Consider the following 112,156-nt stretch of genomic DNA (forward strand, 5'->3'; position numbering starts at 1 on the left):
CCTTCTTTCTCTGACCTCATTCGCCTAGTATGATCATAGGTTAGTCCATCCTTGCTGCTGCAGATGATATGTTTTCATTCTTCTTGTTGGCTGACTAGTACTTCTTTGTACGTATGTGCCCCATAATGTTAATTTTTCTGTTGATGGACATTTGGGTGGAATGTATGTCTGCACTGGTCCTAATCGTGCTGCTGCGAAAATACAGGTGGCACGTGTTCCGAATTATGATTATATCGGGATGCAAGGCCAGGAGTGGGATTGACGGATCACATATGGTTCTGTTTAGTTATATTACAGAAAGCTCCATACATTTCTCCATAGTAGCTGCACCACTTGATATTCCCAGCAAGTGTGTAGGACGAATCCCTTTTGCACACGTCCTCTGCAGCCTTGATTCCTTGTACACATTTTTGTAGATGGCCAGTGTGAGTGGTGTGAGGTCATACCTGATTGTAGTTTTACTCTGCATTTCTCTAATAATGAGTGACGCTGAGCGTCTTTCCATGTCCTTTTTTTTTCTACAGTGTGAGTAAAATTGACACCTTCAAATTGGCTTATGAACGGCTGCCCTGTTTTGCATTCATTTTCGAGGAAGTAGCCCCGGGTTTTTCTGGAGGGCAGGTGTTATTTATTCACAGCCCCACAGGCCTTGCGATTTTTCAGGGCCCGGCAGCAGCGTTTTCCACGTTGTTGTTACAGGAAACGTCCACAAGGCGGCAGCATTTGTTCAGGCCCAACTGAGGTTACCCGGGAAGCTGAGCCTGAGGGAAAGTCCCGTCCCTGGGTCCTCAGTGTGCGTGGAATGTGCCCGAAGAAACACCGAAGGGGTTGTGTCTCGTCGCTTCCTCACCCTTGCCCTTCACCCCCGAGAGAAATCCCAATGCTTGGGAAACTGCTCTGGTGACGGAGGTGTAGTGCATAGGTGGGGCGAGTCCATGGAAAGAGGCTGGAGGAGGGAACCCCACCCCCAGGATACGTGGACCCCCGGGGATCTTTGAGAGCTCTCCTTCCCGCCCAGAATGCAGCATCGTTTCTGGTGCCCGAGGCTTGGTGCAGCTGTAGGGGAGCCCCCTTTGATGTGGAGATTGTGGGCCAATTAAGACGGGACCAGACACTCCAGGTCCAAGGGGGTTCTTTGCTGTCACATCGTCCCCAGCTCGCTCAGCACCGCGACGGTCCAGCCTTGGGACCCAAGCGTGCTCCGCATCCCTGGATGAGACTCCAGCCCAGGTCCCAGAGGCCGTAGGGGAATGGGGTCGGCATTATTTTTTAATTGCAATGTGTATTTTGTACTGCAATATAGTTGATATAGTCAGGAGAGTGGGTTTTTTGGGGTTTTTTTTTGGTGTACAGCAAGTGATTCAGTTATTTGGGGAGCGTTCCATTATCATTCTCTATTGTGTAAGGCACCCCCTCAGTGCTCTCCATAGAGGCTTCTACCGTTTTACGTTCCCACCAACAGTGTAGGAGGGTTACCTCTGCTCCACGCCCTCTCCGGCATTTCTTATTTGTACATTAAGTTGACAATGGCCATGTGACTGGTGGCAGGAGATATCTTGTTGTAGTTCTGATTTGTAGCTCTCTAACCTTCAGCGAGGTTGAAACATGTCAGGTCCTGATTTTAAATAGTGTTTTTTTCATAGTGTGAGCCAAGTAACCTGTTGAATTTGGCTTCTTGGACCTCCTCCCTGTCGTGAGTTCCTTTTCAGTCGCCTACGTCAGCACATTTCTTGAGGGCAGGCGTGCTTTTCTGCCCCGCAGGGGTTGTGAATATGAAGCGCCCAGCAGCACCGGTTTTAGTAAAGTTTAGTTAAGGGAAATGGCCCCAAGGGACGTGTCGTTCCAAATTATGATCATATCGGGATGCAAGGCCAGGAGTGCGATTGCCAGGTCACCTATTGGTTCTCTGTTTAGCTATGTTACAGGAAGGTCCATACAGATCTCCATAGTGGCTGCAACAGTTGACATTCCCAGGAAGAGTGTAGGACAGTTCCCTTTTCCCACGTGCTCTGCAGCCTTTGTTCCTTGTAGATTTTTTTGGCGGTGGCCAGTCTGAGTGGTGTGCGGTGATACCTGATTTTAGTTTTGCTCTGCGTTTCTCTAATAATGAGTGATGTTGAGCGCCTTTGCATGGGCTTTTTTTTTTCTAAAGTGTGAGTAAAATTGACATCTTCGAATTGGCTTCTTGAATGGCTGCCCTGTTTTGCATTCTTTTTCCAGGAAGTAGCCCCGGGTTTTTCTGGAGGGCAGGTGTTATTGAACAGCCTCACAGTCCTTGACGTGTTTTAGGGCCCCTCAGTAGCTTTTTCCACGTTGTAGTTACAGGAAAAGGCCACCAGGCGGCAGCATTTCTTCTTGCCCTTGTTTGTCTGTTTTTTTTTTTTTTTCTTTTCTTTTTTCCGTTTCAACTTAATTTTTTTTTTTCTTTTGCGGTACGCGGGCCTCTCACTGCCGCGCCTCCCCCGTTGAGGAGCACAGGCTCCGGACGCACAGGCTCAGCAGCCATGGCTCACAGGCCCAGCCGCTCCGCGGCATGTGGGATCTTCCCGGACCGGGGCACGAACCCGTGTCCCCTGTATCGGCAGGCGGACTCTCAGCCACTGTGCCACCAGGGAAGCCCTCAACTTAATTTTTATGTTATATGGGAGTAGAGTTGATTTGCACTGACGTATTTCGGGTTTACTTGTTCAGCAACGTCATTCCCTCATAAAGAGAGGTCTATCTAGTCTTTTTCGGGTTGGTTTTCCACAAGGTGATTGTAGTGTGTTGAGTAGAGCTCCTTGAGCTATTCACAAGGTCCTTTTGGATGAACTACGATTCATAATAGTGTTTATATGGCAATCCCAACCTCAAAATATATCCCTCACCCCACCTTTGCTGAATGGTCATCGAAAGTTACTTGTCTACCTGTGAGTCTGTTTGTTTTTTCAATTACATCATTTGCATGAATTGATAGGTTTCACCTATAAGGGCTCTCTTGTGCTATTTGTCCTTCTCTCTCTGACCTCATTCACCTAGTATGATCATATGTTAGTCCATCCTTGCTGCTGCAGATGGTATGTTTTCATTCTTCTTGTCGGCTGAGTAGTATTTCTTTGTATGTATGTAGCCCATAATGGTCATTTTTCTGTTGATGGACATTTGGGTGGAATGTATGTCTGCACTGGTCCTAATCGTGCTGCTGTGAAAATACAGGTGGTTGTGTTCCGAATTATGATTATATCGGGATTCAAGGTCAGGAGTGGGATTGACGCATATGGTTCTCTGTTTAGTTATATTACAGGAAGCTCCATACATTTCTCTGTAGTGGCCGCACCAGTTGATATTCCCAGCAAGTGTGTAGGAGGATTCCCCTTTGCACACGTCCTCTGCAGCCTTGATTCCTTGTACACTTTTTTGTAGATGGCCAGTGTGAGTGGTGTGAGGTCATACCTGATTGTAGTTTTACTCTGCATTTCTCTAATAATGAGTGATGTTGACCGTCTTACCATGTCCTTTTTTTTCCTACAGTGTTAGTAAAATTGACACTTTAAATTGGCTTCGTGAACGGTTGCCCTGTTTTGCATTCATTTTCGAGGAAGTAGCCCCGGATTTTTCTGGAGGGCAGGTGATGTTTATTCACAGCCCCACAGTCCTTGCGATTTTTCAGGGCCCGGCAGCAGCGTTTTCCACGTTGTTGTTACAGGAAACGTCCACAAGACGGCAGCATTTACTCAGGCCCAACTGTGGTTACTCGGGGAAGCCGAGCCTGAGGGAAAGTCCTGTCCCTGGGTCCTCAGTGTGAGTGGAATGTACCAGAAGAAACACCGAAGGGGTTGTGTCTCATCGCTTCCTCACCCTTGCCCTGCACCCCCGAGGGAATCCCAGTGCCTGGGAAACTGCTCTGATGACGGAGGTGTAGTGCGTAGGTGGGGCGACTCCATGGAAAGAGGCTGGAGGAGGGAACCCCACCCCCAGGAGACGTGGACCCCCACGGATCTTTGAAAGCTCTCCTTCCCGCCCAGAATGCAGCATCGTTTCTGGTGCCCGAGGCTTGGTGCAGCTGTAGGGTAGCCCCCCTTGATATGGAGATTGTGGGCCAATTAAGACGGGACCAGGCACTCCAGTTCCAAGGGGGTTCTTTGCTGTCACATCGTCCCCAGCTCGCTCAGCACCGCGACGGTCCAGCCTTGGGACCCAAGCCTGCTCCGCGTCCATGCATGAGACTCCAGCCCAGGTCCCAGAAGCCGTAGGGGAATGGGGTCGGCATTATTTTTTAATTGCAGTGTGTATTTTGTACTGCAGTATAGTTGATATAGTCAGGAGCGTGGTTTTTTTGTTTGTTTGTTTGGTTGGTTTTTTTTTTTTTTTTGGTGTACAGCAAGTGATTCAATAATTCATAGATGTATATGTGTTCCTTTTCGGGTACTCTTCCAGTATAGGTTAATACAGAGTGTTGAGTCGAGTTCCTTGTCCTATCCAGTGGGTCCTTCTGGATTACCTGTGTTTTCAATATTAGCCTGTATACATTAATCTGAACGTGTCAATGTCTCCCTCACCCCACCCTTCCCGTTTGGTCAGCATTACTTGGTTTTCCCTGTCTGTGAGGCCTTCTCTGTTGTGCAAATTAATTCCTCTCGATCCGTATTTGGATGCCACCTCTAAGTGATATCATATGACACTTGTTTTTGTGTATCTCACTTGTTGACTAAGTATGATCATCTCTCCTTGCATCCCTGTGGCTGGAAATGGAATGATTTCATCCTTTGTTTATGGCTGAGTACTATTCCATTGGGAACAGGGGTCGCACCTGCTGGACCGATTCATCTGTCCTTCCACACTTTGGTGGTTTCCGTGTCTTGTCGGTTGTAAGCAGTGCTGCCGTGAACGCTGGGGTGCAGGTGTATGTCAAAATTTTGGTTTCCCTGGTTCTCTGCCCAGGAGAGCGTTTCCTGGTCCCGTGGTATTTATAGTTTCAGTTTTTACCAGGAGCCTTCCTATCGTTCTCCGCAGTGGATGTACCGATTTACATTCCCACCAAGAGTGTAGGAGGGTTCCATTTTCCGCACACCCTGTGCAGCAATTATTGTTTGTAGATATCATGATGATGGCCCTTTTGAACCCTGTGAGGTGATCCGTCGTGGTACTTTTGATTTGCATTTTTCTGAGAATTATTGATCCTGAGCACCTCTTCCTGTGCTTTTCGGCCATCTGTAAGTCTTCTTTAAAGAACTGTCTGTTTCATACTTTCGCCTATTAGGTGGGGTTTTTTTAAAATGTTATTCAGCTGCACGAGCTGCTTGTATGTTTTGGACAGTAATTTCTTGCAGGTAAATTCGATTGCAAGCCTGTTGTTCTTTTCTGCAGGTTGTGTTTTTGTCTTGCTACGGTTCCCTTTGCTGTGCAAATGCCGTTAGGTTTATTCAGGTCCCATTTGCACGTTGTTATTTTTCATTTCTTTGCGTCGTGGTTCAAAAACTTGCTGTGATTTACGTTGAAGGTTTGCAAAAGCGTACATTTTCCTCAAGGGTTTTATAGTATCCGTCCTTACCTTGAAGTCTTTCTTCGAGTTGGAGTTTATATTTGTTTAAGGATTTAGGGAGCGTTCCATTATCATTCTCTATTTTGTAAGGCACCCCCTCAGTGCTCTCCATAGAGGCTTCTACCGTTTTACTTTCCCACCAAGAGTGTAGGAGGGTTACCCCTGCTCCACGCCCTCTCCAGCCTTTCTTATTTGTACATTAAGTTGACAATGGCCATGTGACTGGTGGCAAGATATATCTTGCTGTAGTTATGATTTGTAGCTCTCTAACGTTCAGCGAGGTTGAAACATGTCAGGTCCTGTGTTTAAATATTGTTTTGATCATAGTGTGAGCAAAGTAACCTGTTGAATTTGGCTTCTTGAACCTCTGCCCTGTTGTGAGTTCCTTTTCAGTCGCCTGCCTCAGCACATTTCTTGAGGGCAGGCGTGCTTTTCCGCCCCGCAGGGGTTGTGAATATGAAGCGCCCAGCAGCACCGGTTTTAGTAAAGTTTAGTTAAGAGAAACGGCCCCAAGGCACGTGTCGTTCCGTATTATGATCATATCGGGATGCAAGGCCAGGAGTGCGATTGCCAGGTCACCTATTGGTTCTCTGTTTAGCTATGTTACAGGAAGGTCCATACAGATCTCCATAGTGACTGCAACAGTTGACATTCCCAGGAAGAGTGTAGGACAGTTCCCTTTTCCCACGTGCTCTGCAGCCTTTGTTCCTTGTAGATTTTTTTGGCGGTGGCCAGTCTGAGTGGTGTGCGGTGATACCTGATTGTAGTTTTACACTGCATTTCTCTGATAATGAGTGATGTTGAGCGCCTTTGCATGGGCTTTTTTTTTCTACAGTGTGAGAAAAATTGGCATCTTCAACTCGGCCTCTTGAATGGCTGCCCTGTTTTGCATTCTTTTTCCAGGAAGTAGCCCCGGGTTTTTCTGGAGGGCAGGTGTTATTGAATTACAGCCTCACAGGCCTTGCGATGATTCAGGGCCCGTCAGCAGCATTTTCCATTGTAATTACAGGAACGGTCCACAAGGCGGCAGCATTTCCTCTTGCTCAGGTTTCTCTGTTTTTTTTTCCTTTGCTTTTTTCCGTTTCAACTTAATTTTTATATTATATGGGAGTAGAGTTGATTTGCACTGACGTATTTTGGGTTTATCTGTTCAGCAACGTCATTCCCTCGTACAGAGAGGTCTATCTAGTCTTTTTCGGGTTGGTTTTCCACAAGGTGATCGTAGTGTGTTGAGTAGAGCTCCTTGAGCTATTCAGAAGGTCCTTTTGGATGATCTACGATCCATAATAGTGCTTAAACGCCAATCCCAACCTCAAAATATATCCCTCACCCACCTTTCCTGTATGGTCATCGTAAGTTACTTGTCTATCTGTGAGAGTCTCTTTCTGTTTTTTCAATTAGATCATTTGCATGAATTGTTAGGTTTCACCTATAAAGGCTTCACCAGTTGATATTCACAGCAAGTGTGTAGGACGAATCCCTTTTGCACACATCCTCTGCAGCCTGATTCCCTGTAGATTTTTTGGAGATGGCCAGTGTGAGTGGTGTGCGGTGATACCTGACTGTAAAACTACAAAACTACTCTCAATTTCTCTAATAATGAGTGATGCTGAGCGTCTTTCCATGTCATTTTTTTTTCTACAGTGTTAGTAAAATTGACACTTTAAATTGGCTTCGTGAACGGTTGCCCTGCTTTGCATTCATTTTCGAGGAAGTAGCCCCGTGTTTTTCTGGAGGGCAGGTGTTGTTTATTCACAGCCCTACAGGCCTTGCGATTATTCAGGGCCCGGCAGCAGCGTTTTCCACGTTGTTGTTACAGTAAACGTCCACAAGGCGGCAGCATTTCTTCAGGCCCAACTATGATTACTCGGGCCGAGCCTGAGGGAAAGTCCTGTGCCTGGGTCCTCATTTTGACTGGAATGTGGCAAAAGAAACACCGAAGGGGTTGTGTCTCGTTGCTTCCTCACCCTTGCCCTTCACCCCCGAGGGAAATCCCAATGCCTGGGAAACTGCTCTGATGACGGAGCTGTCGTCCGTAGGTGGGGCAACTGCATGGAAAGAGGCTGGAGGAGGGAACCCCACCCTCAGGAGACGTGGGGCTCCGGGGATCTTTGAAAGCTCTCCTTCCCGCCCAGAATGCAGCATCGTTTCTGGTGCCCGAGGCTTGGTGTAGCTTTAGGGGAGCCCCCCTTGATGTGGAGATTGTGGGCCCATGCAGACGGGACCAGGCACTGCAGGTCAAGGGGGTCCTTTGCTGTCACATCGTCCCCAGCTCGCTCAGCACCGCGACGGTCCAGCCTTGGGCCCCAAGCATGCTCCGCGTCCATGGATGAGACTCCAGCCCAGGTCCCAGAGGCCGTAGGGGAGTGGGGTTGGCATTATTTCTTTAATTGCAATGTGTATTTTGTACTGGAGTATAGTTGATATAGTCAGGAGTGTGGTTTTTTGTGGGGTTTTTTTTTGGTGTACACCAAGTGATTCAGTTATACATACGTGTATATATGTTCCTTTTCGGGTTCTCTTCCAGTATAGGTTATTACAGAGGGTTAAGTCGAGTTCCTTGTCCTATACAGTGTGTCCTTCTGGATTACCTGTGTGTTAAATATTAGCCTGTATACATGCATCTGCACCTGTCAATGTGTCCCTCACCTCACCTGTCCCGTTTGGTCAGCATTACTTGCTCTTCCCTGTCTGTGAGGCATTCTCTGTTGTGCAAATTAATTCCTCTTGCTCCATATTCAGATGCCACCTCTAAGTGATATCATGTGATACTTGCTTTTGTGTGTCTCACTTGTTGACTATGTATGATCATCTCTCATTCCATCCCCGTGGCTGGAAATGGAATGATTTCATCCTTTGTTTATGGCTGAGTAATTCCATGGGGAACAGGGGCCGCACGTGCTGGACCGATTCATCTGTCCTCTACACTTTGGTGACTTCCATGTCTTGTCGGTTGTTAGCAGTGCTGCCGTGAATGCCAGGGTGCAGGCCTATGTCAAAATTTTGGTTTTCCCTTGATCTCTGCCTGCAGTGGACCAGCCGGAGAAAGAGTATCTCACTGCCCAGGGTCAGAAGGGAAGGGGTAAAGAACTGAAGTAGCACCGACGAATGGGTTCAGAGGACCAAGACAACTGACGGTTGTAAGGCCAATTTTATTATGCTACAGTTGCAGATTATATAGACTAGAAAAAGGGAGGTTGCCAGCTGGTGGTTTACATTATCTACAGACTGTCTCGGCTTCAAGGTTAACTTCCCTGGGAGAAAACTCATAAACCCAGAATCATCAAAAATAACCTGCACGTGCAGGGGGGAGACAGCTTTGCTTGTCTCAGTTTACATTCTTTCTGATCTCTGGGCCCTGGTGACTTATCTCCCATGGAATGGAACAAGGAGGGGAACAAGTAGGCACAGTCCCTTCGAGCAGCGGCGGAATGCCTGGCATGTCCTTACCTGCTCTCAAGGCTGACCCTTTCCCACATCTGCCCAGGAGAGGCATTGCTGGGTCCCGTGGTATTTATACTTTTAGTTTTTACCAGGAGCCTTCCTATCGTTCTCCACAGTGGGTGTACCGATTTACACTCCCACCAAGAGTGTAGGAGTGTTCCATTTTCCGCACACCCTGTGCAGCAATTATTGTTTGTAGATATCATGATGATGGCCCTTTTGAACTCTGTGAGGTGATACGTCGTGGTGCTTTTGATTTGCATTTTCTTGAGAATTATTGATCCTGAGCACCTCTTCCTGTGCTTTTCGGCCATCTGTAAGTCGTCTTTTTTGTACTTTCACATATTTAGTGGAGTTTTTTAATGTTGTTCAGCTGCGTGAGCTGCTTGTATGTTTTGGACATTAATTTCTTGTGGGTAGCTTCGATTGCAAGCCTGTTTTTCCATTCTGCAGGTCATCTGTGTTGTTACGGTTTCCTTTGCTGTGCAAATGCCGTAAGGTTTAATCAGGTCCCATTTGCATATTGTTATTTTTCGTTTCTTTGCGTCGTGGTTCAGAAAAACCCTTGCTGTGATTTATGTTGAACGTTTTCAAAAGCGTACATTTTCCTCAAGGGTTTTATAGTATCCGTCCTTACCTTGAAGTCTTTGTTCGAGTTGGAGTTTATTTTTGTGTAAGGATTTAGGGAGCGTTCCATTATCATTTTCTTTTTTGTAAGGCACCCCCTCAGTGCTCTCCATAGAGGCTTCTACAATTTTACGCTCCCACCAACAATGTAGGAAGGTTACCTCTGCTCCACGCCCTCTCTAGCATTTCTTATTTGTAGGTTAAGTTGACAATGGCCATGTGACTGCTGGCAGGACATATCTTGTTGTAGTACTGATTTGTAGCTCTCTAACGTTCAGCGAGGTTGAAACATGGTCAGGTCCTGTTATTAAATATTGTTTTGATCATAGTGTGAGCAAAGTTAACCTGTTGAATTTGGCTTCTTGACTCTGCCCTGTTGTGAGTTCCTTTTCAGTTGCCTACCTCAGCACGTTTCTTGAGGGCAGGCGTGCTTTTCCGCCCCGCAGGGGTTGTGAATATGAAGCGCCCAGCAGCACCGGTTTTAGTAAAGTTTAGTTAAGGGAAACGGCCCCAAGGCACGTGTCATTCCGAATTATGATCATATCGGGATGCAAGGCCAGGAGTGCGATTGCCAGGTCACCTATTGGTTCTCTGTTTAGCTATGTTACAGGAAGGTCCATGCAGATCTCCATAGTGGCTGCAACAGTTGACATTCCCAGGAAGAGTGTAGGACAGTTCCCTTTTCCCACGTGCTCTGCAGCCTTTGTTCCTTGTAGATTTTTTTGGCGATGGCCAGTCTGAGTGGTGTGCGGTGATACCTGATTGTAGTTTTACTCTGCATTTCTGTGATAATGAGTGATGTTGAGCGCCTTTGCATGGGCTTTTTTTTTTCTACACTGTGAGTAAAATTGACACCTTCATATTGGTTTGTTGAATGGCTGCCCGGTTTTGCATTCTTTTTCCAGGAAGTAGCCCCGGGTTTTTCTGGAGGGCAGGTGTTATTGAATAACAGCCTCATAGGCCTTGCGATTATTCAGGGCCCCTCAGCAGCGTTTTCCACGTTGTATTTACAGGAACGGTCCACAAGGCGGCAGCATTTCCTCTGCCCAGGTTTCTCTGTCTGTTTTTTTTTTCTTTGCTTTTTTCCGTTTCAAATTAATTTTTATGTTATATGGGAGTAGAGTTGATTTGCACTGACGTATTTTGGGTTTACCTGTTCAGCCACGTCATTCCCTCCTACAGAGAGGTCTATCTAGTCTTTTTCGGGTTGGTTTTCCACAAGGTGATTGTAGTGTGTTGAGTAGAGCTCCTTGAGCTATTCCCAAGGTCCTTTTGGATGATCTACGATCCATAATAGTGCTTATACACCAATGCCAACGTCAAAATATATCCCTCACCCACCTTTCCTGTATGGTCATCGTAAGTTACTTGTCTACCTGTGAGAGTCTGTTTCTGCTTTTTCAATTAGATCATTTGCATGCATTGATAGGTTTAACCTATAAGGGCTCTCTTATGCTATTTGTCCTTCTTTCTCTGACCTCATTCGCCTAGTATGATCATAGGTTAGTCCATCCTTGCTGCTGCAGATGATATGTTTTCATTCTTCTTGTTGGCTGACTAGTACTTCTTTGTATGTATGTAGCCCATAATGTTAATTTTTCTGTTGATGGACATTTGGGTGGAATGTATGTCTGCACTGGTCCTAATCGTGCTGCTGCGAAAATACAGGTGGCACGTGTTCCGAATTATGATTATATCGGGATGCAAGGCCAGGAGTGGGATTGACGGATCACATATGGTTCTGTTTAGTTATATTACAGAAAGCTCCATACATTTCTCCATAGTAGCTGCACCACTTGATATTCCCAGCAAGTGTGTAGGACGATTCCCTTTTGCACACGTCCTCTGCAGCCTTGATTCCCTGTACAATTTTTGGAGATGGCCAGTGTGAGTGGTGTGAGGTGATACCTGACTGTAGTTTTACTCTGCATTTCTCTAATAATGAGTGACGCTGAGCGTCTTTCCATGTGCTTTTTTTCCTACAGTGTGAGTAAAATTGTCACCTTCAAGTTGGCTTATGAACGGCTGCCCTGTTTTGCATTCATTTTCGAGGAAGTAGCCCCGGGTTTTTCTGGAGGGCAGGTGTTATTGAATAACAGCCTCACAGGCCTTGCGATTATTCAGGGCCCGTCAGCAGCGTTTTCCACGTTGTAATTACAGGAACGGTCCACAAGGCGGCAGCATTTCCTCTTGCCCAGGTTTCTCTGTGTTTTTTTTCTTTCCTTTTTTCCGTTTCAAATTAGTTTTTATGTTATATGGGAGTAGAGTTGATTTGCACTGACGTAATTCGGGTTTACCTGTTCAGCAACGTCATTCCCTCGTACAGAGAGGTCTATCTAGTCTTTTTCGGGTTGGTTTTCCACAAGGTGATCGTAGTGTGTTGAGTAGACCTCCTGGAGCTATTCCCAAGGTCCTTTTGGATGATCTACGATCCATAATAGTGCTTATACGCCAATCCCAACCTCAAAATATATCCCTCACCCACCTTTCCTGTATGGTCATCATAAGTTACTTGTCTATCTGTGAGAGTCTCTTTCTGTTTTTTCAATTAGATCATTTGCATGAATTGATAGGTTTCACCTATAAGGGCTCTCTTGTGCTATTTGTCCTTCTCTCTCTGACCTCATTCACCTAGTATGATCATAGGTTAGTCCATCCTTGCTGCTGCAGATGGTATGTTTTCATTCTTCTTGTCTGCTGAGTAGTATTATTTTGTATGTATGTAGCCCATAATGTTCATTTTTCTGTTGATGGACTTTGGAATGTATGTCTGCACTGGTCCTAATCGTGCTGCTGTGAACATACAGGTGGCACGTGTTCCGAATTATGATTATATCCGGATGCAAGGCCAGGAGTGGGATTGACGCATCACATATGGTTCTCTGTTTAGTTATGTTACAGGAAGCTCCATACATTTCTCCATAGTGGCTGCACCAGTTGATATTCCCAACAAGTGTGTAGGACGATTCCCTTTTGCACGCATCCTCTGCAGCCTTGATTCCCTGTAGATGTTTTTGGAGATGGCCCGTGTGAGTGGTGTGAGGTGATACCTGACTGTAGTTTTACTCTGCATTTCTCTAATAATGAGTGATGCTGAGCGTCTCTCCATGTGCTTTTTTTTCTACAGTGTGAGTAAAATTGACACCTTCAAGTTGGCTTATGAACGGCTGCCCTGTTTTGCATTCATTTTCGAGGAAGTAGCCCCGGGTTTTTCTGGAGGGCAGGTGTTATTTATTCACAGCCCCACTGGCCTTGCGATTTTTCAGGGCCCGGCAGCGGCGTTTTCCACGTTGTTGTTACAGGAAACGTCCACAAGGCGGCAGCATTTCTTCAGGCCCAACTGTGCTCACTCGGGGAAGCCCTGTCCCTGGGTCCTCAGTGTGCGTGGAATGTGCCCGAAGAAACACCGAAGGGGTTGTGTCTCATCGCTTCCTGACCCTTGCCCTTCAGCCCCGAGGGAAATCCCAATGCCCGGGAAACTGCTCTGATGACGGAGGTGTAGTGCGTATGTGGGGCGACTCCATGGAGGGAGGCTGGAGGAGGGAACCCCACCCCCAGGAGACGTGGGCCCCCGGGGATCTTTGAGAGCTCTCCTTCCCGCCCAGAATGCAGCATCACTTCTGGCGCCTGAGGCTTGGTGTAGCTATAGGGGAGCCCCCTTTGATATGGAGATTGTGGGCCAATTAAGACGGGACCAGGCATCCAGGTCCAAGGGGGCTCTTTGCTGTCACATCGTCCCCAGCTCGCTCAGCACCGCGACGGTCCAGCCTTGGGACCCAAGCCTGCTCCCCGTCCATGGATGAGACTCCAGCCCAGGTTCCAGAGGCCGTAGGGGAATGGGGTCGGCAGTACTTTTTTTTTTTTTCTTTTTTTGCGGTATGTGGGCCTCTCACTGTTGTGGCCTCTCCCGTTGCGGAGCACAGGCTCCGGACGCGCAGGCTCAGCGGACATGGCTCACGCGCCTAGCCCCTCCGCGGCAGGTGGGATCATCCCGAACCGGGCCACGAACCCGCGTATCCTGCATCGACAGGCGGACTCTCAACCACTGCGCCACCAGGGAAGGCCTCGGCATTACTTTTTAATTGCACTGTGTATTTTGTACTGGGTATCGTTGATATAGTCAGGAGAGTGGGTTTTATTTTTTTTGGTGTACAGCAAGTGATTCAGTTATTTGGGGAGCGTTCCATTATCATTCTCTATTGTGTAAGGCACCCCCTCAGTGCTCTCCATAGAGGCTTCTACCATTTTACGCTCCCACCAACAGTGTAGGAGGGTTACCTCTGCTCCACGCCCTTCCAGCATTTCTTATTTGTAGATTAACTTGACAATGGCCATGTGACTGGTGGCAGGAGATATCTTGTTGTAGTTCTGATTTGTAGCTCTCTAACGTTCAGCGAGGTTGAAACATGTCCGGTCCTGTTTTTAAATATTGTTTTGATCATAGTGTGAGCAAAGTTAACCTGTTGAATTTGGCTTCTTGAACCTCTGCCCTGTTGTGAGTTCCTTTTCAGTCGCCTACCTCAGCACGTTTCTTGAGGGCAGGCGTGCTTGTCCGCCCCGCAGGGGTTGTGAATATGAAGTGCCCAGCAGCACCGGTTTTAGTAAAGTTTAGTTAAGGGAAACGGCCCCAAGGCACGTGTCGTTCCGAATTATGATCATATCGGGATGCAAGGCCAGGAGTGCGATTGCCAGGTAACATATTGGTTCTCTGTTTAGCTATGTTACAGGAAGGTCCATACAGATCGCCATAGTGGCTGCAACAGTTGACATTCCGAGGAAAAGTGTAGGACAACTGCCTTTTACCCACGTGCTCTGCAGCCTTTGTTCCTTGTAGATTTTTTTGGCGGTGGCCAGTGTGAGTGGTGTGCGGTGATACCTGATTGTAGTTTTACTCTGCATTTCTCTAATAATGAGTGATGTTGAGCGCCTTTGCATGGGCTGTTTTTTTCTACAGTGTGAGTAAAATTGACATCTTCGAATTGGCTTCTTGAATGGCTGCCCTGTTTTGCATTCTTTTTCCAGGAAGTAGCCCCGGATTTTTCTGGAGGGCAGGTGTTATTGAATAACAGACTCACAGTCCTTGCGATCATTCAGGGCCTGTCAATGGCTTTTTCCACGTTGTAGTTACAGGAGAAGGCCACAAGGAGGCAGCATTTCTTCTAGCCCAGGTTTGTCTGTCTGTTTTTGTTTTCTTTTCTTTTTTCCGTTTCAACTTAATTTTTATGTTATATGGGAGTAGAGTTGATTTGCACTGACGTCTTTTGGGTTTACCTGTTCAGCAACGTCATTCCCTCGTACAGAGAGGTCTATCTAGTCTTTTTCGGGTTGGTTTTCCACAAGGTGATTGTAGTGTGTTGAGCAGAGCTCCTTGAGCTATTCACAAGGTCTTTTTGGATGATCTACGATCCATAATAGTGCTTATACGCCAATCCCAACCTCAAAATATATCCCTAACCCCACCTTTCCTGTATGGTCATCGTAAGTTACTTGTCTGTTTCTGTTTATTCAATTAGATCATTTGCATGAATTGATAGGTTTCACCTATAAGGCCTATCATATGCTATTTGTCCTTCTCTCTCTGACCTCATTCACCTAGTATGATCATATGTTAGTCCATCCTTGCTGCTGCAGATGGTATGTTTTCATTCTTCTTGTCGGCTGAGTAGTATTTCTTTGTACGTATGTAGCCCATAATGTTCATTTTTCTGTTGATGGACATTTGGGTGGAATGTATGTCTGCACTGGTCCTAATCGTGCTGCTGTGAACATACAGGTGGTTGTGTTCCGAATTATGATTATATCGGGATGCAAGGCCAGGAGTGGGATTGACGCATCGCCTATGGTTCCCTGTTTAGTTATGTTACAGGAAGCTCCATACATTTCTCCATAGTAGCTGCACCAGTTGATATTCCCAGCAAGTGTGTAGGACGATTCCCTTTTGCACACGTCCTCTGCAGCCTTGATTCCCTGTACAATTTTTGGAGATGGCCAGTGTGAGTGGTGTGAGGTGATACCTGACTGTAGTTTTACTCTGCATTTCTCTAATAATGAGTGACGCTGAGCGTCTTTCCATGTGCTTTTTTTTCCTACAGTGTGAGTAAAATTGTCACCTTCAAGTTGGCTTATGAACGGCTGCCCTGTTTTGCATTCATTTTCGAGGAACTAGCCCCGGGTTTTTCTGGAGGGCAGGTGTTATTGAATAACAGCCTTACAGGCCTTGCGATTATTCAGGGCCCGTCAGCAGCGTTTTCCACGTTGTAATTACAGGAACGGTCCACAAGGCGGCAGCATTTCCTCTTGCCCAGGTTTCTCTGTGTTTTTTTTCTTTCCTTTTTTCCGTTTCAAATTAGTTTTTATGTTATATGGGAGTAGAGTTGATTTGCACTGACGTAATTCGGGTTTACCTGTTCAGCAACGTCATTCCCTCGTACAGAGAGGTCTATCTAGTCTTTTTCGGGTTGGTTTTCCACAAGGTGATCGTAGTGTGTTGAGTAGACCTCCTGGAGCTATTCCCAAGGTCCTTTTGGATGATCTACGATCCATAATAGTGCTTATACGCCAATCCCAACCTCAAAATATATCCCTCACCCACCTTTCCTGTATGGTCATCATAAGTTACTTGTCTATCTGTGAGAGTCTCTTTCTGTTTTTTCAATTAGATCATTTGCATGAATTGATAGGTTTCACCTATAAGGGCTCTCTTGTGCTATTTGTCCTTCTCTCTCTGACCTCATTCACCTAGTATGATCATATGTTAGTCCATCCTTGCTGCTGCAGAGGGTATGTTTTCATTCTTCTTGTCGGCTGAGTAGTATTTCTTTGTATGTATGTAGCCCATAATGTTCATTTTTCTGTTGACGGACATTTGGGTGGAATGTATGTCTGCACTTTTCCTAATGGTGCTGCTGTGAACATACAGGTGGCATGTGTTCCGAATTATGATTATATCGGGATGCAAGGCCAGGAGTGGGATTGACGCATCACCTATGGTTCCCTGTTTAGTTTTGTTACAGGAAGCTCCATACATTTCTCCATAGTGGCTGCACCAGTTGATATTCACAGCAAGTGTGTAGGACGATTCCCTTTGGCACACGTCCTCTGCAGCCTTGATTCCCTGTAGATTTTTTTGGAGATGGCCAGTGTGAGTGGTATGAGGTGATACCTGACTGTAGTTTTACTCTGCATTTCTGTAATAATGAGTGATGCTGAGCGTCTTTCCATGTGCTTTTTTTGTCTACAGTGTGAGTAAAATTGACACCTTCAAATTGGCTACTTGAACGGCAGCCCCTTTTGCATTCATTTTCGAGGAACTAGCCCCGGGTTTTTCTGGAGGGCAGGTGTTATTTATTCACAGGCCCACAGGCCTTGTGATTTTTCAGGGCCCGGCAGCAGCGTTTTCCACGTTGTTGTTACAGGAAACGTCCACAAGACGGCAGCATTCACTCAGGCCCAACTGCGGTTACTCGAGGAAGCCGAGCCTGAGTGAAAGTCCTGTCCCTGGGTCCTCAGTGTGAGTGGAATGTACCAGAAGAAACACCGAAGGGGTTGTGTCTCATCGCTTCCTCACCCTTGCCCTGCACCCCCGAGGCAAATCCCAGTGCCCGGGAAACTGCTCTGATGACGGAGGTGTAGTGCGTAGGTGGGGCGACTCCATGGAAAGAGGCTGGAGGAGGGAACCCCACCCCCAGGAGACGTGGGGCCCCGGGTATCTTTGAAAGCTCTCCTTACTGCCCAGAATGCAGCATCGTTTCTGGTGCCCGACGCTTTGTGCGGCTGTAGGGGAACCCCCTTTGATGTGGAGATTGTGGGCCCATCCAGACGGGACCAGGCACTCCACGTCCAAGTGGGTCCTTTGATGTCACATCATCCCCAGCTTGCTCAGCACAGCAACGGTCCAGCCTTGGGACCCAAGCCTGCTCTGCGTCCATGAATGAGACTTCAGCTCAGGTCCCAGAGGCCATAGGGGAGTCGGGTCGGCATTATTTTTTAATTGCGATGTGTATTTTCTACTGGACTGTAGTTGATATAGTCAGGAGCGTGTTTTTTTTTTTTTTTTTTTTTTTTTGGTGCACAGCAAGTGATTCAGTTATACATAGATGTATATGTGTTCCTTTTCGGGTTCTCTTCCAGTATAGGTTATTACAGCGGGTTGAGTCTAGTTCCTTGTCCTATCCAGTGGGTCCTTCTGGATTACCTGTGTGTTAAATATTAGCCTGTATACATGCATCTGAACGTGTCAATGTGTCCCTCACCTCACCTGTCCCGTTTGGTCAGCATTACTTGGTTCTCCCTATCTGTGAGGCCTTCTCTGTTGTGCAAATTAATTCCTCTCGATCCGTATTTAGATGCCACCTCTAAGTGATATCATATGACACTTGCTTTTGTGTGTCTCACTTCCTGACTAAGTATGATCATCTCTCGTTCCATCCCTGTGGCTGGAAATGGAATGATTTCATCCTTTGTTTATGGCTGAGTAATTCCATTGGGAACAGGGGCCGCACGTGCTGGACCGATTCATCTGTCCTCTACACTTTGGTGACTTCGTGTCTTGTCGGTCGTTAGCAGTGCTGCCGTGAATGCCGGGGTGCAGGCCTATGTCAAAATTTTGGTTTTCCCTTGATTTCTGCCTTCCGTGGACAGCCGGAGAAAGAGTATCTCACCGCCCAGGGTCAGAAGGGAAGGGGTAAAGAACTGAAGTAGCACCGACGAATGGGTTCAGAGGACCAAGACAACTGACGGTTGCAAGGCCAATTTTATTATGCTACAGTTGCAGATTATATAGACTAGAAAAAGGGAGGTTTCCAGATGGTGGTTTACATTATCTACAACTGTCTCGGCTTCAAGGTTAACTTCCCTGGGGGAAAACCCATAAACCCAGAATCATCAAAAATAACCTGCACGTGCACGGGGGAGACAGCTTTGCTTGTCTCATTTCACATTCTTTCTGGTCTCTGGGCGCTGGTGATTTATCTCCCATGGAATGGAACAAGGAGGGGAACAAGTAGGCACAGTCCCTTCGAGCAGTGGCGGAATGCCTGGCATGTCCTTACCTGCTCTCAAGGCTGACCCTTTCCCACATCTGCCCAGGAGAGGCATTGCTGGGTCCCGTGGTATTTATACTTTTAGTTTTTACCAGGAGCCTTCCTATCGTTCTCCACAGTGGATGTACCGATTTACACTCCCACCAAGAGTGTAGGAGGGTTCCATTTTCCGCACACCCTGTGCAGCAATTATTGTTTGTAGATATCATGATGATGGCCCTTTTGAACTCTGTGAGGTGATACGTCGTGGTGCTTTTGATTTGCATTTCCTGAGAATTATTGATCCTGAGCACCTCTTCCTGTGCTTTTCAGCCATCTGTAAGTCGTCTTTAAAGAACTGTCTTTTTTGTACTTTCACATATTTAGTGGAGTTTTTTTAATGTTGTTCAGCTGCATGAGCTGCTTGTATGTTTTGGACATTAATTTCTTGTGGGTAGCTTCGATTGCAAGCCTGTTTTTCCATTCTGCAGGTCATCTGTGTTGTTACGGTTTCCTTTGCTGTGCAAATGCCGTAAGGTTTAATCAGGTCCCATTTGCATATTGTTATTTTTCATTTCTTTGCATCGTGGTTCAGAAAAACCCTTGCTGTGATTTATGTTGAAGGTTTTCAAAAGCGTACATTTTCCTCAAGGGTTTTATAGTATCCGTCCTTACCTTGAAGTCTTTGTTCGAGTTGGAGTTTATTTTTGTGTAAGGATTTAGGGAGCGTTCCATTATCATTCTCTATTGTGTAAGGCACCCCCTCAGTGCTCTCCATAGAGGCTTCTACGCGTTTTACGTAGCGTTTTACGCTTTACGTAGCGTTTTACGTAGCGTTACGTAGCGTTTTACGCTCCCACCAACAGTGTAGGAGGGTTACCTCTGCTCCACGCCCTCTCCAGCATTTCTTATTTTTAGATTAAGTTGACAATGGCCATGTGACTGGTGGCAGGAGATATCTTGTTGTAGTTCTGATTTGTAGCTCTCTAACGTTCAGCGAGGTTGAAACGTGTCAGGTGCTGTTTTTAAATATTGTTTTTTTCATAGGATGAGCAAAGTAACCTGTTGAATTTGGCTTCTTGAACCTCTGCCCTGTCGTGAATTCCTTTTCAGTCGCCTACCTCAGCACATTTCTTGAGGACAGGCGTGCTTTTCCGCCCCTCAGGGGTTGTGAATATGAAGCGCCCAGCAGCACCGGTTTTAGTAAAGTTTAGTTAAGGGAAACGGCCGCAAGGCACGAGTCGTTCCGAATTATGATCATATCGGGATGCAAGGCCAGGAGTGTGATTGCCAGGTAACATATTGGTTCTCTGTTTAGCTATGTTACAGGAAGATCCATACAGATCTCCATAGTGGCTGCAACAGTTGACATTCCCAGGAAGAGTGTAGGACAGTTCCCTTTTCCCACGTGCTCTGCAGCCTTTGTTCCTTGTAGATTTTTTTGGCGGTGGCCAGTGTGAGTGGTGTGCGGTGATACCTGATTGTGTTTTTCTGTGCGTTTCTGTGATTATGAGTGATGCTGAGCATCTTTCCATGGGCTTTTTTTTCTACAGTGTGAGTAAAATTGGCATCTTCAACTCGGCTTCTTGAATGGCTGCCCTGTTTTGCATCCTTTTTCCAGGAAGTAGCCCCGGGTTTTTCTGGAGGGCAGGTGTTATTGAATAACAGCCTCACAGGCCTTGCGATGATTCAGTGCAGTCAGCAGCTTCTTCCACGTTGTAGTTACAGGAAAAGGCCACAAGGCGGCAGCATTTCTTCTTGCCCAGGTTTGTCCGTCTTTTTTTTTCTTTTCTTTTTTCCGTTTCAACTTAATTTTTATGTTATATGGGAGTAGAGTTGATTTGCACTGACGTATTTTGGGTTTACCTGTTCAGCAACGTCATTCCCTCGTACAGAGAGGTCTATCTAGTCTTTTTCGGGTTGGTTTTCCGGAAGGTGATTGTAGTGTGTTGAGTAGAGCTCCTTGCGCTATTCACAAGGTCTTTTTCGATGATCTATGATCCATTTTAGTGTTTATATACAGCCAATTCCAACCTCCAAATGTATCCCTCACCCCACGTTTCCTGTATGGTCATCGTAAGTTTTTTGTCTGCCTCTGAGAGTCTGTTTCTGTTTTGTCAATTAGATCATTTGAATGAATTGATAGGTTTCACCTATAAGGGCTATCCTGTGCTACTTGTCCTTCTCTCTCTGACCTCATTCACCTAGTATGATCATAGGTTAGTCCATCCTTGCTGCTGCAGATGGTATGTTTTCATTCTTCTTGTCTGCTGAGTATTTCTTTGTATGTATGTAGCCCATAATGTTCATTTTTCTGTTGATGGACATTTGGGTGGAATGTATGTCTGCACTGCTCCTAATCGTGCTGCTATGAAAATACAGGTGGCACGTGTTCCGAATTATGATTATATCGGGATGCAAGGCCAGGAGTGGGATTGACGCATCACCTGTGGTTCTCTGTTTAGTTTTGTTACAGGAAGCTCCATACATTTCTCCATAGTAGCTGCACCAGTTGATACTCACAGCAAGTGTGTAGGACGATTCCCTTTTGTACACGTCCTCTGCAGCCTTGATTCCCTGTAGATTTTTTTGTAGATGGCCAGTGTGAGTGGTGTGAGGTGATACCTGACTGTAGTTTTACTCTGCATTTCTCTAATGAGTGATGCTGAGCGTCTTTCCATGTGATTTTTTTTTCTACAGTGTGAGTAAAATTGACACCTTCAAATTGGCTTCTTGATCGGATGCCCTGCTTTGCATTCATTTTCCAGGAGTAGCCCCGGGTTTTTCTGGAGGGCAGGTGTTATTTATTCACAGCCCCACAGGCCTTGCGATTTTTCAGGGCCCGGCAGCAGCGTTTTCCACGTTGTTGTTACAGGAAACGTCCACAAGGCGGCAGTATTTCCTCAGGCCCAACTGCGGTTACTTGGGGAAGCCCAGCCTGAGAGAAACTCCTGTCCCTGGGTCCTCAGTGTGCGTGGAATGTGCCCGAAGAAACACCGAAGGGGTTGTGTCTCATTGCTTCCTCACCCTTGCCCTTCACCCCCGAGGGAAATCCCAATGCCTGGGAAACTGCTCTGATGACGGAACTGTCGTCCTTAGGTGGGGCGACTGCATAGAAAGAGGCTGGAGGAGGGAACCCCACCCCCAGGAGACGTGGGCCCCCGGGGATCTTTGAAAGCTCTCCTTCCCGCCCAGAATGCAGCATCACTTCTGGAGCCCGAGGCTTGGTGTAGCTGTAGGGGAGCCCCCCTTGATGTGGAGATTGTAGGCCCATCCAGACGGGACCAGGCACTCCAGGTCCAAGAGGGTTCTTCGCTGTCACATCGACCCCAGCTTGTGCAGCACAAGGACAGTCCAGCCTTGGGACAAAGCCTGCTCTGCGTCCATGAATGAGATTCAGCTCAGGTCCCAGAGGCTATAGGGGAATGGGGTCGGCATTACTTTTTAATTGCAATGTGTATTTTGTACTGGAGTATAGTTGATATAGTCAGGAGAGTGGGTTTTTGTTTTTTTTTGATGCACAGCAAGTGATTCAGTTATTTGGGGAGCGTTCCATTATCATTCTCTATTGTGTAAGGCACCCCCTCAGTGCTCTCCATAGAGGCTTCTACCGTTTTACGTTCCCACCAACAGTGTAGGAGGGTTACCTCTGCCCCACACCCTCTCCAAATTTCTTATTTGTAGATTAAGTTGACAATGGCCGTGTGACTGATGGCAGAAGATATCTTGTTGTAGTTCTGATTTGTAGCTCTCTAACGTTCAGCGAGGTTGAAACATGTCAGGTCCTGTTATTAAATATTGTTTTGATCATAGCGTGAGCAAAGTAACCTGTTGAATTTGGCTTCTTGAACCTCTGCCCTGTTGTGAGTTCCTTTTCAGTCGCCTACCTCAGCACATTTCTTGAGGGCAGGCGTGCTTTTCCGCCCCTCAGGGGTTGTGAATATGAAGCGCCCAGCAGCACCGGTTTTAGTAAAGTTTAGTTAAGGGAAACGGCCCCAAGGCACGTGTGTTCCGAATTATGATCATATCGGGATGCAAGGCCAGGAGTGCGACTGCCAGGTCACCTATTGGTTCTCTGTTTAGCTATGTTACAGGAAGGTCCATACAGATCTCCATAGTGGCTGCAACAGTTGACATTCCCAGGAAGAGTGTAGGACAGTTCCCTTTTCCCACGTGCTCTGCAGCCTTTGTTCCTTGTAGATTTTTTTGGCGATGGCCAGTCTGAGTGGTGTGCGGTGATACCTGATTGTAGTTTTACTCTGCATTTCTGTGATAATGAGTGATGTTGAGCGCCTTTGCATGGGCTTTTTTTTTTCTACACTGTGAGTAAAATTGACACCTTCATATTGGTTTGTTGAATGGCTGCCCGGTTTTGCATTCTTTTTCCAGGAAGTAGCCCCGGGTTTTTCTGGAGGGCAGGTGTTATTGAATAACAGCCTCATAGGCCTTGCGATTATTCAGGGCCCCTCAGCAGCGTTTTCCACGTTGTATTTACAGGAACGGTCCACAAGGCGGCAGCATTTCCTCTGCCCAGGTTTCTCTGTCTGTTTTTTTTTTCTTTGCTTTTTTCCGTTTCAAATTAATTTTTATGTTATATGGGAGTAGAGTTGATTTGCACTGACGTATTTTGGGTTTACCTGTTCAGCCACGTCATTCCCTCCTACAGAGAGGTCTATCTAGTCTTTTTCGGGTTGGTTTTCCACAAGGTGATTGTAGTGTGTTGAGTAGAGCTCCTTGAGCTATTCCCAAGGTCCTTTTGGATGATCTACGATCCATAATAGTGCTTATACACCAATGCCAACGTCAAAATATATCCCTCACCCACCTTTCCTGTATGGTCATCGTAAGTTACTTGTCTACCTGTGAGAGTCTGTTTCTGCTTTTTCAATTAGATCATTTGCATGCATTGATAGGTTTAACCTATAAGGGCTCTCTTATGCTATTTGTCCTTCTTTCTCTGACCTCATTCGCCTAGTATGATCATAGGTTAGTCCATCCTTGCTGCTGCAGATGATATGTTTTCATTCTTCTTGTTGGCTGACTAGTACTTCTTTGTATGTATGTAGCCCATAATGTTAATTTTTCTGTTGATGGACATTTGGGTGGAATGTATGTCTGCACTGGTCCTAATCGTGCTGCTGCGAAAATACAGGTGGCACGTGTTCCGAATTATGATTATATCGGGATGCAAGGCCAGGAGTGGGATTGACGGATCACATATGGTTCTGTTTAGTTATATTACAGAAAGCTCCATACATTTCTCCATAGTAGCTGCACCACTTGATATTCCCAGCAAGTGTGTAGGACGAATCCCTTTTGCACACGTCCTCTGCAGCCTTGATTCCTTGTACACATTTTTGTAGATGGCCAGTGTGAGTGGTGTGAGGTCATACCTGATTGTAGTTTTACTCTGCATTTCTCTAATAATGAGTGACGCTGAGCGTCTTTCCATGTCCTTTTTTTTTCTACAGTGTGAGTAAAATTGACACCTTCAAATTGGCTTATGAACGGCTGCCCTGTTTTGCATTCATTTTCGAGGAAGTAGCCCCGGGTTTTTCTGGAGGGCAGGTGTTATTTATTCACAGCCCCACAGGCCTTGCGATTATTCAGGGCCCGGCAGCAGCGTTTTCCACGTTGTTGTTACAGGAAACGTCCACAAGGCGGCAGCATTTGTTCAGGCCCAACTGAGGTTACCCGGGAAGCTGAGCCTGAGGGAAAGTCCCGTCCCTGGGTCCTCAGTGTGCGTGGAATGTGCCCGAAGAAACACCGAAGGGGTTGTGTCTCGTCGCTTCCTCACCCTTGCCCTTCACCCCCGAGAGAAATCCCAATGCTTGGGAAACTGCTCTGGTGACGGAGGTGTAGTGCATAGGTGGGGCGAGTCCATGGAAAGAGGCTGGAGGAGGGAACCCCACCCCCAGGATACGTGGACCCCCGGGGATCTTTGAGAGCTCTCCTTCCTGCCCAGAATGCAGCATCGTTTCTGGTGCCCGAGGCTTGGTGCAGCTGTAGGGGAGCCCCCTTTGATGTGGAGATTGTGGGCCAATTAAGACGGGACCAGACACTCCAGGTCCAAGGGGGTTCTTTGCTGTCACATCGTCCCCAGCTCGCTCAGCACCGCGACGGTCCAGCCTTGAGACCCAAGCGTGCTCCGCATCCATGGATGAGACTCCAGCCCAGGTCCCAGAGGCCGTAGGGGAATGGGGTCGGCATTATTTTTTAATTGCAATGTGTATTTTGTACTGCAATATAGTTGATATAGTCAGGAGAGTGGGTTTTTTGGGGTTTTTTTTTGGTGTACAGCAAGTGATTCAGTTATTTGGGGAGCGTTCCATTATCATTCTCTATTGTGTAAGGCACCCCCTCAGTGCTCTCCATAGAGGCTTCTACCGTTTTACGTTCCCACCAACAGTGTAGGAGGGTTACCTCTGCTCCACGCCCTCTCCGGCATTTCTTATTTGTACATTAAGTTGACAATGGCCATGTGACTGGTGGCAGGAGATATCTTGTTGTAGTTCTGATTTGTAGCTCTCTAACCTTCAGCGAGGTTGAAACATGTCAGGTCCTGATTTTAAATAGTGTTTTTTTCATAGTGTGAGCCAAGTAACCTGTTGAATTTGGCTTCTTGGACCTCCTCCCTGTCGTGAGTTCCTTTTCAGTCGCCTACGTCAGCACATTTCTTGAGGGCAGGCGTGCTTTTCTGCCCCGCAGGGGTTGTGAATATGAAGCGCCCAGCAGCACCGGTTTTAGTAAAGTTTAGTTAAGGGAAATGGCCCCAAGGGACGTGTCGTTCCAAATTATGATCATATCGGGATGCAAGGCCAGGAGTGCGATTGCCAGGTCACCTATTGGTTCTCTGTTTAGCTATGTTACAGGAAGGTCCATACAGATCTCCATAGTGGCTGCAACAGTTGACATTCCCAGGAAGAGTGTAGGACAGTTCCCTTTTCCCACGTGCTCTGCAGCCTTTGTTCCTTGTAGATTTTTTTGGCGATGGCTAGTCTGAGTGGTGTGCGGTGATACCTGACTGTAATTTTACTCTGCATTTCTCTAATAATGAGTGATGTTGAGCGCCTTTGCATGGGCTTTTTTTTCTACAGTGTGAGTAAAATTGACATCTTCAACTCGGCTTCTTGAATGGCTGCCCTGTTTTGCATTCTTTTTCCAGGAAGTAGCCCCGGGTTTTTCTGGAGGGCAGGTGTTATTGAATTACAGCCTCACAGGCCTTGCAATTTTTCAAGGCCCCTCAGCAGCTTTTTCCACGTTGTAATTACAGGAACAGTCCACAAGGCGGCAGCATTTCCTCTTGCCCAGGTTTCTCTGTTTTTTTTTTTCTTTGCTGTTTTCCGTTTCTACTAAATTTTTATATTATATGGAAGTAGAGTTGATTTGCAGTGACGTATTTTGGGTTTACCTGTTCAGCAACGTCATTCCCTCGTACAGAGAGGTCTATCTAGTCTTTTTCGGGTTGGTTTTCCACAAGGTGATCGTAGTGTGTTGAGTAGACCTCCTGGAGCTATTCACAGGGTCCTTTAGGATGATCTACGATCCATCATAGTGCTTATACGCCAATCCCAACCTCAAAATATATCCCTCACCCACCTTTCCTGTATGGTCATTGTAAGTTACTTGTCCATCTGTGAGAGTCTCTTTCTGTTTTTTCAATTAGATCATTTGCATGAATTGATAGGTTTCACCTATAAGGGCTCTCTTGTGCTATTTGTCCTTCTCTCTCTGACCTCATTCACCTAGTATGATCATATGTTAGTCCATCCTTGCTGCTGCAGAGGGTATGTTTTCATTCTTCTTGTCGGCTGAGTAGTATTTCTTTGTATGTATGTAGCCCATAATGTTCATTTTTCTGTTGATGGACATTTGGGTGGAATGTATGTCTGCACTTTTCCTAATGGTGCTGCTGTGAAATACAGGTGGCACGTGTTCCGAATTATGATTATATCGGGATGCAAGGCCAGGAGTGGGATTGACGCATCACCTATGGTTCTCTGTTTAGTTATGTTACAGGAAGCTCCATACATTTCTCCATAGTGGCTGCACCAGTTGATATTCCCAGCAAGTGTGTAGGACGAATCCCTTTTGCACACGTCCTCTGCAGCCTTGATGCCCTGTAGATTTTTTTGTAGATGGCCAGTGTGAGTGATGTGAGGTGATACCTGACTGTAGTTTTACTCTGTATTTCTCTAATAATGAGTGATGCTGAGCGTCTTTCCATGTGCTTTTTTTTTTCTACAGTGTTACTAAAATTGACACTTTAAATTGGCTTCGTGAACGGCTGCCCTGTTTTGCATTCATTTTCGAGGAAGTAGCCCCGGGTTTTTCTGGAGGGCAGGTGTTTATTCACAGCCCCGCAGGCCTTGCGATTATTCAGGGCCCGGCAGCAGCGTTTTCCACGTTGTTGTTACAGGAAACGTCCACAAGACGGCAGCATTTCTTCAGACCCAACTGTGGTTACTCGGGGAAACCGAGCCTGAGGGAAAGTCCTGTCCCTGGGTCCTCAGTGTGAGTGGAATGCACCAGAAGAAACACAGAAGGGGTTGTGTCTCGTTGCTTCCTACCCTTGCCCTTCACCCCCGAGGGAAATCCCAATGCCTGGAAACTGCTCTGATGACGGAGCTGTCGTCCGTAGGTGGGGCTTGTCCATGGAAAGAGGCTGGAGGAGGGAACCCCACCCTCAGGAGACGTGGGGCCCCGGGGATCCTTGAAAGCTTTCCTTCCCGCCCAGAATGCAGCATCGTTTCTGGTGCCTGAGGCTTGGTGTAGCTGTAGGGGAGCCCCCTTTGATATGCAGATTGTGGGCCCATGCAGACGGGACCTGGCACTCCAGGTCCAAGGGGGTCCTTTGCTGTCACATCGTCCCCAGCTCGCTCAGCACCGCGACGGTCCAGCCTTGGGACCTAAGCCTGTTCCACGTCCATGGATGAGACTCCAGCCCAGGTCCCAGAGCCCGTAGGGGAATGGGGTCGGCATTACTTTTTAATTGCAATGTGTATTTTGTACTGGAGTATAGTTGATATAGTCAGGAGTGTGGTTTTTTGTGTGTTTTTTTTTTTTTTGGTGTACAGCCAGTGATTCAGTTATACATACATGTATATATGTTCCTTTTTGGGTTCTCTTCCAGTATAAGTTATTACAGAGAGTTGAGTCGAGTTCCTTGTCATATCCAGTGGGTCCTTCTGGATTACCTGTGTTTTCAATATTAGCCTGTACACATGCATCTGAACGTGTCAATGTGTCCCTCACCCCACCTTTCCCGTTTGGTCAGCATTACTTGGTTTTCCCTATCTGTGAGGCCGTCTCTGTTGTGCAAATTAATTCCTCTTGCTCCGTAGTTAGATGCCACCTCTAAGTGATATCATATGACACTTGTTTTTGTGTGTCTCACTTGCTGACTAAGTATGATCATCTCTCGTTCCATCCCTGTGGCTGGAAATGGAATGATTTCATCCTTTGTTTATGGCTGAGTAATTCCTTTGGGAACAGGGGCCGCACCTGCTGGGCCGATTCATCTGTCCTTCTACACTTTGGTGACTTACGTGTCTTGTCGGTTGTTAGCAGTGCTACCGTGAATGCCGGGGTGCAGGCCTATGTCGAAATTTTGGTTTTCCCTTGATCTCTGCCTGCCGTGGACAGCCGGAGAAAGAGTATCTCACCGCCCAGGGTCAGAAGGGAAGGGGTAAAGAACTGAAGTAGCACCAACAAATGGGGTCAGAGAACCGAGACAACTGACGGTTGCAAGGCCAATTTTATTATGCTACAGTTGCAGATTATACAGACTAGAAAAAGGGAGGTTGCCAGATGGTGGTTTACATTATCTACAACTGTCTCGGCTTCAAGGTTAACTTCCCTGGGAGAATACCCATAAACCCAGAATCATCAAAAAATAACCTGCACGTGCACGGGGGAGATAGCTTTGCTTGTCTCAGTTTACATTCTTTCTGATCTCTGGGCCCTGGTGATTTATCTCCCATGGCATGGAACAAGGAGGGGAACAAGTAGGCACAGTCCCTTCGAGCAGCGGCGGAATGCCTGGCATGTCCGCAGCTTGCTGTCAAGGCTGACCCTTTCCGACATCTGCCCAGGAGAGGCATTGCTGGGTCCCGTGGTATTTATACTTTTAGTTTTTACAGGAGTCTTCTTTTGGTTCTCCGCTGTGGATGTACCGATTTACATTCCCACCAAGAGTGTAGGAGGGTTCAATTTTCCGCACACCCTGTGCAGCAATTATTGTTTGTAGATATCATGATGATGGCCCTTTTGAGCTCTGTGAGGTGATTGGTCGTGGTGCTTTTGATTTGCATTTTCTTGAGAATTATTGACCTGAGCACCTCTTCCTATGCTTTTCGGCCATGTGTAAGTCGTCTTTAAAGAACTGTCTTTTTTGTACTTTCACATATTTAGTGGAGTTTTTTAATGTTGTTCAGCTGCATGAGCTGCTTGTATGTTTTGGACATTAATTTCTTGCGGGTAGCTTCGATTGCAAGCCTGTTTTTCCATTCTGCAGGTCATCTGTGTTGTTACAGTTTCCTTTGCTGTGCAAATGCTGTAAGGTTTAATCAGGTCCCATTTGCACATTGTTATTTTTCATTTCTTTGCGTCGTGGTTCAGAAAAACCCTTGTTGCGATTTATGTTGAAGGTTTTCAAAAGCGTACATTTTCATCAAGGGATTTATAGTATCCGTCCTTACCTTGAAGTCTTTGTTCGAGTTGGAGTTCATTTTTGTGTAAGGATATAGGGAGCGTTCCATTATCATTTTCTATTTTGTAAGGCACCCCCTCAGTGCTCTCCATAGAGGCTTCTACCGTTTTACGCTCCCACCAACAGTGTAGGAGGGTTACCTCTGCTCCACGCCCTCTCCAGCATTTCTTATTTGTAGATTAACTTGACAATGGCCATGTGACTGGTGGCAGGAGGTATCTTGTAGTTCTGATTTGTAGCTCTCTAACGTTCAGCGAGGTTGAAACATGTCAGGTCCTGTTTTTAAATATTGTTTTTTTTCATTGTGTGAGCAAAGTACCTGTTGAATTTGGCTTCTTGAACCTCCGCCCTGTCGTGAGTTCCTTTTCAGTCGCCTACCTCAGCACATTTCTTGAGGGCAGGCGTGCATTTCCGCCCCGCAGGGGTTGTGAATATGAAGCGCCCAGCAGCACCAGTTTTAGTAAAGTTTAGTTAAGGGAAACGGCCCCAAGGCACGTGTCGTTCCGAATTATGATCATATCGGGATGCAAGGCCAGAAGTGCGACTGCCAGGTCACCTATTGGTTCTCTGTTTAGCTATGTTACAGGAAGGTCCATGCAGATCCCATAGTGGCTGCAACAGTTGACATTCCCAGGAAGAGTGTAGGACAGTTCCCTTTTCCCACGTGCTCTGCAGCCTTTGTTCCTTGTAGATTTTTTTGGCGATGGCCAGTGTGAGTGGTGTGCGCGGTGATACCTGATTGTAGTTTTACGCTGCATTTCTCTAATAATGAGTGATGTTGAGCGCCTTTGCATGGGCTTTTTTTTTTCTACAGTGTGAGTAAAATTGACATCTTCAACTCGGCCTCTTGAATGGCTGCCCTGTTTTGCATTCTTTTTCCAGGAAGTAGCCCCGGGTTTTTCTGGAGGGCAGGTGTTATTGAATAACAGCCTCACAGGCCTTGCGATGATTCAGGGCCCGTCAGCAGCATTTTCCATTGTAATTACAGGAACGGTCCACAAGGCGGCAGCATTTCCTCTTGCCCAGGTTTCTCTTTTTTTTTCTTTGCTTTTTTCTGTTTCAACTTAATTTTTATATTATATGGGAGTAGAGTTGATTTGCACTGAGGTATTTTGGGTTTACGTGTTCAGCAACGTCATTCCCTCGTACAGAGAGGTCTATCTAGTCTTTTTCGGGTTGGTTTTCCACAAGGTGATTGTAGTGTCTTGAGTAGAGCTCCTTGAGCTATTCCCAAGGTCCTTTTGGATGATCTACGATCCATAATAGTGCTTATACACCAATGCCAACCTCAAAATTTATCCCTCACCCCACCTTTCCTGTATGGTCATCGTAAGTTACTTGTCTACCTGTGAGAGTCTCTGTTTTTTCAATTAGATCATTTGCATGAATTGATAGGCTTCACCTATAAGGGCTCTCTTGTGCTATTTGTCCTTCTCTCTCTGACCTCATTCACCTAGTATGATCATAGGTTAGTCCATCCTTGCTGCTGCAGAGGGTATGTTTTCATTCTTCTTGTCGGCTGAGTAGTATTATTTTGTATGTATGTAGCCCATAATGTTCATTTTTCTGTTGATGGACATTTGGGTGGAATGTATGTCTGCACTGGTCCTAATCGCGCTGCTGTGAAAATACAGGTGGCTCGTGTTCCGAATTATGATTATATCGGGATGCAAGGCCAGGAGTGGGATTGACGGATCACATATGGTTCTCTGTTTAGTTACGTTACAGGAAGCTCCATACATTTCTCCATAGTGGCTGCACCAGTTGATATTCCCAGCAAATGTGTAGGACGAATCCCTTTTGCACACGTCCTCTGCAGCCTTGATTCCCTGTAGATGTTTTTGGAGATGGCCAGTGTGAGTGGTGAGAGGTGATACCTGACTGTAGTTTTACTCTGCATTTCTCTAATAATGAGTGATGCTAGCGTCTTTCCATGTACTTTTTTTTTTGTACAGTGTGAGTAAAATTGACACCTTCAAATTGGCTTCTTGAACCGCTGCCCTGTTTTGCATTCATTTTCGAGGAAGTAGCCCCGGGTTTTTCTGGAGGGCAGGTGTTGTTTATTCACAGCCCCACAGGCCTTGCGATTATTCAGGGCCCGGCAGCAGCGTTTTCCACGTTGTTGTTACAAAAACGTCCACAAGGCGGCAGTATTTCCTCAGGCTCAACTGCGGTTACTCGGGGAAGCCGAGCCTCAGGTAAAGTCCCGTCCCTGGGTCCTCAGTGTGCGTGGAATATGCCAGAAGAAACACCGAAGGGGTTGTGTCTCGTCGCTTCCTCACCCTTGCCCTTCACCCCCGAGGGAAATCCCAATACCTGGGAAACTGCTCTGATGACGGAGGTGTAGTGCGTAGGTGGGGCGACTGCATGGAAAGAGGCTGGAGGAGGGAACCCCACCCCCAGGAGACGTGGGCCCCCGGGGATCTTTGAAAGCTCTCCTTCCCGCCCAGAATGCAGCATCGTTTCTGGTGCCCGAGGCTTGGTGTAGCTGTAGGGGAGCCCCCCTTGATGTGGAGATTGTGGGCCCATGCAGACGGGACCAGGCACTCCAGGTCCAAAGGGGTCCTTTGCTGTCACATCGTGCCCAGATCACTCAGCACCGCGACCGTCCAGCCTTGGGACCCAAGCCTGCTCCGCGTCCATGGATGAGACTCCAGCCCAGGTCCCAGAGGCCGTAGGGGAATGGGGTCTGCAATATTTTTTTAATTGCAATGTGTATTTTGTGCTTCAGTGTAGTTGATATAGTCAGGAGTGTGGTTTTGTTTTGTTTTTGGTGTACAGCAAGTGCTTCAGTTATACATAGATGTATATGTGTTCCTTTTCGGGTTCTCTTCCAGTATAGGTTATTACAGCGGGTTGAGTCGAGTTCCTTGTCCTATCCTTCTGGATTACCTGTGTGTTAAATATTAGCCTGTATACATGCATCTGAACCTGTCAATGTCTCCCTCACCCCATCTGTCCCGTTTGGTCAGCATTGCTTGGTTCTCCCTATCTGTGAGGCCGTCTCTGTTGTGCAAATTAATTCCTCTCGATACGTATTTGGATGCCACCTGTAAGTGATATCATATGATACTTGTTTTTGTGTGTCTCACTTGTTGACTAAGTATGATCATCTCTCGTTCCATCCCTGTGGCTGGAAATGGAATGATTTCATCCTTTGTTTATGGCTGAGTAATTCCTTTGGGAACAGGGGCCGCACCTGCTGGGCCGATTCATCTGTCCTTCTACACTTTGGTGACTTCCGTGTCTTGTCGGTTGTTAGTGCTGCCGTGAATGCCGGGGTGCAGGCCTATGTCGAAATTTTGGTTTTCCCTTGATCTCTGCCTGCCGTGGACAGCCGGAGAAAGAGTATCTCACCGCCCAGGGTCGGAAGGGAAGGGAAGGGGTAAGGAACTGAAGTAGCACCGATGAATGGGTTCAGAGGACCAAGACAACTGACGGTTGCAAGGCCAATTTTATTATGCTACAGTTGCAGATTATACAGACTAGAAAAAGGGAGGTTGCCAGATGGTGGTTTACATTATCTACAACTGTCTCGGCTTCAAGGTTAACTTCCCTGGGAGAATACCCATAAACCCAGAATCATCAAAAAATAACCTGCACGTGCACGGGGGAGATAGCTTTGCTTGTCTCAGTTTACATTCTTTCTGATCTCTGGGCCCTGGTGATTTATCTCCCATGGCATGGAACAAGGAGGGGAACAAGTAGGCACAGTCCCTTCGGGTTTTTCTGGAGGGCCGGTGTTACTGAATTACAGCCTCACAGGCCTTGCGATTATTCAGGGCCCGTCAGCAGCGTTTTCCACGTTGTAATTACAGGAACGGTCCACAAGGCGGCAGCATTTCCTCTTGCCCAGGTTTCTCTCTTTTTTTTTTTCTTTGCTTTTTTCCGTTTCAACTTAATTTTTATATTATATGGGAGTAGAGTTGATTTGCACTGACGTATTTTGGGTTTACCTGTTCAGCAACGTCATTCCCTCGTACAGAGAGCTCTATCTAGTCTTTTTCGGGTTGGTTTTCCAGAAGGTGATTGTAGTGTGTTGAGTAGAGCTCCTTGTGCTATTCACAAGGTCCTTTTGGACGATCTACAATCCATAATAGTGTTTATATGCCAATCCCAATAACATACACACACAATGGAATATTACAAAAGAATGGAATAATTCCATTTGCAGCAACTAGGATAGACCTAGCTATGATCATACTAAGTGAAGTAAGTCAATCAGAAAGACGAATATCATGGTATCGCTTATATGTGGCATCTAGAAAAAAGGCACAAATGAACTTATTTACAGAGGTACATGAGACTCATTAAAATGTATTAAGGAAAAATCTTGTATGGTCAAACTGGCTAAAACTGAATGGATTAATTATAATAAAGGTTTTAACAGTGTGCCTATGCAAAACTAGAATTTTCTATATCCAAATGAGAAAGTTTTCTTGGATTAAAGATTCTTCTTTACCTTTTGAGTAATTCACCTAGGAAACAACGATTCTGTGTGCTGTCAAAATACTTCCCTGTGCTTCGTTGTCTTTTTCAGGTCTTTGCTTATTTTTTCAAAAGCACATTTTCTCAATAGTAAAAGGGCTGAAGTGCATTTTATTCTCAACTATGTTACTCCCTTTTTTTTTTTTTTGTCTGCACTGCACAGCTTGCAGGACCTTAATTCCCCAACTAGGGATCGAACCCAGGCCCCTGGCAGTGGAAGTGCAGAGTCCTAACAACTGGACCACCAGAGAATTCCCGTTACTTTCTGTCTTGGCCTTTGAAATCTTTTATTGTCACCAATATTCACAATGACCCATTATCTTATTTAATCAAGTTTTACACATTTTGACAATTTTGACAACTTAACCAAAATCAGATCCTAAATGAAGTCTTTCTTACCTCAAACTAACTTTGGGACTTTCCAGACGGCCTCTGGAAAATTTTGAAAAACAATTTCTCTCTCATTAAAGAAAGATGTTAAAGTAATTAGGCTCATTTGATTTCTTCAATTACATAGGACACACTGTCGAAAAGACGTGATGTTTAAACTTCTTTAGGTTGCATTTGAGTGGATATACCTTACTAATATAAATGTATTAGACATTGTATGAAATTCTTAGCAACCTGATTTGCCCTGGCATATTGTCAGTCATAATTCCAGTTATCGTTATATGTTGCATTTCAAACAAATAATGCACTGTCATCAGATTTGTAACCATGGTGTGGTTTTGAGTCTTTTGTCACTCACAGGCAGTTACTGTTTTACTCTGATCACTCTCTGAAAGCACTTACAATAAGCTACAGGTGAGGCTGCTCCACTTGAATAACTTTGAGAGCAGGTCACTGGACTAAGAAGTTCCAGAACTAATGAAGCTGATGGGAACTGTTAACAGATCAAACAGACGAAAATCAATTACATGGGACTGAATCAATGAGGATGATTATAATTTTTTCTATGACTTTTTGATTGAAACATTGCTCGTTCTTTAATGTTTTGATTTCCAGATTTAAGGGCACATTTTTCTCTTTGCCTTTAAGCTAACTTTAATATAGAGCAATTTGGTAAGTTATTCCTTTATAAACAGAATTGAAGCATTTATCTTTCCTCTCTACCTGATCCCTCTGGAATTTGCAAACTTATTGAGTACTCCAGTTTTCATGACAATATATCCATTTGCATAAGTTCAGCATGACTCTGTTCTCCTTTTAACAGGTCCCAGTTGGAAACATTGTTTAAAGTAGTGAGGTTTTAGAACATGGAAGCAACCAAAATGTCCATTGACAGACGAATGGATAAAGAAGATGTAGTACATATATACAATGGAATATTACTCAGCCATAAAAAGAAGTGAAATAATGCCGTTTGCAGCAACATGGATGGACCTAGAGATTGTCATACTGAGTGAAGTTAAGTCAGACACAGAAAGACAAATATGATATCACTTATATGTGGAATCTAAATTAAATGGTACAAATGAACTTAATTACAAAACAAATAGAATCACAGATGTAAAAAACAATCTTATGCTTACCCAGGGGGAAGAGAGGAGGGATAAACTGGGAGATTGAAAAACACACACTACTATATATAAAATAGGTAACAAATAAGGACCCACTGTATAGCACAGGGAACTCTACTCAATACTCTGTAATGACCTATGTGGGAAAAGAATCTAAAAAAGAGTAGATATATGTAAATGTATAACTGATTCACTTTGCTGTACAGTGGAAACTAACACAACATTGTTAATCAACTATACTCCAACAAAAATGAAAAAATAAGTACCAAGGCTTTGACTAGAATGTCCTATTTGAGAATGATGTGCATTGAATCAGCTATGACCAGACAGCTTTAAAGAAGGTTGACTTTAAGGAACCAATGCTTATAAAGCCCTGCTTGTGTAAAACCAGCCTGTACCTGGGTTACAGAAATTCCTGCCTTACAGGTGAGTAAGGAAGTTCACTACCCAGCAGACCCAGGAACCTCAGCATATTTGGGGGACATGGAGGAGAGAGGAATTCACCTAAATCTATAGATGTTGCAGCCAAAACCTGGTGGCAAGTTCTGGGCTTCTTAGATTTTTGAAAGCCTCCCAAGGTGAACTGATGATTCCTTATGAAAAGTTCTAGCAAAGCAATCTCAAAAAAAAGACAGAATCTTACCAGTAAAGATCTTCTACAACTGGGAACTCCCTGGTGGTCCAGTGGTTAGGACTCCGTGCTCTCACTGCTGAGGACCCAGGTTCAATATATAATAATCAAGCAGGATTCTTGTTGCATTTATAGAAATAAGTGTAGTCTTTAAAGTTGGTCTGTTTATTTTACAAACAAATTAGTCCTACTGTAATTACATTTGATGGAAATGGAGGTGGCTATAAAAATATGTTTCAGTGGAAAACTACAGTGCACCCTTATGGATATTAGATTCTATCTAGTCCCTTCCATTGTCTTTGCTATTTGGTATTTACCTGGATTGGACTGGATTCTGAATTCTTCTAGTTTCCTCCAGTATCTGGCTACAATTCTCCAAATTAATATTTCCAATTTTTCTGTAGCCCTTCTGACTTGGAATCACTAAGGATGAATATGACCCTTTCCCCAAAGCCCTACAAGACAAAGCTGGACAACCTGCTATACTCTTCAGAGAAATCATTACAACAACTCATGTCTGGACAACTGTTACTGTATGGGCTATTCAAAAGGTTTCAAAAGGTTTAAAGCTGTAACCAGAGACACTCAAACTGCAAACCAGGAGATTCATCAGGTTGCAAGAGCCATCTTCATTCTACCATCCAAAGATGCTTCAAGCTGAAATCTAGACATCTCAAAACACTGTGCTGTGGACTCAAGGAATTAACTTATGGTTTGTTATAATCATTAACCTTTGTTTTTCTTTTGTTTCCATAGGAATGTTTCTTGTTAAATACCTGATTGCTTGCACCATAGAGAGAACAAAATAAAGACACAACGGTTTCACTGGACTGAACCATCCTCGGGACTGAGTTGGTGAGATACGAGACAGTGGACTTCTGACATTTTCTGCTTGTTCAAATCTGTTTTTCTCTGTCTTTTACAGATCTCTTACCTCATCATTTCTAAAATGAATCTCCACAGCTACCAAATCAGCTGGTAAGATGTGAAAATTTCTGAAAGCCCAGTTTCAAATGGGGGACTGAAGGAAACCTGAATATGTCATCCCCCAAATATGCCACTATGAAATAAGGATTTGAGCTGTAAGCAATTGAGGAGAAGTAGATAGAGCTACCTACCATATGATCCAGCAATCCCACTCCTGGGCATGTATCCAGAGAAAGCCATAATTCAAAAAGAGTCATGTACCACAATGTGCATTGCAGCTCTATTTACAATAGCCAGGTCGTGGAAGCAACCTAAGTGTCCATCAACAGATGAATGGATAAAGAAGATGTGGCACAAATATACAATGGAATATTCCTCAGCCATAAAAAGAATGAAATAATGCCGTTTGCAGCAACATGGATGGACCTAGAGATTGTCATACTGAGTGAAGTAAGACAGAGAAAGACAAATATATGATGTCACTTATATGTGGACTCTAAAAAAAGGGTACAAATGAACTTACCTACAAAACAAATAGTGTTACAGATTTGGAAAACAAACTTATGGTTACCAGGGGGTAAGGCGGTGAGGGATAAATTGGGAGATTGAGATTGACATATACACACTACTATATATAAAATAAATACGGACCTACCGTATAGCACAGTGAACTCAATACTCTAATGACCTGTATGGGAAAAGAATCTAAAAAAGAGTGGATATATGTAAATGTATAACTGATTCACTTTGCTGTACAGCAGAAACAACATTATAAATCAACTATACTCCAATAAAAGTTAAAAAAATGCTTTTTGCCCTTCTCTATTTGCCTAAAAATAGGACATAAATTTTCAAAGCTGTCCCTCTTCCCCTATCAGGAAAGATAAAAACTGATCACCAGAGACTTTATCAACCTGGAGACAGCACTGAGACAGCACGAAAGGAATTTTCATAACAAATTAGGCTTTGTCTCCCTTCAGTTTCCCATATATCTACCTTCCCAGTTTATTGCCCTTGGAAGCCTAAAGTTGCTTTTCATTGTCCTATTTCTCTAGAAATTTATTGTTCTTTGTTGAAGATTATACATAACCTAAATTCTAAGCCACCTTTTTTAGTTACTCGTCCCTAAGTTTCTCCCATGTGTATGTGAGATATACATGTTAATAAACTTGTTTTTTACTTGAAAGCTTTTATTACAGAGCCTTAGTCAAGAACCCAAGAAGGGTAGAGGAAAAAACTTCTCCTCCCCTACATAACATTGATTTACAGTTTAGAACAATGTATGACCAAAAATAAATTTCAAAAGACAATTGACATACTAAAGGAAATATTTGGATTATCTAGCACAAGTATTTACTACTGCTAATCTATAAGGGATTCTTAAAGATTGATCGGAAAAGAATCAAGTTTAAATAAGAAAAACAAGAAAAAGAGACAAAACACCAAACTGTATAAAATTGCTCTTAAAGACATGAGAAGAGCATAGAGAAAGGCAAATTAAAATTACACTGATATACCATTATTGACTTAGCAGACGGACAAAAATCAAGAAGATTTAACCAAGATAATAGGAAAATTGAGCACTCTTACCTATCGCTGGTGAGAATACCTAATCAGACAAGTTTATAAACAAAATTAATGACAATAATGGAGTCTAATCCATAAAATGAAAATACATACATACATACTGATAGATTAACAGGAAATAAAATTAATTTAGTAGGGGTCATGGAAACAGAACCATTAGGCAAACACCATGGTCAGAGTTGTTTCAGAGAAGAATCATCAATGGATTCTGAAGGTGGTGAGACAGTTCCATAATCTCACAAACTGATTTAAAAAAACAAACTGTTTCATATTAAAGTAGACCAGGGAGACAGGCTGATTAAATGCAGTGTGTGACTGTGGATTGGATCCACATCTAGAAGTAGGACACTGGTGAAATTTTAGTCTTTAAATTATAGTATCAATATTTAACTGTTAATTTCCTGATTATGATTATCATGTGATGGTTATGAAATATGTTAACATTTGCTCTATCTAGGTGTTGAGTTGCAAAGATTTGAAGTCTGAAAATATTCCAAAAGATAAAGGTATAAAAATTTAAAAATACTAGCAAATGACATTTATTTAAGTTGAAATCCACAAGCTGAAGACCACAGCCGAAACACCTTTTCTGGCAATAGAAGCATGGTTGATGGTGGCTAGAGCCCAAAAAACAGATTGATTCCAAAAAGCAAAAGAGTTACAGCTGAAAAAAGAAACAGGTCAATCATGTTAGCAGGAAGTACAGCGTATGGGTAGCAGCAGGGAAAGAGAAGAATCAAGCTGAATTTTGAACTACCCATTAAAGGATAAAGCTCCTGGCGTTAGCTAGATGATAAACAGCCCCTCCCCATCCAAAATGGTCAAAATCAAACCAGCACAGGAACTACACAATTATCCAAAAAAAAAGAAAACCAGAGCACTATAGGATAATAAATAGCCTCTTTCAACTTTCAATACACACATGATGCCAAAGAGAAGGGCAAAATTCAGCAAATCCTGAACAAAAAACTATTTTGTGAAGAAATTACATCTGTCAGGTAAGAGTTCAACTCAGGAATAAAAGAAATCAGGGATAAGATGAGATCACAGAAAGAACTGAAAAACATAGAAGTAAAAAATATATGCTCTGGGACTTCCCTGGTAGTGCAGTGGCTAAGGATCCACCTGCCAATGCAGGGGACACAGGTTCGAGCCCTGGTCCGGGAAGATCCCACATGCCACAAAGCAACTAAGCCCATGTATCACAACTACTGAGCCTGCGCTCTAGAGCCCGTGAGCCGCAACTACTGAGCGCACGTGCCACAACTACTGAAGCCTGCGCACCTACAGCCCGTGCCCTGCAACGAGAAGCCACCACAATGAGAAGCCCGCACACCACAATGAAGAGTATCCACTGCTCGCCACAACTAGAGAAAGCCCGTGCACAGCAACGAAGACCCAATGCAGCCAAAAATAAATACACACACACACACACACACACACACACACACACACACACACGTATGCTCATTCAGATACCTGAGGCTTTCCTATATAGAATACTTTCCGGGATAAAAATCAATTAAGTGAGAATGAGATTCTCTCTGCCTTCCCACTAAACTCGTTTTATTACATTGGGCAAATTTTAAACAATTATGGACCACAGATTTACTCTTTAAAAGAAATTGGGAAGAACTATGGTGGAGTAGGAGAATCCTCAGTTCACACCTCCTCTCACAGACACACTAAGTACGACTATTTACAGAACAACCACTGATGAAAAAGGATCTTACCAGTAAAGATCTTCTACAACTGGGAACTCCCTGGTGGTCCAGTGGTTAGGACTCCGTGCTCTCACTGCTGAGGACCCAGGTTCAATCCCGGGTCAGGGAACTAGGATCCTTCAGGCCACATGACCAAAACAAACAAATCTTCTACAACTAACAATATTAAGAAAGAACCACAAGAAGACAGGTAGGAGGGGTAGAGTCACCAGAAAGTCAAGTCTCACCCCCAGGGTGGGTGACCTACACGTAAGAGAATAATTACAACAGCAGAGGCCCTCCCAAAGGGATGAGAGGTCTGACCACACACTGGGCCCCTCAGCCCAGGGGTTCTTCACCAAGACAAGCCCCCAGAGCATCTGGCTTTGAAGAGCAGCAGGGCTTACTTTGGGGAGTCCCAGAAGGCTGGGGGAATAAAGACTTCACTCTTAAGGGTGCACACAAAATCTCACATGCTCTAGACCCAGGGCAGAAGCAGTAACTGGACAGGAGCCTGGGTCAGACCTAACTGCTGACCCTGGAGAGTCTCCTGGGGACACAGGAGGCTCACTGTGGGGACACAGACACTGGCAGCAGCGGTTCTGGGGACTCACTCCTTCTACCATGTGGACAATCGTGCTGGGAGGTACTGTTTTGGAATCCTTCATTTAAATTATCAGCCACAGGGACTTCCCTGGTGGTCCAGTGGTTAAGACTCCACACTTCCACTTCCAGGGGTGTGGGTTCAACACCTGGTTGGGTAACTAAGATCCTGTGTGCCATGCAGCACAGCCATATAAATAAACCAATGAATGAATGAATGAATGAATACACATACATATATACATACTAGACCCAATTATCTCTTGTTTCTGTAAAACTAAGAAACCAAAGTAGATAAGCTTATGTTAAACAATGTTTCAATACTTTTATGGAAAAATTAACTGGATGTTAAATAAATACCTTTCATTCACCTTAACTTGAAACCTTAAAGTTATACTAAGTTATCAAAAAGTTTTTGGAAATATTTCAAGCAGACATGTTCCACAAAATATATAAACATTGTGGAAAAGTTCATTTACAAAATGTATCTCACTTAAATCAACTTAATTCACTTGTTTTTTACAAGTATTCTTAAATTTCATGAGAAAAAGCTATCTTTCATCTCATTTCTCTTGATGATAATTTTGTTATATATATAGTAAGCATAAAATTTCACAGAAGTTAAGAACCTAAAAATTTAAGCATATGGCTTGAAAAAAATTTTTTTTTACAGTTATGCTTGACATATATTAAGCAGTTCACTTGGGAGTATGTTTTATTCTTAGGCTAAATTAATAACATTATCATCTAAAACATTTAATTGCTATAGCATAACTTTGTTTGACTAGTCTTTATTTAAGCCAGTTAAATAAAGCTGTTATACAGACTAATTTATATCAATATGATCTGGAGATAAAAAACACCAGGAATACAAATGTACATAGAGATACAAAACCATACAGAGAGCTGCAAATAGATCTTACAGCTTTAAAAACTTTAGCCCTGTGTCAGGTATTATAATTCAAAATTAATTAGTTTATTAAAAAACTACTTGATCCCAAATATGTTTCTTAATGATGGAACAAGTAAAGGTCCCAGCTCAGATGGGAAAAAATTTTCTAATATAGGTGGAGAAGACTTGAATTTTCCATTATTACAGAAATCTATCTTTCAAATTTTCTTCCAAAAAAAGAACCCTCCTACGTGGTTGGTGGGAGTGTAAATTGGTACAACCACTATGGAAAACAATAGGGAAGTACCTTAAAGATGAAATAGTGCCACCATAGGATACAGCAATCACAATTCTGGGCATATATCTGGAGAAAACCATGGTCAAAAAGATACATGCACCACAGTGTTCATTACAGTGTTGTTTACAATAGCCAAGACAGGGAAACAACCTAAATATCTACTGACAAATGAATGCATAAAGAAGATGTGATACATATATACAATGGAATACTACTCAGCCATAAAAAAGGATGAAATAGTGGATTTCCAGCCACAGGGAAGGAAGTAGAGATGACCATACTAAGTGAAGTCAGTCAAACAGAGGAAGACAAGTATCATATGATATCACTTAAAGGTGGAATCTAAAAATGGATACAAATGAATGTCTATACAAATCAGAAACAACCTCAGACTTTGAAAACAAACATTGTTACCAAAGGGGAAGGGTGGAGGGAGACGTTAGCACATTGAGATTAACATATAACACACTAATATTTATAAAATAATCAACCAGGACCCACTGTAATGTAGAAGGAAATCTACTCAACACTCTGTCATAACCTATATGGGAAAAAAACCCCAAACGGAATATATGTACTCCCATATATAACAGTATCAAGTTGCTACACACCACCCACCGCCCCCAAAAAAGAAAAAAAAACCCACAACATTGTAAATCACCTATACTCCAATACAAAATAAAAATTAAAACAAATCAAAAATGCCAACTCTACTCCCCTTCAGGCCTCAGGAACCAGGGCTGGTGTCACATCCCTGGAGCCTAAGCAGGCTTGGGTTTCAAGACTGGACTGTCGTGGGGCTGAGGGAGCTCAGAAGGGTATGCCAGCAAGTTAGCGCCACCCCCTGGCCCTGGAGTGCCCGGTCCCCTCTGCATGAGACCATAATCTCTAGATCCAGGCAGCGCCCCCTACAGCTGAACCGAGCCCCATGCACCCGAAGGAGGGTGGGCCCTCTGGGCTGGCGGAGCTTTGGAAAGGCCCCTGGGATCCACATCTCCTGGGGGTGGGGGTTCCCTCCTCCAGCCTCCTTCCTAGAAGTCAACCCGCCTGAGGACCACAGATCCCGAGCAGAGCGATATGGCAGGGGTTGGGATTTGTCCTGGGAGTGCTTCACTCCCAGGTAAGTGAGAAGAAGCAATGAGACACAAGACTTCGGGTGTTTCTTCTATATTCCACTCTAGTTGAGGACCCAGGAACAGGACTTTCCCTAAGGCTCTTGTTGCCACAGTAACCAGACTTGGGCATGAAGAAATGCTGCCGCCTTGTGGTCTTTCCCCACAACAACAACTTTAAAACGGGTGCTGATGGTCATTTAGTAGTCACAAGGCCTGTGGGCTGGAAACACCTGCCCTCAAGAAATGTCCTGGGATAGGTCATTGAAAAAAAATTCAAAACCGGGCAGATGTTCACGAAGCCCATGTTAAAAGCTAAATTCTACTCAACCTGTATTTAAAAAAAATAGCACATGGAAATATAGGCAACGTCACTAATTATGAAAGGAATGCCAATCAAAACTACAATGAGGTGTCACCTCACAAAGAATGGCCATCATCAAAAAATCTACAAAGAGACAAATGGGGGAGACCTTCAAGATGGTGGAGGAGTAAGACGTGGAGATCACCTTCCTCCCCACATATACATCAGAAACACATCTTGGGCTCCCCTGGTGGCGCAGTGGTTAAGAATCCTCCTGCCAATGCAGGGGACATGGGTTTGAGCCCTGGTCTGGGAAGATCCCACATGCCACGGAGCAACTAAGCCTGTGTGCCACAACTACTGAGCCTGCGCTCTAGAGCCTGTGAGCCACAACTACTGAGCCCGCGTGCCACAACTACTGAAGCCTGCATGCCTAGAGCCTGTGCTCTGCAACAAGAGAAGCCACTGCAGTGAGAAGCCCGCGAACCACAGCGAAGAGTACCCCGCGCTCACCACATCTAGAGAAAGCCTGCACAGAGCAATGAAGACCCAAGGCAGTCAAAAATAAATAAATTAAATAAATTAATTAAAATAAAATACATCTACATGTGGAACAACCCCTACAGGACACCTACTGAATGCTGGCAGAAGACCTTAGACTTCCCAAAAGGAAAGAAACTCCCCCACATATCTGGATAGGGCAAAAGAGAAAAAGAAAAAACAGCCAAAAGAATAGGGATGGGACCTGCCCCTCTGGGAGGGAGCTGTGAAGGAGGAAAGTTTCCACACACTAGGAAGCCCCTTCACTGGAGGAGATGGCGGGTGGCGGGGGAGAAGCTTTGGAGCCGCGGAGGAGAGCACAGCAATGGGTGCAGAGGGCAAAGCGGGGAGATTCCTGCTAAGAGGATCAGTGCCGACCGGCACTCACCAGCCCGAGAGGCTTGTCTGCTCACCTGCCAGGGCAGGTAGGGGCTGAGAGCTGAGGCTCGGGCTTCGGAGGTCACACCCCCGGGAGAGGACTGGGGTTGGCTGCATGAACACAGCCTAAAGGGGGCTAGTGCACCACAGCGAGCCGGGAGGGAGTCTGGGAAAAAGTCTGGACCTAAGAGGCAAGAGACCATTGTTTCGGGTGCGCGAGGAGAGGGGATTCAAAGCACCACCCACCTAAACAAGCTCCAGAGATGGTTGCAAGCCACGGCTCTCAGCACAGACCCCAGAGACGGGCATGAGACGCTAAGGCTGCTGCTGCCGCCACCAAGAAGCCTGTGTGCGAGCACAGGTCACTCTCCACACCTCCCCTCCTGGGAGCCTGTGCAGCCCGCCACCGCCAGGGTCCCGTGATCCAGGGAGAACTTCCCCAGGAGAACACACGGCGTGCTTCAGGCTGGTGCAATGTCACACTGCCCTCTGCTGCCGCAGGCTCTCCCTGCATCCGTACCCCTCCCTCCCCCAGGCCTGAGTGAGCCAGAGCCCTCTAATCAGCCGCTCCATTAACTCCCTCCTGTCTGGCCGGGAACAGACGCCCTCAGGCGACCTACACACAGAGGCGGGGCCAAATCCAAAGCTGAGCCCCTGGGAGCTGTGAGAACAAAGAAGAGAAAGGGAAATCTCTCCCAGCAGCCTCAGGAGCAGTGGAGTAAATCTCCACAATCCAATTGATGTACCTGCATCTCTGGAATATCTGAATAGACAATGAATCATCCCAAAATTGAGGCGGTGGACTTTGGGAGCAATTGTAGACTTGGGTTTGCTGTATATGACTGACCATTTTCTGATTTTTATGTTTATTTTAGCTTAGTTTTTAGTGCTTGTTATCATTGGTGGATTTATTTATTGGTTTCGTTGCTCTCTTTTTCCTATTATTACTGTTTTTATTTTAATAATATATTTTTTTATTTTTTATTTTAATATCTTTATTTTATTTTATTTTTTCTTTCTTTCTTTTTTTCCCTCTCTTTTCTTCTGAGCTGTATGGCCGACAAGGTCTTGATGCTCTGGTCGGCTGTCAGGCCTGAGCCTCTGAGGTGGGAGAACCGCGTTCAGGACATTGGTCCACCTCCCAGCCACACGTAATATCAAATGCAGAAAGCCTTCCCAGATATCTCCATCTCAATGCTAAGACCCAGCTCCACTTAATGACCAGCAAGCTCCAGGGCTGGACGCCCCATGCCAAACAACTAGCAAGACAGGAGCACAACCCCACCCATCAGCAGAGAGGCTGCCTAAAGTCATACTAAGTTCACAGATGCCCCAAAACACACCACTGGACGTGGTCCTTCCCACCAGAAAGACAAGATCCAGCTTCATCCACCAGAACACAGACACCAGTCCCCTCCACCAGGAAGCCTACACAACCCACTGAACTAATCTTACCCACTGGAGGCAGACACCAAAAACAATGGGAACTACAAACGTGCAGCCTCTGAAAAGGAGACCCCCAACACAGTAAGGTAAGCAAAATGAGAAGAGAGGGAAATACACAGCAGATGAAGGAGCAAGATAAAAACCCACCAGACCAAACAAATGAAGAAGAAATAGGCAGTCTACCTGAAAAAGAATACATAGTAATGATAGTAAAGATGATACAAAATCTTGGAAATAGAACAGAAAAAATAAAAGAAACGTTTAACAAGGACCTAGAAGAACTAAAGAGCAAACAATGGTGAACAACACAATAAATGAAATTAAAAATTCTCTAGAAGGAATCAATAGCAGAATAACTGAGGCAGAAGAATGGATAAGTGACCTGGAAGATAAAATAGTGGAAATAACTACCACAGAGCAGAGTAAAAAAAAAAGAATGAAAAGAATTGAGGACAGTCTCAGAGACCTCTGGGACAATATTAAATGCACCAACATTCGAATTATAGTGGTCCCAGAAAAAGAAGAGAAAAAGAAAGGGACTGACATAATATTTGAAGAGATTATAGTTGAAAACTTCCCTAAGATGGGAAAGAAAATAGTCAATCAAGTCCAGGAAGCACAGAGAGTCCAATTCAGGATAAATCTAAAGAGAAACACACCAAGACACATATTAATCAAACTATCAAAAATTAAATACAGGGCTTCCCTGGTGGCGCACTGGTTGAGAGTCCGCCTGCCGATGCACGGGATGTGGGTTCGTGCCCCGGTCCGGGAAGATCCCACATGCCGCGGAACTGCTAGGCCCGTGAGCCATGGCCGCTGAGCCTGCGCATCCGGAGCCTGTGCTCCGCAACGAGAGAGGCCACAACAGTGAGAGGCCCGTGTAACGCAAAAAAAAAAAAAAAAAAAAATTAAATACAAAGAAAAAATATTGAAAGCAACAAGGGAAAAGCAACAAATAACGTACAAGGAAATCCCCATAAGGTTAAAAGCTGATCTTTCAGCAGAAACTCTGCAAGCCAGAAGGGAGTGGCAGTACAGATTTAAAGTGATGAAAGGGAAAACACCTGTATCCAAGATTACTCTACCCAGCAAGGATCTCATTCAGATTTGATGGAGAAATTAAAAACTTTACAGACAAGCAAAAGCTAAAAGAATTCAGCACCACCAAACCAGCTCTACAACAAATGCTAAAGGAACTTCTCTAGGCAGGGAACACAAGAGAAGGAAAAGACTTACAATAACAAACCCAAAACAATTAAGGAAATGGTAATAGGAACATACATATTGATAATTACCTTAAATGTAAATGGATTAAATGCTCCAACCAAAAGACATAGACTGGCTGAATGGATGCAAAAACAAGACCTGTATGTATGCTGTCTACAAGAGACTGACTTCAGACCTAGGGACACATACAGACTGAGAGGGGATGGAAAAAGATACTCCATGCAAATGGAAATCAAAAGAAAGCTGGAGTAGCAATTCTCATATCAGACAAAATAGACTTTAAAACAAAGACTATTACAAGAGACAAAGAAGCACACTACATAATGATCAAGGGATCAATCCAAGAAGATATAACAATTATAAATATTTATGCACCCAACATAGGAGCACCTCAATACGTAAGGCAAATGCTAACAACCATAAAAGGGGAAATCGACAGTAACACAATCATAGTAGGGGACTTTAACACCCCACTTTCACCAATGGACAGATGATCCAAAATGAAAATAAATAAGGAAACACAAGCTTTAAATGGCACATTAAACAAGATGGACTTAATTAATATTTATAGGACATTCCATCCAAAAACAACAGAATACACTTTCTTCTCAAGTGTTCATGGAATATTCTCCAGGATAGATCATATCTTAAGTCACAAATCAAGCCTCGGTTAATTTAAGAAAATTGGAATCGTATCAAGTATCTTTTCTGACCACAACACTATGAGACTAGATATCAATTACAGGAAAAAGACTGTAAAAAAAATACAAACACATGGAGGCTAAACAATACACTACCTAATAACCAAGAGATCACTGAAGAAACCAAAGAGGAAATCAAAAAATACCTAGAAACAAATGACAATGAAAACACGACAATCCAAAACCTATGGGATGCAGCAAAAGCAGTTCTAAGAGGGAAGTTTACAGCAATACAATCCTACCTTAGGAAGCAAGAAACACCTCAAATAAACAACCTAACCTTACACCTAAAGCAATTAGAGAAAGAACAACAAAAAAACCCCAAAGTTCGCAGAAGCAAAGAAATCATAAAAATCAGATCAGAAATAAATGAAAAAGAAATGAAGGAAACAATAGCAAAGATCAATAAAAATAAAAGCTAGTTCTTTGAGAAGATAAACAAAATTGATAAACCATTAGCCCGACTCAGAAAGAAAAAAAGGGAGAAGACTCAAATCAACAGAATTAGAAATGAAAAGGAAGTAACAACTGACACTGCAGAAATACAAAAGATCATGAGAGACTACTACAAGCAACTCTATGCCAATAAAATGGACAACCCGGAAGAAATGGACAAATTCTTAGAAATGCATAACCTTCCAATACTCAACCAGGAAGAAATAGAAAACATGAACAGACCAATCACAAGCACTGAAATTGAAACTGTGATTTAAAATCTTCCAACAAACAAAAGCCCAGGACCAGATGGCTTCACAGGCGAATTCTATCAAACATTTAGAGAAGAGCTAACACCTATCCTTCTCAAACTCTTCCAAAATATAGCAGAGGGAGGAACACTCCCAAACTCATTCTACGAGGCCACCATCACCCTGATACCAAAAGCAGAAAAAGATGTCGCAAAAAAAGAAAACTATACACCAATATCACTGATGAACATAGATGCAAAAATCCTCAACAAAATACTAGCAAACAGAATCCAACAGCACAGTGAAAGGATCATACACCATGATCAAGTGGGGTTTATCCCAGGAATGCAAGGAGTCTTCAATATATGCAAATCAATCATTGTGATACACCATATTAACAAATTGAAGGAGAAAAACCATATGATCATCTCAACAGATGCAAAGTTTTCAACAAAGCTTTCAACAAAATTCAACACCCATTTATGATAAAAACCCTCCAGAAAGCAGGCATAGAGGGAACTTTCCTCAACATAATAAAGGCCATATATGACAAACCCACAGCCAACATCATCCTCAATGGTGAAAAACTGAAACTATTTCCACTAAGATCAGGTACAAGACAAGGTTGTCCACGCTCACCACTATTATTCAACATAGTTTTGGAGTTTTAGCCACAGCAATCAGAGAAGAAAAGGAAATAAAAGGAATCCAAATCGGAAAAGAAGAAGTAAAGCTGTCACTGTTTGCAGATGACATAATACTATACAGAGAATCCTAAAGATGCTACCAGAAAACTATGAGAGCTAATCAATAAATTTGGTAAAGTAGCAGGATACAAAATTAGTGCACAGAAATCTCTTGCATTCCTACACACTAATAATGAAATATCTGAAAGTGAAATTAAGAAAACACTCCTATTTACCTTTGCAACAAAAGGAATAAAAAACCTAGGAGTAAACCTACCTAAGGAGACAAAAGACCTGTATGCAGAAAATTATAAGACACTGATGAAAGAAATTAAAGATGATACAAACAGATGGAGAGATATACCATGTTCTTGGATTGGAAGAATCAACATTGTGAAAATGACTATGCTACCTAAAACAATCTACAGATTCAATGCAATCTCTATCAAACTACCACTGGCATTTTTCACAGAACTAGAACAAAGTTTCACAATTTGTATGGAAACACAAAAGACCCCGAATAGCCAAAGCAATCTTGAGAAAGAAAAACGGTGCTGGAGGAATCAGGCTCCCCGACTTCAGACTATACTACAAAGCTACAGTAATCAAGACAGTATGCTTCTGGCACAAAAACAGAAATATAGATCAATGGAACAGGACAGAAAGCCCAGAGATAAACCCACACACATATGGTGACCTTATCTTTGATAAAGGAGGCAAGAATATATAATGAAGAAAAGACAGCCTCTTTAGTAAGTGGTGCTGGGAAAACTGGACAGCTACATGTAAAAGGATGAAATTAGAACACTCCCTAGCACCATACACAAAAATAAACTCAAAGTGGATTAAAGACCTAAATATAAGGCCAGATACTATCAAACTCTTAGAGGAAAACACAGGCAGAACACTCTGACATAAATCACAGCAAGATCCTTTTTAACCCACCTCCTAGAGAAATGGGAATAAAAACAAAAATAAACAAATGGGACCTAATGAAACTTCAAAGCTTTTGCACAGCAAAGAAAACCATAAACAAGACAAAAAGACAACCCTCAGAATGGGAGGCAATATTTGCAAATGAAGCAACTGACAAAGGATTAATCTCCAAAATTTACAAGCAGCTCATGCAGCTCAATATCAAAAAAACAAACAACCCAGTCCAAAAATGGGAAGAAGACCTAAAGAGACATTTCTCCAAAGAAGATATACAGATTGCCAACAAACACATGAAAGGATGCTCAATATCATTAATCATTAGAGAAATGCAAATCAAAATTACAATGTGGTATCATCTCATACAGGTCATAATGGCTATCATCAAAAAATCTACAACGATAAGTGCTGGAGTGGGTGCATAGAAAAGGGAACCCTCTTGCACTGTTGGTATGAATGTAAATTGATACAGCCACTATGGAGAACAGTATGGAGGTTCCTTAAAAATCTAAAAATAGCACTGCCATACGACCCAGCAATCCCACTACTGGGCATATACCCTGAGAAAACCATAATTCAAAAAGAGTCATGCGGGCTTCCCTGGTGGCACAGTGGTTGAGAGTCCGTCTACCAATGCAGGGGACATGGGTTTGTGCCCCGGTCCGGGAAGATCCCACATGCCACAGAGAGGTTGGGCCCATGAGCCATGGCCACTGAGCCTGTGCGTCCAGATCCTGTGCTCTGCAACGGGAGAGGCCACAACAGTGAGAGGCCCGCGTACCGCAAAAAAAAAAAAAAAAAAGTCATGTTCCACAATGTTCATTGCAACTCTATTTACAATAGCCCGGAGATGGAAATAACCCAAGTGTCCATCATCAGATGAATGGATAAAGAAGATGTGGCACATATATACAATGGAATATTACTCAGCCATTAAAAGAAATGAAATTGAGTTATTTGTAGTGAGGTGGAAGGACCTAGAGTCTGTCATACAGAGTGAAGTAAGTCAGAAAGAGAAAAACAAATACCGTATGCTAACACACATATATGGAATCTAAAAAAAAAAAGGTCATGAAGAACCTAGGGGCAAGACAGGAATAAAGACGCAGACCTACTAGAGAATGGACTTGAGGACATGGGGAGGGGGAAGGGTAAGCTGGGACAAAGTTAGAGAGTGGTAGTATATATATGGACATATATACACTACCAACTGTAAAATCAATAGCTAGTGGGAAGCAGTTGCATAGCACAGGGAGATCAGATCGGTGCTTTGTGACCACCTAGAGGGGTGGGATAGGGAGGGTGGGAGGGAGTGAGATGCAAGAGGGAAGAGATATGGGGATATATGTATAACTGATTCACTTTGTTATAAAGCAGAAACTAACACGCCATTGTAAAACAATTATACTCCAATAAAAAGTTAAAATAAATAAATAAAAATAATAATATAAAATAAATAAATAAAACAAAGGCCATAAAGAAAGATAAAGAAGGACACTATATAGTGATAAAACAATCAATACAAGAAGGGGATATTACTCATCAACATATATGCACCGAATATAGGAGCACCCAACTACATAAAATACTAACAGACATAAAGGGAGAAACTGAAGGGAACACCATAATAGTAGGAGACATTAACACCCCATTCACATCAACAGACTGATATCCTAGACAGAAAGTCAGTAAGTCTCCTAGACAGAGATCCTAAATGATACAACAGTTAGACTTAATTGATATTTTCAGGACATTACATAAAAAAAAACCCACAACCAGAATACATATTCTTTTCAAGTACACATGGAACAAGCTCTAGGATTGACCACATACTAGGGCACAAAACAAGCCTCAACCAATTAAAGGGTACAGAAATTATTTCAAGCATCTTTTCTGACCACAATGGAATGAAACTAGAAATCAACCACAGTAAAAGAAATGAGAAAAAAAATGATTACAAGGAGACTAAACAACAAGCTTCTAAAAAATATCAATGGGTCAATGATGAAATCAAAGAGGAAATTTAAAAATACCTTCAGATAAATGACAATGAAAACAACCACACAAAATCTACAGGATGCAGCAAAGCAGTGCTTAGAGGGAAGTGCACAGCAATACAGGCCTTCCTCAAAAAACAAGAAAAATCTCAAACAACCTAACCTACAACCTTGAAGAACAAGAAAAGAAGAAACAAAACCTAAAGATAGCAGATGGGAGGAAATAATAAAGATCAGAGGGGAAATAAATAAAATACAGATTTAAAAAACCATAGAAAATATCAATAAAACCAAGAGCTGGTTTCTTGAAAGGGTAAAAGAATTGACAAACCTCTGACCAGACTCACCAAGAAGAAAAGAGAGAACCCAAATAAACAAAATAATGAAAGGGGACTTCCCTCATGGTGCATTGGTTATGAATCCACCTGCCAATGCAGGGGACACGGGTTTGATCCCTGGTCCAGGAAGGTCCGACATGCCGCAGAGCAACTAAGCCTGTGTGCCACAACTACTAAACCTGTGCTCTAGAGCCTGTGAGCCACAACTACTGAACCCATGAGCCACAACTACTGAAGCCCCCATGTCCTAGAACCTGTGTGCCACAACTACCAAGCCCACACACCATAACTACTGAAGCCCCTGTGCTCTAGGGCCCATGTGCTGCAACTACTGAAGCCCATGCATTAGAGCCCATGCTCCACAACAAGAGAAGCCACTGCAAATGAGAAGCCCACACACCGCAATGAAGAGTAGCCTCCACTTGCTGCAACTAGAGAAAGCCCACATGCAGCACCGAAGACCCAACGCAGCCAAAAGAAAAAAGAAATGGAAAAGGAGAAACAGCAACCAATACCACAGAAATACAATAAAAAGTAAGTAAATATTATGAACAATTATACACTAACAAATTCGCCAACCTAGAAGAAATGGACAAGTTTCTAGAAACATACAGCCCACCACAATTGAATCAAGAAATAGTAGATAATTTGAAAAGACCAATCACTAGAAGTGAAATAGAACTTGTAATAATAATTTTATAAACTCCCTACAGGGGCTTCCCTGTTGGTGCAGTGGTTGAGAGTCCGCCTGCCAATGCAGGGGACACGGGTTCGTGTCCCAGTCTGGGAGGATCCCACATGCCGCGGAGTGGCTAGGCCCATGAGCCATGGCCACTGAGCCTGCGCGTCCGGAGCCTGTGCTCTGCAACGGGAGAGGCCACAACAGTGAGAGGCCCACGTACAGAAAAAAAAACAACTCCCTGCAAAAGTCCAGAACCAGATGGCTTCACAGGTGAATTCTACCAAACATATAAAGAAGAACTTACACTGATCCTTCTTAAACTCTTCCAAAAGACTGAGGAGGAGGGAACACCCCCAAAGACATTCTATGAAGCCACCATCACCCTGATACCAAAACCAGACAAAGATGCCACCAAAAAAGAAAATTACAGATTAATAACTTTGATGAATATAGATGCAAAGATTCTTGACAAAATATTAGCAAACCGAATCCAACAACACATAAAAAAGGTTATATACCACAAGCAACTTGGATTCATCCCAGGGTCACAAGGATAGTTCAACATACAGAAATCAATGAATGTGATACACCACATTCAACAAAAGACAAAAACCACATGATCACCTCAACAGATGCAGAAAAAGCATTTGATAAAATTCAACATCCATTCATGATAAAAACTCTTACTGAAGTGGGTACAGAGGGAATATATCTCAACATAATAAAAGCTATTTATGACAAACCCACAGCCAATATAATAATCAATGGTAAAAAGATGAAAGCATTCCTGCTAAAATCTGGAACAAGAAAAGGATGCCCTGTCTCACCACTTCTATTCAATACAGTATTGGAAATCCTAGCCACAGCAATAAGACAAAAGAAAAAAAAAGAAATAAAAGTATTCATATAGGAAGGAAGGGGTTAAATTGTCATTACATGTAGATGACATGATAGTACATATAGAAAACCTTAAAGACTCAACACAAAACCTACTATAACTATAAATTCAGCAAGGTAGCAGGATACAGGATTAACATACAGAAATTGGTTGCACTTACACTAACAATGAAGTATTAGATAGGGAATGTAAACAAACAAACAAACAAAACAAACGGTACCTTTTAAAATCACACCAAAACAAAATAAAACAAAACTTAGCAATAAACCTGACCAAGGACGTTAAAGACTTACATGCTAAGAACTATAAAACATTGATAAAGAAAACTGAAGGTGATTCAAAGAAATGGAAAGACATCCCATGCTCTTAGATTGAAATAATTAATGTCATTTAAATGGCCATACTACCCAAAGCAATCTACAGATTTAATGTGATCCCTATCAAATTACCCATGACATTTTTCACAGAACTAGAACAAATAATCCTAAAATTTATGTGCAACCATAAAAGACCCAGAATTGCCAAAGCAATCCTGAGGAAAAGGAACAACGCTGGAGTCATAACCCTCCCAGACTGCAGACAATTCTACAAAGCTACAGTAATCAAAATGGCATGGTATTGGCACAAAAACAGACATGGATCAACAGAACCGATAGAAAGCCCAGAAATAAACCCACACACCTACAATTAATCTTCTACAAAGGAGGCAAGAATATACAATGGGGAAAAGACAGTCTCTTCGGCAAGAGGTATTGGGAAAGCTGGACAGCCACAGGTAAATAAATGAAGTTAGAACACACCCTCACATCATACACAAAAATAAACTCAAAATGGCTTAAAGACTTAAACGTAAGACATGACACCATAAAACCTAGAAGAGAACATAGACAAAACATTCTCTGGCATAAATCATACTTATGTTTTCTCAGGTCAGTCTCCTGAGACCTAATCAAACTTACAAGTTTTTGCGCAGCAAAAGAAACCATAAACAAAATGAAAACAACCTATGGAACGGGAGAAAATATTTGCAGATGATGCGACCAACAAGGGCTTAATTTCCAAACTATATTGTACAAACAGCTCATCCAACTCAGCAACAAAAAACCCACCCAATCAAAAAATGGGCAGAAAACCTAAATAGACATTTCTCCAAAGGTGACATACAGATGGCCAACAGTCATATGAAAAGATGCTCAGCATCACTTACTATTAGAGAAATGCAAATCAAAACAATTGCATACAATGAGGTATCACCTCACACTGGTCAGGATGGCCATCATTAAGAAGTCTACAAATAACAAATGCCGGAGAGGGTGTGGAAAAAAGGGAACCCTCCTACACTGTTGGTGGGAATGTAAGTTAGTGCAGCCACTATGGAAAACAGTATGGAGGTTCCTCAAAAAACTAAAAATAGAGTTACCATATGATCCTGCAATCCCACTCCTGGGCATATATCTGGACAAAACTGTAATTCAAAAAGATACATGCAGCCCTATGTTCATAGCAGCACTATTCACAATAGCCAAGACATGGAAACAACCTAAACGTCCATCAACAGATGAATGGATAAAGAAGATATGGTGGAGCTTCCCTGGTGACACAGTAGTTAAGAATCTGCCTGCCAATACAGGGGACACGGGTTTGATACCTGGTCCGGGAAGATCCCACATGCTGTGGAGCAACTAAGCCAGTGCACCACAACCACTGAGCCTGCACTCTAGAACCCACAAGCCACAACTACTGAACCCACATGCCACAACTACTGAAGCCCCACGTGCCTAGAGCCTGTGCTCCACAAGAGAAGCCACTGCAATGAGAAGCCCGTGCACCACAACAAAGAGTAGCCCCCACTCGCCGCAACTAGAGAAAGCCCACGTGCAGCAACGAAGACTCAACACAACCAAAAATAAATAAATAAAATAAATAAAATTTTAAAAATTTGTATGGAAACACAAAAAACCCCAAGTAACCAAAAAGATCTTAAGTAAGAAGAACAGATCGGGAGGAATCACACTCCCTGACTTCTAACTATACTACAAAGCTAAAGAAATCAAAATAGCATGGTACTGGCACAAAAACAGACACACAGATCAATAGAACAGAATAGAGATCCCAGAAGTAAAACCACACACTTACGGTCAATTAATCTATGACAAAAGAGGCAATATACACAATGGAGGAAAGACAGTCTCTTCAACAAGTGGTGCTGGGAAAACTGGACAGCTGCATGGAAAAGAATGTAATTAGAATAGTCTCTAATACCATACACAAAAATAAATTCAAAATGAATTAAAGACCTAAATGTAAGACTGGATACCATAAAAATGCTAGAGGAAAACATAGGCAGAACACTCTTTGACATAAATTATACCAATATTTTTTTGGATTCATTTTCGATAGCAAAGGATATAAAAGCAAAAATAAACAAATGGTAACTAATTAAATTCAAAAGCATTTGCACAACAAAGGAAACTATTGACAAAATGAAAAGACAACCTGCTGAATGGGAGAAAATATTTGCAAACGATATGACCCAAAAGGGGTTAATATCCAACATATATAAACAGCTCATACAATTCAACATCAAAAAAAAATCAAACCCAATTAAAAAATGGGCAGAAAAACTAAACAGATATTTTTCCAAAGAGGAAATGCAGATGGCCAACAGGCAAATGAAAAGATGTTCAATATTGCTAATCATCAGGGAAATGCAAATCAAAACCACAATGAGTTATCACCTCACACTTGTCAGAATGGCTATCATAAAAACAAAACAAAACTAAAACCCACACAAATAACAAATGCTGGCGAGGATGTGGAGAAAAGGGAACTGTTCTATGCTGTTGGTGGGAATGTAAATTAGTGCAGCCACTGTGGGAAACAGAATGGAGGTTTCTCAAAAAACTGAAAATAGAACTACCATATGATCCAGCAATTCCATTCCTGGATATATATAACCCCCAAAAAACAAAAACACTAAGTTCAAAAAGATACATGTACCCCAATGTTGATAGTTCCACTATTTACAATTGCCAAGATATGGAAGCAGCCTAAGTGCCCATCAACTGATGAACGGATAAAGAAAGAAGATGTGATTGCTATGTATACAATGGAATACTACTCAGCCATAAAAAAGAATAAAATTTTGCCATTTGCAGCAACATGGATGGACTTGGAGGGCATTTTGCTAAGTGAAATAAGTCACGGAAAAAGACAAATACTGTATGATATCGCTTATATGTGGAACCTAAAAAAATACAACAAACTAATGAATATAACAAAAAAACAGCAGACTCACAGATACAGAGAACAAATTAGTGATCACCAGTGGGCAGAGGGAAGCAGTAGGGACAGTATAGGGGTGGAAGACTAAGAGGTACAAAGCATTTGATATAAAATAAGCCACAGGATATGCATACACCCCACTGCGAATATAGCCAATGTTTTACAATAACTATAAATGGAGTATAAACTTTAAAAATTGTGAATCACTATATTGTACACCTGTAGCATATAATATTGCACATATACTATACTTCAATTAAAAATGAGTAAGTTCCAGGGACCTTCCTGGTGGCACAGTGGTTAAGAATCCATCTACCAATGCAGGAACACGGGTTCAAGCCCTGGTCTGGGAAGATCCCACATGCCATGGAGCAGCTAAGCCCATGTGCCACAACTACAGAACCTGTGCTCTAGAACCCGTGAGCCACAACTACTGAGCCTGCATGCCACAACTACTGAAGCCCGTGCACCTAGAGCCCATGCTCTGCAACAAGAGAAGCCACCACAATGAGAAGCATGGCACTGCAACGAAGAGTAGCAGCGAAAAATAAATTTATTTTTTAAAAACCGAGTAAGTTCTAGAGATTTGCTATAAAACATAGTGCCTATAGTTAACAATACTGTATTATACATTTAAAATTTTGTTGAGGGTAGGGACTTTCCTGGTGGTCCAGCGGTTAAGACTCTGCCCTCCCAACGCAGGGGGCCCAGGTTCAACCCCTGGTCAGGGAACTAGATCCTGCATGCCCCCGCATGCCGCATAAGACCCAGTGCAGCCAAATAGATAAATAAAATTTTGTTGAGGGAAGATCTATGTGAACTGTTCTTACCACAATAAAAAATAAATAGATAAAAGGTGTGTCTAAGGGAAAAAAACCCAAAGAAACAAAATGACAGGACAACTCTGTAACACAAACATAATGAAAACATAATTCAGAAGAGGAGCACTCAAGGAAAAAAGCTTTCCACCATTTCTTCAAACAACATACAACATAATTTATAAAGATCTAAAATATAAAATAAACATAGTGACCTGAATTGAAATGGGATATTGCAGAACTAGGGAAATTGGTGACCAAGAGCACACTAATACAGCTTTAATATTAGAAATAGGGACATGGTTGATAGTTAAATGGCTACCAAGTTTAAAAGGCTAGAGATAAATGCATTGACTATAGAAGAAAACGTCCAAAGAATTTAGAGGAAACAATAGCTATCGAAGAGAAAGGTACAGGCAGACAAGGATAATTTATTTCTTCAAAATAGAGAGCATAAACAGAAAATGTTAGGGAAGAAAATCCTTGTCATTAATGACTAAATGTGTAAATACAAATTAAATTTTTGAAAAGAAAATAATCAACACTGTGATACACTTCTATGAAGGTCTCCAACTTTTGGAAGGATTTCTTTTCCTTTGGATTCTGCAGAAACAAAATGTATTAAGAAAGAAAACAGGGACTTCCCTGGTGGCCCAGTGGTTAAGATTCCACACTCCCAATGCAGGGGGCCTGGGTTGGATCCCTGGTCCCAGAACTAGATCCCACATGCCACAACTAAAGATCCCGCATGCTGCAAATAAAGATCCTGCACGCTGCAACTAAGACCGGGCCCAGACAAATAAATAAATAATTTTAAAAAGAAGGAAAACAACCTGTAATATGCTTTCCTAAGATTCCTCCAGAAATATTTAATGCCAGAAGACATGCAAGCAATTCCTACAGTACTAAAAGGAATGACTAAAGAGTATTATGTCTAGTCGAAATATCATTTGGGCAAAACAAAGTTAAATCAAGGAATCCAGCATCCATGAAGTCATAGGAATATTCAACACTGCAGGGCCTGGGATATGGAAATGAGCTCAACCGAGGAGATATTTACAACTGCCGTCAAGAGCCAATATTTTATTTCTTGACAATATAGATTCTACATAAGCAATGTGAAGGAGGCAAAGGAAAAACATGACACATCTTTCATAGCCAGAACTCAATCCATACTATAATGTTTAATCAAGAAAATACATAGTTTGATATGTAATCGTTCCACAATGTATACATGTATCAAATCATCACGTTGTACACCTTAAAGGTATATATTTTTGTCAGTTATGCCTCAATAAAGCTAGAAAAAACAAAGTTCAATGAACTTAATAAATTTTCTATTTGATAGTAGAAGGGAATTTTAAGGACCAAACGGTTCATCATTTTTTAAAAAAGATCTGTCATATAATTTCTTCACTTTAGTTTACTTCTAAACTTGAACACTCTAGTAACAATTTTTACTTAGAAGTCACCTAATTGATGTTTAGGAGACCAATTAAATATTAACTGTAGTTACATTTTGAAGGTGTGATTTGGAAGGGTTGTGGTTTTTTTGACATAGCTTTATTTCCATACATTTTAAATAGTGAGCCTGTTTAATGCAGCTCTACATCAAAAAAATAACCAACCCGGGCTTCCCTGGTGGCGCAGTGGTGGGGGTCCGCCTGCCGATGCGGGGGATGCGGGTTTGTGCCCCGGTCCGGGAGGATCCCGCGTGCTGTGGAGCGGCTGGGCCCGTGGGCCATGGCCGCTGGGCTTGCGCGTCCAGAGCCTGTGCTCCGCAACGGGAGAGGCCGCAGCAGTGGGAGGCCCGTGTACCACGAAAAAAAAAAAAAAAAAAAACCCAATCAAAAAGTGGGCAGAAGACCTAAACAGACATTTCTCCAAGAAGACATACAGATGCCCCAAAAGCACATGAAAAGATTCTCAACATCACTAATTATCAGAGAAATGCAAATCAAAACCACAATGAAATACCACCTCACACTGGTCAGAATGGCCATCATGAAAAAATCTACAAACAATAAATGCTGGAGAGGGTGTGGAGAAAAGGGAACCCTCCTACACTGTTGGTGGGAATGTAAATTGGTGCAGCCACTATGGAGAACAGTATGGATGTTCCTTAAAAAATGAAAAATAGAGCTACCATATGATCCAGCAATCCCACTCCTGGGTGTATATCCAGAGAAAACCATAATTTGAAAAGATACATGCACTGCAATGTTCACTGTCTCACTGCTTACAATAGCCAAGATATGGAAACAACCTAAATGTCCATTGACAGAGGAATGGATAAAGAAGATGTGGTACATATATACAATCGAATATTACTCAGCCATAAAAAAGAATGAAATAATACCATTTGCAGCAACATGGATGGACCTAGAGATTTTCATACTAAGTGAAGTAAGTCAGACAGAGAAAGACAAATACCATATGATATCACTCATATGTGCAATCTAATTTAAAAAATGAGGTAAATGAACTTACTTACAAAACAGAAACAGACTCAGATTTTGAAAACAAACTTATGGTTACCAAAGGGGAAATGTGGTGGGAGGGATAAATTAGGAGCTTGGGATTAACATACACACACTACTATATATAAGACAGATAACCAACAAGGACCTATTGTATAGCACAAAGAACCCTACCCAACATTCTGTGATAACCTATATGAGAAAAGAATATGAAAAAGAATGAATATATGTATACGTATAACTGAATCACTATGCTATACACCTGAAACTAACACAACACTGTAAATCAACTATACTCCAATAAAACTTTTTTTTGAAAGTTTACATTCATGCAAGATGAGTACATTCCAGGGTCTTCACTGGTGGCACAGTGGTTAAGAATCCGCCTACCAGTGCAGGGGACACGGGTTCGAGCCCTGGTCCAGGAAGATCCCACATGCCGCGGAGCAACTAAGCCCATGCGCCACAACTACTGAGCCTGCGCTCTAGAGCCTGTGAGCTCACAACCAGAGAAAGCCTGCGTGCAGCAACGAAGACCCAATGCAGCCATAAATTAATTAATTAATTTTTTAAACGATAAGTACATTCTAGAGATCTGCTGTACAGTATACTGTTCATAGTCAACAATACCACATTATGCATTTAAAAATTTAAGTGGGCAGATTTATGTTAAATGTTCCTACCACAAAAAAAAGAGAAGCACAAGGAAGCTTTGGGAGGTGATGAGTGTATTTATTAGCTTTATTGTGGTGGTGGTTTCACAGGTTTCTGTGTCCAAATTCAGACTGTGTACCTTAAATACGTGCAGATTTCTGTGTATCAATTACACCTCAATAAAGATGTTTTTTTTTAAAAAAAGAGCCCTCCCAAAGTTACCTCTTTAGTAAACATGATTGAGGTTTGAAGGTTGGTCTAGAGGACTCAAGCATCTATGCCCTTAACCAAGGGAGGCCCTAAGAAGAGGTGAGGAGGGATATTCTCACATTTTGTTCATCCTCCCACTGCTGTCCCTCTACAGGAAGTAGCTGGTACACAGTGTCAGTTTTTGAGGCAGTGGGTTGTCACTGTCCATACCTCAGTGGCCTTGTGGCCTCACCCATAGGGGAATGGAGTGTACTGACCCGAACAAATTACAAAGGTAAACAATGGACTCTTCCCATGAGAACAGCAGAAGTTAGCTGTTAGACAGTGGGGTAGATATAGTTCCCTGACAGGGAAAAGGCAGGTTCTCTAACAGAACTTACTACTTGAAGCTTTTTACATATGAGAGCTTCACTACTCCTGTTAAACTTACTCTCCTGTCTAAATATACTGATGTGAGTTCATTGTACAAACTTTGGAAGGATACCTATGAAAACTGGTAAATTGTTACCTCTTGGGAGGGAGACCCAGAACTGGGAAGATTTAATATGCTTTTAACCTGATTTGAAAAGGTTTATGAAGTTTGGTGGTAAAAAGTGGCTCAAAAATTAAATGTAGGGGCTTCCCTGGTGGCACAGTGGTTAAGAATCCACCTGCCAATGCAGGGGACAAGGGTTCGAGCCCTGGTCTGGGAAGATCCCACATGCTGCGGAGCAACTAAGCCCGTGTGCCACAACTACTGAGCCTGTGCTCTAGAACCCGTGAGCCACAACTACTGAAGCCTGTGTGCCTAGAGCCTGTGCTCTGCAACAAGAGAAGCCACCACAGTGAGAAGCCCACACACCGCAATGAGGAGTAGCCCCCGCTCGCCACAACTAGAGAAAGCCCACGCACAGCAACAAAGACCCAATGCAGCAAAAATAAATGAATAAAATTTTAAAAAATGAAACGTATAGTATGACTCCATTTGGGTACATTTGTATCTGCCTACCTGCTTAGAAAGTTCCTGAAGGGGGCTTCCCTGTTGGAGCAGTAGTTAAGAATCTGCCTGCCAATGCAGGGGACAAGGGTTCGAGCCCTGATCCTGGAAGATCCCACATGCTGCGGAGCAACTAAGCCCATGCACCACAACTACTGAGCCTGTGCTCTAGAGCCCGTGTGCCACAACTACTGAGCCCACGTTCCACAGCTAGGGAAGCCCATGTGCCTAGAGCCTGCGCTCCGTAACAAGAGAAGCACCGCAACAAGAAGCCCGCACACCGCAACGAACAGTTGCTCCCGCTCGTCACCACTAGAGAAAGCCCGTGCACAGCAACGAAAACCCAAAGCAGCCTAAATAAATAAATTAAAATAAGTTAAAAAAAAGAAAGGATACAGCTGAAGGATATGGCTATTCCTGAAGGATACGGCTATTATAAGCTACTGGATATAGCTCAGGGTGGGATAATTTCAGGTGACTTTTTCTAATTTTTTGTATTCTCTTTATATGCTTTGCTATTTATTAGATTTATATTTTCTGACTATAAACACATCTTCAGGGAGCAGATCTGAAAAGCAGATAGATACAGAAAACAAACTGGTACACAGAGGGGGAGGGGGCTGGGAGGGTTGAACAAAACAGGTTAAATAGATTAAGAGGTACAGACTTCCAGCTATACAATAAATAAGTCAGAGGGATGTAATGCACACATAAGGAATATAGTCAATAATATTGTAACAACTTTGAATGGTGACGGATAGTAACTGGATTTACTGCGGTGATTGTTTTATAATGTATAAAAATATCGAATCACTACGTCATACACCTGAAACTAACATAATATTGTGTGTTAATTATAACTCCAAAAAAAGCAATTTTCAGCTTTCAAAAAAGGTGGGTGTGTGAGATGTCCTAGCCAAGTTTCTCTATCGCCTACCAGGTCCTACTGCATAGCCACAGACACACACACACACACACACACCCGCCTGCCCGCCCCAATACCCTCTCATTTCATGCCAGAGGTTTAAAGCAAGCATCACTAAACCAAGACCTGTCCCATAAGATGGTTTTCCTTAAAGTATAAGCCATGTTCTTTTCATTTGAAATATTTTTCAACCGTTAAGAGTTGAAAGATACAAACATTCCAGATCCCTGACTTCTCTTCTCGCATCAGAAGATCTGGAAACACTGGGACCTCATTAACATAAAAAAAATCAGCAACAGTTTACTACGGATACCCAATAATCTATTTTTGGCTAGGACTGGAGACAAACTGACATCTTTTCCCCATAAGACAAGTTGTAACTGTCTGGAAGGTAACAGGAGCTGAGGAATAGTAGTGAACCTCAATACACAATTTGTCTACAACTGGCAACTACTTTGCATATTTGTATTTCCTGGATTGACAGTCCCTGTACATATTTGAGTCTTTCTAGATGGATGGAGAACATACAAGGGATGGAAAAGATATGAGAGAAGATCCCAGCATTTAGACTTGGCTACATTTGGCTTGCGTCTTCGCTCTGCTACCTAAGCGACTTTGGACTAGGCTCATGATCTTGGTAATTCCTCTTAACGTCTCAGATACTACATTTCTTTCAGTTGGAGTAATTACATCTATCTCAGAGATGTTTGTTAATCATCTTAATGAGCCAATGAACACGATATACTTAGCAGAGTACTTAGTATGTTAATTCTCCATAACCTTTGCACACACGTCCACGGATCTCTTTGGCCAGATCTTACAGTTCTATGGCAAAGTGTCATGCTTGGAATCTACACTAGCTTGAGCACTTTCTTTGGCTGGGTCTAATCCTTTGGCTGGCTGCTTTCCTAACAGAAGGATGGAAGAAAATTGGGTAGAATCAGAAAGTCCCAAGACAGGACAAGACTCACATCTAGTCTATCACTGGTCTTCTTATGGCTTCCACATCTGAAGGCTGGCTCTTAGTTTATCAAAATCATAAGGCTTCCTAGAAACTGCCCCCAGCCTTACCCATGACTCATGGTTTCATCTGGTGTTGATCTCACAGAGATCTTTACGATGGATCTTTTGAAAGATGCTGAACATCATATTCCAGATGTGCTGTGCCTCCTAAGAGGTTGTCAAGAGGTTAACCAGATCTTCTTTGGCTGTCCTTAGATCAAAACTTGGGATCGGGGGACGAGGGGAAGATGGCAGAAGAGTAAGACGCGGAGATCACCTTCCTCCCCACAGATACACCAGAAATACATCTACACGTGGAACAACTCCTACAGAACACCTACTGAACGCTGGCGAAGACCTCAGACCCCCCAAAAGGCAAGAAACTCCCCACGTACCTGGGTAGGGCAAAAGAAAACAGAATAAACAGAGACAAAAGGATAGGGACGGGACCTGCACCAGTGGGAGGGAGCTGTGAAGGAGAAAAGGTTTCCACATGCTAGGAGCCCCTTCTCGGGCAGAGACTGCGGGTGGCAGAGGTGGGAGCTTCGGAGCCATGGAGGAGAGCACAGCAACAGGGGTGCGGGGGTCAAAGCGGAGAGATTCCCACACACAGGATCGGTGCCGACCGGCACTCACCAGCCCGAGAGGCTTGTCTGCTCCCCCGCCGTGGCGGGCGGGGCTGGGAGCTGAGGCTCGGGCTTCGGTCGGAGCGCAGGGAGAGGACTGGGGTTGCCGGCGTGAGCACAGCCTGCAGGGCGTTAGTGCACCACGGCTGGCCGGGAGGGAGTCCGGGGAAATGTCTGGACCTGCCCATGAGGCAAGAGACTTTTTCTTCCCTCTTTGTTTCCTGGTGCGTGAGGAGAGGGGATTAAGAGCGCTGCTTAAAGGAGCTCCAGAGATGGGCGCGAGCCGCGGGTATCAGCGCGGACCCCAGAGACGGGCATGAGACGCTAAGGCTGCTGCTGCCGCCACCAAGAAGCCTGTGTGCGAGCACAGGTCACTCTCCACACCCCTCTTCCGGGGAGCCTGTGCAGCCCGCCAATGCCAGGGTCCCGGGATCCAGGGACAACTTCCCCAGGAGAACGCACGGCGCGCCTCAGGCTGGTGCAACATCACATCGGCCTCTGCCGCCGCAGGCTCGGCCCGCAATCCGTACCCCTCCTTCCCCCCGGCCTGAGTGAGCCAGAGACCCCGAATCAGCGGCTCCTTTAACCCTGTCCTGTCTGAGCAAAAAACAGACGCCCTCCAGCGACCTACACGCAGAGGCGGGGCCAAATCCAAAGCTGAGCCCCTGGGAGCTGTGAGAACAAAGAAGAGAAAGGGAAATCTCTCCCAGCAGCCTCAGGAGCAGCGGATTAAAGCTCCACAATCAACTGGATGTACCTGCATCTGTGGAATACCTGAATAGACAATGAATCATGCCAAATTGAGGAGATGGACTTTGAGAGCAAGATTCATGATTTTTTGCTTTTCCTCTTTTTGTGAGTGTGTATGTGTATGCTTCTGTGTGAGATTTTGTCTGTATAGCTTTGCTTCCACCATTTGTCCTAGGGTTCTATCCGTCCGTTGTTTTTTTTAAATTTTTTTCTTAATAATTATTTAATTTAAAAACTTTATTATATTTTATCTTACTTTATTTTACTTTATCTTCTTTCTTTCTATTTTTCCTTCCTTCCCTCCTTCCTTCCTTCCTTCCTCCTTCCCTCCTTTCTTTCTTTCTTTCTACTTCTACTAATTCTTTCTCTCTACTTTTTCTCCCTTTTATTCTGAGCCATGTGGATGAAAGGCTCTTGTGCTCAGCCAGGAGTCACTGCTGTGCCTCTGAGGTGGGAGAGCCAACTTCAGGACACTGATCCACAAGAGACCTCCCAGCTGCACATAACATCAAATGGTGAAAAACTCCCAGAGATCTCCATCTCAACACCAGCACCCAGCTTCAGTCAACGACCAGCAAGCTACAGTGCTGGACACCCCATGCCAAACAACTAGCAACACAGGAACACAACCCCACCCATTAGCAGAGAGTCTGCCTAAAATCATAATAAGTCCACAGACACCCCAAAACACCAGACGTGGACCTGCCCACAAGAAAGACAAGATCCAGCCTCATCCACCAGAACACAGGCACTAGTCCCCTCCACCAGGAAGCCTACACAAGCCACTGAACCAACCTTAGCCACTGGGGACAGACATCAAAAACAACGGGAACTACGAACCTGCAGCCTGCAAAAAGGAGACCCCAAACACAGTAAGGTAAGCAAAATGAGAGGACAGAAAAACACACAGCAGATGAAGGAGCAAGATAAAAACCCACCAGACCTACAAATGAAGAGGAGATAGGCAGTCTACCTGAAAAAGAATTCAGAATAATGATAGTAAAGATGATCCAAAATCTTGGAAATAGAATAGACAAAATGCAAGAAACATTTAACAAGGACCTAGAAGAACTAAAGATGAAACAAACAATGATGAACAACACAATAAATGAAATGAAAAATACTCTAGATGGGATCAATAGCAGAATAACTGAGGCAGAAGAACGGATAAGTGACCTGGAAGATAAAATAGTGGAATAACTACTGCAGAGCAGAGTAAAGAAAAAAGAATGACAAGAACTGAGGACAGTCTCGGAGACCTCTGGGACAACATTAAACGCACCAACATTCGAATTATAGGGGTTCCAGAAGAAGAAGAGAAAAAGGGACTGAGAAAATATTTGAAGAGATTATAATTGAAAACTTCCCTAATATGAGAAAGGAAATAGTTAATCAAGTCCAGGAAGCACAGAGAGTCCCATACAGGATAAATCCAAGGAGAAATACGCCAAGACACATATTAATCAAACTGTCAAAAATTAAATACAAAGAAAACATATTAAAGGCAGCAAGGGGGACTTCCCTGGTGGCGCAGTGGTTGAGGATCTGCCTGCCAATGCAGGGGACACGGGTTCGAGCCCTGGTCTGGGAAAATCCTACATGCCGCGGAGCAACTAGGCCCGTGAGCCACAACTACTGAGCCTGCACATCTGGAGCCTGGGCTCCGCAACAAGAGAGGCCATGACAGTGAGAGGCCCGTGCACCACGATGAAGAGTGGCCCCCACTCGCTGCAACTAGAGAAAGCCCTCACACAGAAACGAAGACCCAACACAGCCAAAAATTAATTAATTAATTTTTTAAAAAGCAGCAAGGGAAAAACAACAAATAACACACAAGGGAATCCCCATAAGGTTAACAGCTGATCTTTCAGCAGAAACTCTGCCAGCCAGAAGGGACTGGCAGGACATATTTAAAGTGATGAAGGATGGGGCTTCCCTGGTGGCGCAGTGGTTGAGAGTCCGCCTGCTGATGCAGGGGACACGGGTTCGTGCCCCGGTCCGGGAGGATCCCACATGCCACGGAGCGGCTGGGCCCGTGAGCCATGGCCATTGAGCCGGCGCGTCTGGAGCCTGTGCTCCACAATGGGAGAGGCCACAACAATGAGAAGCCCACATACCACAAAAAAAAAAAAAAAAAAAAAAGGGATTACTCTACCCAGCAAGGATCTCATTCAGATTTGATGGAGAAATTTAAACGTTTAAGACAAGCAAAAGCTGAGAGAGTTCAGCACCACCAAACCAGCTTGACAACAAATGCTAAAGGAACGTCTCTAGGCAGGAAACACAAGAGAAGGAAAAGACCTACAATAACGAACCCAAAACAATTAAGAAAATGGGAATAGGAACATACATATCGATAATTACCTTAAATGTAAATGGACTAAATGCTCCCACCAAAAGACACAGATTGGTTGAATGGATACAAAAACAAGACCCATATATATGCTGTCTACAAGAGACCCACTTCAGACCTAGGGAAACATACAGATTGAAAGTAAGGGGATGGAAAAAGATATTCCATGCAAATGGAAACCAAAAGAAAGCTGGAGTAGCAATTCTCATATCAGACAAAATAGACTTTAAAATAAAAACTATTAGAAGAGACAAAGAAGGACACTACATAATGATCAAGGGATCGATTCAAGAAGAAGATATAACAATTGTAAATATTTATGCACCCAACACAGGAGCACCTCAATACATAAGGCAAATACTAACAGCCATAAAAGGGGAAATTGACAGTAACACATTCATAGTAGGAGACTTTAACACCCCACTTTCACCAATGGACAGATCATCCAAAATGAAAATAAATAAGGAAACACAAGCTTTAAATGATACATTAAACAAGATGGACTTAATTGATATTTATAGGACATTCCATCCAAAAACAACAGAATACACATTTTTCTCAAGTGCTCATGGAACATTCTCCAGGATAGATCATATCTTGGGTCACAAATCAAGCCTTGGTAAATTTAAGAAAATTGAAATTCTATCAAGTATCTTTTCCGACCACAACACTATGAGACTAGATATCAATTACAGGAAAAGATCTGTAAAAATTACAAACACATGGAGGCTAAACAATATGCTACTAAATAACGAAGTGATCACTGAAGAAATCAAAGAGGAAATCAAAAAATACCTAGAAACAAATGACAAGGGAGACACGACGACCCCAAACCTATGGGATGCGGCAAAAGCAGTTCTAAGACGGAAGTTTATAGCTATACAAGTGTACCTCAAGAAACAAGAAACATCTCAAATAAACAACCTAACTTTGCACCTAAAGCAATTAGAGAAAGAAGAACAAAAAAACCCCAAAGTTAGCAGAAGGAAAGAAATCATAAAAATCAGATCAGAAATAAATGAAAAAGAAATGAAGGAAATGATAGCAAAGATCAATAAAACTAAAAGCTGGTTCTTTGAGAAGATAAACAAAATTGATAAACCATTAGCCAGACTCATCAAGAAAAAAGCGAGAAGACTCAAATCAATAGAATTAGAAATGAAAAAGGAGAAGTAACAACTGACACTGCAGAAATACAAAAGATCATGAGAGACTATTACAAGCAACTCTATGCCAATAAAATGGACAACCCGGAAGAAATGGACAAATTCTTAGAAATGCACAACCTGCCAAGACTGAATCAGGAAGAAATAGAAAACATGAACAGACCAATCACAAGCACTGAAACTGAAACTGTGATTAAAAATCTTCCAACAAACAAAAGCCCAGAACCAGATGGCTTCACAGGCGAATTCTATCAAACATTTAGAGAAGAGCTAACACCTATCCTTCTCAAACTCTTCCAAAATATAGCAGAGGGAGGAACACTCCCAAACTCATTCTACAAGGCCATCATCACCTTGATACCAAAACCAGACAAGGATGTCACAAAGAAAGAAAACTACAGGCCAATATCACTGATGAACATAGATGCAAAAATCCTCAACAAAATACTAGCAAACAGAATCCAACAGCACATTAAAAGGATCATACACCATGATCGGGGGGGGGGGGTTTATTCCAGGAATGCAAGGATTCTTCAATATACGCAAATCAATCAATGTGATAAACCATATTAACAAATTGAAGGAGAAAAACCACATGATCATCTCAATAGATGCAGAGAAAGCTTTTGACAAAATTCAACACCGATTTATGATAAAAACCCTGCAGAAAGTAGGCAGAGGGAACTTTCCTCAACATAATAAAGGCCATATATGACAAATCCACAGCCAACATCATCCTCAATGGTGAAAAACTGAAAGCATTTCCACTAAGATCAGGAATAAGACAAGGTTGCCCACTCTCACCACTGTTATTCAACATAGTTTTGGAAGTTTTAGCCACAGCAATCAGAGAAGAAAAGAAAATAAAAGGAATCCAAATCGGAAAAGAAGAAGTAAAGCTGTCACTGTTTGCAGATGACATGATACTCTACATAGAGAATCCTAAAGATGCTACCAGAAAACTACGAGAGCTAATCAATAAATTTGGTAAAGTAGCAGGATACAAAATTAATGCACAGAAATCTCTTGCATTCCTATACACTAATGATGAAGAATCTGAAAGTGAAATTAAGAAAACACTCCCATTTACTACTGCAACAAAAAGAATAAAATATCTAGGATTAAACCTACCTAAGGAGACAAAAGACCTGTATGCAGAAAAGTATAAGACACTGATGAAAGAAATTAAAGATGATACAAATAGATGGAGAGATATATCATGTTCTTGGATTTGAAGAATCAACATTTTGAAAATGACTCTACTACCCAAAGCAATCTACAGATTCAATACAATCCCTATCAAACTACCACTGGCATTTTTCACAGAACTAGGACAAAAAATTTCACTATTTGTATGGAAACACAAAAGACCCCGAATAGCCAAAGTAATCTTGAGAACGAAAAACGGAGCTGGAGGAATCAGGCTCCCTGGCTTCAGACTATACTACAAAGCTACAGTAATCAAGACAGTATGGTACTGGCACAAAAACAGAAATATAGATCAATGGAACAGGACAGAAAGCCCAGAGATAAACCCACACACATATGGTCACCCTATCTTTGATAAAGGAAGCAGGAATATACAGTGGAGAAAGGACAGCCTCTTCAGTAAGTGGTGCTGGGAAAACTGGACAGCTACATATAAAAGTTTGAGGTTAGATCACTCCCTAACACCATACACAAAAATAAGCTCAAAATGGATTAAAGACCTAAATGTAAGGCCAGAAACTATCAAACTCTTAGAGGAAAACATAGGCAGAACACTCTATGACATAAATCACAGCAAGATCCTTTTTGACCCACCTCCTAGAGAAATGGAAATAAACAAATGGGACCTAATGAAACTTCAAAGCTTTTGCACAGCAAAGGAAACCATAAACAAAACCAAAAGACAACCCTCAGAATGGGAGAAAATATTTGCAAATGAAGCAACTGACAAAGGATTAATCTCCAAAATTTACAAGCAGCTCATGCAGCTCAATATCAAAAAAACAAACAACCCAATCCAAAAATGGGCAGAAGACCTAAACAGACATTTCTCCAAAGAAGATATACAGACTGCCAACAAACACATGAAAGAATGCTCATCATTAATCATTAGAGAAATGCAAATCAAAACTACAATGAGATATCATCTCACACCAGTCAGAATGGCCATCATCAAAAAATCTACAAACAATATATGCTGAAGAGGGTGCGTAGAAAAGGGAACCCTCTTGCACTGTTGGTACGAATGTAAATTGATACAGCCACTATGGAGAACAGTATGGAGGTTCCTTACAAATCTAAAAATAGAACTGCCATACGACCCAGCAATCCCACTGCTGGGCATATACCCTGAGAAACCATAATTCAAAAAGATTCATGTACCAAAATGTTCATTGCAGCTCTATTTACAATAGCCTGGAGATGGAAACAACCTAAGTGTCCATCATCAGATGAATGGATAAAGAAGATGTGGCACATATATACAATGGAAAATTACTCAGCCATTAAAAGAAACGAAGTTGAGTTATTTGTAGTGAGGTGGATGGACCTAGAGACTGTCATACAGAGTGAAGTAAGTCAGAAAGAGAAAAATATCGTATATTAACGCATATATGTAGAATCTAGAAAAATGGTATAGATGACCTTAATTGCCAAGCAGAAATACAGAGACAGATGTAAAAAACAAATGTATGGATATGAAGGGGGAAAGGGGTGGGGTGGGAGGAATTGGGAGATTGGGATTGACACCTATACACTATTGATACTATGTATAGAATAGACAACTGATGGGAACACACTGTATAGCACAGGGAACTCTACTTAATGCACTGTAGTGTCCGAAGTGGAGGGGATATATGTATATGTACGGCCGATTCATTTTGCTGTGCAGTAGAAGCTAACACAACGTTGTAAAGCAGCTATACCCCAATAAAAATTAATTAAAAGAAGAAAAAAGATCCCACATGCCACAACTAAAGATCCCACATGCTACAGTGAAGATTCCACATGCCGCAACTAAGACCTGGCACAGCCAAATAAATAAATAAGTAACTTTTAAAAATTTCCTGGAGTCCCTGTTAAAACTGAATTTCTTGTCACCATCTCCTGAGACTGATTCAACAGATTTGGGGGTGCTACTCAGAATCTGTGTTTAGAGCAATGACTAGCACATTGAGTAAGTGCTCCATGAACGTTAGTTTTCAGCGACATAACTGGATCCCGAATGAAGGAGCCACTGTCTTCTTCAATGCCTAACCCCACGGCGGGTCATTTCCAGACACCGAATGAGGAGGAACTTACACCAGTCTCTCTCAGACACACTCGGGGTGAGGCAGGGAAGCACAGAGCAGCCTCACGTCATCATCCTGGAGCTGATTAATTCCCAGGCACAGTCGAGTCATTCCCTGGGTACTGATGAGAAGCAAGGCCAGGTCCTGACAGTGGGCCGCCAACAGGCTGCATTTCTCCAGGCTGTGGGAGGTGAAGATGCAAGGTGAGCCACAGCTATGCCCGGTTTCCTCTCTCCTTCTCAAACTCTCAGTCCCTTGGGCCATACATCTGGGACCCAAAATCATGGAAAAGTTAAATTAGATAAGGAACATAATTTTCATGGAGGAGAATAATGTGGGTAAAGGTAAGATTTCTCATTCTCATTCCTACTGACCTTCAGGGCAGATCATTCTTGATTGTAGGGGGCCCTCCAGTACATCGTAGGATATTGATCACACCTGGTCAATGCCAGGAGCACAAGATTACCCACTAGATGCATGGAGCGTCCTCCCTTCCCAAAGCTGAAAGACAAGCGTGTGTCCAGACACTGCCTAATGTTCCCAGTGGGGACAAAACTGGCCCTCGCTGAAAACCACTGTGTTTGGAGGAGGCTGGCAGAAGCCTAAGGAGGTTGTACAAAAGAAGCTGATGGTCAAGATGCCCAAGACCAAGGTGAAGGCAAAGCTGGCTGAGATGGAGCCCTAAGGAGAACGGTGAGAAGGATGAAGATGACAAGAACCGTGTCAGCGGGAAGCGGGACCAACAGGGGGATCCCCAAGGCTCCCGAAACACAGTCCCACTGCCAACCCCCCACTGCCACTCAAACTCGCAAAGAAAGTATTTTTGAAAAAGCAGGAGGACTTACGACAGCTGCTTCAGGGAGCACTTGGACATCCCAATGGGCCCCTGCAGTCTTTTCAGCTCAACGTTAGAGAGATCATTGTCCCCCAGGCTGAGGAATTTCAGACTTGCGTTCTTGCTGAGTTCCATAAAGAGCTGATGACAAACCCTAGGGGTGAGGCCACACGATTCCAACCTATCAAAGAGGCCCCAGGATAGGCAGTTACTCCTGGGAAGAGTGGTCTTTGTTTAGAGACCCCCTTGCTCCATGAACAAGAGCTGATTTCTCCCTGTTTCTCATCCCTTCAAAGACAAGACGGCTACGCCCTTTCAAGTCAGTGCTACTCAAAGTGTGGTCCACAGTCCGGCATCACCTCAGAGTCTATTAGAAATGCTAATTATCAGGCCCCTCAATAGACCTGCTGGATCCTGGGGGTGGATTCCAGGAATCTGTGTTTTAACATGCCCCCTTGAGTAATTCTGATATACGTTAAAATTTGAGAACAACTGCTCTACACCCATGCATTTTTTTCCCTCTTTGCTAGTCTTTCTCTGTATTCTTTTCCTGCAGTGTTGACTCCTGTCCTCCCAATGAATCATCAAACCTACGCATGATCTTGGGGACAGATCTGGAAGAGCAAAGACTTACCACAGATACTTGAGGTTGCAGGCTGAGTGCCTCAAAGTTCTAAAAATCATCTTGGACACAGTAATTCCTAGGTTGTTAGAGCTCAGATCCAGGTGGGTCAGCTTGTGGTTACCATGAAGCACGATGACAAGCTCCTTCAGAATCTTCACAGGAGACACCGACTTGCACCTGAGGAAGAGAGGCAGTGAGAAAGTTTGGGGAGAGAAGCCTGCTTCCTCATCTTTCCTTTCTAACACACACGTACACAACCTCAAGGATGATGTACAAGACATAAGAGGAGGGACTGCCCTGGTGGCGCAGTGGTTAAGAATCCACCTGCCAATGCAGGGGACACGGGTTTGAGCTCTGGTCCAGGAAGATCCCACATGCCGCGGAGCAACTAAGCCTGTGCACCACAACTACTGAGCCTGCGCTCTAGAGCCTGTGCTCTGCAACAAGAGAAGTCACCGCAATGAGAAGCCCACACACCACAACAAAGAATAGCCCCTGCTCCCCACAACTAGAGAAAGCCCATGTGCAGCAACGAAGACCCAAAGTGGCCAAAAATAAATTTAATTAATTTTTTAAAACAAAAAAACATAAGAGGAGTCCAAACATTGATTTGAGTCATGGTACTAAAATGTTGAAAAGGCAGTCTCAAATATGATCACTAAGCTCAGCTGGATGTATGAAGTCAGGAATCCATCTTCTCCCCACTCCTCCCCAGATCTAATGTAAGATGTCCTGGGGCTGCCGACACTCTTCTAGGGAACTGACCACCCATCCCACACCAACCCAGAGACGACTGGTGAGAACAACTCTCTTTTTTTCTTGAACTTGTTTCTCCTTATCTTGAGAACTAAGTTATAGAATGAAAATAGAAGAAAGGAAAGAAGGAAGGAAGGAAGGAAGGAAGGAAGGAAGGAAGAAAGAAGGGAGGGGGAGGGGGAGGAGAGGGAGAGAGGGAGAGCGGGAGAGCGGGAGGGAGGGAGAGAGAGAGACAGAGAGAGAGAGACAGAGAGAGAGAGGGGGAGGGAGGGAGGGAGGGAGGGAAGGAGAGAGAGAGAGAAAGGAAAAGGACATCAAAGGCTGTTTAAGCCTGCCACCCGGGTATTTGATCCGGTTCACTCAACACACAGAAGTGTGAGGAAAAACATCATTGTCAACTCTTCTGCTCTTAAATCGTTGAATCAGTGCCTGCATCTGATTTTTAGACCTTGAGGCATGACCTTGAGAAAGGTGGAGGAAGAGTAGGATAGAGTTAGTTGTCCTAGACTCCAGAACATCGAACCAAATTCCATCTCAAATTCCACTCTAAGTACTACTTGCTGTGTCCTTTATCAGTTAATTTCTTCCCTGGCTTCTTCCTCAAGGTCGAACTCCACCTGCTAATTCTTCCCTATCTTTGGGCCAGATTTGAGAATCTGTCGTTTCTACTTGCAGCATGCTACAGGACCACTAAGTTTCAATCCCAAATTATGCTTCACATCCAATGTACAGATCTTTACTCAAATATCTTTCAGGTAGATAGGGAAGGCAGAGGGGGCCTCCCCTATCTAAAACTGCAAAGCTTCCCTCTTTCACACCCTTTCTGAGTTGCTGAACTGATTTCCTTCTGCTTTGGGAGATGTCACCATCTCATATACCATCCTGATTATTTAAGTTTGTTTCTCCAACCCAGTGTAGGCTCCATGAAGGCAAGAATGACCTGTTCTGTTTACTGTTATAACCTCAGAACAGATAACAGATGCTCAATAAATACCTATTGAATGAATAAATGCTGTACCACAAATGACTCACCTTTCCTTAAGACACAGAGCACGTCTCATGGACTCCACATACCTTTAGCTCTTCTCAAACACTCTGCCCCTACCATGCCCTAGACATTTTCTATTCCTTCGTATTTGGCTCAAAAAGCACTCCACCTTAAACGTCTTAAGGAAAAAGTAGTTTGTCTACATGTATCTCTCGTGCAAGATAGATTGCCCTTTTTTAGTTAAAAATATGAGATGAATTATTTTTTTGAGTCATTTTTAGTTTCACAACGGTACCCTAAATATTCCATCTTCTATGTTTTGTGGGTATCTCCTCTCAGAAAATCACACTGTACAACTTTCTGTAGAGGTGATGCCAGAACCCCCCATCTGAGTTGCTGCTGTGATACCTAAACTATTAAAGGTTCAGCTTCAAATACACCAAGCAGAAATAAAGGATGCCCTTTACAAGGGAATGTCATATACTAACTGAATTCTAACGCCACATTCATGACAAGAATTGAGTTGTGAATGGCTCTCAAACAATGTGCTCTAGAATGGTCAGATCCCTTCTGACCAACTTGCCACCTACTGCCGCCGCAGATGGCCCTTTTTTAAATTTCAATCTACTTTGCCTAATTAGCAGCTCCATGAATGTAAGTCCCTTTATTTTATTCTCCTGCGTACCTAGCTTACTTTCTGGCCAATAGATAACTCACGGCTGTCATCAAAAAGAAAAAAAAAAGTGGGTTATTCTCCTATTGCATTCTTCAAACCGTGAGTGTCTCACACTTACGTCAGTTTTTGGAGTTTGCACCTTGGACTTCTCAGCTTATAACAGAGTGCCTTCATAGATGAAGTATTACGCTTGCTGTTACTCAGGTCCAGCTCTCTCATGTTCCCATTGCAAAACACAGAGCAAATGTCCTCCCACTGATGTTTCCTGAAATTGGCAACCCCTGTCCTTTGTGAGGGAGAGAGAGAAGGCTGATGAGAGTAAATAAAACTCAACCAACACCCAGAATATGATCTACAGGAGGCAAGAAAAGACCTTAACAAAAGAGACTCACTGGAGTTCGGAATATGAAAATGTGTAACCAAAAAAGCCTAGTTTGCACACCACCAGGTGTTTTATTCCCACAATCCTGAACAATTCTTTTTGGAGGAAAGCAACCACGTAAGTGAGGCAGACCACAGGTATAATCCCTAAGCGTTCAGACTTAAAGTTAAATAGACTTAAGACAGATGCAGAGCTCTGCCTCTTAGTATTTAATCTCTGCGCTCCACCTTTCTATCTCCAAAATGTGCCTAGTAAAATTAACTCTCGGGCTTCCCTGGTGGCGCAGTGGTTGAGAGTCTGCCTGCCGATGCAGGGGACGCGGGTTCGTGCCCCGGTCCGAGAAGATCCTGCATGCCGCGGAGCGGCTGGGCCCGTGAGCCATGGCCGCTGAGCCTGCACGTCCTGAGCCTGTGCCCCGCAATGGGAGAGGCCACAGCAGTGAGAGGCCCGCGTACCGCAAAAAAAAAAAAAAAAAAAAAAAAAATTAACTCTCATAGGATTTTGTGATGATTAAAGAAGATTCATGCAAATATTTAGATCTTAGAATTATTAGAATTCTAATTATTTAGAATTTCGCTTATGCAGTAGGCTCTCAATGTTAACAATAAAAGAGCAATACAGTCAGAAATTAATTTTTTTTATCTCAGATGAGATGAGGGAAGTAAAACGAAGAATATATTCTGAAAGCACCTGGAGGATAAAGTTCTACTCCATAGTCCAGAATTGTAACTGGTTAGAGTAGTTGTTTCCAACCTTAAGTGTACTTGTATGTGTGTGCGTGGGTGTTGTGTATACACGCCTGTACTTTCATGTGTTTAACACCCCAGTTAATACTGATATACAGAGTTTAAAACCACTGAGGAGAAAAAGCAGTAAGAAGCTGTGCTGTAGAAAAGTAGGACATAACCCAACATCAGAAGATCTGTTAGGAACTTTAGGGAAGGTCTTAAACTTCCTTAAGTCTTAGGGTGGTCACGCATAAAGTGAGGACTGATGTCTGGGCATTAATTCTCATAATAAGTGGGATGATCCTTAGAAAATCACTTATAGTAAAGGGCACTCACATGACCCAACAGTGAATGCTACCTAAATCAAGTCCCCTACTTAACTTTTACGGATTCCAAATAGGACAAATGATAGTCTATATGTATTGGACGTTAATTACCCCAGACCTCCAAACCAAGCATCTTACTAATATTCCAATGTGGGTGAACACAAAGAAATTCATCTATTCAAAATCTTAACTTGTTCAATCCAAATTGGACTGGTGCTTCTTATAGATTTGAGGGTTAAACAGGAAAGGATCTGAGACATGAACAGCAGCTCCTGTCTCAAGATAAGAATTTAGAAAACATTCCCGGGACCTGAAATAAGTAACAGAACAGTCAGGTTTCCTTACCTTCCAGCTCAGAAGCCAGAAGTGTCAGTGGTGGGATAAGGTCGTAGGAGAAGAACCAAAAGTGGCTCAAGTATTTTTAAGTTTCTTCTTCCAGGAGGACAAAGGGACAAACTCATCAGAACAAGCTTTAAGATTTTGTTGACACCACCGGTCCCACCCTGGCTCCAATGTACGCTCAAAGGAGAGGCATACAGCATTCTATTTAAGGTCTGGAGCTCTGAAAGGGAGCTGGGCTACTTAATAGTCACATTGACTAAGAAAATTGTGCTTTTATTCTGCCGTTTTCTCATCTCTGAATAACAATAAGAGATCCCCCTCCATTGAGTTATGGGCATCATTTTGACACAAGTAGGTGTTATAGTACAATGCCTGGCACACACACCTTCAACACGCAGTGCCTGAGATATAAAATCTACCTCTAAGTAGATGAGTTGAGTACCCAGGGAATCCTCCATGACACCTAAAGGAAAATGTTCTCACAGACCGGAGCTCATCTAGAATGTTTGGTCAACCAAAACCATTGATAACACAACCACAGACCCCCAGTTTTTCACGGAAGAACTTGGGCAGAGCCTGTGAAGATGAGAGAAACTTAGGGAAGGGACGGTTTTGCATTACTCACTCCAGAGTTTCCAAGGCAGAAGTTCATTTCGTCTCAAGGATGGGACCGCTGACAGAGAGCCTCAGCTTACGTAACTTTTGACCGTGCTTTAGGCAAAAGGAAGAAACCTGGAGGCGCTGATACCCATGAATGTCGAGATCAGCTTCAAGGAGGTGATTCAAAATCTGCCTTATAAAATTTTCGTCCTTAGTCTCACATAAGCACTGGAAGAACTGTAGGAATCCGAAGTGGACTGAGACAGCATCATGCTTCTCCAACCCTTCTGCCCAGTCTAATAATTCGTCCATTACCCTGGGAGACATTTCACAGTGTAAAGTATCTTCTAGCTCTCTTGCTAGGTCTGTATTTAAAAGACCAAAGGATAAAAGAGCCATCTGATGCCAGCAGAAGTTTGTGTTAGCAAAGGCGTCATTCAGGAACACCCTCATCTCCTGATGCTTTGAGGGACCACCAAGGGATCCTCTTGTTCCCCAGAGCACATAAAACACGGCCCCCCAAAATGCCTGGAAACCTTAGTGAGTGAAAGAAATGCACTCTTCACAGTCACTGACCTTTCGAAGAATATTCAACCTCAAGAGAGAATCAATGAAAGAGGCTTCCAGATGCCCTTGTTCCAGGACCTCTTTTGCAAATGTGAAGTTTGAGAACCACATCCCCTCTGCAACCAGAGAGCACAAGGCTCTCCACTGTTCCGGCAAGCTCTGATCTGACAAGCTCACCTCCGCCATGGCAAAGAAGCTGCAGAAAGAATAGGCGTAGATGCTGGTGGTGGTCTGTGTGGCCAGCCAGAAAGAAGGATTGCTTGCCGTCTGCCACTTCAGGCTGGAACACACAGTCCAGCACACCAGGGGGGCAGAGCAGGAATCAAAAAGAGTTTCCATTTTTCTTAACCAATTCAAGATTTTATTAGCTTTGTCTAGGTCACCAAAGAACTTGATGAAATACTCCTCCCGGTCTCCCTCTGTGAACCCCGAGACGACAACCGATTCTCTCCCCAAGCTTCATGGATTCACTAACAAATGTTTAAGATTACCACAGTCTCTGGTCGTTATCAGTAAGGTAGCTGTGGGAACCAACTCCTTCTTCAACAAGTGGAGTAGGATTCTGGCCACTGGGAGCTGCTGGTACCAGTCTGTACAGGGCGGGCTTTCGTACAAGGTGGAAGACACAGTCATTTCTTCAAAGCCATCAATGGCAAACAGGAGCCTCTCAGGATGACTCCTGAACTCTTCAATGGGGACCTGAGAGTCAGGCCACTCCCAGGAGAGCAGGCCAGCAAAGGTGGTGTTCACAATCTCTCCCACCTTGTGGCAGCTGAGGTAGAAAACACAGGAGAACTCGTGCTGAACGAGTATGCCCTCTGCCCAGTGTGGCATGACCTTCATGGCCAGGGTGGTCCTCCCAACACCCGCCAGGCCCTCCAATGCTACTGTCAGTGGCTGGGCTCCAGGCCGGCTCGGATGCGGTAGTCTCCTCAGCTCTCTGCGTTCCTGTGCTCCACCGTGTTGTGGAGATATATATGGTCATCAGGCCAAGGGGTGCTGTCCCACAGAACCAATATTTCCATCCTCATCGTCTCTCTGTATCTTCTTCTGTGAGCTAAAACAGAAGGGAGGCAAAAGAGATGGCCAAAAGGCACATGAAAGGATACGCAACACTGTTAATTATCAGAGCAATGCAAATCAAAACTATAACGAGTTATCACCTCACACCAGCCAGAATGGCCATCATCAAAAAATCTATAAAATCTATAAATAATAAATGCTGGAGAGGGTGTGGAGAAAAGGGAACCCTCCTACACTGTTGGTGGGAATGTAAATTGGTGCAGCCACTATGGAGAACAGTATGGAGGTTCCTTAAAAAACTCAAAATAGGGCTTCCCTGGTGGCGCAGTGGTTGAGAGCCCGCCTGCCGATGCAGGGGACACGGGTTCGTGCCCCGGTCCAGGAAGATCCCACATGCCGCGGGGCGGCTGGGCCCGTGAGCCATGGCCGCTGAACCTGCGCGTCCGGAGCCTGTGCTCCGCAGCGGGAGAGGCCACAGCAGTGAGAGGTCCACGTACCGCCAAAAAAAAAAAAAAACTCAAAATAGAGCTACCATATGCCCATTCCTGGGCATGTATCTGAAGAAAACCATAATCTGAAGAGATACATGCATCCCAATGTTCACTGCAGCATTATTTATGATAGTCAAGACATGGAAGCAACCTAAATGTCCATCAACAGAGGAGTGGATATATATATATATATGTGAATCACTGTGCTGGATAACTGAAACTAACACAACATTGTACATCAACTATATTTCAATTTAAAAAGGAAGTGGAATTTAAGATTAAATGGAGTCCCAGGATGGCAGCTACGTGGCAACCGATATGGAATGGAGAAGGATATGCGGCTTCTGGAAACTGTCTAGAAATTATGACAAGGGAGCCGACTGATTCCTTGATATGTTTGATGGTGTTATGCTTCCCAAAGAACTTTGGGATGATGTAATGGTAGTTGCATAGAAAGTTAAAACAAAACAAAGCAATGATTACCTCAAACAAAAATAGAAAATGGGGGCTTCTCTGGTGGTGCAGTGGTTGAGAATCTGCCTGCCAATGCAGGGGACACGGGTTCAAGCCCTGGTCCAGGAAGATTCCACATGCCACAGAGCAACTAAGCCCGTGCACCACAACTATTGAGCTTGCGATCTAGTGCCCGAGTGCCACAAGTACTGAGTCCACGCACCACAACTACAGAAGCCTGTGTGCCTAGAGCCTGTGCTCTGTGACAAGAGAAGCCACTGCAATGAGAAGCCCATGCGCCGCAATAAAGAGTAGCCCCGCTTACCACAACTAGATAGAGCCCACGAACAGCAACGAAGACCCAACGCAGCCAAAAATAAATAATATTTTTTTTTTTTTTTTTTTTGCAGTATGCGGGCCTCTCACTGTCGTGGCCTCTCCCGTTGCGGAGCACAGGCTCCGGACGCGCAGGCTCAGCAGCCATGGCTCACGGGCCCAGCCGCTCCGCGGCATGTGGGATCCTCCCGGACCGGGGCGCGAACCCGTGTCCCCTGCATCGGCAGGTGGACTCTCAACCACTGCACCACCAGGGAAGCCCAATAAACTAAATAAATTTGTTTTAAAAAATAGAAAATGGTTACCCCCAAAAGTCATGTGTAGTGGGCTCAATAGTGACCCCCCAAAAGATATAACCACATCTGAATCCCCAGAACCTTATGTGACAAAAGATGTGATTAAGGACCTTGAGAGGAGAAGCTTACCCTGGATTGCGCCCAATGCAATCAGATGTATTTCCATAAAAGAGAGGCAGAGAGAATTCCGAGACAAAGAGGAGGCCATGTGACCACAGAGTGGGAATTGAAGTGATGCTCCCACAACCCCAGGAATGCCAACAGCCACAGGAAGCTGGAAAGACGAAGGACCGATTCTCTCCCCAGGCTTCTGGAGGAAGCACAGCCCTGCTGACCCCCTGGTTTTGGGCATTTTCTCTCCAGCACTTAGAAAATAAACATAAACTTCTATTGTTTAAGCACCCAGTCTGTGTTAGTTTATTACAGCAGCCCTAGAAAATGAACATAGCATGTAATCCTGATTAATTACATGGCTCAGCACTGACTTATATCCACATGACACTCAATCCCTGTTCCTCCAACTTTTATTGGAGAATAAATGAGAAGAGATACTTACCTGCCATGATGAGTCAGCAGACAATTGATGGAAAACCTAAGAAACGGCAGTATATGTTCATCACTTATGAACACAGAAATAAACAGCCGAAATGGCGGCCAAGAGAGGCTGTGGTTGATTCCACAGAAGTCCAGGGCTGGGCAAAGCATCGATGCTTTTCATTGTACGTTTTGCATTTTCTGTGATTCTTTTTGGATTATACACAAGTACAGCATGTATTTCTTTGATGCACCTTAACTTGTTCCATCACAGTAGGTATTAGTTTGTCCGTGTGAAAAATCTCCACGGGGCCACCCACATAAAAAAATACAGCTACATTACTCACAACAGCCAAACTATGGAAGCAACTTCAGTGTCCATCAGCAGGTGAATGGATAAGGAAGATGTGGAACACATACACAATGGACTATTACTCAGCCCTAAAAAGAAAGAAATTTTGCCACTGTAGCAACTTGGATGGACTTGGAGGGTATCATGCTCAGTGAAGTAAGTCAGACAGAGAAAGACAAAGACTATACAATATCACTTACATGTGGCATCTAAAAAATGCAAAAAGACTAGAGATAGTAACGAAAAAGCAGCAGGCTCACAGATACAGAGAACAAACTAGGGGTTGCCAGTGGCGAAAGGGAAGCAGGGAGGGCTAGGAGAGAGGGTGGGGGACTGGGGTGTACAAACTACTGTGTGTGAGACAGGCTACAAGGATGTAATGTACAACACGGGGAATGTAGCCAATAGGTTGTAATAACTGTAAGTAGGGTGCAGCCTTTAAAAATCGTGGAAAAAATAAAAATAAAAAAAATACATATACCTATTAATGCAACACAAAGAGCAGAAACAGACACTGGTATCTCAGACCTTGGAGGGGACCCAGAGGAAATGTCCAGTTTATGGTAACCTATTCCTCCGTAGGCAGCACAGGAAGAACAGATTGGCAAGTTTCTGGCAGACTATAAATTGAAGACAGTTTCAAAGGAGGTGGCCAGTGTGGACCCCATAAAATGAATGTTCCGTCCAGCAATTTGTCTGTAATCATCACAAAGTAGGAGCCAAACCTGTTTCTTCTTCCAGCATCTCTGGTTCTTCTTGGTTTGGATCTTGGGGTCCCCATACCTGTTCCACCTCTGAAATAAAACAGTGATGATGGGGTAGTGAGATTTCCCCTGGCTGAAAGAAAAGTTAATAATGGGGCTTCCCTGGTGGCGCAGTGGTTGAGAGTCCGCCTGCCATTGCAGGGGACACGGGTTCATGCCCCGGTCCAGGAAGATCCCACATGCCGCGGAGCGGCTGGGTCCGTGAGCCGTGGCCGCTGAGCCTGCGCGTCCGGAGCCTGTGCTCCGCAACGGGAGAGGCCACAACAGTGAGAGGCCCGCGTACCACAAAAAAAAAAAAAAAAAAAAAGTTAATAATGATGGATGGTCTTAGTAGAACCAACCATTCCTCTGACAGACTTGGAATTGAAGAGACTGAAAATCGTTATCTTCAAGCCTCATCAACCCAACTACTTTGGAAACGTGCTACTTTGCAAAGACCACAGCACACATTAAAAGCCCATCCCTGCCTGGGGGCCTTGGATGCAGCCAGCCTCCTGTCTGGAATGCTCTCCCCCCAACCCCAATATCCACTTGACTCATTCCCTCCCTTCCGAGTCTCTGCTCGAATCTTAGCGCCTCAGTAGTGCCTGATGGTCCCGATCAACACTGCACCTGATTCCTGGAGCACACACCTTAGGCAGACCCCACCCGCCCTCCCCTCCACTCTCCACCGCATTTGTCACCTTCTAGCACACCCTATAATGTACTTATTCATCACGTCCATCACCCGTCTCCCCGCCCCGGAGGAGGAGACCGGTAGCCAACCTGTGTTTGTTCGCTGATGTAACCCAAGTGTGCACAGCAATGCCAGCACACAGAAGCCACTCTAATATTTTGGAAATAAAATGCCACGGAAGAAAAGCACCGAGAAGTGGTCTAACCCCAGCCCCCTGATGTGTTTCACATAGCCACTCACAAAGTCCTATTCTCAAAAACTAAAAGGACCCCTTCCATGTCTCCCCATGCACCATATGACCCAGCAATCCCACTCCTGGGCATATTATCTGCAGAAAACCATAATCCAAAAAGACACATGCACCCCAATGTTCATTGCAGCACTATTTACAATAGCCAGGTCGTGGAAGCAACCTAAGTGCCCATCAACAGAGGAATAAAGAAGATGTGGTACATATGAACAATGGAGTATCACTCAGCCATAGAAAAGAATGAAATAATACCATCTGCAGCAACATGGATGCAACTAGAGATGACCATACTAAGTAAAGTTAAGTCAGATGGAGAAAGACCAGTATCATATATCACTCGTATGTGGAATCTAATGTTTTTAAAAATGGTACACATGAACTTATCCACACAACAGAAACAGACTGACAGTTATCAAAAACAAACTTACAGTTACCAAGAGAGAGAACACTGGGGAGGAGGGATAAATTGAGGAGTTTTGGATTGACATACACACAAGATAGATAACCAACAAAGACCTACTGTATAGCACAGGAAAATCTACTCACTATTCTATGATAACCTATGTGGGAAAAGTATCTAAAAAAGAATGAATATATGTATAACTGAATCACTTTGCTGTACACCTGAAACATTGTAAATCAACTGAACTATACTCCAATAAAATTAAAATTTAAAAAAAAATCAGAAAGTACAAAAAAAAGAGCTGGGCTGTTCCAAATGAACAGCCTGGAATTTAAATCTAATTTCTTAATAAAAAAAAAAACCCAGCTCTCACTTCCCTTTGGCCATCTATGGAAGCCTGTTGAACTGAAGATTCACCCCTGCTCCCAGATCTGATGAACTAGTCCTGGTGGGGTGGAGGGTGTGTACAGTGAGATGCTAAAGACACTCCCACTTCTGGTACTGCCTGTCTGGCGTCATCCTCAGTGATGATGCAGGATCTGGAAACCACCAGGGAAGGTGATACTGTTAAGAGAAAAACTGTCCCAAAGATGAACAAATGACTGAGAATCTACACTGCACCCAATGCCTTGTAAGTTTTCACCCTAGAAACTCAGTTAGGTGCAGCTGTTTTCAATAAGAGAGAACGGGGCCCCGTGGTACATAATTTGTCCTGGGTTACAGTTGGTGACGTGGAACCAGCCTTTGAATCCAGCTCCGTTGTTAAAACCTGAACTCTTAAACCCACAGTCCCTAAAAGACGGCACACTTGTGCCTATAAACATGTGCATTCACAGACTCAGTCACAAATCCCTCTGCCACAGCTCCATTCAAGCACAGACACTCTCACTGTGCCATGTTTCCTAGAAGATGGAGCTGACGGGGGCATCAGTGATCCTGACCTGTCCACCGTCCCTTTACGTCATCTCCCACATTGCTGTGGGATGGGTGTGGTCTAGGGCTTCCTCCTGCTTAGGAGGTATCTTCTGCAAGCCCCACCCCTTTAGAAGGCCAGGTGGGAACCAAGTAAGGACTGGGGAAAAGGGGCTCCTGTGATGCAGCTTCAAGCAGGACACTGACATTGCCAATTAGGACCAGTGGCCAGGAGGGAAGTTCTTCCTTTAATGTCATTCTCCTCTGTGCCAATGTCTCTCTCCGGGATTGCCAAATGGGATTTAAGGATTCTAGATCCCATTCCCAGGCTCTCTGCTCAACACCTGCCTATTCCAGACAACCCTATGTAAGGGATTTATGATGGGGAGAGGGGAGGAGAGGAAGACGGAACTGAAGACGCAGGGAAATTGAGTCCCCATCCCCTCGTCCTGCCCAGAAGATGCTCGAAGCCTGCATTTCTGTGACTCAGAACCTCCAATGCCCAAAGCTCTGATGGGGAAGACTTCATGTTGCCAACTCCCATCCCACCCCTTGAACTCATGCTCTCATTCTACGGCAAGAGAAGCAGTACATGGTCAAGCACAGAGGACGTGGAGACCCACTGCCTGGGTTCACATCCCACCTCTGTGACCTTGGGCAATTTACTTGAGCTTTGTGCCTCAGTTTCCTTGTCTGTAAAACAGGAATAACAGAACCCCCTTCTTATGAGAGTGTGAAAAGTCAGTACCAATGCACAGAAAGCATTAAGATTAGTGCCCGCCTTGTAACAGGCACCAGCAAAAGTTATTAATTTCTACAGGTCTCAGAGGCAGCCAGGTCTGCCAGAAAGTGACATATGCATTCCTCAAACTCTCTGCAGTAGGTAAAGTCGCAAGCAAAATCCGGATGGAAAATGGGATCCGTGATACATTTTAAAAAGACAAACAATTAAGATGGTAGTGCAGTTTTATACTTGCTAACTAACTATGAAACACATGACTGGTACAATAAATACTGCAATGCTACAATATTACAATAGATAAATGAATACTACAGCCGGGTACAGTCTCGTTGTGGGTTTTTTGTTTGTTTGTTTTTGCGGTACGCGGGCCTCTCACTGTTGTGGCCTCTCCCGTTGCGGAGCACAGGCTCCGGACGTGCAGGCTCAGCGGCCATGGCTCACGGGCCCAGCCGCTCCGCGGCATGTGGGATCCTCCCGGACCGGGGCATGAACCCGTGTCCCCTACATCGGCAGGCGGACTCTCAACCACTGCACCACCAGGGAAGCCCTCGTTGTAGGTTTTTTCTTTTGCATTTACCTCTTTGGAAAAAATCATGCATAAGCAAACATGAAATTCCTGTGGTGAGCAAATCATCCCCTAATGCAACCATTGCATTGGCACAAATTTGCATTTTTGAAAGCAGCCTTGGAACAAAACTAGGTATGCACGTTTCAATTCCCTCTTCTTGCTTTTGATCACCATCCCCTCCAAGGCTAGAGCTCCAAGCTCTCACAGCCTTCGTACTTTTAAACTTTCATTCCCGGCAGGGAGAGTCTTTCTTAGGGGGAGACCAGCAACTTGGAAGGACCCCGTAGAAATCCAGCAGCAACCTTCCTGCTCCCACGAGCACCAGGAAGCTATCCCCCGCACAGACCCACTCACCATTCATCTCTGCTCTCATTTGCTCGTATAGCGAAGTCAGCTTCATGTGCTGAAAGATGTGGAGGGTCCCGTCCCATATCTGCCTTACGGATAAGTGTTCCTTCAACAGACCGAGCAGGTGAGTGGGCCTGATGGCTTTCAAGTTTGCCCAGGAGATCTACTGGACGTTCAGGCAGCAGCTGTGGGGACCAGAAGCAAAGTTTGAAATCCTCCAGCTGACACCGACCCCAGCCTATCAGGTGAGACAGTAGCTTATCACTGGAGCCATCATCTACAAAGACGCTAGGAGAAGAAGTCATCTGGCCCAACATGCAAGGTTTCCAGCTTCACTCAAGGTGCCTAGAAAAGCACTGGACAGACATGAGGACCTCAGCTCTAAGGAGAAGGAAAAACGATACTGCTGGAAGAAATGTTCACGTCGTGAGGTGTGGGAAGGTCCTCCTGGACGATACATGATTTGGCTTGAACTCGATGCTAGCTAGAACAGCCTGTCTTCGGGCCTGTCACACATACATTGTCCATCTGCTTTAACCATGAAGTGGGGCTCATCATCCAGTTATAGGAAGGGTTAAGTCTCACCCCCCTCCCCCCGCAGTCTCCCACCATCAGTGCCCTGAAGGGAATTCAGGATGGGAAAAACAGGATGAAGCTTCCTGTGCTTTCATCTTCAGGCTCCTACATAGTGAAATGCACATCTAAGGAAGAATTTCAGTGACCCCAGACTCTTGCATCTTTCCATATATAAACACTAAAATCAGCTTGAGAGACCTGTTCTTTGTGATTGACAGTCATCTTTTACAAAGATGTATGACTGACTGCATGCATTTCCCAACCAAAAAAAAAAATCATATATCCTGGCCCCTCCTTTACCTCTTTGGAGAGTCCCCTCACAGCTACTGAGAGGCTGTTTCCCAGGCTATAATCTTCAGTTTGGCTCCAAAAAAAGTCTTCTAATCTTATTACAGATTGTTTATTATTTACATCAACAATACTAAGCACTTCCTATATACCATGAACTGTTACCCTCATTTCATTATCTAAACAACCAGTCACACACAGTTTTGTTTACTAATTCTATTTTTTAAAATCTAAGAAAAAAAAGAAATGGTCATGAAGAATCTAGGGGCAAATACCGGAATAAAGACGCAGACCTACTAGAGAATGGACTTGAGGATACGAGGAGGGGGAAGGGTAAGCTGGGACAAAGTGAGAGAGAGGCATGGACATATATACACTACCAAACGTAAAATAGATAGCTAGTGGGAAGCAGCCGCATAGCACAGGGAGATCAGCTCAGTGCTTTGTGACCACCTAGAGGGGTGGGATAGGGAGGGAGATGCAAGAGGGAGGGGATATGGGGATATATGTATACGTATAGCTGATTCACTTTGTTGTAAAGCAGAAACTAACACACCATTGTATAGCAATTATACTCCAATAAAGATGTTAAAAAAAAGTGAAAATGAAATGACATCTTCACAGTGCTGTAAAGATTAAAATACCCTGCCACTTAGATTCTATGTCCAGTGAAAATATCCTTTAAAAATGAGGGGGAAATAAAGAGATTTCCAATCAAATGCTGAGTAGCCAGGGGCCGCCAGGAGGTGGGAGAAATGGGAGATGTTAGTCAAAGGGTACACATTTCCATTACACAATGAGTAATATCTAGGGATGTAATGCACACCTTCGTGGCTATGGTTAATAATACTCTACTGTATTCTTGGAATTTGCAAAGAGAGTAAGTCTTAAGTGTTCTCATCACACACAAAGTCAACTACGTGAGGTGATGGATGTGTTCATTAACTTGATTGTAGTGATTATTTCACGATGTGTATGTGTGTTAAATAATGTTGAATAGCTTTAAAAATCATTTTGTACAACTTAGACATGAACAATTTTTATTTGTCCATCTTAGCTCGATAAAGCCGTAAATTTTTAAACTTTTAAAAACAGAATTTATTGCCAGCAGACATACATACCACTAAAAACCGTCTAAAAACTTTTTCAGATGAAAGTACAGAAGGAAAGAAAAAGCACAGAAGTAGCTGGTGTGTGAATCAATGTGAATGAATATTACCCCTTGACAACAACAACATCTTCTGGACTTTATAACATACGTAGTAAAATATGAAAACAATAACACAAAGGATGAAAGAAAGTAAACGAAATAACTGTTTCAAGGTTCTTGCATTGACTGTAAAGTCCGGATGTAATCTCAGGTCAACTACTGGTGAAAGATGAATATTGAACTCTCTGGGGCAACCACTCTATAAGAATAAAAGAGTGTAACTAAGTTAAAGAAAAATGATATTACAAAGTATTTCATTTATTCAAAAAATGGTAGAGGGCTTTCCTGGTGGCGCAGTGGTTGAGAGTCCACATGCCGATGCAGGGGACACGGGTTCGTGCCCCGGTCTGGGAAGATCCCACATGCTGCGGAGCGGCTGGGCCCGTGAGCCATGGCCACTGAGCCTGCGCGTCCGGAGCCTGTGTTCCGCAACAAGGGAGGCCACAACAGTGAGAGGCCCGCGTACCGCAAAAAAAAAAAAAAAAAAAAAGGTAGAAAAGGAACAATAGAAAACAAGAAAATATACTAAATTCCAAATGTGTCAGCAATTATATAAGCATAAGGGGGCTAAACACTAAAGAAGACTTTGTCAAATTACATAAAAAATAAAAGGTACACTTCAAGTACAAGAGCATAAAACGTTTAACATAAATTAATGGGGAAAATGCAGTGTGCACACCCCAACACGAAAAACATGGGTACAGCTATATCATTACCAAAATAGATTTTAAGGCAAAATTGTTACTGAATACAGCACACTTCATAACAGAATCAGTCCAGCAGGAAGATACAGCAAGTCTAAAATTTTATGTACCAAATAGTATAGCTTCAAAATATATAAAGCGAAAAACAAAACTAAAAGAATAATTGGAGATTTAAACCCACATCTCAATAACGAAGTGAACAAGCAGGGGGAGGGTTGGATTGGGAGTTCGAGATTAGCTGATGGAAATTATTATTCTATATAGAATGAATAAAAAACAAGGTCCTACTGTGTAGCACAAGGAACTATATTCAATATCCTGTGATAAACCATAATGGAAAAGAATATGAAAAAGAGAGCATATATAGGTGTAACTGAATCACTTTGCTGTGCAGCAGAAACTAACAACGTTGTAAATCAACAATACTTCAATTTTTAAAAAATATTTCTTCAATCTTTCTGTGCGTGCCTAAGAATGAGTTCGGAAAGCACCACAAGCACTGATTTGGGGAGTTACAAATAAACTTTAGTGATCGGGTGAATTCAAAAGCATGGAATCCATGAATAGGGAAGATCAGCTGTAATTAGTATCATGTGTGTTGACTGTAAGACGGGATCCCACAGGGTCCACGAGATTATATCGTGTAGAACAAGCAAGCCTAGGAAAGGGGATTATAAGAGACTTGAAGGATGCATCAGATTGAGGCAAGGAGGGTGGAAAGAGGGTTACAGGGCAGTGGTCAGTGAAAACAGGTACAGAAACGCTGCAGGGAGAAAATACAGGAAGGGAGAAATTCAGCTGAAGTTTCTCAAAGACCTATCAAATCTCCTGGGTCTAGAAAGTGGGAACCTTCAAAGGAGAGTGAAACAGAGCAGAACCCTATGGTCCTTGCCCCCCATGTCCTCAGCCTGCCTTTTGTCTGTGGGAAAACTTTAGTCAAAGAATAAGTCTAATCAGAGAAGTAAAAAAGTGCAGAAACAAAGGAAAACACTCCAACAAAACTGCACAATAATCATTTAGTCTTTAAGCATAGTCAAGGACTTTAGTTCCTCCTTAAGGGCTATAAAGTAATATTCTGAGCCATATCTTGTGAGCTGTCTTGTAGATACTGAAACGCCCACCAGGAGGAAGAAGTTAACTAGATGATGACCAGACTGTAGCCATGACATAAGCTGCCACAATTCTGAGAACTGGCCTCAAAGAAATGGAAACAAAATGACCCTGGACCTGAAGACTAACTGTACTTAAAACAATCAGTGAAGCTGATCAGACCACGGATGACCAATTTCAAGATGACTGTCAGAGGGGACTGCTGTTTCTGCATGTAGCCCCCTCCCTCCATCTCTAAAAGCTCCTGCCCCTTGATTGTCAGGGAGGGGGGAGTCGGCCTTCGGACAGGAGTCCTCATTCCCGCCCCGCAGTTGCTGGCATCCAAGATAAAGCAGACTTTCCTTTCCACCAACCTTGCCTCTTTATTGGCTTTTGCGCGGCGAGCAGCCTGATCCCGCTTTCACTTACGAGAGGACAGAGGTGCAACAGATTCCTGCTGATTAAGAAAACGCCAGCAGCAACTCCCCACCTTCCGCTCCCCGGCCCCAAGCTCCCGGTAACCACCTTGCTAGTCTCTGCTTCTAAAAGTCGGAGTGTTTTCTGTACCTCACAGACTGGAATCCTGCAGTATTTTCCTACTGGAACTGGCTTACTTCACCTAGGAAAATGTTCTCCAGCGTCCTCCATGCTGTCACAAATGGCAGGGATTTCCTTCTATTTTAAGGCTGAGTAAGACTCTATACGGACTTCCCTGGTGATCCAGTGGGGAAGACTCTGCGCTCCCAATGCAGGGGGCCCAGGTTCCATCCCTGGTCAGGGAACTAGATCCTACATGCCACAACTAAACAAAGAAAAGATCCCACATGCTGCAACGAAGACCAGAGCAGCCTAAATAAATAAATAAATGTGCTTAACCCTGTTCTCATTAAAGTTAAAAAAAAAAAAGATTCTATTGTATGTTTCACCCACGGTTTAAGTTTCAGTTATGCAAGATGAATCAGTTCTGGGGACCTGCCCTACATCGAAGTACCCACAGTCATCAATACTGAACTGTACCCTGAAAATTTTCAGAGAATAGGTGTCATGTTAAATGTTCCTACTACACACACACATACACACACAGGACACAAAGAAACTTTTGTTTTTTGTTTTTGCGGTACGCGGGCCTCTCACCACTGCGGCCTCTCCCGTTGCGGAGCACAGGCTCCGGACGCGCAGGCTCAGCGGCCATGGCTCACGGACCGAGTCGCTCCGCGGCGTGTGGGATCTTCCCGGACCGGGGCACGAACCCGCGTCCCCTGCATCGGCAGGCGGACCCTCAACCACTGCGCCTCCAGGGAAACCCACAAGAAACTTTTGGAGGTGCTGGCTATGTCTATTCCCTGATTGTGGTACATGCCTGTGTCCAAACTCATCAAGTTACGTGTGTTAAATACGTGCAGTGTTTTTTTGTATATTAATTATACCTCAAAAAAGCTGGTTGTTTCTACCCACCCCACGACTTTAAATCAATCACAATAAAGCTGTTCTTTTAAAAAAGAAAAGAAAAATCAAAGGACAGGAAAGTTTGAAGCCCCAGAGAAAGGAGACAGCACTTACCCATCAGATCTCTAATCTCATACACGTTTCCAGACGCCCTTTGCAGGGAACCTCAAAGATGAAGGCAACTCCACGCCCTCCCCAGCCTGTGATTGGCCCTCGGGTCCCTTCAGCTCCTATCAGATCTGTCTCTGGGCGTCCCGCCCCCTCCATTGCAGCCTATCCCCGCATAGGTCAAAACTCAGCTGCTACAGGTAATTGCTGAGTCCTTCTCTTTTAGGTGTCAATCATCTCCACCTGGGAGAGGAGAGGCAGAGATGGGTTTCTAATTAAAAACCCATCTGTTGTAAATGGAATCTTCCACTTCAGCCAAAGGTCACGGATGTGAATACCTCTCCTACCATCTGAGGGATCTCGTAGAACAATGAAAGAAGAAAGGAATCAAGAGTGCCTGAGGCCTCAGATACAGAGAACAGACCAGCGGTTGCCAAGGGGGAGGTGAGGTGGGGGAGGTGAGGTGGGGGAGGGAAGGATTGGGCGTTTGGGGTTAGCAGATGCAGACTATTATATATTGAATGGATAAACAACAAGGTCCTACTGTATAGCACAGGGAACTATATTCAATTTCCTGGGATAAACCATCATGGACAAGAATATGAAAAAGAATGTATATATATGTATAACTGAATCACTTTGCTGTGCAGCAGAAACTAACATAACATTGTAAATCAACTCTACTTCAATACAATTTTAAAAGAGAGTCTATGAGCCCTGAAAATCACGGAGGCAACCACATCCAGGGACCACTTCTTCTCCCAATGCCAGGAAAACCACCTATGAAGCCATTCCATCACAAACACGGAGGCTTTTCCACTGAAGTTAGGAATGAGACAGATGATCTCATGGCCACTACTAATTAACATCATGTTGGAGGTATTAGCCAATTAAATTAGCAATTTTAACTCATTTAACTCACCCCTGTCACAACCATCATCCCAAAGCAGAAAGAAAATGCACTTGGTCTGCCCTACCTTCCACCTTAATAGGCTCTGGGGATACAGGCAGTTGACAATTGTAACTAATTTTAAATTTAAATCAGCAATTAGAGAAAGGCATAAGAATTGGAAAGGAACCGGTAAAACTGTATGTGCAGATAACTTGATTACATTTCAGAAGAACCAAAAGACCCCATGGAAACCTACTACCAATATATGTGTTTATATATATATGTCTGGTGTGTGTGTGTGTGTGTGTGTGTGTGTGTGTGTGTGTGTGTGTGTGTGTGTGTGTGTGTGTGTGTGTGTGTGTGTCATTTTCCTACCTGCTCTGTCTCTGAGTCTCCTTCGATAGGATCTATTGCTTTGGGACCCACATTGGGTCCTGGTGATACTGAAACCCTCCTTTTGCTTAGTAGGATTACATTCCAAATAGGAGATGCTCATGTAAACAAGATCATCCAATTAATTGCTCTAGATGTTTTCCGTTGGACGCAGCACCTTTGGGCTGACAGCAGTGTTAGCCCTCTGTGAGTTTGGGGAACGCTCCAATCCTCTAATTCTCTAAAGTTGCTTGTTCTTCTGAATCTAAGAGGTAGGAGAGCAGATCCTTCACAAACTGGAAGCACCTGTGAGAATAAGCCTTGTAGCCCAATTCCTCTGACCGAGGATGCTAAATGCTTTCAAATCTGTGCCATGAAGAAGAACGATAACGCAGCAGGCCCAGCCAATGGGAAGGGAGGACGCACGTTGCCCAGAACCCCAGGGCCTATTAAGGTGGAAAGTGGGGCAGACCAAGTGCTTTTTCTTTCTGCCTTGGGAGATGTTTGTGACAGGAAGGAGACAGGAAGCCTCATTCCCTTCAGCGGTGAGTGGTGGTGCTGTTTTCCTCTCTTCTACCTCCTATTTTTCCACATCACTTTCTTACAGTTACTACACCAGATACTTGAGTTCACCAGGCCCAGTTGGGCTAAGTTCGTTCTTTTTCCAGTTCTTTGAGGTTAGGTTGTCTACAAAGTTAGGTTGTTTATTTGAGACCTTTCTTTTCTCTTAAGGTAGACTTTTTCTTTTTGCTCCAATATCAGAATAACAGAATCAAGAGTGGAGGTGAAGGTTAAGTAGCGTGGCTACTTCAGAGGTGGTCGTCATCCACAGGGACCTTGCAATTCTCCAAATTCACTGCAGTGAATTGAAGGAGATAAAACTTTGAGTCAGTGCCCAATACATGATGACTTAAGTATCCAGGAAGTTCTCGGGTGATGGAGATGAGAATTAACAGATGATGATATATAAAAAAGATAACTCAGAGAAGCAATAGGATAGGAGTAGTAGGTAGACCAAGGCGAAAGCCCCGCTCCCCCTAGTGACTTCATTCTTTTCTCCTCCACATTCCACTTTTTACACACAATAGAAGGAAGCCCTGCGTCACTGTTAGCTATGATGAACCAGGCACTGTCTTAAATGTACTTGTGGGTGTATCTCTTTGAGAATCCTCACAACCCCAAGAGCACATAGGATAAGATCCCGGGATCAGAGATGAGAAAAGAGGCGCAAAGAGGCTCTGCAATTTCCCCAAAGTCACCTTGCTAATAAGTGGCATAGAGAATTAAAAACTACAAAGTGGTTTTGAGTCTAAACACTGAGCCCCAATAGTGGAGGGGCTCCCATGTCTTTCCGCCGGCCCGAGAATCTTGGAGGAAGGAAGGGGAAGAGGATATCCAGCACATGGTATGCTCCATCAAGTATGGATTACATAAATCTGTCCCCTGGGGAGGTGTTCTCACGTTCCTATAACTTCATGTCTCCCCAGGTCGCGTCTCTTCTCTCTTCCAACCGGTCCTCTTTATCGCTGGCGCTGAGGCTCTCGGCCTCGGGTAAAGATGAGTGACGTGAGCTGGGATTCTGACTCTTCCCCCCGCTCTTCCTCATCTCCTTCTCCCCCCGCTTCCTCCACTCACTCGCCTTCTTTCTTCCCATCCTCTTCCTCCTCCGCCTTCCCTTTCAAAGACGGAGTCATGCTGTACATGGTCTATTTAAGCAAGGAGAATCTCCAGAGGTTCAAGCAGCTTTTAGTGGAAGAGAGCCCCAGACCTGGCTCTCTCCAGATCAGCTGGGACCAGCTGAAGACAGCCCGGTGGGCGGAGGTGGTTCACCTCCTAATCGAGTCCTTCCCTGGACGCCTCGTTGGGCGGTGACTCAAACATCTTCGCCAAGATGGACCAGGCAGAACTGTGTCTTCGGGTACAGATGGAGCTGAATGGCGAGTGAGAATCTGGTATACAAGATGCGGTTGGGCTTGGGTGCTGCAGAACTAAGCGCTTCACTAGCCTCTCCTGTGTAGATACACTCTATTTACACTTTATTTTCTTATACACCTAAATATGCACATACATAGATATATACACATATAGCAATACATACATGGATATTAAAGCGTTTATTTATTTCTGTCGACTATGGTTTTATTTTTTAATTTGGAAATTGGCTCCCTTTTTCATTGAAGTATAGTTGATTTACAGTGTTGGGTTAGTTTCAGGTGTACAGCACACTGATTCATATATATATATATTCTTTTTCAGATTCTTTTCCATTATAGCTTATTACAAAATATTGAGTAGAGTTCCCTGTGCTATACTGTAGGACATTGTTGTTTATTTTATTACTTTTAAATTTTTATTGGAGTATAGTTGATTTACAGTGTTGGGTTAGTTTCAGGTGTACAGCACACTGATTCATATATATATATATTCTTTTTCAGATTCTTTTCCATTATAGCTTATTACAAAATATTGAGTAGAGTTCCCTGTGCTATACTGTAGGACATTGTTGTTTATTTTATTACTTTTAAATTTTTATTGGAGTATAGTTGATTTACAGTGTTGGGTTAGTTTCAGGTGTACAGCACACTGATTCATATATATATATATTCTTTTTCAGATTCTTTTCCATTATAGCTTATTACAAAATATTGAGTAGAGTTCCCTGTGCTATACTGTAGGACATTGTTGTTTATTTTATTACTTTTAAATTTTTATTGGAGTATAGTTGATTTACAGTGTTGTGCCAGGAGCGGCTGGGCCCGTGAGCCATGGCCGCTGAGCCTGCGCGTCCGGAGCCTGTGCTCCGCAGCAGGAGAAGCCACAACAGTGAGAGGCCCGCGTACCGCAAAAAAAAAAAAAAAAAAAACAACGATAAGAAGTCACCTCACACCGGTCAGAATGGCCACCGTCAACAAGTCTACAAACAATAGATGCTGAAGAGGGTGTGGAGAAAACGATACCCTCCTACGCTATCGGTGGGGATATAAACTTGTAACAGCCACTATGGGCCCCCGTGGGGAGGGTGCCTAGACGATCAAGAAGACAATGAAATTAGAACACTCCCCACCACCGTACACAAAAATAAACTCCGAAGACGTTAAAGTTCTAAACTTTAGACCGCATACCATAAAACTCTTGAGGAAAACCTACGCAAAGCATGCTTTGACATAAATTGCAGCAAGTTCTCTTTGAATCCGTATCTTAGAACAATGAAAAATAAATACAAAATAAACAAATGGGACCTAATCTAACGTAAAAGCATTGGCACAGCAAAGGAAACCAGAAACGAAAAAAAAAGGACAACCCTCACAATGGGAAAACAATAGTGGAAACCAAGACACCCACAAGGAATTCACCTCCATAACAAACAAGCAGCTCATGTAGCTCAATATCTAAAATACAAACAACCCAGGAAAAAATGGGCAGAAAAACTAAATGGACATTTCTGCAAAGAAGACGCACAGATGACCATAAACCACATGAAAAGGTGCTCAGCATTCCCGATGAGGAGAGAAATGCTAATCAGTGGGGAAAATGCGGTATCACCTCACACAGGTCAGAATGGCCGTCATGCAAAAACGGGCAACGATAAATGCTGGAGAGGCTGTGGAGAGAGGGAACCCCCTACACACTTGGTGGGGACGCATATCCGTGCCTCCGCTATGGACAACACTGTGGAGGTTCATTAAAACACTAAACATACAAGTACCATGTGACCCAGCCGCCCCACTCCTGGGCATGGATCCGGAGAAAAACTAACTCTTAGAAGACAGCTGCACCCCAACGATCCTGGCAGCACTGTGTACAATAGCCAAGACGAGCAAGCAACCTACGCGGAGAAGGACAGATGAATGGATAAGAAAGACGTGGTCCATACACTCCATGGCATATTCCTCAGCCATAATACAGGATGAAAGAATGCCATTTCCAGCCACCGGGAAGGAAGTAGAGATGATCCTAGTAAGTCAACTAATGGAAACTGGGAAACAAAAGTCTCATATAATATCACCTATAGGTGGAGCTGAGAAATGGATACAAATAAACGTCTTTACAAAAGAGAAACAGACTCACAGACCTAGAAAACAAACAACTTATGGTTACCAAAAGGGAAAGGTGGTGGGCAGGGAGAAATCAGCCAGTTGAGATGAATATGTACACACTAGTCTTTATAAAATAATCAAAAAGGACCCACTGTAGAGCACAGGGGACCCTACTAGACACTGTGGGATAAGCTCTATGGGAAGGGAAGCCAAAAAAGGACATATAAACGTCTAAGTATAACTGAGACAAGGAGCTGGAAATCACCCACCCCCCAAAAAAAAGCCCTCCACAGCATTATAACTCACCTACGCCCCAAGACAAAATAAAAAATAAAAGGAAGGAAAAAAGAAACACCGATGCTAACCGAGGCCTTGGTGACATTGGCTGGTGTCACAGTCCTGGAGCCAGACAAGTCTTGGGTCCCAAGGCTGGACTATCGAGCGGCTGAGGGAGCTGGGAGGATGTGCAGGCAAACGGGCCCCCTTTGCACTCGGAGTGCCCGGTCCTCTCTGCATGGGACCACACTCTCCAGATCCCCGCAGGCCCTCCTACCGTGAAACCAAGCCTCGTGCACCCAGAGGATGGTGGAGCATCTGGGCTGGAAGAGCATTCAAGAGTCCCTTGGGCTCCGCGTCTCCTGGTGCTGGGGTTCCCTCCTCCAGCCTCCTTCCTTTGGGTCGCCCCACCTACAGACGACGGCACCCTCAGCAGAGAAGTGTTGCAGCGCTTGGGAGACATCCGGGGGCGGGGTTAAGGCTAAGGGGGAAGAAGTCAGGAGACACAAGCCTTGGGTGCTTCTTCTGGCGGATTCCACGGCAACTGACAAGCCAGGAGCAGGACTCTCCCTAAGGCTCTTCTTGGCACAGTAACCAAAGTCGGGCATGAGGAAATGCTGCCGCCTTGTGGCCATTCTCCGCAACAACAACTGTAAAACCTGTGCTGACGGCCACTTAATATTCACAAGGCCTGCGGGTTGCAGTTGATGCCGGCCCTCAGGAAACATCCTGGGGTAAATCATCGGAAAAAGAGGCAAAACAGGGCAGACGATGAAGAAGCCACTTTCAAGACGTAAATTTTACTCACAATGTATTAAAAAACGAAAAAAGCACACGAAAGGATAGGCAACAGCACTAATTACGAAAGGAATGCATATCAAAACGGTAAGAAGTCACCTCACAGCGCTCAGAATGGCCATCCTCAAAAAAATCTACAAGAGTACATGCTGGAGAATCCGTGGGCGAAAGGGAATCCTCCTCCACCAGTGGTGGGGATGTAAATGCGTGCAGTCACTATGGAGAACTCTAAGGAGGTTCCTTAAAAATGTAAACACAGAGTTACCCTATGATGTGGCAATCCACTCCTGGGCTTGGATCCGGAAAAAAATCGTAATTCGAAAGGACACGTGCCGTCCTATCTTCAGGGATAAAAAAAGTACATATAAATGTCTAGGTATAAGTGAAACAAGGGGATGGAAATCACCCACGCCCCCCAAAAAACCCTCCACAGCATTATAATTCACCTATGCCCCAAGACAAAATAAAAAATAAAAGTAAGGAAAGAAAGAAAAGAAACACCAACGCTAACCGAGGCCTTGGTGACATTGGCTGGTGTCACAGGCCTGGAGCCGGACAAGTCTTGGGTCCCAAGGCTGGACTGTCGAGCGGCTGAGGGAGCTAGGAGGATGTGCAGGCAAACGGGCCCCCTTTGCCCTCCGAGTGCCTTGTCCTCTCTGCATGGTACCACACTCTCCAGATCCCCCCAGGCCTTCCTACCAGGAAACCAAGCAGGACTCTCCCTAAGGCTCCTGTTGCTACAGTAACCGGAGTTGGGCCTGGGGAAATGCTGCCGCCTTGTGGCCGATTCCTGTAACAATAACTTTAAAACCGGTGGTGTAAGGCTTGTGAGATTTTAATTCCAGAGCAGGGATTGAACCTGGCCCTCAGCAGTGAGAGCGCAGAGTCCTAACCACTGGACTGCCAGGGAATTCCCTCAAATGCCTTTTCTATGTCTACTGAGATGTCATGTGATTTTTATCCTTCGCTTTGTTAATGTAGCAAAAGCAAACAAATGAGACCTAATTAAAGTTAAAAGCTTTTCCACAGAAACGGTTACTATCAACAAAATGAAAAGACAATGTACTGAATGGGAAAAAAAAATTTGCAAATGATATGACCGGTAAGGGGTTAATATCCATAATACATAAACTGTTCATACAACTAAATATTAAAAAGCCAATTAAAAATGGGCAGAAGACCTGAATGGAAAATTTTCCATAGACAACATACAGATGGCCAACAGACACATGAAAAGTTGGTCAACACTGCTAATCTTCAGAGAAATGCAAATTCAAAACATATTAAGGTATCACCTCACACCTGTCAGAATGGCCATCATCAAAATGTCTACAAATAACAAATGTTGGAGAAGATGTGGCAAAAAGGGGACCCTTGTACACTGTTTTTCAAATATAAATTGGTGCAGCCACTATGCAACACTTTATGGAGGTTCATCAAAAACTATAATGTAATCCAGAAATTCCTGTCCTGGGTGTATATCCAAAAAAGTGAAAATACCAATTTGAAAAGATTCATGAACCCCAATGTTCATGGCAGCATTATTTACAATAGCCAAGATATGGAAGCAACCTGAGTGTCCATCAACAGATGAATGGATAAAGAAGATGTGGTCTTTATAGGCACAATGGAGTACTACTCAGCCATAAAAATGAAATTCCACCATTGCGACAATGTGGATGGAGCTAGAGATTATTATGCTTCATGAAATAAGTCAGACAGAGAAAGGTAAACACTGTATGTTATCAGATACGTAAATCTATAAAATAAACCAAATGAATGTATATAACAAAACAGAAAGAGACTCACATATATAGAGAACAAACTCGTGGTTACCAGTGGATAGAGTTTCCCCTCTCTTTTCTCTTGGGGGGAAGTACAAGATAGGGAGGGATGTGTGATTAAGAGATACAACATACTATGTATAAAACAGAAAAACAAGGATATATTGTATAGCGCAGGGAATTATAGCCATTAACCTGTAATAACTTTTAATGGAGTATAATCTCTAAAAATAGTGGATCACTATGCTGTACAAATGAAACTAATACAATATTGTAAATCAACTATACTTCAATAAGAATACTTAATATAGGAAATACAATGTTCTGTTTATAGGAAATGATTTCTGTTTATGATTCATTAACTGTTCCATAATTTTCTGCTCTACATTTGTACCCTACATGTAACAAGCAGAAAGGTTCATAGCTTTGGCTATGTGCAGACAAGAATTTTCTATCACACAGGGAGATCAGTTTGGTGCTTTGTGACCACCTAGAGGGGTGGGATAGGGAGGGTGGGAGGGAAGGAGATGCAAGAGGGAAGAGATATGGGAACATGTGTATATGTATAACTGATTCACTTTGTTATAAAGCAGAAACTAACACACCATTGTAAAGCAATTATACTCCAATAAAGATGTTAAAAAAAAAGAATTTTCTATCCATGTGTCTGTAGTCAGAGTTTCCCTTGCCTTGCCCCAGATTCACTGGAGGACTGGCAATGCCTAAGTTCAACTGGAAAATTCACAGATATATGGAGATTAAACGACACACTCCTAAACAACAGATGTGTCAAAGAAGAAATCAAACGGAAAATTAAAAATATCTTGAGACAAGCATGAATGGAAATACAACACACCAAAAGTTATGGGATTCAGCAAAAGCTATTCTAATCGGAAAATGTATTGCGATAAAACCCACAATAAGAAAAAAGAAATCTCAATAAACAAGCTCACCTACACCTCAAGGAACTGAAAACGAGAACCACCACCACCACCCCCTCCTCCCGGCAAGCAAACTACGCCCAAAGTTAGCAGAAGGAAGCAAATAACAAAGATCAGAGCGGAAATAAATGAGAAGACACCAGGAAAACAATAGAAAAGATCAGTGAAACCAAGAGCTGGGTTTTTGAAGGATTAGCATTCGTTTTGTCACTCACCACTGGCAGGAGCGTGAGGGAGAACATTCACGGTCGGGCACCTCCGGCGTTTCTAGCTTCGCCCCGTCCTCTCTCCCTTCTCTTGCTGGCGGCAGCTGAACTCCTGTCTTTACAAAACCAGAAGTGCGTGTGGATGCCTCCCAGGAGCTGCCACCCTCCCTCTTCCTGGAACCCCCTCTCCCATCACTTCCACTGTTTTGCTCCTTCTTGGGCTCCGGCCCAGCTGACTTCACCTGCTCACAATCACCTGACCGTCGGCATCGGTCACGCTGATAAGTGATTTGCTCTCTTCACCTCAGAAGGGAAGTCATACCTCTTTTGTTCTTTTGCTTTTCCATCCTGTGTCTTCCTAATAATCTGAGAGCTGTAAGAGGCAAGGAAGAGTTTCCTTATTGCCTCGCAGATGCTCGGCCCACAGGGCCTGGACGCAGGGAACCGCTGCTGCATGTCTGCTCCTACGGCGGCCAGAGCGCTCCTTTCGTTGTAATTAACTGAAAGGCCCCTGGCACTCCAGGTGCTAGCTTTTACCCTGGCGTCAGCGCATCCTACTGAATCTTACTTACGGGCCAAAATGTATGACTGGTGTCTCACGCCCAGTAAATCCTCACGGGATCCCCCCGAAACCCCCCTCCCTGCTCCCTACCTCACACCTCCCAGCGACTCCTAAGTGCATGCGGGTCCCCTCATCCCCTTGCACCTCTCCTCCCACGAACATGGCCCATGGCCTCCCGCCCGTGGGGCTGAGGGTTTACTGGAGTGAGCGATGTGCTCAGACCTACCAGCTGCAGATTCGGTGCAGCAGAGACCAAGCCACAGGTGAGGCGTCTCCCCGACCCCATCAATCACCAGGCAGAACCGCAGAAGGACACACCTGACCCTGCACAGAGAATCACCCCCAGCCCCACACGGTCACACACGGGGCACCACCACAGCCAGCGTCAGAGGAAGCCGCAGAAGGGGCCCTTGTGCTCTGACGGGAACGCACGTCCCAGCGCCGCCGCCGCCGCCCCCCGAGCCGCTCCTCACCCACAGGAGTCGGGGACCGGCGTGGGCAGCTCAGTTTCCATGGAACAGGACAAGCTGGAGGCAACTTTTACGAGGAAAATGGAGAGGGAGAAGCCCAAAGCCCTCTTTTCCAGCACCTTTTCTGAGGACACAGCTCTGCTTTCACAGGCAAAATTTTGTGAAAAAAAATTTTTTTTAATTTTAAAAATTTTTAAAGTTTTGCTTTTCAAAACTTGTGTCTCTCTTGTGCCTGAGCTCTTTCTCCTCCACTAGCTCCCTCGTATCTTGTGGGATTTTAAAACTTCTGTTAGTACAAATGCCTACAGCACAGTGGAAGCAGGAATTAATTCTGATGCGCTGGTAACGGAGTGTGTAACTCATCACAGGTGAGCTCAGAAACCGGGGCTGGTTTGCAGCAAAGCGCTGAGGCAGAGCTGAGAAGGAGCTGCTTAGAGCAACTTCATGAGCCCAGGGCAGCGGGACTAAAGGCACCGGAATAAGGCCCTGGATAGAGACGCACTGAGAACAGGGGCAGGGGAACTCGTTCACCTGCAAGCCGAGATCCACGAGGTCCGATAAAAAGAGCAGAGTCCTTGTCGGCCACAAGGAGGAGCTCAGTGACTCTGGTCATCCAAGGCTTGGCACAGACTCCAAAGAGACCACAGCCCCCTTCTCTCAGTTTTAGAACTCTAGGGCCCAGGAATTTCCAGCAAACCACACCATCCTGGTCCCACCCTGAGACACTGCCCAGCGCACACACACCCTCCACCCAGCCAGAGCATGGATGGGACGCTCAGAGGGAGGCAGGGTTTGCATCTGTCCTGCCCAATTTCAATGCAGCTCCTCTCTTGTTGGAGATATCTTCCCTCCTGGTTTTTGCCCTGAGATTGAACAGAAGAAAACACTCACCTGGCTGGTCTTTGTTTCAGAGCTCCTTGCAAGGACGTGTCGCTCAGGATGAGCCCTGGGCCCTGAGGCCACAGATATAGGGACCAGGCTCCTGGCCCTGATCTCTCAGCACAGATGCCATTATCACATCATCTGCTGTGTCAGTGACACTGTCTTCAGGGAGAGTCAGAGCAGAAGCTCATACCCTTTGGTTGGCCAATGTCAGGACTGAATCAGCTTCCCCCCAAAACAACTTTGGGGCTGAGTAGAGTGGATCCTTTTGGTCTAGTCACAGGGTCGCGCGACAGATTTTTTTAATAGCTATAAAACAATTGTATTTTTTCTACAGTGGTTGCCAAACCACTCTGTTCGACTTGCATCATCCCTTTTACATTTCCTACTCCCTACCAGACCTATCTATTTTCGAATCCTGGCCCTGCTGTTATAGCTCGAGCAAATGAAAGAAACCAAGGGTCAGCCCAGAAGTTTGCATCCAGTGAGAACAATCTTCAGATGTTAGGGCGACACCTTCTCCTCTGTATTTCTCTTTATCCACTTCATCCCTTTCTTGTCATTTCCTCTCACCTCTTAGGCCATGATGGTGTTGGCATAGCTGCAGATACGCACGTTGGTAGTGGGACAGGCAGGGCAGTGAGGGAGGGAGTGGGCATAGTGACCTTGTCGTTGGGTGTTTTAGTCACAAGGCAGGGATGCTGCCGTGAGGGGGTGGGGAGCCGTGTGAAGGAATGGCAGCAGTGAACCTGCATTACAGGCGGGTGTGGAGGAGATGTGGGGGTGGGCAAGATGAGAGAGGCAGTGTGGCTGTGAGACTGGGACCCTAAACCTGCAAGAAAAAGACTGAGCCAATAATAAATATGTTAAGGTGGATGTAGTCCAGGATTCTCACTTTCGGTGGCATATTTACAAGTATAGAAGAGGGAAAGGCTAGAATGAGTTCTTGGGGTTCGCTTTGAATTGGAGGAATTATGAGTAACTCATAGCTCGTTATAAATATGTCTGTGCATTTGGGATGTGTGTGTGCACATGCATGAAGCCAAAGTAACTCTGAGCTCTTTTTGCTGAGAGTTCCCGGAACCAGAAACCTACTGGCAGCAGTGGGCAAAGCTAATAGTAGACCTTGGATTCTAAAATCAGATCTCCATTTGAAGGAATCAGTATTCTTTGGCGAAATGACTGATACATCTGGACCAGTACCTGAGAAGCCTGCAACAATTCCTTTTGTTAAATTATGGGAGCTTTAGATTTTCCATTGTTCAAACCTGGGGCAGGGCTTGCCTGGTGGCGCAGTGGTTGAGAGTCCGCCTGCCGATGCAGGGGACGCGGGTTCGTGCCCCGGTCTGGAAGGATCCCACATGCCGCGGAGCGGCTGGGCCCGTGAGCCATGGCCGCTGAGCCTGCGCGTCCGGAGCCTGTTGCTCCGCAACGGGAGAGGCCACAGCAGCGAGAGGCTCGCGTACCGCAAAAAAAAAAAAAAAAATCTACGAACAATAAATGGTGGACAGGGTGTGGAGAAAAGGGAACCCTCTTGCACTGTTGGTGGGAATGTACCTTAGGATATCTACAAAAAACAAACGGATAATATAATATTATTAGACAATGCTTAACAGTTCAGTTTAAAATCTTGTCTGGTAATCTGGTTTCAGTATAATGGAATCACTTCGAAATAGAATGAGCAGAGACAAAGTGAATTTCACTAATATAAATTCCTGGTTTACATAAATAAACTCTTCCATTTAAAAGATATTTTCTCTCTCTGAAAATATTATGATTATCCACATTTATGCACATATTCACAGAATTAAAAATTGCTATTGGAAAATTATAAATATACTATAAACCTGAAAATATGCAATAAATATGAATATTTTTTAAATTTAAAAAATTAACATTTTGAATGTTAGACCCATTACACAGCAGATCGTTTTACACCTTCATTAGCTTTTGTGTTCCTACATCTTCTCTGACTTTTTACTTTGTTCTGGGTTTTACAAATCAGAGTCAGCTAGCTATCTGAGCTCAAAATCACCCACGGCACCTAAGGTGTCATGTTAAAGTTTGATCTGAGCCCTCATGAGTGAATAACAAGTTTCCATCAGAGCACAAAGGCTGACATATTCTGATTTAGGGAGTAATGTGTCCCAGAGGCAGTAATCTGTAATATTTCTGTAGGATTCAGAAGCCATTGTCAGGTATAGGAAAGGAGATAAGAATTTGCAAAAAAATCCCAGAGTTCCCAAAATTCCCTCCTCTTCTGGAAAATCGGGTGTGTCTTGTGACGATCTATGCAAAATCGTGGGAAGTGGCACAGTGAAGATTTTATGACCATCAGCTTGTGATTCACCAGATCTTTTTCTTGACTGCCCCCTCACTGGTGCTGGGACCTCTTTAAAGTCTCAAAACCTTATTCCCTCATTTATAATATGGGGTATTAACAGCACAGTGGGTAGAAGCCATGCATATGTTAAAATTTCAGCCTCTGGACCAGAGAGTTCTTGTTTTATGTCAAGATCACTTGTTAGCTTAGTCCGACTTGGGGAATTTTATTTATCACTCTGTGTCTCTATTCCTCATAAGAAATGTAAAGTAGGCATTAATGCAGAACATAGATCCAAAGGCTGGCGTGACAGTGAAATGAAAATGAGACCTCAAAACTCCTGTCCATATGGTTGTGCATGTTGGAATTATTTGCATCAGAAGATAACTTCCATTTGCAACAGAAAGAGACTCGCAGACATAGAAAACAAACTGATGGTGACCAAAGGGGAAGAAAGGTGGAGGAAGGGATAAATTAGGAGATTGCGATTAACAGATACACACTACTATATATAAGACAGGTAAACAGCAAGGACCTACTGTATAGAACAGGGAAGTATATTCAATATTTTGTAATAACCTGTAAGGGAAAAAATCTGAAAACAATATAATCATATATATTCTATAGCCAGAGGGCAGTGATTGAACTCACGCAATTCTGGGTCACCCTCTTCCATTTTCCAGGAATGGGGGTGGAAAGTTTGGGGTCAAATGGGACAAGGAATGACTGATGCCTGTCACTACATGGTGCCTTTTTAAAGGAACATTAAAAATTCTTTTCTAGTAAAAAAAAAATAATAATCAAAGCTCTTCTCAAGAAAAAAAATTATTTCATTTTGAAAAAAAACAGACAAAAAGGCTGGCATGAACACGTTTTTCATGTTCATTGTTGATCATAGTGGCTTGAACAAAGTTTGTTCTAATCTAGCATTAGTAGAAGTAGTAGTAAAAACTATAGTAAATATTGTTTGATTATCCTTCACTACTAAGAATAGGAGGGAAGGATATTAAAATGTAAAGTGGGAAGGATAGGTCAGGTACGCTCCACCGGTAAAACTCTTTCTGAGACTTGAAAATTTAAGAGAGTTCTTCTCATTCAATGTTTTCTTTCTCCCCTTGATGCCTCACACACACACATAATACAGACATAAGAAAACTCTGACCCCCCAAATCTTTAGAGGAACACTGAGTCAACTGCATCCTACTGCAAAAGGTTTCAGAAAAGAAACAAAAAAGAAACATAATGTCATTTTACCACACCCTGTTTTTCTCTGTGAATAGCTGTCTGTGCATGTAAGTAAATATATGTCAGTGGAACTTATCTGATGTGTCAGGAGTTTGAAGTTATAACCCAGAATCTGCACATCCATTTCCCATATGTATTCACACGCAAGCCAAAACATCTGTTAGGTCTGAGAAAATAAGCAGACACTTTTGTACATGGCTGAGTTGCTCAGTGGCTCTGGTCATGCACGACTGACTGAGATTCCAAAGAGACGCCACCCTTTCTTCTCTATTGTCAACACTAGGACTGAACGACCTACAGTGAATCTCACCATCGCGGTCTCACCCTGCAACACTCCCCAGCACATGCCCACCAGATACCAGCCCAGCCAGGGCATGAATGGGGCACCCCAGGACAAGGCAGGGTGAGCACCTGTCCTGCCCAATTGTGCTAACAGCACAGCCCTGAGTTCCTCTCCTGTTGGAGAGCCCTTCTGTCCTGCTTTCTGCCCTGAGATTGAACACAAGGAAGCAGTCGGCTGCCTGGACTTGGCTCCAGCGCTCTGTGCAGGGAACTGTCAATCAGGATGGGCCATAGTTAGAGGGGCAGGGTGCCTGGACCCGATCTCCCCACAGAGATGCCATTATCATGTCATCTGTAGTAGAGGTGACACTGTTTGCGTGGAGAGTCTGGGGCACCTCCAGTGAGGAGAAAACCTTATCCTCAGTGCTCATCACCGTCACCCACGTCTGGGGATTAGTGACAACTCCTGGTAATTACTGAGAAGATCTACATGAGCAGCTGAGCAGAGGGCAGGAAAATTTTCCACATTCCCTGTGGAAATTCAGAGTCAAAGTTGTAATCTGTGGTGGAGTTGGAACTAGAGGTTGGGTCTAGGGTTCCTTTTACACTACTATACAACTATATGGTTTTTCCCAATGGGCATTTTTAAAATTTTTTTTAATTGAAGTATAGTTGATTTACAATGTTGTGTTAGTTTCAGATGTATAGCAAAGTGACTCAGATATATATATGTATAATATATATAATATGTTCATATACATTATATATATATATGTTCTTTTTCAGATTCTTTTCCCTTACAGGTTATTATAAAATATTGAATATAGTTCCCTGTGCTATACAGTAGGTTCTTATTCGTTATCTATCTTATATATAGTAGTGTGTATATGTTAATCCCAATCTCCTAATTTATCCCTCCCCACCCTTCCCCTTTGGTAACCATAAGTTTGTTTTCTATGTCTGAGTCTCTTTCTGTTTTGTAAACAAGTTCATTTGTGTCATATTTTAGATTCCACATATAAGTGATAGCATATATTTGTCTTTCTGTGTCTGGCTTTACTTCACTTAGTATGATAATCTCTAGGTACATCCATGTTGCTGCAAATGGCATTATTTTGTTCTTTTTTCTGGCTGAGTAATCTTCCATTGTATAGATGTACCACCTCTTCTTTATCCATTCCTCTGTCGATGGACACGTAGGTTGCTTCTATGTCTTGGCTATTGTGAATAGTGCTGCCGTGAACTCCCAATGAGCATTTTGGTCAATGCTCTCATGTCTCTCAAATCAGACTATCACCTATGATTGGCTCATACTGAACATTTCCATTTGATCTGGAATCTGGCCTCTCCCTTAAATACCATGATTCCTGCTACAGGTAGCCCCAGGTCTTTTAAGCCTGGAGGGTATCCCATGTAAAGTTAGTGTATCCCACCTCAGAATCCGTGAGCATCCCTAATGTCCACCTGATTCCACTGGGGAACATGATGTGCTACATAAATAACCCAGAGAGGACTGCTTCCAGGAACTTCCTGGCAGTCCAGTGGTTAGGACTGAGCGCTTCCACTGCAGGGCCTCGGGTTCAATCCCTGGTCGGGGAACTAAGATCCCACAAGCCACGTGGCATGGCCAAAAAAACTAAGGAAAGAAAAAAAAAAGAGGACTGCTCCCTTGTCTCTCATTGGACAACCAGTCTTTCCGTCTCTATTTTGAGGATTTATCTCAGGAAGTAGTATTCCTAGACATTCAGACAGGATTCAGGGGACCTTAATATATAAGACAGATAGAAGGATAGCATCAGAATGCTCTAAAAATGAGAAAAAGGCCAAAAACCAAATGGCAAATTGGGCAAAATAATAAAGAGAAACTTCACAAGATGGATGAAAAGATTCACCCTAAATCATATGAATGTTAATTATGACAAGTCATTCAATTTTTAAAGATCGATTTGGATATGCTATATTTTTTTGCGTTTTCATATTATCTTTAGAATAAACTTGCCAGTTTAAACAATGGTGGTAGAACAAAAACAACACAAGCAGCATTGGATTATCTTTGGAAACTATATGTCAACTCTTTAGATCAAACTAGGGGTGTGTGTAGGGTCAGCAGGTCTATGGGAAACCTCTGTATTTGCCTTCAATTTTGCTGTGAATATGAAACTTCTCTAAAAATAAAGTTTATTAAAAATGGGGGAGGAATGGATTGGGAGTTTGGGATTAGCAGATGAAAACTATTATATAGAGAATGGATAAACAACAAGGTCCTACTGTATAGCACAGGGAACTATATTCAAAATCCTGGGATAAACCATAATGGAAAATATGAAAAAGAATGTAAAGTGGTGCTGGGAAAACTGGACAGCTACATGTAAAAGAATGAAATTAGAACACTTCCTAACACCATACACAAAAATAAACTCAAAATGGATTAAAGACCTAAATGTAAGGCCAGACGCTATCAAACTCTTAGAGGAAAACACAGGCAGAACACTCTATGACATAAATCACAGCAAGATCCTTTTTGACCCACCTCCTAGAGAAATGGAAATAAAAACAAAAATAAACAAATGGGACCTTATGAAACTTCAAAGCTTTTGCACAGCAAAGGAAACCACAAGACGAAAAGACAACCCTCAGGATGGGAGAAAATATTTGCAAATGAAGCAACTGACAAAGGATTAATCTCCAAAATATACAAGCAGCTCATGCAGCTCAATATCAAAAAAACTAACAACCCAATCCAAAAATGGGCAGAAGACCTAAACAGACATTTCTCCAAAGAAGATATACAGGTTGCCAACAAACACATGAAAGGATGCTCAACATCACTAATCATTAGAGAAATGCAAATCAAAACCACAATGAGGTTATCACCTCACACCAGTTAGAATGGCCATCATCAAAAAATCTACAAACAATAAATGCTGGAGAGGGTGTGGAGAAAAGGGAACCCTCTCGCACTGTTAGTGGGAATGTAAATTGATACAGCCTCTATGGAGAACAGTATGGAGGTTCCTTAAAAAACTAAAAATAGGACTGCCATATGATCCAGCAAACCCACTACTGGGCCTATACCCTGAGAAAACCATAATTCAGAAAGAGTCATGTACCACAATGTTCACTGCAGCTCTATTTACAATAGCCAGGACATGGAAACAACCTAAGTGTCTATCGACAGATGAATGGATAAAGATGTGGCACATATATACAATGAAATATTACTTAGTCATAAAAAGAAACGAAATTGAGCTATTTGTAGTGAGGTGGATGGACCTAGAGTCTGTCACACAGAGTGAAGTAAGTCAGAAAGAGAAAAACTAATACCATATGCTAACACATATATATGGAGTCTAAAAAAAAATTGGTTCTGAAGAACCTAGAGGCAGGAATAAAGACGCAGACTGAATAGAGAATGGACTTGAGGACACAGGGAGGGGGAAGGGTAAGCTGGGACGAAGTGGGAGAGTAGCATGGACATATATACACTACCAAATGTAAAACAGATAGCTAGTGAGAAGCAGCTGCATAGCACAGGGAGATCAGCTCCGTGCTTTGTGACCACCTAGAGGGGTGGGATAAGGAGTGTGGGAGGGAGACGCAAGAGGGAGGGGATATGGGGATATATGTATGCATATAGCTGATTTACTTTGTTATACAGCAGAAACTAACAGAACACTATAAAGCAATTATTCTCCAATAAAGATGTTAAAAAAAAGAATGTATATATATGTATAACTGAGTCATTTTGCTGGACAGCAGAAATTAACACAACATTGTAAATCAACTAACACTTCAATAAAATAAATCTTTAAAATGTATTATACTCAACAAAAATAAAACTCTATATAGGGCCAGTAAGACATTAATAATTTATTGTAGAGGCAACAGAGAATTAGGCAATGTTTGATGATGACAGTGAGGTATTAATGTGTATTTGAAAAAGAAAACATTGAATTAAACCGTGTAGATACATTTGAAAAATACCGAATTTTTAAAAAAATGGAGTAGCATATGCTAAAGGATAAGTAGTGATCTGGAAATATACTTTTTTACTAAACCAGAAAACTGATGAAAAGTAAATTTGAACAAACTAAAAATGAAAGGTCCTGTTGGGATGTTAGATGCAGTGAATAAATTCTAAAATCTATAGATACATTCTAGCAGCAGTTCTACGTCAGAAGTGTCAGAGGATTGTGCTTCCTTCAAATCCAACTTCCTACATCCCAAGACGTCCGGTAAGAAAATAAAGTCATGCTTTCCCAAGTG

At 43.6% G+C, this 112,156-nt stretch overlaps 1 protein-coding gene and 1 non-coding gene across 2 annotated transcripts; one reads left to right on the forward strand and one right to left on the reverse strand.

Annotated features, from left to right (window-relative positions):
- Positions 1-21,577: 21,577 nt before the first annotated feature.
- Positions 21,578-95,787, reverse strand: NLRP13 (NLR family pyrin domain containing 13). Its single transcript, XM_060131981.1, is given in 12 exon segments — positions 21,578-22,027; positions 31,045-31,152; positions 31,640-31,811; positions 72,437-72,607; positions 73,896-74,063; positions 76,425-76,592; positions 78,710-80,208; positions 80,211-80,308; positions 83,462-83,530; positions 87,406-87,562; positions 87,564-87,729; positions 95,720-95,787. Coding segments are annotated over 12 exon segments (3,294 nt in total).
- Positions 40,237-40,309, forward strand: TRNAE-CUC (transfer RNA glutamic acid (anticodon CUC)). The gene has a single exon. It is a non-coding gene; the product is annotated as a tRNA-Glu (tRNA).
- Positions 95,788-112,156: the final 16,369 nt, after the last annotated feature.

The sequence above is a fragment of the Lagenorhynchus albirostris genome, chromosome 19 (genome assembly GCF_949774975.1).
Source record: "Lagenorhynchus albirostris chromosome 19, mLagAlb1.1, whole genome shotgun sequence".
Lineage (NCBI taxonomy): Eukaryota > Metazoa > Chordata > Mammalia > Artiodactyla > Delphinidae > Lagenorhynchus > Lagenorhynchus albirostris.